The following is a 144179-nucleotide window of genomic DNA, read 5'->3' on the forward strand; positions in this document are numbered from 1 at the left end:
AAATGTTCATTGAAGGAAATAAGTTGGTGTCACTAAGTGTTATTATTATTAAGAGCTGAGATGATTGATGAAGGTGGTGCCGTTAGATGTTCATTACTTACTCAGCAAGCTGGCCTTTGTACTGAGTGGGGACACCTTGCTACAATTGTACAGGGCCTTAGTGAGACACCCCCGGAATACTGTGTGCCGTTTTGATCTCCTCTCTGAGGAAGGACGTTCTGTGATGGAAGGAGTGTAGCGAGGGTTTACCAGACTGATTCCTGGGATGGTGGGACTGACTTATGAAGACAGACTTTTCCCTGGGGTGGGGAAGTCCAGAACTAGAGGGCATAGGTTTAGGGTGAGAGGGGAAAGATTTAAAAGGAACATAAGGGGCAACCTTTTCACGCAGAGGGTGGTACGTGTATGGAATGAGCTGCCAGAGGAAGTGGTGGAGGCTGGTACAATTGCAATATTTAAAAGGCATCTGGATGGGTAAATGAATAGGAAGGGTTTGGAGGGACATGGGCTGGGTGCTGGCAGATGAGACTAGATTAGGTTAGAATATCTGGCCAGCATGGATGAGTTGGACCGAAGGACCTATTTCCGTGCTGTACATCTCTATGACTCTATGACTCTATGGTGAGGAATCTCTCTACTCGAGCTTAGAAGAATGAGGGAGAATCTCATAGAAACCTAGAAAATTCCTACAGGATTAGAGAGGGTTAATGCAGGAAGGATGTTCCCAATGACCAGGGAATCCAGAACTGGGGCTCACAGTCCTAAGGATTTAGGGCAGGCCATTTCAGACTGGGATGAGGAGAAATGTCTTCACCCAGAGAGTGGGGAGCCTGGGGAATTCACAGAAAGCATTTGAGACCAAAATATTGAATGCCTTCATAAGGAGTTAGATATCGTTCTTGGGATTAGAGGGATAAAAGGAAATATAGAGAGAGTGAGAACAAGAAACTGAGATGGATGATCAGCCACGACCATCTTGAATGGCAAACAGTCTGGAAGGGCTGAATGGCCTCCTCCTGTATTCTATGTTCTTATGACACCAGTAGGAACTCTCCATGGTCTTGTTCAAACTGTGCCATGGGACCTTTAGCCAGAACTTAGCCTCATCCAGAAAAGATGACACCTCTGACCGTGTAGCACTACTATGGGTCTTGTGTTCGATTCTGTAGAGTGCGATTTCAGCTCGCAACATTCCTGACTCAGGGATTACCCAGTGCAGCACAGGAAGCATAAAGACTGCAGAGAGTTCATTCCCATCTCTAATTTAGCACTCAACGTTGGAGAGGTCACATGATAGGACAGTGTAAGCTCTCTTCTGGGATTCAACTAAATTATTGCATTGAACCTAGTGTGTAAGCTGACCATCTTGGTGGTTACGACTGCTGTGTTATTCTTTGCTGACATTAGGGCATCAGTGCCACTACTTGTTGCCCATTCCTAATTGTCCTTGAACTGAGCAGCTTGTTAGGGTATTTCAGAGGGCACTTCAAAGTTACCCATGTTACCATGGGTCTGAAATGCCACGGGTTGTGGTGGGAATTGAACTCTTACCTCTCTGCTTTAGTAGCCTAGCAATATTACTATTATTCCATCAATTCCTCAGGCTGTATCCCTGCTCAAACCATCAGCCTATATTCCCCTAAACCCAGTTGTGATGTTGGACCAAGGTACACAGGGAGAGTCCTGAAGATGTTTACAGCATGGCACACAGGCCAGCTCAGAATGATCGTGTTATTATTAACAACTACATCTTTTGCCATGTCCAACCTTCCTCCCCTCAGCAACCTGAATCAGAAGCTCCCTGGACCGTCTGATTTGCTGCCGGGTTCACCTGGATCGTTCTCCAAGCAGATATCATTAAAGCCAGAGCTTATCAGCAACAACTTGCATTGATATAGCCCCATTCATGTCGTGAAGCATTCCAAGGTGACAAGCGGGAGCATTATCAGTCCAAATGTGACATGGAAGTGAGCAAAAGGCATGAACAGACAGGAACACTTTGAAGAGAGAATTCCAGAAGCCGGGAAGCAAGAGCAGAGGGAAATGGTCACCAATGGTGAATTGATTTATAACAGGCACGTTCACAGTGCCACAATTAGAGGAAGGAGAGTTGTTATTACAGGGATAGAGCCGGGTGAGGCTGTGGAGAAATTTGAACACGATAGGAGTTTTAATGAGGTGGAGATAGTTATGCCAACTTCCAATTCACTGAACAAACAGGCTAATTGTCATTTATCTACACATCTGCACTGAAGGACAAATGGGATGAATGGTTGAGGAGAGGGGGAGCAAATTGGAGTTTATCAGTGACTCTAACCTCAGGACTGAGTTCAAATAGGCTCAGCGATTCCCGCTGTGGGGGTGGGGAAGCTAAATTATGAAAGGTAGCCTTTTCCTTAGAACAGCTAATGTTGGTCAATAAGGAATTAACCTTCCTGTTAAAATAGACAAAGGTGCACAAAGAGACTGAAAATACAAGAGAAAGAGCTGGAAACACTCAGTAGGTTTGTTAACATTGAGAGAGAGAGAGAGAGCAAGGCAGAAGCTGATTCAAATTCCTGGTCAATGACCTTTGACTCTTCAGTCACAGTACTAACCCTCCAAGATCTCTAATTGCAGCCTCTCAAGCATCTCCAATTTTAATCTCTCCATCTCAGGTCTCAGCTGCTTGGGACCTAAGCTCCAACATTCCCTCTGCAAATCCCTTTGCCTCTGTGTCTCTCTCTCTTGATCCCCCTTTAAGACACTCCTTAAAACTGATTGTGAACGAACTGAACAAAGAATGTTACAGCACAGGAACAGGCCCTTCAGCCCACCAAGACTGTGCTGAGACCTGAAGCCTTTCTAAACTAAAAACCTTTTGCCTCTGTGCTGTTTGTATCCATCTATCCCCTCCCTGTTCATGTAACTGTCAAGGTGTCTCTTAAACATTGTCATTGTATCCACCTCCACCAACTCTGCGAGTAGTGCATTCCAGGCACTTACCATCCTCTGTCTAAAAAACACCCATCTGTCACATCTCCTATAACTTCCCCTTTTACCTTAAACCTATGTCCCTTAATTAATGGCATTTCTACTCCTGGGAAAAAGATTCTGACTATCCATTCTATCCACGCTTCTCATAATTTTGTAAACCTGCATCAGACTGACCTTCATCCTTTGAAGACTAAGTGAAAACAAACCAAGTCTGTCCAATCTCTCCTCATAGCTAATACTCTCCAAACCAGGCAAAATCCTGGTAAACCCTTTCCATACCCTCTGCAAAGCCTCCGGAATGTTCTGGTAGTATGATGACCATAACTGTACATAATATTCCAAACGTGGCCTAACTAAAGTTTTAAACAGCTGCAACATGTCTTGCCAATTTTTATACTCTATGCCTCAACCAATGAAGGCAAAGATTCCATATGCCTTCTTGACCACTTTATCCACTTGTCTTGCCCCTTTCAAGGGAATCTGGACCAGTGTGCCTGGATTCTTCTATATGTAGATGCTTTTAGGGATTCTGCCTTTTCTCGTATGCATCCCTCCCACATTAGGTCTCCTATAATTCATCACCTTGCATTTGTCTGGATTATACTCCATCTACCATTTCTCTGCCTTAATCTCCAGCCTATCTACATTCTGCTGTATCCTCTGGCAATCCTCCTCCCTATCCACAGCTCCGCAAATGTTCGTGTCATCCGCAAGCTTACTAATCAGGTCCCCTACATTCTCCTCCAAATATATTTCCAAGCAACAGGGCTCCCACCACAGATCTCCTGGCAGATAAGCACCCTTCCATTACTACTCTGTTTCTGACTGAGCCAGTTCTGTATCCATCTTACCCTCTCACTGCAGATCCCACATGACATCACCTTCTGTACCAGCCTGCCATGAGGGACCTTGTCAAAAGCCTTGCTAAAGTCCATATGGACAACATCCACAGCACTACCGTCATCAATCATCTTCACCCACTTCCACATAAAGCTCAATCACATTTGTGAGACTTGACCTTCCCTGCACAAAGCCCCATGTGGCCTGTAGTTAATATATTTTTCCAAATGTAAGTAAATTCCAGTCCCAAAGAATCTTCTCTGAAATTCTGAGCCATGATCTAAGGCTTGCTGGCTGTCACTTCCTCGATTATCCCTGTTGTTCTTCTTAAAGAAAAGACCAACATTGGCTATTCAAATGTTTGGTCACCTGTTGCAACTTTTAAAAATTCTATTCAATAATGGGGTAGGGGCTGGACCCAGCGTTTATTACCCATCCCCAGTTGCCCCTTGAGAAGGTGGGGGTGAGCTGCCTTCTTGAACTGCTGCAGTCCATGTTCTGTAGGTAGACCCACAATGTCCCTCAGGGAGGGAATTTCAAGATTCTGACCCAGTGACAGTAAAGGAACAGCGATATATTTCCAAGTCAGGATGGTGAGTGGCTTGGAGGGGAACTTGCAGGGGGTGGTGCTCCCATGTATCTGCTGCCCTTGTCCTTTTAGATGGAAGTGGCCGTGGGTTTGGAAGGTGCTGTCTGAGGATCTTTGGTGAATTTCTGCAGTGCATCTTGTAGATAGTACACACTGCTGTTACTGAGTGTCGGTGGTGGAGGGAGGGGATGCTTGTAGATATGGTGGCAGTCAAACTGCTGCTTTGTACTGGATGGTGTCAAGCTTCTTGAGTGTTGTTGGAGCTGCCCCGCTCCAGGCAAGTGGGGAGGATTCCATCACACTCCTGACTTGTGCCTTGTGATGGTGGACAGGCTTTGGGAGTCAGGAGGTAAGTTACTTGCTGCAGTATTCCCAGCCTCTGACCTGCTCCTGTGTGTGTCTCACTGTCAACTTTTGTTGGATGGTGAACAACCTTGAGGGTGTTGAAGTTGCTATTTAAATTCAGGTTGTTGTTGAGAATTGGACAAGATTGGCAGAAGTTCAAAGGGACAAAGAGAACTCTGGGTGTGATAACATCAAAATGCTGGAGATCGCAGCTGGTCAGGCAGTACCCATGGAGAGCGAGCCAGCTAACGTTTGGAGTCGAGATGAATATTAGATATTTTTGGAGGAGAGATGGTCATGTTTTAAATGTTAATATAAAAGCAAAAAGCAACTGAGACTGGGATGACAAGAATATATTTCTGTATGCTTCCAGCATCTTCTGTTGTTAATTGAGATTTCTGGCAACTTACATTTTATTTTCTGTTTCCCAATGAGGATGGATCTGATTTCCAAGGGTGAGGCATACAGAGGACCCCTTTAAGAAACAGAAACTAGTTTATGTCCTGGTTTATAGGCCCTTTGTTGCTAAGGGAATGTTGCCCTGGTAACTAAATACAAGACTCATGACAGCTTGAGCAGATGAAAACAGCACCACATGATTGCTGCCTGCCATGGTCTCTCTCAGTCTGCTCTAAATAAGGGTTATTTAGAGATTCGTGCTGGAGGAACAAAGCTGTTCCTAAAGCTTGGTCCAGGAACCTTGGCGGACAGCTTAGTGCAGAAAGCAGCTGCATTCGGAAACCCATCCCGGCTGGGAGCTGTCCATAAGGGGAGGGAGTCACTTGCTACTGAGCGGGCGAGTGTGTGTGTGAGAGAGAGAGAGAGAGAGAGACAGAGAGACAGAGAGAGACAAAGGGATGCTGTCAGAGAGCCGTTGGTGCTGAAACAGAGAGACTGCCAGGGAAACGCGATTGATCAGAGCCTGCGACTGTCAACTTTCGAATATTGGAGCACTCCAGTAACCAACCATGGATCTCTCGTTCATGGCTGCACAGGTAAAGCCTTTAACAAATAAAATGAAATAACCTCCTAAAGATAAGATTCGAACGTGATTATCTTTGCCCCCACCTTTTACGTTTTTTTTATTGGAAGTGTTAAGCAACCAATAAAAAAACAATGGTTTCCTGGCGAGGAAGCAAGGGGATAGATTTTGAAATCCAGGCCATTTGTTGAATGATTGTAATTCACTGCAAAAAACAAAGGGTTTCTTTCACTGCTCTCCCTGTGAATGTTAAAGACAGTTTCTGTCGCCTGGCAGTAATGATGGGCACTGTTGTATATTAAAACCCTAGTGCCTTGCCTCACTCTTCAATCTAAATGAAGTAGGGCATGGTCCTCAACTGGAGCTTTGTTGAGTTTTTCAGTTTGCTATTTCAGACCCTTTCTGTAACCTCCTCCCCACCCCCCCACCCCCGACTCCCTTATATTTCTCACAAAATGATTTCTTTCTGCAGCCTCTGGTTATGAACCTTACACCTTAAATTTCCTCTCCCCCTTCCTCCTCCACTGACCAGTTGTCTTCAGATATTCTTCTGAGGGATTGGACTCATTGGCACTGCCCCCCACCCCACCCCATCCAGTCGCTTCCTATCTCCCTCTTGTTGATGTCCAGGGTGTGAGGAAGGGAGGGTGAGGCAGGGGGTTTGTGGGCCGACTGTATTTGGGGAGAGAAGACCCGGGGCAAGTTACAATCCCAACACTCCATACTCTGTGAAAGGGGCCAATGGGGCTTAAGGACACAGTGAAACCCGCCGGGCAGTGCATTGCCTAGGATGGCGAGTCGGAAAAGAGGGATGGTCCCGAGATGTGGGGCTGGGAAAGACAGACAGTCCCTGGATATGGGGCTGAGAAAGGCAGACTCCCAGGATGTGGGACTGGGAAAGATGGACACTCCCAGGATGTGGGTCTAGGAAAGACAAATATTCCCAGGATGTGGGTCTGAGAAAGAGAGGGATTCCTGGAATGTGGGGCCAGGAAATATGGATGATCCCAGAACTGATTTTCTTCCTATGTTATTTTCCAGTCTTGTTGGTGGTGATGGTCATGATAGTGATGATAGCGATAAGGGATTGATAACATTGTGATGTCATGTAGTCATCTCGGTGATTGTGGTGATGGTGGTGAAGGTGATAATGTTGACAGTGACCGTGCTGGTGGTGCTGATGGTGATGGTGATGTCAGTGGTGTTGTTCATGGTGGTGATGGTGATAATGGTGGTCTTGGTAGTAATGGTGGTACTGGTGGTAATGGTGATGGAAGTGTTGGCTGTTTTGATGGTAGTGCTAGCAATGGTTTTGCCATGTGAAGATAGGCAGTCCCACATATCAGTAATGGTTCTGGAAAGGTGATAGCCACTTCAGTTTCCCCTCCCCCTCTGAAGCCTCATCGATACCACCATACTGGGGTTATAGGTTTGAGAAGGCTGCAGGAGGGAAGCAGTGGGTTCTGTATGAAGTCCCATCCCTTTCGTCCTCCACATCCTTCAAATGGTGTCACATGTGGGATCAATAAGTGCCTGGAGTGAGGGAGGGGCTGGTCACATCTGTAAAGTGCATGAGTCCAAAGAGTCTGAAGTGCAATAGGGAGGGGTCTGTCTGAAGACTGTGCATTTGGCTTACTGAGCTGCTTTTGTGTCTCTGCGTTGTGCTCATTCTCTCAATCAATCAATCAATCAATCACACAAATGTGATAAAGTGAATATGATTGTTTTGTAATTTGTTGCTTCATCAATCATAAAAACGCTCACGAGCAAATCAGGCCATAATTAGAGCAATCTGCCGACCTCTCACCTTTCTGGTTGAGGGAACAGGCCTTAACTTCAGGCTTGTTGCTATGGAGACTGGGAATGGAGGTCAGGTTGGAAGGGTCAACTGTGCCCCACATGACCTGCAACCTCCCCATCCCCCACCATGCCGACACGATGCCATTGGTCAGTCCTCGTGGTTCCCCGCCCTACAGTCTGTCCATTATTTACTAGAATGAATCTGAACTTTCCCAATCCACATCCCTGGAACTTTGGTCAATAATTAAACTAACGGCACAAAGAACACCAAGGAGGTCACTGTTTTTGTTTTAAGGATTTCTTTCTCCATTGCACAGTATTAAAATGTCAACTGCAAGAGAAACTGAGCCCTCGTTGGGTGTGGGTACCCTCACTGGGAGGGACGAGTCCCATCTCGTGCCTGAAACGATGTTGTGGAGGGAGGGGAGTACGGCAGGGAAGTGGGAGGGTGAGGATGAGGTGAGAGGGTTAGGGGAGGGGCTGGGCAGACAGGTTATGATAGAGGGGAAAGGGGGGGGTTGACTGGGGTTAGGGAGAGGAGAGGGAAAGGGGAGTGGGGTTAGGGAGAGAGGAAGGCGAGGGGAGTGGGGTTAGGGAGAGGGAAAGGCGAGGGGAGTGGGGTTAGGGAAAGGGGAAGGCAAGGGGAGTGGGGTTAGGGGAGGGGGAAGGGGAGTGGGGTTAGGGGAGAAGGGAAGGGGAGTGGGGTTAGGGGGGAAGGTGAGGGGAGTGGGGTTAGGGGAGAGGGGAAGGGGAAGGGGAGTGGGGTTAGGGGAGAGGGGAAGGGGAGGGGAGTGGGGTTCGGGGAGAGGGGAAGGGGAGGGGAGTGCGGTTGGGGAGGGGAGAAAGGGAGGGGAGTGGGGTTAGGGAAGAAGGGAAGGGGAGGGGAGTGGGGTTCGGGGAGAGGGGAAGGGGAGGGGAGTGGGGTTAGGGAAGAAGGGAAGGGGAGGGGAGTGGGGTTAGGGGAGGGGGAAGGGGAAGGGGAGTGGGGTTAGGGGAGGGGGAAGGGGAAGGGGAGTGGGGTTAGAGGAGAGGGGAAAGGGAGGGGAGTGGGGTTAGGGGAGAGGGGAAGGGGAAGGGGAGTGGGGTCAGGGAGAGGGGAAGGCGAGGGGAGTGGGGTTAGGGGAGGGGGAAGGGGAGTGGGGTGAGGGGAGAGAGGAAGGGGAGTGGGGTTAGGGGAGAGGGGAAGGGGAGGGGGGTGGGGTTAGGGGAGGGGAGAAAGGGAGGTGAGTGGGGTTAGGGGAGAGGGGTAGGGGAGGGGAGTGGGGTTAGAGGAGAGGGGAAAGGGAGGGGAGTGCGGTTAGGGGAGAGGGGAAGGGGAAGAGGAGTGGGGTTAGGGAGAGGGGAAGGGGAGGGGAGTGGGGTTAGGGAAAGGGGAAGGCAAGGGGAGTGGGGTTAGGGGAGGGGGAAGGGGAGTGGGGTGAGGGGAGAGGGGAAGGGGAAGGGGAGTGGGGTTAGGGGAGACGGGTAGGGGAGGGGAGTGGGGTTAGAGGAGGGGAGAAAGGGAGGTGAGTGGGGTTAGGGAAGAGGGGAAGGGGAGGGGAGTGGGATTGGGTGTGGGATTAGGGAGGGCGAAGGGAGGGGAGTGGGTTTTGGTGAAATGGGAAAGGGACAGGGCGCTGGGGTTAGGGAGAGAGGAAAGGGGAGTGGAGAAAGGGAGGGGGGAGGAGGGAAGGGGAGTGGGATTAGGGAGGGTGTAGGGCGGGAAGGGGTGGGGTTAGGGAGAGGGGAAGGGGAAGGGAAGTGTGGTTAGGCAGAGGAAGGGAAGTGGGGTTAGGGAGAGGGAAGGGGAGTGGGTTTAGGGAGTGATGAGGGGGAAGGGGAGTGGGGTTACTGAGGGGGAGAGAGTAGGGGAATGGGACTGGGAAGATTGGAGAGTGTGGGGAGTGGTATTGGGGGAGAGGGGACAGGGCAGGGGAACTGAGTTGCCATCATTGAACAGAATTCCCGTCACTCCCCAGAATTCCTTGATCAATTCGGGAAATCCCTGAAATTCCAAGTGATTCTTGGCAGGAAGCTTCCTCAACAGTGAGACGTTGGTATCACTGGCATAGCCAGAGTTTGTTGTTTGTCCCTAATTGCCCTCAAAAGGGATGGTGGAGCTAAATGAGTCCCTTGCTTGGCTACTTCAAAGTTAATTAAAGATCACTAACATGGCTGTGTTTATAAAGCCATCCAGACGCCAGGCTGACTAAGGTCAAGAGGGTTTCTCCTTGTGAGGCCATTGGTGAATCAGAATGGGTTTTTACCACATTCCTACACATCATCATTACTGTTACTGGATCGTTCCAGAACTATTTAAGAAAGGTCTGTGGTAGAATTTGAATTTGTGTCTCCATGATATTCGTTAAGGATCCTGGATATTCAGTAAGGATCGCTGGGTATTCAGTAAGGGTCCCTGGATATTCAGTAAGGATCCCTTGATATTCAGTAAGGGTCCTGGATATTCAGTAAGGATCCTGGATATTCAGTAAGGATCCCTTGATATTCAGTAAGGGTCATGGATATTCAGTAAGGGTCCTGGATATTCAGTAACGATTCTGGATATTCAGTGAGGATCCTGGATATTCAGTAAGGGTCATGGATATTCAGTAAGGGTCCTGGATATTCAGTAAGGATCCCTGGATATTTAGTAAGGATCCCTGGATATTCAGTAAGGGTCCTGGATATTCAGTAAGGGTCCTGGGTATTCAGTAAGGATCCCTGGATATTTAGTAAGGATCCCTGGATATTCAGTGAGGATCCTGGATATTCAGTAAGGATCCTGGATATTCAGTGAGGATCCTGGATATTCAGTAAGGATCCTGGATATTCAGTAAGGATCCTGGATATTCAGTGAGGATCCCTGGTTATTCAGTAAGGGTCCCTGGATATTCAGTGAGGATCCTGGATATTCAGTAAGGATCCCTGGTTATTCAGTAAGGGTCCCTGGATATTCAGTAAGGATCCTGGATATTCAGTAAGGGTCCTGGATATTCAGTAAGGATCCTGGATATTCAGTAAGGGTCCCTGGATATTCAGTGAGGATCCTGGATATTCAGTAAGGATCCCTGGTTATTCAGTAAGGGTCCCTGGATATTCAGTAAGGATCCTGGATATTCAGTAAGGGTCCTGGATATTCAGTAAGGATCCTGGATATTCAGTAAGGGTCCTGGATATTCAGTAAGGATCCCTGGATATTCGGTAGGGGTCCTGGATATTCAGTAAGGATCCCTGGATATTCAGTAAGGGTCCCTGGATATTCAGTGAGGATCCCTGGATATTCAGTAAGGATCCTGGATATTCAGTGAGGATCCTGGATATTCAGTAAGGATCCCTGGATATTCAGTGAGGATCCTGGATATTCAGTGAGGATCCCTGGATATTCAGTAAGGATCCTGGATATTCAGTATGGGTCATGGATATTCAGTAAGGGTCCTGGATATTCAGTAAAGATCACTGGATATTTAGTAAGGATCCCTGGATATTCAGTAAGGGTCCTGGATATTCAGTGAGGATCCTGGATATTCAGTGAGGATCCCTGGATATTCAGTAAGGATCCCTGGATATTCAGTGAGGATCCTGGATATTCAGTAAGGGTCATGGATATTCAGTAAGGATCCCTTGATTTTCAGTAAGGATCCCTGGATATTCAGTGAGGATCCTGGATATTCAGTGAGGAACCTGGATATTCAGTAAGGGTCATGGATATTCAGTAAGGGTCATGGATATTCAGCAAGGATCGCTGGATATTCAGTAAGGATCCTGGATATTCAGTAAGGGTCCTGGGATATTCAGTAAGGATCCCTGGATATTCAGTAAGGATCCCTGGATATTCAGTGAGGATCCTGGATATTCAGTAAGGGTCCCTGGATATTCAGTAAGGGTCCTGGGTATTCAGTAAGGATCCTGGATATTCAGTAAGGATCCCTGGATAATCAGTAAGGATCCCTGGATATTCAGTATGGATCCTGGATATTCAGTAAGGATCCCTGGGTATTCAGTAAGGATCCCTGGATATTCAGTAAGGGTCCTAGATATTCAGTAAGGATCCTGGATATTCAGTAAAGGTCCTGGGTATTCAGTAAGGATCCCTGGATATTCAGTATGGATCCTGGATATTCAGTAAGGGTCATGGATATTCAGTAAGGGTCATGGATATTCAGCAAGGATCGCTGGATATTCAGTAAGGATCCTGGATATTCAGTAAGGGTCCTGGATATTCAGTAAGGATCCCTGGATATTCAGTAAGGATCCCTGGATATTCAGTGAGGATCCTGGATATTCAGTAAGGGTCCCTGGATATTCAGTAAGGGTCCTGGGTATTCAGTAAGGATCCTGGATATTCAGTAAGGATCCCTGGATAATCAGTAAGGATCCCTGGATATTCAGTATGGATCCTGGATATTCAGTAAGGATCCCTGGGTATTCAGTAAGGGTCCCTGGATATTCAGTGAGGATCCTGGATATTCAGTAAGGACCCTGGATATTCAGTAAGGATCCCTTGATATTCAGCAAGGATCCTGGATATTCAGTAAGGATCCTGGTTATTCAGTAAGGGTCCTGGATATTCAGTAAGGGTCCCTGGATAATCAGTACGGGTCCTGGATATTCAGTAAGGATCCCTGGGTATTCAGTAAGGGTCCTGGATATTCAGTAAGGATCCCTGGGTATTCAATAAGGATCCTGCATAATCAGTGAGGATCCTGGATATTCAGTAAGGGTCCTGGATATTCAGTAAGGATCCCTGGGTATTCAGTAAGGGTCCTGGATATTCAGTAAGGATCCCTGGGTATTCAGTAAGGGTCCTGGATATTCAGTAAGGATCCCTGGGTATTCAATAAGGATCCTGCATAATCAGTGAGGATCCTGGATATTCAGTAAGGGTCCTGGATATTCAGTAAGGATCCCTGGGTATTCAGTAAGGGTCCTGGATATTCAGTAAGGATCCCTGGGTATTTAGTAAGGGTCCTGGATATTCAGTAAGGGTCCTGGATATTCAGTAAGGATCCTGGATATTCACTAAGGGTCCTGGGTATTCATTAAGTATCCCTGGATATTCAGTAAGCATCCTGGATATTCAGTAAGGGTCCTGGATATTCAGTAAGGATCCCAGGATATTTAGTAAGGATCCTGGATATTCAGTAAGGGTCCTGGATATTCAGTCAGGATTCCTGGATATTCATTAAGGGTCCTGGTTATTCAGTAAGGGTGCTGGATCTTCAGTAAGGAACCTGGATATTCAGTAAGGATCCCTGGATATTCAGTAAGGATCGCTGGATATTCAGTAAGGGTCCCTGGATATTCAGTAAGCATCCTGGATATTCAGTAAGGGTCCTGGATATTCAGTAAGGATTCTGGATATTCAGTAAGTATTCCTGGATATTCAGTAAGGGTCCCTGGATATTCAGTAAGTATCCCTGGATCTTAAGTAAGGATCCTGGATATTCAGTAAGGATCCCTGGATATTCAGTAAGGATCCCTGGATATTCAGTGAGGATCCTGGATATTCAGTAAGGGTCATGGATATTCAGTAAGGATCCCTTGATTTTCAGTAAGGATCCCTGGATATTCAGTGAGGATCCTGGATATTCAGTAAGGGTCATGGATATTCTGTAAGGATCGCTGGATATTCAGTGAGGATGCTGGATATTCAGTGAGGATCTCTGGATATTCAGTAAGGGTCCTGGGTATTCAGTGAGGATCCTGGATATTCAGTAGGGTTCCCTGGATAATCAGTAAGGATCCCTGGATATTCAGTAAGGATCCTGGATATTCAGTAAGGATCCCTGGGTATTCACTAAGGATCCCTGGATATTCAGTAAGGGTCCTAGATATTCAGTAAGGATCCCTGGATATTCAGTAAGGATCCTGGATATTCAGTAAGGATCCCTGGGTATTCAATAAGGATCCTGCATATTCAGTGCGGATCCTGGATATTCAGTAAGGGTCCTGGATATTCAGTAAGGATCCCTGGGTATTCAGTAAGGATCCTGGATATTCAGTAAGGGTCCTGGATATTCAGTAAGGGTCCTGGGTATTCAGTAAGTAACCCTGGATATTCAGTAAGCATCCTGGATATTCAGTAAGGGTCCTGGATATTCAGTAAGGGTCTTGGATATTCAGATAGGATTCCTGGATATTCAGTAAGGGTCCTGGATATTCAGTAAGGGTGCTGGATCTTCAGTAAGGAACCTGGATATTCAGTAAGGATCCCTGGATATTCAGTAAGGATCGCTGGATATTCAGTAAGGGTCCCTGGATATTCAGTAAGCATCCTGGATATTCAGTAAGGGTCCTGGATATTCAGTAAGGATTCTGGATATTCAGTAAGGCTCCTGTATATTCAGTAAGTATTTCTGGATATTCAGTAAGGGTCCCTGGATATTCAGTAAGTATCCCTGGATCTTAAGTAAGGATTCTGGATATTCAGTAAGGGTCCTGGATATTCAGTAAGGATCTCTGGATATTCAGTAAGTGTCTCTGGATATTCAGTAAGGATCCCTGGATATTCAGTAAGGATCCTGGATATTCAGTAGGTATACTGGATATTCAGTAAGGATCCTGGATATTCAGTAAGGATCCTGGATATTCAGTAGGTATACTGGATATTCAGTAAGGATCCCTGGATATTCAGTAAGGATCTCTGGATATTCAGTATGGGTGCTGGATCTTAAGTAAGGATCCTGGATATTCAGTATGGATCCTGGATATTCAGTAAGGATCCCTGGGTATTCAGTAAGGATCTCTGGATATTCAGTAAGTGTCTCTGGATATTCAGTAAGGATCCCTGGATATTCAGTAAGGATCCTGGATATTCAGTAGGTATACTGGATATTCAGTAAGGATCCCTGGATATTCAGTAAGGATCTCTGGATATTCAGTAAGGGTGCTGGATCTTCAGTAAGGATCCTGGATATTCAGTAAGGATCCCTGGATATTCAGTAAGGATCCCTGGATATTCAGTAAGGGTGCTGGATCTTCAGTAAGGATCCTGGAATATCAGTAACGATCCTGGATATTCAGTAAGGGTCCTGGATATTCAGTAAGGATCCCTGGATATTCAGTAAGGATCCTGGATATTCAGTAAGGATCCCTGGATATTCAGTAAGGGTCCTGGATATTCAGTCACGATCCTGGATATTCAGTAAGGGTCCTGGATATTCAGTAAGGATCCTGGATATTCACTAAGGGTCCTGGGTATTCATTAAGTATCCCTGGATATTCAGTAAGCATCCTGGATATTCAGTAAGGGTCCTGGATATTCAGTAAGGATCCCAGGATATTTAGTAAGGATCCTGGATATTCAGTAAGGGTGCTGGATCTTCAGTAAGGATCCTGGAATATCAGTAACGATCCTGGATATTCAGTAAGGGTCCTGGATATTCAGTAAGGATCCCTGGATATTCAGTAAGGATCCTGGATATTCAGTAAGGATCCCTGGATATTCAGTAAGGGTCCTGGATATTCAGTCACGATCCTGGATATTCAGTAAGGGTCCTGGATATTCAGTAAGGATCCTGGATATTCACTAAGGGTCCTGGGTATTCATTAAGTATCCCTGGATATTCAGTAAGCATCCTGGATATTCAGTAAGGGTCCTGGATATTCAGTAAGGATCCCAGGATATTTAGTAAGGATCCTGGATATTCAGTAAGGGTCCTGGATATTCAGTAAGGATTCCTGGATATTCATTAAGGGTCCTGGTTATTCAGTAAGGGTGCTGGATCTTCAGTAAGGAACCTGGATATTCAGTAAGGATCCCTGGATATTCAGTAAGGATCGCTGGATATTCAGTAAGGGTCCCTGGATATTCAGTAAGCATCCTGGATATTCAGTAAGGGTCCTGGATATTCAGTAAGGATTCTGGATATTCAGTAAGTATTCCTGGATATTCAGTAAGGGTCCCTGGATATTCAGTAAGTATCCCTGGATCTTAAGTAAGGATCCTGGATATTCAGTAAGGATCCCTGGATATTCAGTAAGGATCCCTGGATATTCAGTGAGGATCCTGGATATTCAGTAAGGGTCATGGATATTCAGTAAGGATCCCTTGATTTTCAGTAAGGATCCCTGGATATTCAGTGAGGATCCTGGATATTCAGTAAGGGTCATGGATATTCTGTAAGGATCGCTGGATATTCAGTGAGGATGCTGGATATTCAGTGAGGATCCTGGATATTCAGTAAGGATCCCTGGATATTCAGTAAGGGTCCTGGGTATTCAGTGAGGATCCTGGATATTCAGTAGGGTTCCCTGGATAATCAGTAAGGATCCCTGGATATTCAGTAAGGATCCTGGATATTCAGTAAGGATCCCTGGGTATTCACTAAGGATCCCTGGATATTCAGTAAGGGTCCTAGATATTCAGTAAGGATCCCTGGATATTCAGTAAGGATCCTGGATATTCAGTAAGGATCCCTGGGTATTCAATAAGGATCCTGCATATTCAGTGCGGATCCTGGATATTCAGTAAGGGTCCTGGATATTCAGTAAGGATCCCTGGGTATTCAGTAAGGATCCTGGATATTCAGTAAGAGTCCTGGATATTCAGTAAGGGTCCTGGGTATTCAGTAAGTAACCCTGGATATTCAGTAAGCATCCTGGATATTCAGTAAGGGTCCTGGATATTCAGTAAGGGTCTTGGATATTCAGATAGGATTCCTGGATATTCAGTAAGGGTCCTGGATATTCAGTAAGGGCGCTGGATCTTCAGTAAGGAACCTGGATATTCAGTAAGGATCCCTGGATATTCAGTAAGGATCGCTGGATATTCAGTAAGGGTCCCTGGATATTCAGTAAGCATCCTGGATATTCAGTAAGGGTCCTGGATATTCAGTAAGGATTCTGGATATTCAGTAAGGCTCCTGTATATTCAGTAAGTATTTCTGGATATTCAGTAAGGGTCCCTGGATATTCAGTAAGTATCCCTGGATCTTAAGTAAGGATTCTGGATATTCAGTAAGGGTCCTGGATATTCAGTAAGGATCTCTGGATATTCAGTAAGTGTCTCTGGATATTCAGTAAGGATCCCTGGATATTCAGTAAGGATCTCTGGATATTCAGTAAGGGTGCTGGATCTTCAGTAAGGATCCTGGATATTCAGTAAGGATCCCTGGATATTCAGTAAGGATCCCTGGATATTCAGTAAGGGTGCTGGATCTTCAGTAAGGATCCTGGAATATCAGTAACGATCCTGGATATTCAGTAAGGGTCCTGGATATTCAGTAAGGATCCCTGGATATTCAGTAAGGATCCTGGATATTCAGTAAGGATCCCTGGATATTCAGTAAGGGTCCTGGATATTCAGTCACGATCCTGGATATTCAGTAAGGGTCCTGGATATTCAGTAAGGATCCTGGATATTCACTAAGGGTCCTGGGTATTCATTAAGTATCCCTGGATATTCAGTAAGCATCCTGGATATTCAGTAAGGGTCCTGGATATTCAGTAAGGATCCCAGGATATTTAGTAAGGATCCTGGATATTCAGTAAGGGTGCTGGATCTTCAGTAAGGATCCTGGAATATCAGTAACGATCCTGGATATTCAGTAAGGGTCCTGGATATTCAGTAAGGATCCCTGGATATTCAGTAAGGATCCTGGATATTCAGTAAGGATCCCTGGATATTCAGTAAGGGTCCTGGATATTCAGTCACGATCCTGGATATTCAGTAAGGGTCCTGGATATTCAGTAAGGATCCTGGATATTCACTAAGGGTCCTGGGTATTCATTAAGTATCCCTGGATATTCAGTAAGCATCCTGGATATTCAGTAAGGGTCCTGGATATTCAGTAAGGATCCCAGGATATTTAGTAAGGATCCTGGATATTCAGTAAGGGTCCTGGATATTCAGTAAGGATTCCTGGATATTCATTAAGGGTCCTGGTTATTCAGTAAGGGTGCTGGATCTTCAGTAAGGAACCTGGATATTCAGTAAGGATCCCTGGATATTCAGTAAGGATCGCTGGATATTCAGTAAGGGTCCCTGGATATTCAGTAAGCATCCTGGATATTCAGTAAGGGTCCTGGATATTCAGTAAGGATTCTGGATATTCAGTAAGTATTCCTGGATATTCAGTAAGGGTCCCTGGATATTCAGTAAGTATCCCTGGATCTTAAGTAAGGATCCTGGATATTCAGTAAGGATCCCTGGATATTCAGTAAGGATCCCTGGATATTCAGTGAGGATCCTGGATATTCAGTAAGGGTCATGGATATTCAGTAAGGATCCCTTGATTTTCAGTAAGGATCCCTGGATATTCAGTGAGGATCCTGGATATTCAGTAAGGGTCATGGATATTCTGTAAGGATCGCTGGATATTCAGTGAGGATGCTGGATATTCAGTGAGGATCCTGGATATTCAGTAAGGATCCCTGGATATTCAGTAAGGGTCCTGGGTATTCAGTGAGGATCCTGGATATTCAGTAGGGTTCCCTGGATAATCAGTAAGGATCCCTGGATATTCAGTAAGGATCCTGGATATTCAGTAAGGATCCCTGGGTATTCACTAAGGATCCCTGGATATTCAGTAAGGGTCCTAGATATTCAGTAAGGATCCCTGGATATTCAGTAAGGATCCTGGATATTCAGTAAGGATCCCTGGGTATTCAATAAGGATCCTGCATATTCAGTGCGGATCCTGGATATTCAGTAAGGGTCCTGGATATTCAGTAAGGATCCCTGGGTATTCAGTAAGGATCCTGGATATTCAGTAAGGGTCCTGGATATTCAGTAAGGGTCCTGGGTATTCAGTAAGTAACCCTGGATATTCAGTAAGCATCCTGGATATTCAGTAAGGGTCCTGGATATTCAGTAAGGGTCTTGGATATTCAGATAGGATTCCTGGATATTCAGTAAGGGTCCTGGATATTCAGTAAGGGTGCTGGATCTTCAGTAAGGAACCTGGATATTCAGTAAGGATCCCTGGATATTCAGTAAGGATCGCTGGATATTCAGTAAGGGTCCCTGGATATTCAGTAAGCATCCTGGATATTCAGTAAGGGTCCTGGATATTCAGTAAGGATTCTGGATATTCAGTAAGGCTCCTGTATATTCAGTAAGTATTTCTGGATATTCAGTAAGGGTCCCTGGATATTCAGTAAGTATCCCTGGATCTTAAGTAAGGATTCTGGATATTCAGTAAGGGTCCTGGATATTCAGTAAGGATCTCTGGATATTCAGTAAGTGTCTCTGGATATTCAGTAAGGATCCCTGGATATTCAGTAAGGATCCTGGATATTCAGTAGGTATACTGGATATTCAGTAAGGATCCTGGATATTCAGTAAGGATCCTGGATATTCAGTAGGTATACTGGATATTCAGTAAGGATCCCAGGATATTCAGTAAGGATCTCTGGATATTCAGTATGGGTGCTGGATCTTAAGTAAGGATCCTGGATATTCAGTATGGATCCTGGATATTCAGTAAGGATCCCTGGGTATTCAGTAAGGATCTCTGGATATTCAGTAAGTGTCTCTGGATATTCAGTAAGGATCCCTGGATATTCAGTAAGGATCCTGGATATTCAGTAGGTATACTGGATATTCAGTAAGGATCCCTGGATATTCAGTAAGGATCTCTGGATATTCAGTAAGGGTGCTGGATCTTCAGTAAGGATCCTGGATATTCAGTAAGGATCCCTGGATATTCAGTAAGGATCCCTGGATATTCAGTAAGGGTGCTGGATCTTCAGTAAGGATCCTGGATATTCAGTCAGGGTCCTGGATATTCAGTAAGGGTCCCTGGATATTCAGTAAGGATCCTGGATATTCAGTAAGGATCTCTGGATATTTAGTAGGGATCCCTGGATATTCAGTAAGGGTCCTTGGATATTCAGTAAGGGTCCCTGGATATTCAGTAAGGATCCTGGATATTCAGTAAGGATCTCTGGATATTTAGTAGGGATCCCTGGATATTCAGTAAGGATCCTGGATATTCAGTAAGGATCTCTGGATATTTAGTAGGGATCCCTGGATATTCAGTATGGGTCCTTGGATATTCAGTAAGGATCCCTGGATACTTAGTAGGGATCCCTGTATATTCAGTATGGGTCCTTGGATATTCAGTAAGGATCCCTGGATATTCAGTAACGATCCTGGATATTCAGTAAGGGTCCTGGATATTCAGTAAGGATCCCTGGATATTCAGTAAGGATCCTGGATATTCAGTAAGGATCCCTGGATATTCAGTAAGGGTCCTGGATATTCAGTCACGATCCTGGATATTCAGTAAGGATCCCTGGGTATTCAGTAAGGATCTCTGGATATTCAGTAAGGGTCCCTGGATATTCAGTAAGGATCCCTGGGTATTCAGTAAGGATCTCTGGATATTCAGTAAGGATCCCTGGATATTCAGTAAGGGTCCTGGATATTCAGTAAGGATCCCTGGATATTCAGTAAGGATCCTGGATATTCAGTAAGGATCTCTGGATATTCAGTAAGGATCCCTGGATATTTTGTAGGGATCCCTGGGTATTCAGTTAGTGTCCTGGGTATTCAGTAAGAATCCAGGGGTGCTTCCAAAGCAATTGAAATTCTGGTTAACTTTGAGTAACCATTGGCCTCAGAGTGACCCCGTCAAGTTCCCACTCCACTATTTTACATCTTATCCCCATTATCCCGGGAGGCTGGCCATTCAGCCCAGCACGGCAATGCTAGTGTTTATATTCCATGTAAATGTCTTCCCATTCTATTGTTTTGTTTCCTGACTGTAACCTGCTCACTCTCTTGAGGAGAGGGTAGTTGGAAAGGAAGGATTTACCTTTACATTGGAGATAAACAATTTCACCAATGTAACTTTGATCCAAGTATTCTGGTGTTTTGACAGAGTGGGAAATGATGTGCTTGAGGCTCTTTTGGACATTGGCAGATATGATATTGTGGGGATAACTGAGACGTGGCTTCAAGTGGACAGGGCCCAGGAAATGAATATTCAAGGCTACACGTGCTATCGTAAGGACAGACTGACGGGCAGAGGGGGTGGGGTGGTCATGTTGGTAAGGGAGGATATTCAGTCCCTTGCACGGGGCGGGTGACCTAGAATTAGGGGATGTAGAGTCAGTGTGGATAGAAATTCTAAGGGTAAAAAGACCCTCTTGGGAGTTATCTACAGGCCCCCAAACAGTCGTCTGGATGTCAGATGTGAGTTGAATCAGGAGCTGAAATTGGCCTGTCGCAAAGCTGTTACTACAGTTGTTATGGGGGATTTTAACATGCAGGTAGACTGGGAGTATCAGGAAGGTATTGGACCTCAAGAAAGAGACTTTGTGGAGTGCCTCTGAGATGGATTCTTAGAGCAGCTGGTGCGGGAGACGACCAGGGAGAAGGCAATTCTGGATCTGGTGTTGTGTAACGAACCAGAATTGATCAGGGACCTCGAAGTGAAGGAGCCATTAGGAGGTAGTGACCATAATACAATAAGCTTCAATTTGAGAGGGAGAGGGTACAATCGGTAGTGAGAATATTTCAGTTGAATAAAGGGAACTATGGCGCTATGAGGGAGGAGCTGGCCAAAGTTCAATGGTGCAGTACCTTAGCAGGGATGACAGTGGAGGAACAATGGCGGATATTTCTGTGTATAATGCAGAAGTTGCAGGATCAGTTCATTCCAAAAAGGAAGAAAGATCCCAGGAGGAGGCATGGGAGGTCGTGGTTGACGAGGGAAGTTAAGAAACATATAAAGTCAAAAGAGAAAAAATATAACATAGCAAAGATAAGTGGGAAAACTGAGAACAGGGAAGCTTTTAAAGAGTAACAGAGGATTACTAAGAAGGAAATACACAGAGAAAAAATGAGGAACGAAGGTAAGCTGGCCAAAAATATAAAGGAGGATAGTAAAAGCTTTTTTAGGTATGTGAAAGGCAAAAAAATGGTTAAGACTAAAATTGGGCCCTTGAAGACAGAAACATAGAACATAGAACAATACAGCACAGAACAGGCCCTTCGGCCCACGATGTTGTGCCGAACTTCTATCCTAGATTAAGCACCCATCCATGTACCTATCCAAATGCCGCTTAAAGGTCGCCAATGATTCTGACTCTACCACTCCCACGGGCAGCGCATTCCATGCCCCCACCACTCTCTGGGTAAAGAACCCACCCCTGACATCTCCCCTATACCTTCCACCCTTCACCTTAAATTTATGTCCCCTTGTAACACTCTGTTGTACCCGGGGAAAAAGTTTCTGACTGTCTACTCTATCTATTCCTCTGATCATCTTATAAACCTCTATCAAGTCACCCCTCATCCTTCGCCGTTCCAACGAGAAAAGGCCGAGAACTCTCAACCTATCCTCGTACGACCTACTCTCCATTCCAGGCAACATCCTGGTAAATCTTCTCTGCACCCTCTCCAAAGCTTCCACATCTTTCCTAAAGTGAGGCGACCAGAACTGCACACAGTACTCCAAATGTGGCCTAACCAAAGTCCTGTACAGCTGCAACATCACCTCACGACTCTTGAATTCAATCCCTCTGCTAATGAATGATAATACTCCATAGGCCTTCTTACAAACTCTATCCACCTGAGTGGCAACCTTCAAAGATCTATGTACATAGACCCCAAAATCCCTCTGTTCCTCCACCTGACCAAGAACCCTACCATTAACCCTGTATTCCGCATTCTTATTTGTTCTTCCAAAATGGACAACCTCACACTTGGCAGGGTTGAACTCCATCTGCCACTCCTCAGCCCAGCTCTGCATCATATCTAAGTCCCTCTGCAGCCGACAACAGCCCTCCTCACTGTCCACAACTCCACCTATCTTTGTATCATCTGCAAATTTACTGACCCACCCTTTGACTCCCTCATCTAAGTCATTAATAAAAATTACAAACAGCAGAGGACCCAGAACTGATCCCTGCGGAACTCCACTTGTAACTGGACTCCATGCTGAATATTTACCATCTACCACCACTCTCTGACTTCTACCGGTTAGCCAGTTTTCTATCCAATTGGCCAAATTTCCCTCTATCCCATGCCTCCTGACTTTCCGCATAAGCCTACCATGGGGAACCTTATCAAATGCCTTACTAAAATCCATGTACACTACATCCACTGCTCTACCCTCATCCACATGCTTGGTCACCTCCTCGTAGAATTCAATAAGACTTGTAAGGCAAGACCTACCCTTCACAAATCCGTGCTGGCTGTCCCTAATCAAGCAGTGTCTTTCCAGATACTCGTAAATCCTATCCCTCAGTACCCTTTCCATTACTTTGCCTACCACAGAAGTAAGACTAACTGGCCTGTAATTCCCGGGGTTATCCCTATTCCCTTTTTTGAACAGGGGCACAACATTCGCTACTCTCCAGTCCCCTGGTACCACCCCAGTTGCCAGTGAAGACGAGAAGATCATTGCCAACGGTACTGCAATTTCCTCTCTTGTTTCCCACATAATCCTAGGATATATCCCGTCAGGCCCGGGGGACTTGTCTTATCCTCAAGTTGTTCAAAATGTCCAACACATCTTCCTTCCTAACAGGTATCTCTTCTAGCTTATCAGTCCGTTTCACACTCTCCTCTTCAACAATACGGTCCCTCTCGTTCGTAAATACTGAAGAGAAGTACTTGTTCAAGACCTCTCCTATCTCTTCCGACTCAATACACAGTCTCCCACCACTGTCCTTGATCGGACCTACCCTCGTTCTCGTCATTAGAAACGGGGAATATATTACAGGGAACAAAGAAATGTCAGAAGAATTGAATTGGTACTTCAGATTTGTGTTCACTGGGGAAGACACAAGCAATCTCCCTGAGGTAACAGTGGCTGAAGGACCTGAACTGAAAGGAATTTATATTTGCCAGGATTTGGTGTTGGAGAGACTGTTAGGTCTGAAGGTTGATAAGTCCCCGGGGCCTGATGGTCTACATCCCAGGGTACTGAAGGAGGTGGCTCGAGAAATCGTGGATGCGGTGGTGATTATTTTCCAGAGTTCGATAGATTCAGGATCAGTTCCTGCGGATTGGAGGGTGGCTAATGTTGTACCACGTTTTAAGAAAGGAGCGAGAGAGAAAGCAGGAAATTATAGACCAGTTAGTCTGACCTCAGTGGTGGGAAAGATGCTGGAGTCAATTATAAAGGATGAAATTACAACACATTTGGATAGTAGTAACAGGATAGGTCAGAGTCAGCATGGATTTATGAAGGGGAAATCATGCTTGACTAATCTTCTTGAATTTTTTGAGGATGTAACTCTGAAGATGGACGAGGGAGATCCAGTAGATGTAGTGTACCTGGACTTTCAGAAAGCTTTTGATAAAGTCCCACATAGGAGGTTAGTGAGTAAAGTTAGGGCGCATGGTATTGGGGGCAAAGTACTACCTTGGATCGAAAGTTGGTTGGCTGATAGGGAACAAAGAGTAGTGATAAACAGCTCCATTTCAGAATGGCAGGCAGTGACCAGTGGGGTACCGCAGGAATCAGTGCTGGGACCGCAGCTTTTTACAATATATGTTAATGATATAGAAGATGGTATTAGTAATAACATTAGCAAATTTGCTGATGATACAAAGCTGGGTGGCAGGGTGAAATGTGAGGAGGATGTTAGGAGATTACAGGGTGACCTGGACAGGTTAGATGAGTGGTCAGGTGCATGGCAGATGCAGTTTAATGTGGATAAATGTATGGTTATCCACTTTGGTGGCAAGAACAGGAAGGCAGATTACTACCTAAATGGAATCAATTTAGGTAAAGGGGCAGTACAGAGAGATCTGGGTGTTCTTGTACACCAGTCAATGAAGGTAAGCATGCAGGTACAGTAGGTAGTAAAGAAGGCTAATAGCATGCTGGCCTTCATAACAAGAGGGATTGAGTATAGAAGCAAAGAGGTTCTTCTGCAGCTGTACAGGGCCCTGGTGAGACCACACCTGGAGTACTGTGTGCAGTTCTGGTCTCCAAATTTGAGGAAAGACATTCTGGCTATTGAGGGAGTGTAGCGTAGGTTCACGAGGTCAATTCCTGGAATGGCGGGATTACCTTACACTGAAAGACTGGAGCGACTGGGCTTGTATACCCTTGAGTTTAGACTGAGAGGGGATCTGATTGAGACATATAAGATTATTAAAGGATTGGACACTCTGGAGGCTGGAAACATGTTTCCACTGATGGGTGAGTGCCGAACCAGAGGACACAGCTTAAAAATACAGGGTAGACCATTTAGGACAGTGATGAGGAGAAACGTCTTCACCAAGAGAGTGGTGGCTGTCTGGAATGCTCTGCCCCAGAGGGCAGTGGAGGCCCAGTCTCTGGATTCATTTAAGAAAGAGTTGGATAGAGCTCTCAAAGATAGTGGAATCAAGGGTTATGGAGATAAGGCAGGAACAGGATACTGATTAGGAATGATCAGCCATGATCATATTGAATGGTGGTGCAGACTCGAAGGGCAGAATGGCCTACTCCTGCACCTATTGTCTATTATCTATTGTTTCTTGTAAGTGGACCAGAACTAAATGTGAACTGCCCTTCCATCAGGTCTCTTCTGATCAACCCTTGCATTCCTATAGCAATTTGTTACCTTGGTAACACAATTTTCAATCTACTGCATGCACACTCTGGAACTTTCTCTTCCTTGTTACTGCCCTTTGAACCCAAGAAGGCTGGGAAGCTGTTATTTAGCTGATGTAACAGTCCAGGCACAAACCAATTGCTCTAACAGATTGGTACCAGTGTGTATGCTGCAGACAATGTTTCCACCAGGCACTGCCTCACCCTATCAGTGCACCTTCAATTCCTTTCCCCCTCACATGCTAATATCACTTCTCTTAGGGCCCTTCAGTGCAGTGGCAGTGCCCCTACCTCAGAGACAAGAGGTCTGGGTTCACATCCCACGTTCTGCAGAGGTGTCAAAACATCTCTGAACAGGTTGATTAGAAAATACCTAACCTTCTCTTGGCATACAGTCACAGACTCCTGTAGGTGTACAGCAATTTGGTCCAACTCGTCCATGCTGACCAGATATTCTAAATTAATCTAGTCCCATTTGCCAGAACTTGGCTCATATTCTTCTCAACCCTTCCTATTCATATACCCATCCAAATGCCTTTTAAATGCTGTAATTGTACCAGCCTCTGGCAGCTAATTGCATACACACCCCACCCTCTGTGTGAAAAAGTTACACTTTAGGTCCCTTTTAAACTTTTCCAATCTCACCTGAAGCTTCTATCATCTATTTCTCCCTATCTTGGAGAATAGACCTTGTCTATTTACGCTATCCATGCCCCTCATGATTTTATAAACTTCTATAAGGTCATTTCTCAGCCTCAGATGCTCCAGGGAAAACAGTCCCAGCCTGTTCAGTTTCTCCCTGTAACCCAAACCCTCCAACCCTGGAAATGTCTTTGTCAACCTTCTATGAACCCTTTCAAGTTTCCCAACATCCTTTTACACCTATACCCCTTGCTGAGTTTGAGATTCGCCACCATTTGTCATTGGATCAATAATCCAGAGGTCCAGGCTGGGACATTGGTTGAAATCACACCAGAGTCACTGGTGGAATTTAAATTCCATTCATAGGATGTGAAGTTGAAAACTATCGTCAATTTGGAAAGGCAACGATTAAGGATAGTCAACATGGCTTTGTGCGTGGGAAATCATGTCTCATAAACTTAATTGAGTTTTTTGAGGAAGTAACAAAGAGGATTGATGAGGGCAGAGCAGTAGATGTGACCTATATGGACTTCAGTAAGGCGTTCGACAAGGTTCCCCATGGGAGACTGATTAGCAAGGTTAGGTCTCACAGAATACAGGGAGAACTAACCATTTGGATACAGAACTGGCTCAAAGGTAGAAGACAGAGGGTGGTGGTGGAGGGTTGTTTTTCAGACTGGAGACCTGTGACCAGTGGAGTGCCACAAGGATCGGTGCTGGGTCCTCTACTTTTCATCATTTATATAAATGATTTGGATGCGAGCATAAGACGTACAGTTCGTAAGTTTGCAGATGACACCAAAATTGGAGGTGTAGTGGAGAGCGAAGAGGGTTACCTCAGGTTACAACAGGATCTGGACCAGATGGGCCAATGGGCTGAGAAGTGGCAGATGGAGTTTAATTCAGATAAATGAGAGGTGCCGCATTTTGGGGAAGCAAATCTTAGCAGGACTTATACACTTAATGGTAAGGTCCTAGGGAGTGTTGCTGAACAAAGAGACCTTGGAGTGCAGATTCATAGCTCCGTGAAAGTGGATAGTGAAGGCGGCATTTGGTATGCTTTCCTTTATTGGTCAGAGTATTGAGTACTGGAGTTGGGAGGTCATGTTGTGGATGTACAGGACATTGGTTAGGCCACTGTTGGAATATTGCGGGCAATTCTGGTCTCCTTCCTATCGGAAAGATGTTGTGAAACTTGAAAGGGTTCAGAAAAGGTTTACAAGGATGTTACCAGGGTTGGAGGGTTTGAGCTATAGGGAGAGGCTGAACAGGCTGGGGCTGTTTTCCCTGGATCGTCGGAGGCTGAGGGGTGACCTTATCGAGGTTTACAAAATTATGAGGGGCATGGATAGGGTAAATAGACAAGGTGTTTTCCCTGGGGTTGGGGAGTCCAGAATTAGAGGGCGTAGGTTTAGGGTGAGAGGGGAAAGGTAAAAAAGAGACCTAAGGGGCAACTTTTTCACACAGAGGGTGGTATGTGTATGGAATGAGCTGCCAGAGGAAGTGGTGGAGACTGGTACAAGTGCAACATTTAAGAGGCATTTGGATGGGTATATGAATAAGAAGGGTTTGAAGGGATATGGGCCGGATGCTGGCAGGTGGGACTAGATTGGGTTGGGATAGCTGGTCGGCACGGACGGGTTGGACCGAAGGATCTGTTTCCATGTTGTACATCTCCATGACTCTATGACTCTAATTGCTGGAAAATCTCACCTGGTGCACTAACATCCGTTAGGGAGGGGTATCTGCCATCCTTACCTGGTCTGGCCTCCATGTGACTCCAGACCCATAGCAATGTGGTTCACTCTCAATGCCCTCTGAAATGGCTGAGTACACCATTCAGTTCAAGGGCTAATGAGACTTGGGTGCAAAAACGTCTTGGCTTTGCCAGCAATGCCCACATCCCATCATAGAATTTTTTAAATATCTCATCGGCTGTTTTTTCCGGAATTCACAATTCCATTTTTCTTTGGTGACTGCCTTATCTTTATGATCCTACTTCTGGTGTCACAAATAAGTCAGAATACCTTTTGTTAAACCGTTTCCTAATCTTAAAGAGCTCAACTGGGACACCCTTCAATTTTTTTCAAAAAGAACCTTTTTTTTGCAATGTAGGTTACACGAGCTCGGCCCAGCATATCACCCCTCCCCAGCTGAGTTGAATTTATTGTCCTGAGGCACTGTGTACTGAGGCACATTGAAAAGCTTTGTTTTGCAAGCAATACGGGCAGATCCCAGAGTTAAGTAACATAGATAGTAAATAATAGGTAAACAGCGGCAAAAACAAAAACAGAGGAACGGGCAAATGTTAAGAGTTTGTGAGTCCATTCACTATTCTAACAACAGTGGAGTAGAAACTGTTACAAAACCGGCTGGTGTGTGTGTTCATGCTTCTGTACCTTCTCCCCGATGGTAGAGGTTGTAGAAAAACATTGCCAGGGTGGAATGGATCTTTGAGAATGCTGGTGGCCTTTCCTTGACAGTGGGCCTGGTAGATGGATTCTATAGATGGGAGGTTGGCCTTTGTGATTGTCTGGGCCAAGTTCACCGCTCTCTGGAACTGCCTCCGATCTTGAATGGTACAGTTACCGTACAGATAGTGATAGACCCAGACAGAATGCTCTCAATGGCGCACCTATAAAAGTTGGCAAGGGTATTCACCGTCATGTCAAATTTCCTCAGCTGCCTGAGGAAGAAGAAACGTTGTTGGGCCTTTGTAACCAGTGCATCCACATGAAGAGTCCAAGAAAGCTTGGACCTTAAAAGGTACCCCTTGAGAAGGTGGGGGTGAGCTGCCTTCTTGAACTGCTGCAGTCCATATGCTGTGGGTTGACCCACAATGCCCCGAGGGAGGGAATTCCAGGATTCTGATCCAGCGACATTGAAGGAGTGGCGATATATTTCCAAGTCAGGATGGTGAGTGGCTTGGAGGGGAACTTGCAGGGGGTGGTGTTCCCATGTACCTGCTGCCCTTGTCCTTCCAGATGGAAGTGCTTGTGGGTTCAGAAGGTGTTATCTGAGGATTTTTGGTGAATTTCTGCAGTGCATCTTGTAGATGGTACACACTGCTGCGACTGATCGCCGGTGGTGGAGGGAGTAGATGTGGTGCCAATCAATTGGACTGCTTTGCCCTGGATGTTATTTTTAATTCATTTATGGAATGAGGGCAATGCTGGCTGGGCCAGCATTTATTGCTCATGCCTAACTTGCCCAGAGGGCAGGTGAGAGTCAGCCATATTGCTGTGGGTCTGGGGTCACATGTAGAGCAGACCAGGTGACATTGGTAGCTTTCTTCCCTGAAGGACATTAATGAACCAGATGGGTTCTTCCAACAATTGACAATGGATTCATGGTCATCATTAGATTGTTAATTCCAGATTTATAATTTAATTCAAATTCCACCATCTGCCATGGCAGGATTCAAACCTGGGTCCCCAGAACATGCCCTGGGTCACTGGACTACTAGTCAAGAGAGTGGTGCTGGAAAAGCACAGCAGGTCAGGCAGCATCCGAGGAGCAGGAGAATCGACATTTCGGGCATAAGCCTTTCATAAGGAAGGATAATGAAGGGCTTTTGCCCGAAACATCGATTCTCCCGCTCCTCGGATGCTGCTGTGCTTTTCCGGCACCACACTCTTGACTCTGATCTCCAACATCTGCAGTCCTCACTGTCTCCACTCTGGACTAAGAGCACAGTGATAATACAACAATGCTGCCACCTCCCCTCCAGCTTCTTGAGTGCTGTTGGGGGGTGCACCCTTCAGGCAAGTGGGGTGTATTCCATCACACTCCTGACTTGTGCCTTGTAGATGGTGAACAGGCTTTGGGAGTCAGGAGACAGTGAGGTCTGCAGATGCTGGAGATCAGAGTTGAGAGCGTGTTGCTGGAAAAACACAGTGGGTCAGGCAGCATCCAAGGAGCAGGAGAATCAACGTTTTGGCTGGAGCCTTTCATCAGGAATGAGACTGGGAACTCTGGGGGTGGAGAGATAAATGGGAAGGGGGGTGTGGGGCTGGGGAGAAGGTAGCTAAGAGTGCAATAGGTGGATAGAGCTGGGGGTAAAGGTGATAGGTCGGAGAGGAGGGTCGAGTGGATAAGTGGGAAGGAAGTTGGAAAGGTGGGACAGGTCATGAGGGCAGTGCTGAGCTGGAAGGTTGGAACTGGGGTGAGGTGGGGGAAGGGGAAATGAGGAAACTGGTGAAGTCCACATAGATGCCCTGGGGTTGAAGTGTTCCGAGGCGGAAGATGAGGCGTTCTTCGTCCAGGCATCGGGTGGTGAGGAAGTGGTGATGGAGGAGGCCCAGGACCTGCATGTCCTTGGTAGAGTGAGAGGGGAAGTTGAAGTGTTTGGTTACGGGGTGGTGGGGAATATTGGTGCGGGTGTCCCGGAGGTGTTCTCTAAAGCAATTTTTGAGAAGGCGTCCAGTCTCCTCAAGTCAGGAGTCAGGAGGTGAGTTACTCACTGCTGGATTCTGAGCCGTTGAATGTACCTATGAGGGAAGTTGCAAAACTTGATCTACTCTTGGGAAATAAGCCAGGCCAGGTGACTGAGGTGTCAGTGGGCAAGCACTTTGGGGCCAGTGACCATAATTCTATCAGATTTAAAATAGTGATGGAAAGGATAGACCAGATCTAAAAGTTGAAGTTCTGGAGAAAGGTCAATTTTGATGATATTAGGCAAGAACTTCCAAAATCTGATTGGGGGCAGATGTTCGCAGGTAAAGGGACAGCTGGAAAATGGGAAGCCTTCAGAAATGAGATAACGAGAATCCAGAGAAAGTATATTCCTGTCAGGGTGAAAGGGAAGGCTGGTAGGTATAGGGAATGCTGGATGACTAAAGAAATTGAGGGTTTGGTTAAGAAAAAGAAGGAAGCATATGTCAGGTATAGACAGGATAGATCGAGTGAACCCTTGGAAGAGTATAAAAGCAGGAGGAGTATACCTAAGAGGGAAATCAGGAGGGCAAAAAGGGGACATGAGATAGCGTTGGCAAATAGGAGAATCCAAAGGGTCTTTACAAATACATTAAAGACAAAAGGGTAACTAGGGAGAGAATAGGGCCCCTCAAAGATCAGCAAGGCGGCCTTTGTGTGGAGCTGCAAGAGATGGCGGAGATAGTAAATGAGTTTTTTGCATCAGTATTTACTGTAGAAAAGGATATGGAAGGTATAGACTGTAGGGAAATAGATGGTGACATCTTGAAAAATGTCTGTAGTAGGAACTGCTGGATGTCTTGAAACGCATAAAAATGGATAAATTCCCAGGACCTGATCAGAACTCTGTGGAAAGCAGGGAAGTGATTGCTGGGCCTCTTGCTGAGATATTTGTATCATCGATAGTCACAGGGGAGGTTCCGGAAGACTGGAAGTTGGCAAATGTGGTGCCACTGTTTAAGAAGAGTGGTAAAGACAAGCCAGGGAACTATAGACCGGTGAGCCTGACCTCGGTAGTGGGCAAGTTGTTGGAGGGAATCCTGAGGGACAGGATGTACATGTATTTGGAAAGGCAAGGACTGATTAGGGATAGTCAACATGGCTTTGTGCGTGGGAAATCATCTCTCACAAACTTGATTGAGTTATTTTAAGAAGTAACAAAGAAGATTGATGAGGACAGAGCGGTAGATGTGATCTACATGGACTTGAGTAAGGCGTTCGACAAGGTTCCCCATGAGAGACTGGTTAGCAAGGTTAGATCTCATGGAATACAGAGAGAACTAACCATTTGGATACAGAACTGGCTCAAAGGTAGAAGACAGAGGGTGGTAGTGGAGGGTTGTTTTTCAGACTGGAGGCCTGTGACCAGTGGAGTGCCACAAGGATCGGTGCTGGGTCAACTACTTTTCATCATTTACATAAATGATTTGGATGCGAGCATAAGAGGTACAGTTAGTAAGTTTGCAGATGACACCAAAATTGGAGGCGTAGTGGACAGCAAAGAAGGTTACCTCAGATTACAACAGGATTTTGATCAGATGGGCCAATGGGCTGAGAAGTGGCAGATGGAGTTTAATTTAGATAAATATGAGGTGCCGCATTTTGGGAAAGCAAATCTTAGCAGGACTTATAGACTTAATGGTTAGGTCCTAGGGAGTGTTGCTGAACAAAGAGACCTTGGAGTGCAGGTTCATAGCTCCTTGAAAGTGGAGTCACAGATAGATAGGATAGTGAAGAAGGCGTTTGATATGCTTTCCTTTATTGGTCAGAGTATTGAGTACAGGAGTTGGGAGGTCATGTTGCAGCTGTACAGGACATTGGTTAGGGCACTGTTGGAATAATGTGTGCAATTCTGGTCTCCTTCCTATTGGAAAGATGTTGTGAAACTTGAAAGGGTTCAGAAAAGATTTACAAGGATGTTGCCAAGTTTGGAGGATTTGAGCTATGGGGAGAGGCTGAACAGGCTGGGGCTGTTTTCCCTGGAGCGTCAGAGGCTGAGGGGTGACCTTATAGAGGTTTACAAAATTATGAGGGGCACGGATAGGATAAATAGACAAAGTATTTTCCCTGGGGTGGGAGAGTCCAGAACTGGAGGGCATAGGTTTAGGGTGAGAGGGGAAAGATATAAAAGAGAAAAAGGGCAGCTTTTTCACGCAGAGGGTGGTACGTGTATGGAATGAGCTGCCAGAGGAAGTGGTGGAGGCTGGTACAATTGCAACATTTAAAAGGTATATGAATGGGAAGGGTTTGGAGGAATATGGTCCGGGTGCTGGCAGGTGGGACTAGATTGCGTTGGGATATCTAGTCAGCATGGACAGGTTGGACTGAAGGGTCTGTTTCCATGCTGTACATCTCTATGACTCTATGACTATGGCCTGCTCCATTCAATTTTTATCATCTTGTGAATCATGCTTTGATTATGGTTAAGAACAAAATCCACCTTTCCATTGTTTCTATTGCTTTTTTAAAGATGTGATGGTCAGAATATTTATTTAAACATGCACAATTCAGAAGGACCTTGACAGGGAGATTTTTTCAAATGATGCTTCAACTAATGAGGGATTCTCAAACAAGTGGATATTGTTCCAGAATAAAGACAAACATTTTAAACTGAGATGTGAAGGAACGTCTCTCAGAGCTAGTGGAGGTCTGGAATTCTCCTTCCCACAGAGGCTAGATCAATTAAACTACTTAAAGGGGAGGTAGATAGATTTTTTAAAATACTGAGGAGTTGAGAGATTAGAGGTTCTGAGGCTTGCGGTTGATCTTGTTGAGTGATGGGTTAGGCTAGAGGGGCCGAATGGTCTACTGATGCTCCTATTCCTTGTGCTCTTAATGTATATGAGTGGCAAAGGTGTGATGGGCAAACAGGACTTGGGATTTAGGTAATGGGCTGCTCATGGTTAAATGGACTGAAGCTTAGGTTGGATAGTAGATGGGAGTCTGGAATTTGGTGCTGGAGAAGGTATGGCTGAGGGTATTGCAAAAGACGACCTGAGGCCAGGCAGTCACCTTGAGACAGTTATCATTGACATTACTGTCTTGTGAACACAAATAGCTCAGCAATAAATTCATATGGACATCGGTGATAGATTTATCGCTGAAATATTTATTGCTAAATGGAACATCTAAAACCTACTCCATAATTAATGTAATAAAATTCTATAGTTGCGTGCACTTTCTGATTTTTTTTTTCATTTTAAATTCCTCCATTCGCGGTTATAATAGGAATTTCCAATGTAAACTGGTCACACCCCTCCCTGAATGGACTCACTAAAACACCACCTCTGGCAGCAGGATGTCATTACAGCAGGCCATGTTTACATGGGGCTTTCTCTGGTCCAGGGAAATAATAAACCAAAGCTGGAATAGAAACAGAAGAACATAAGAGCAGGAGTGAGTTATTTGGTCTGTTGTCAATCAACATGACCATGGATGCTGTAAATCAGAAACAAAAACAGTTTTGAGAAGATTTGTAGCTCATTTTGAGGTTCTGGATGTAAGTTTGCTTGCTGAGCTGGAAGGTTTGTTTTCAGATGTTTAGTCATCATACGAGGTAACACCATCAGTGAGCCTCTGGTGAAGCACTAGTGGTATGGCCCGCTCTTTATTTATGTGCTTAGGTTTCCCTAGGTTGGTGATGTCATTTCCTATGGTGATGGTATTTCCTGTTTTTTTTCTTCGGGGTGGTAAATCGGATCCAAATCAATGTGTTTGTTGATAGAGTTCCGGTTGGAATGTCATGCTTCTAGGAATTCTCGTGTGTGTCTTTGTTTGGCTTGTCCTGGGATGGATGTGTTGTCCCTCACCCATATGTAAGGATACTAGTGAGAGAGGGTCATGTCTTTTTGTGGCTAGTTGATGTTCATGTATCTTGGTAGCTAGTTTTCTGCCTGTTTGTCCAAGGTAGTGTTTGTTATCTCAGGATTGAGGACGGGTGACTGAACCCGAAGCGTTAACTCTGATTTCACTCCACAGATGCTGCCAGGCCTGCTGAGTTTCTTCAGCAACTTCTGTTTTTGCATCCAACTCAGTTCCCTGTTTCCCTCTCTCCCCATACTCTCTGATCCATTTAGCTCTAGGATCTATACCTAACTCCTTCTTGGAAACATTCAATGTTTTGGCCTCAACTGTTCTCTGAAGCAAAGAATACCACAGGCTCCCCTCCCTGTGGATGGAGATATTTCTTCTCATCTCAGTCCTCAATGGCCCACCTTGTATCCCTTAGTTCTGGACTCCCTAGTTATTGGGAGTATCCCACGTTTACATGACTAGTCCTGTTAGAATTGTATAGGTTTATATGAGACCCTGCTTTGTTCTTTTAAACTCCAGTGAATATAATCCTAGCTAATTCAGTCTCTCTTCTAATGTCCATCCTGCCATCCCAGGAATCAGTTTGGTAAATCTTTGCTACACTCCCTCCTTCACCAGAACATCCATCCTCAGATAAGGAGACCCCAAAACTGCAGCACATTCCACCACGTGCGATCTCACCAATGCCCTGTACAATTGCAGCAAACAGGAATGAGGTCAGGAGCTGAGATTGCTATTTTCCCAGATTTATTTCTTAACATCATGAACCTTATCCCATTTCTCTCCGCTGATAGACCATCGCAGTCATTTGTTCGTTCTGTAAACTTCACGATATCCTCCTGCAGTTTGTCGCAATCGTTCTCTGAACTGACTATCCTCTCAACCTGGTGTTAGCCAAACAGTTAGAGAAATCATATTTTTGATTGCAATGTCAAAGTTTTTCATGAAAATTGTGAACAGCAGTGATGCAAGCACCAATCCTTGTGGAGCTTCACTTCCCACAGAGTGCCGTTCTGAGTGATTCCCATTTACTCTCTGCCTTGCATTCAGCAAGCAAGGTAAAAACAATGACTGCAGATGCTGGAAACCAGATTCTGGATTAGTGGTGCTGGAAGAGCACAGCAGAAATCGAAGCTACTTGGATGCTGCCTGAACTGCTGTGCTCTTCCAGCACCACTAATCCAGAATTCAGTAAACAATCCATTCTGTCCCTTGATTCCACATTTCCCCATCCTTCTTCATTAGTCCAGTGATCCCCAAACTCTTTTCCCACTGTGACCCCCATTTTTCAAACATGATATGACCCCATGCACCAACAGGACAGTAACCTTCGATATGGAAAGGTTAAGAATGGGGACAAGGTGATGGAGTGGTAATGACTCTGAACTACTAATTGGAGATAGGGATTCAAACCTCACTGTGGTCACTGATGAAATTTGAGTTAATGGGGCCATGGTGTTAGTGTCCTTCCTTTGGCCCTGGAGGCCTGGCTTCAAGTCCTGAACAGGTTGATTGGGAAAATATCTATCATTGTTAATGTTCACACACTAAGGATTAATGCATGGCACATTAAGTATATGAAGATGTATATGAATGAGTTTTTAATATATTTTTGTGAAAACGCTGTCTTGTGTACTCATGGGTCTTAGCTGTTCAGATCCAGAGTAGAAATCCACCATGCCATGCGAGTGAAGAATTCAGGGACCTACTAAAGGGGTGCCATCTCAGCCCCAGACCGCTCCCCAGTCCTCCAATTGCAGCATCATCTCCCTCCCCTGCTCATTGATCCTCCACTGGGGCTTTGATCTACTAGGTCAGATCGATCTGACCCTGTCATGAATGGATTGCACTTGTTCCTCCCAGCCATTGGAGGCAGTACTGAGGGAATGCTGAGCTGTTGGTAGTTGCATCTTTTGGATAAGACACCACATACTTCCTCAGTTAGTCAAAGATCTCCCTGTTAGTTGTTTGGAGACACATATGGAAGCTGTCTCCTTTTTCTTTTCACTCCGACACTAATGCTATACCCTACAGAAGTCGTGCTCATTTTTACCCATAGTCCTGTGCTGTGTGTGGGCCAGTGCAACGCTCAGTGAAAACATCACTTTGTAAACAATTTTATTTAATATTCCACCACCAGAGAAAACACCCATGTGGCCAGGGAACCAGTTTCATGCAGAGTGCAGTAGAGGCAATGCCTATGTGGAAGAAAAAGTAAGGGTTGGGATCAAATCAAAATAGAGTTGGAGGGGGAAATAAAGCACTCTACTTTCCCACACTCCCCCTGCAATGCCCACCCGTTCCTAAAGGTATTAGAAGCTGTCTTCTCAATGGCCTCTCCTGTCACTGACACAGTCACATATCCATTATCTTATTGCTGCTTGTGGGAGCTTGCTGTGTACAATTGTTGAGAAAAACCCCAATGTGGCTCACCATTGTCCTTCATGATCATAGGATCCCTACAGTGCAGGAGCAGGCCATTCAGCCCGTCGAGGCCACACTGACCTGCCAAAGAGCATGCCACGCTGAGACAGTCACCCGAGGCTGGAATCAAACCCGGGTCCATGGTGCTGTGAGGCAGCAGTGCTAACCACTGAGCCACCGTAGGGATGGAGATATACAATCCTTACCTGGTCTAGCCTACATGTGACTCTAGACCCACAGCAAAATCCAATTCAGGATGGGCAGCATCCTGACAGCAATGCCAACGTGCCATGAACGAATACATTTTGAAGAAGTACTTGATTGGCTGTAAAGTGTTTCAGGGTGTCCCAAGCCCTGAGAGGTGCTATCGAAATGAAGTCTCCTCTTTTCTTTGGTGCACAAGTGAAGTCTGTGAGGAGGGTCAGGCAGTTCTCCAGATATGGTCAGCAATACCGGCGTGTCAAAACGTGCTGATTATTACATTTGTTTAAGTGCTTTTTACTCGGGGTTGGTGCAGGTCAAAATAATGATCTGTTTTATAAATGCAATCATTTCCATTTGTTGTATTTCACTGCCATTGTCAAGCAATTAACCTGGCCCTGAAACCTGATTTCCCTTCTCTCTCTCTCTCCCCCTCTCACTCTCTCTCTGTCTCTGTCTCTGTCTGTCTGTCTCTCTTTCTCTGTCTCTCTCTCTCTCTGTTGAAGTTAGGTTACTTTTTCCTCTGGTTTCTATCTTGTTGCTGTGGTAACCAGTCACTGATGAGGCGCGCTATATTAGATTTGTACAGAGCCTTTAGCAATCTCACCGACGGTTCACTGGGTCGCAAAATCTCTAAACTGAACAAAGTGTCTGACTCACCAGGACCGTGATTACGTCACCACCAAGAGGCAACTTGGTAATGCCGTGGAAACAGATCTCTCTAGCCTTAGTCATGGCTTTCCATCATTATCAATAAAGACAATCAGTGGACTATTATCAATTATCACTGGACTATTGATCCAGGTAAATCCAGCTAGTGTTCTGGAGATCTGGGTTCAAATCCTACCATGACCAAAAAGATCTAGCAGCCATTATCAGGAAAACCCATCTGGGTCACTAATGTCCTTCAGGGAAGGAAATCTGCCATCCTTACCTGGTTTAGCCTACATGTGACTCCAGACCCATAGCAATGTGGTTGACCCTGGGCAGTTAGGGACGGGCATTAAATGTTGGCCTAGCCAGAGAACTCCCACGAATGAGTACAAAACAAGTTATGCTGTTGCAGTTTTATTAACTAAACAGGAGAAGAGGTCAGAAGGATGACTGGGATCAATCTCTCCAGAGAGAGGGTTTCTACCGCACTCAGTGCCCCGCAACACACTTTGCAAAGAGGTTATAATACAGAGAAACGAAGCACTAGATTATGCACAGCAAGATCCCGGGGGAACATTGAGATAAACGATTGAACGATCTGTTGATGGAGGTGTTCACGTTGGATTTGGAAACCAGGGAAGGCTCTGCATCTAAAGCGCACTGTGGCAAGTATCACTGCAACCCTCACTGAATAAGGCCTGTCTGAGAGTGTCACACACCCTCACCACTCGGCTCCGATTCTCCTACTGTTTACTATACAGAGTGAGAAGTTTGCTCATCAGGTCCCACTGTTACTGGACATCCAAGCCTTATTATAAGGTCCTAAGGAGGCCATTTGTCCCAACATGCCTGTGTCAGCTCTCCCAGATATCCCTTCAGCAGTTTATTTAGTGATTTTTAAAAGTAAAATGTTTTCATTCACAGGATGTGGGTATTGCTGCTTGGGGTCAGCATTTTTAACCCAACCCTGAAGACTTTTCAGAAGGTGGGGGTGAGCTGCCTTCTTGAACCGCTGCAGTTCACCTGTTTTTGTGGTTTGACCCATGGTGCCCTTAGAGAGGGAATTCCAGGATTTTGTCCCAGTGACACTGAAGAAATGGCATTGTATGTCCATGTCAGGATGGTGAGGGTCACGGAGGGGAACTTGCAGGGGGTGGTGTTCCCCATGTATCTGCTGCCCTTGTCCTTCTAGATGGAAGTGGCCATGGGTTTGGAAGGTGCTGCCTGAGGATCTCTGGTGAATTTGTGCAGTACATCTTGTCGACGGTACACACTGCTGCTACTGAGCGTCGGTGGGGGACGGAGTGGGTGTTTGTGGATGTGGTGCCAATCAAACGGCTGCTTTGTCCTGGATGGTGTCAAACTTCTTGAGTATTGTTGGAGCTGCACCCATCCAGGCAAGTGGGGAGTATTCAGTTGTAAAATCAGGAAGTAAGTGACTTGGTTCGGGATTCCCAGCCTCTGACCTGCTGTTGTAGCCACTGTATTTCTATGGCTAGTCTAATTCAGTTTCTTAATGAAGGTAATGCCCTCAATGTTAAGGGTTCAGCAATGGGAATATCAAGGGTGAGGACACTACCCTGAAGACCTCCTTTCTTGATATTGAGGTGATATATCTCCAGTCCCCGCAACCAGCTTCCTACGTGCCAGGTATGACTCCAACCAGTGGGGAGTTTGCCCCCTGATACCCAATGATTCCAGTTTTGCCAGGGCTCCTTGATGCCACTCTCAGTCAAATGCAGCCTCGATGTCTAGGGCTGTCCCTCTCCCCTCCCCTCTGGAATTCAGCTCTTTTGTCCTTGTTGGAACCAAGGCTGTAATGAGGTCAGGAGCTGGTTGGTGGATCCCAAACTGAGTTTAGGTAAAGAGGCCATTTTTTCGCAAGTACTGTTTAACAACACCTCCTCTGTCACTTTGCTGCTGATCTAGTATAGACTGATGGGGTGGCAATTGGCCAGGTTACTGTGGGGGGCAGGAAATTCCTGTACCATTTTCCACACTGCAAGGTGGATGTCAGTGTTGTAGCTCTGCGGCAAGTTCTAGAGCACCGGTCTTCAGTTCTAATGTGACGGAAGAGTTAATGATTCGTGGATCAAACCTTCTGTTGTTTTGGATCTGGCACATGATGGAGATACATCACCAGTGTGTCTGTTTGTCAGTCAGAGCTCATTCCTAATGGAACTCCTGGAGGAATGCCACGTTCTATTAGCTGAGCTGATTGGGAAGGGTCACCTCTGTCAGGCCAGACAAGAGCCAATGGCTCTCGTATCTCATATTCATCATTGTGGCTGTACACAGTAATGAAGAGATGATTTTTGATCCAAATTAAATATCTGCAAGGTTAATTATAACACTGTGTCATCAGATATTGGCTCTGCCTGCTCAAGGACACACATAGGCAGGATGAAAGGACAATTTCGCTTCCTGATGCCATGTCTGTCCTTCATCACATTTTGCTCACAAAGTCTTAGACTCAGAGATGTACAGGATGGAAACATACCCTTTGGTCCAAATCGTCCATGCTGACCAGATATCCGAAATTAATCTAGTCCCATTTGCCAGTATTTGGCCCATACCCCTCCAAACCCTTCCTATTCACATACCCATCCAGATGCCTTTTAAAGGCTGTAATTGTACCAGCCTCCACCACCAATCAACCAAACCGCCCCATGGCCCAACATTTCAACTCCCCCTCCCACTCTGCCAAGAACATGCAGGTCCTGGGCCTCCTTCACCGCCGCTCCCTCACCACCAGATGCCTGGAGGAAGAACGCCTCATCTTCCGCCTCGGAACACTTCAACCCCAGGGCATCAATGTGGACTTCAACAGTTTCCTCATTTCCCCTTCCCCCACCTCACCCTAGTTCTAAACTTTCAGCTCAGTAACTGTCCCCATGACTTGTCCGGACTTGTCCGACCTGCCTATCTTCTTTTCCACCTATTCACTCCACCCTCTCCTCCTTGACCTATCACCTTCATCCCCTCCCCCACTCACCCATTGTACTCTATGCTACTTTCTCCCCATCCCCACCCTCCTCTAGCTTATCTCTCCACGCTTCAGGCTCACTGCCTTTATTCCTGATGAAGGGCTTTTGCCCGAAACGTCGATTTCGAAGCTCCTTGGATGCTGCCTGAACTGCTGTGCTCTTCCAGCACCACTAATCCAGAATCTGGTTTCCAGCATCTGCAGTCATTGTTTTTACCTCGCATTCTCTGGCAGCTCATTCCATACAAGTACCACCCTCTGTGTGAAAAAGTTGCCTCTTAGGTCCCCTCTCATCTTAAATCTGTGCCCTTTAGTTTTGGACTCCCCCATTCAGAAGAAAAGACCTTGGCTATTTATCCTATCCATGCCCCTCATGATTTTATAAACTTTTATAAGGTCACCCCTCAGCCTCCGACATCCAGAGAAAACAGCCCCAGCCTGTTCAGCCTCTCCCTGTAGCTCAAATCCTCCAACCCTGGCAACATCCTTGTAAATCTTTTCTGAACCCTTTCAAGTTTCACAACATCCTTCCTTATAGCAGGGAGACCAGAATTAACACTTTATTCCAAAAGTGACCAAACCAATGCTCTGTACAGCTGCAACATGACATCCCAACTCCTCTATTAAATGAAGGAAATAAGGGAAAGCATACCAAAAGCCTTCTTCACTATCCTATCTACTGCGACTCCACTTTCAAGGAGCTATGAACCTGCACTCCAAGGTCTCTTTGTTCAGCAACACTCCCCAGGACCTTACCATTAAGTGTATAAGTCCTGCCCTGATTTGCCGTTCCCAAAACGCAGCACCTCGCATTTATGTCTCCTTTCATGGCAAGAGATATCTTATCCTATCCACAGTGAGCAATCAACGATAAAGATATGGTTCAACTCCTTGAAATGTGTTGTTCACACTTCAGTTATGACACACCAGGTGATAGCAGGTGTCATTGGGAAGGTGTTGTGCTTAAATTACCAGGTGGGAGGAGGCCTACTACACACAGGACCCTTCCAGTTTCATATTTTGTGTGACCCCTCCCCACACACACCCTCTCCCCCCAACCCACACACACCCTCTCCCCCCAACCCACACACACCCTCTCCCCCCAACCCACACACACCCTCTCCCCCCAACCCACACACACACTCGCCCCCCAACCCACACACGCTCTCCTACCCACACACGCTCCCACCCACACACGCTCTCCCATCCACACACGCTCTCCCATCCACACACGCTCTCCCATCCACACACGCTCTCCCACCCACACGCTCTCCCACCCACACGCTCCCCTACCCACACACGCTCTCCCACCCACACGCTCTCCCACCCACACGCTCCCCTACCCACACACGCTCTCCCACCCACACACGCTCTCCTACCCACACACGCTCCCACCCACACACGCTCTCCCATCCACACACGCTCTCCCATCCACACACGCTCTCCCATCCACACACGCTCTCCCACCCACACGCTCTCCCACCCACACGCTCCCCTACCCACACACGCTCTCCCACCCACACACTCTCCCACCCACACGCTCTCCCACCCACACGCTCCCCTACCCACACACGCTCTCCCACCCACACACGCTCTCCCACCCACACGCTCTCCCACCCACACGCTCCCCTACCCACACACGCTCTCCCACCCACACACGCTCTCCCACCCACACGCTCCCCTACCCAAATACGCTCTCCCACCCACACGCTCCCCTACCCACACACGCTCTCCCACCCACATGCTCCCCTACCCACACACGCTCTCCCACCCACACGCTCCCCTACCCACACACGCTCTCCTACCCACACACGCTCTCCCACCCACACACGCTCTCCCACCCACACACGCTCCCCTACCCACACACGCTCTCCCACCCACACGCTCCCCTACCCACACACGCTCCCCTACCCACACACGCTCTCCCACCCACACACGCTCCCCTACCCACACACGCTCTCCCACCCACATGTTCCCCTACCCACACACGCTCTCCCACCCACACACTCCCCTACTCACACACGCTCTCCCACCCACACGCTCTCCCACCCACACACGCTCTCCCACCCACACGCTCCCCTACCCACACACGCTCCCCTACTCACACACGCTCCCCTACCCACACACGCTCTCCCACCCACACACGCTCCCCTACCCACACACGCTCTCCCACCCACACGCTCCCCTACCCACACACGCTCTCCCACCCACACGCTCCCCTACCCACACACGCTCTCGCACCCACATGCTCACCTACCCACACACGCTCTCCCACCCACACACGCTCTCCCACCCACACGCTCCCCTACCCACACACGCTCTCCCACCCACACGCTCCCCTACCCACATATGCTCTCCCACCCACACACGCTCTCCCACCCACACGCTCCACTACCCACAATCTCCCACCCACACGTTCCCCTACCCATACTCCCCCACCCACACACGCTCTCCCACCCACACACACCCCTACCCACACTCTCCCACCCATACGCGCTCTCCCACCCACACGCTCCCCTACCCACACACGCTCTCCCACCCACACACACCCCTACCCACACACGCTCTCCCACCCACACGCTCCCCTACCCACACTCCTCCACCCACACACACACTCCCCTACCCACATACACCCACCCGCACACAAATCCACCCACACACCCACACACTCCCCCACCCACACACATCCCTACCCACACACGCTCTTCCACCCACACACATCCCTACCCACACACGCTCTCCCACCCACACACACCTCTACCCACACACGCTCTCCCACTCACACACACCCCTACCCACACTCTCCCACCCACACGCTCCCCTACCCAAACTCCCCCACCCACACACACACTCCCCTACCCACATACACCCACCCACACACAAACCCACCCACACACCCACACACTCCCCCACCCACACACTCCCCTACCCACACACACTCTCCCACCCACACACACCCCTACCCACACACTCTCTCCCACCCACACGCACCCCTACCCACACACTCTCTCCCACCAACACACTCCCCTACCCACACTCTCCCCTACCCACACACACTCTCCCACCCACACACTCCCCTAACCACACACACTCTCCCACCCACACACTCCCCTATCCACACACACCCACCAACACACTCCCGTACCCACACACACACTCCCCCACCCACACACTCCCCTACCCACACACAAACCCACCCTCACATACTCCCCCACCCACACACACCCCAACCGACACCCTCCCCCCCCATCCCTTCAAACACTTTTTTTTGATATTTCAGTTATAACACTGTGGTTAACAAACATCAGCTGTCACACGAATTCCCCACCCTGTCTAACACACACAATGGTTGTAAGTGCAGTTCGAGTGTTTGTTTTCCTCAACAGTTTGGAATGTGTCATTCACAATATTTCATTGCTCACATTCAGCATGTTCCACATCGCTTGGTATGTTTGTGATGGGAACCCTGGTTCTTGTTGTGTTAACAGGATTGGAGTTGTGAGCATTGGAGGGTTCCACCTGAGAGGTGCCATCTTTGTTTTGATGACTGACATGTGAGAACAGATTTCCAATCACTACAGCCTGCCAGCGGGATGGGTGACAGTTCGAGAATCTTAACAGTTTGCACCTGCCACCTGAAGCTCATTAGACGCGGTGTAATGACACCTGACTGACATCTGAGACAAAACTGGAGTCTGCATTCAGCCGAATGTGCGATGACTGAGTTAGAAATGTTTAAGAATGAGGTGTACCTGGATCAGTATGAAAAGGCCATAATTACAGGGTTCTCTGCTATGTCTCTGTCTGTCTGACTCTCTCTCTCTCACACACACACACACACAATCTCAAGCAGCAATGGACATTGCTACTGTGATAGCACGATGGGCTGAAGGGCTTCTTTCCAAGCTGCGAAATCCCTAAACATTATAATGAAAGACCATGGAGCACCCAACGGTCAAAGGAATGGGACAGGAAGCAATAACAAAGAATAGAGGTGCACTCATTCTCCAAGTTTCCATTAGGTGGGGTGGGGTGGGGTGGGGTGGGGTGGGGGTGGGGGTGGGGGGAGAGCGTAGTGTTTCAGTCACTAATATGGTCAGTCTTACTCAGAGATTTACTGATCTCCCTCTATCACAGCAGAGTGGGGAGTGTGTGGGTGTGTTTGGGTGGGGGTGTGTGTGGGTGTGTCGTGTAAGTGGGTGGGGGTGTGGACTGTGTGTTGGTGGGTGTGGGATATGTGTGGGTGTGGGGCTGTGTGTTGTTGTGTGTGTGTGTGGGTATGGGGTGTTTGTGTGGGTGGGGGTGTATGTGGGTATGCGGTGGTGTGGGGTGTGTGGGTATGGGTGTGTGTGTGGGTATGGGTGTGTGTGGGGGTGGGGTGGGGGTGGGGGGTGTGTGTGGGGGTGGGGTGGGTGTGGGGGGGTGTTTGTGGGATGTGTGGGGTGTGTGTGGGGGTTGTATGTGGGTGTGGAGTGTGTGGGGGGTTGTGTGTGGGTATGGGGTATGTGTGGGGGAGTGTGTGGGTGTGGGTGTAGGTGGGTCGGGGTGTGGGTTTGGGCTGTGCGTTGGTGGGTGTGTGTGTAAATGTAGGATATGTATGGGTGTGGGGTGTGCATGGATGGGGATGTGTCTGAGTGGGTGGGGGTGGGTGTGGGGTTGTGTGGGTGTGGGGCTGTGTACTGGCGGGTGTGTGGATGGGTGTATGTGGGTGTGGGGTGTGGGTGTGGGGTGTGTGTATATGTGGGCATGGGGGATGTGCGTGGGGGGTGGGGGGGTGTGTGGGTGTGGGTGGGTGTGGGTGTCGGTGTGGGGTGTGTGTATATGTGGGCATGGGGGGTGTGTGGGGGTGGGGTGTGTGTGGGCGTTGTGTGGGGGTTGTGTGTGGGTGGTGGTGTGTATGGGAGGGGGTGTGTGTATGGGTGGCGGTATGTGTCGGTATGGGGAGTGTGTGGATGTGGGGTGTGTGAGGGTGTGGGGTGTGTGGGTGTTGGTGTCGGTGTGGGGTGTGTGTGTATGTGGGCTGTGTGGGTGTGGGGGGTGTGTGTGGATGTGCGGTGGGTGTGGGGATTGTGTGTGGGTGTGGGTTGTGTTTGTGGGTGGCGGTGTGTGTGGTATGGGGAGTGTGCGGGGGTGGGGGTTTGTGTGGGTTTTTGGGTGTGTGTATGATTGTGTGTGGGGTGGGTGTGGAGGTTGTGTGTGGGTGGGGATGTGGGGGTGTGTATGGGTGTGGGGTGTGTGGGTGTGGGGGGTGTGTGGATGGGGAGTGGATGGGGGTGTGTGTGTGGATGGGTGGGGGTGTCTATGTGGGTGTGGGGTCTGTGTGGGTGTGGGGTGTGTGTGGGTGGGTGTGTGTGGGGGTGAGAGTGTGGATGGGGTATATGTGGGTGTGGGGTGTATATGTGGGTGTGGGGTGTGAGTGGGTGGGTGTGTATGTGGGAGTGGGATGTGCATATGTGGGGTGTGTGGCGTGGGGGGTGCGTGTGGGTGTGTGGTGTATGGGTGGAGGTGTGTGTGGGTGTCGGTGTGGGGTGTGTGTGTATGTGGGCTGTGTGGGTGTGGGAGATGGATGTGGGGTGGGTGTGGGGGTTGGGTGTGGGTTGTGTGAGGGTGGGGGTGTGTGTGTGGGTGTGGGGATGTATGTGGGTGTGGGATGTGTGTAGGAATGGGGAGTGGGTTGGGGTGGGTGTGTGTGTGGGTTTTTGGGTGCGTGTATGGTTGGGTGTGGGTTGGGTGTGGAGGTTGTGTGTGGGTGGCAGTTGTGTGGGTGGGGGTGTGGGTGTGGAGTGTGTGTCGGTGTGGTGTTGTGTGTGTGTGGGTGGTGTGGGTGTGGGGAGTGTGTGTGGGGTGTGTGTGGGGGTGTGGAGGTGTGGGAGGGGTATATGTGGGTGTGGGGTTGTGTGTGGGGGTGTGTGGTTTTGAGTAGGTGTGCGTGGGATGTGTGTGGTGTGTTTGGGTGGGTGTTTTTATGTGTGGGTGGGGTGTGTGTGGGGGTAGTTGTGTGGGTGTGTGTGTGGGGAGGTGTGGGTGTGGGGTGTGGGTGGGGTTGTGTGTGTGGGTGTGGGCTGTATGTGTGGATGTGGGGTGCGTGGGGGTGTGTGTGGGAGTGGGGTGTTGGTTGGTTTGTGTGTGTGTGGGGGGTATTTGTGTGTGTGTGTGTGTGTGTCGGTATGGGTGTGTGTGGGTGTGGGTGGGGTATATGTGTGTGTGGGTTTGTGGGTGTGGGATGTGTATGGGTGGTGGTGTGTGTGGGTGGGATGTATGTGGGTGAGGTGTGTGTGGGTGGGGTGCGTGGGGGTGTGTGGGTGGGGGGTGTGTGGGTGTGGTGGTGTGTGTTGGGGTGTGTGATGTGTGGGGTGTTTGTGTGGGTGGGGTGTGTGTGAGTGTGGTGTGTGGGTGGGTGTGTGAGTGGGGTGGGTGTGTGTGGGTGTGTATGGGTGTGGGTGGGTGTGTGTGGATGTGTGTGGGGTGTGGGTGGGGTGGGTGTGGGATGTGTGTGGGTGGGGTGTGTGTGGGGTGTGTGGGTATGGGGTGTGGGCGTGGGGGGTGTGTGTGGGTGTGGGGTGTGTATGGGTGGTGTGGGTGGGGTGTGTGTGGGTATGTGTGAGTGGGGTTTTTGTGTGTGTGGGTGGGGTGTGGGTGTGTGGTGGGATGTAGGTGGGTGGGGTGTGTGGGGGTGTGTTTGGGTGCGAGATGTGGGTGGGGTGTGTGGTGAGGAGTGTGTGTGGGTGAGTGTGTGTTTGGGTGGGGTGTGTGTGGATGTGTGTGGGTGGAGGTGTGTTTGGGTGGGGTGTGTGGATGTGTGTGAGTGGGGGTGTGTTTGGGTGGGGTGTGTGTGGATGTGTGTGGGTGGGGGTGTGTTTGGGTGGGGTGTGTGTGGATGTGTGTGGGTGGGGGTGTGTTTGGGTGGGGTGTGTGTGGATGTGTTTGGGTGGGGGTGTGTTTGGTGGTGTGTGTGTGCGGGGTGTGTATGGGTGGGGGATGTGGGTGGGGAGTGTGTGGGGTGTGGGTGGGGTGTGTGGTGGGGAGTGTGTGTGGGTGGTGTGTTTGTGTGGGGTGTGTGTGTGTGTGTGTGTGGGGTGTGTGTGTGTGGGGTGTGTGTGTGTGTGTGGGTGGTACGTGGGTGTGTGGGTGGTACGTGGGTGTGTGGGTGGGGTGGGTGTAGGGTTTGTGGTGGAGTGTGTGTGAGTGGGGGTGTGTTTGGGTGGGGTGTGCGTGGGGGTGTGTTTGGGTGGGGTGTGTGTGGGTTTGTGTGGGTGGGGGTATGAATGGGTGTGGGGCTGTGTGTTGGTGTGTGTGTGTGTGTGGGTATGGGGTGTTTGTGTGGGTGGGGGTGTATGTGGGTATGGGGTGTGTGTGGACATGCGGTGGGTGTGGGGTGTGGGTATGGGTGTGTGTGTGGGTATGGGTGTGTGTGGGTATGGGTATGTGTGGGTATGGGGAGTGTGTGTGGGTGTGGGGGGGTGTTTGTGGGTGTGGGATGTGTGGGGTGTGTGTGGGGGTTGTATGTGGGTGTGGAGTGTGTGGGGGATTGTATATGGGTATGGGTTATGTGTAGGGGAGTGTGTGGGTGTGGGGGTGAGTGGGTTTGGGGTGTAGGTGGGTGGGAGTGTGGGTTTGGGTTGTGCGTTGGTGGGTGTGGGTGTGGGGTATGTGTGGGTGTGGGGTGTGTATGGGTGGGGGTGTGTGTGTGGGTGGGGTGTATTTGGGTGGGGGTGTGTGTGGGTGTGGTATGTGTGTGGGTGGGGTGTGTGTGTGTGGGTGGGGTGTGTGTGGGTGTGTATGGGTGTGGGATGTGGGTGGGGTGGGTGGGGTGTGTGTGGGTGTGGGGTATGTGGTGGGGAGTGTGTGTGGGTGGGTGGGTGTGGGGTATGTGGTGGGGAGTGTGTGTGTGTTTGGGTGGGGTGTGTGTGGATGTGAGTGTGTATGGGTGTGTTTGGGTGGGGTGTGTGAGGATAGGGCGTGTGTGGTTTGGGGGGGTGTGGATGTGGATGTGTTTGGGTGGGTGTGTGTGGATGTCTCTGGGTGGGGGGTATGTGTGTGTGGATGAGAGGTGGTGTATGTATGGGATGTGGGTGGATTGTGCGTGTATGTGGGTGTGGGGTGTGTGTGTGTGGGGGTTGTGTGTGGGTATGGGGTATGTGTGGGGGAGTGTGTGGGTGCGGGAGGTGAGTGGGTGTGGGGTGTAGGTGGGAGGGGTGTGGGTTTGGGCTGTGCATTTGTGGGTTTGTGTGTGGGTGTGGGGTATGTGTGTGGGTGTGTGTGGGTGGGGTATATGTGTGTGTGGGTGGGATATATGTGTGTGTCGGTATGGGTGTGTGTGGGTGTGGGGTGTGTATGGGTGGTGGTGTGTGTGGTGGAGAGTGTGTGTGGCTGGGTGTGTGTTTGGGTGGGGTGTGTGTGGATGTGTTTGGGTGGGATGTGTGTGGGTGGGTGTGTGTTTGGGTGGGGGGTGTGTGTGGATGTGTGTGGGTGGGTGTGTGTTTGGGTGGGGTGTGTGTGTGGATGTGTGGGGGTGAGGGTGTGTTTGGGTGGGGTGTGTGTTGTTGTGGGTGGGGGAGTGTTTGGGTGGGGTGTGGGTGGGGGTGTGTTTGCGTGGGGTGTGGGTGGGGGTGTGGTGGGGTGTGGGTGGGGGGGCGTGTGTGTGGGATGTGTGTGTGGGGTGGGTGTGGGTGGGGGTGTGTTTGGGGTGGGTGTGGGTGGGGGTGTGTTTGGGTGGGGTGTGGGTGGGGGTGTGTTTGGGTGGGGTGTGGGTGGGGGTGTGTGTGGGTGGGGGGCGTGTGTGTGTGGGTGTGTGTGGATGGGGTGGGACTGTGAGTGTGTGTGTTTGGGATGTGTGGATGTGTCTGCGTGGGGTGTGTCTGGGTGAGGTGTGGGTGTGTGTGGGTGAGGGTGTGTGTGGGTTCGGTGTGGGTGTGTGTGCGTGGAGTTTATGTGGGTGTGGTGTGGGTGTGGGGAGTGTGTGGGTGGGGTGTGTGTGAGGTGGTGTGTGTGGGTAGGGTGTGGGTGTATGTGGGTGGGTTGGGGTGTGTGTGGATGGGGTGTGTGGTGGGGTGTGTGTGGGTAGGGGTGCGTTTGGGTGGGAGGTGTGTGGGTGTGTGTGTGGGTGGGGTGTGGGTGTGTTTGGGTAGGTGTGTGTGTGGGGTGTGGGTTGGGTGTGGGTGTGGGAGTGTGTGGGTGTGTGTGTGGTTGGGGTGTGGGTGTGTTTGGGGGTGTGTGTGTGTCTGGTGTGGGTGTGTGTGGATGAGTGTGTGTGGGTGTGGTGTGTGTGTGGGGAATGTGTGAGTGTGGATTGTGTGGGAGATGGTGTGGGTGTATGTGGGTGGGTTGTGCTGGGTGGGGTGTGTGTGTGGGTGGGGGTGTGGGTGAATGTGTGTGGGTGGGGTGTGTCTGGCTGGGGTGTGGGTGTGTGTGGGTGGTGTGTGTGGGTGGGGGTGTGTTTAAGTGGGGTATGTGTGGATGTGTGTGGGTGGGGGTGTGTTTGGGTGGGGTGTATGTGTGTGTGGGTATGGGTGGGGTGTGTGTGGGTGTGGGGGTGTGTGTGGATATGGGGTGTATGTGGGTGGGGTGTGTGTCGGTGTGTGCGGGTGGGGTGAGGGTGTGGGTGTGTGTGTGTGGGGTGTGGGTTGGGTGTGTCTGGGTGAGGTGGATGTGTGTGTGTGGTGTGTGGGGGTGTGTGGGTGTGTGTGGGTGGGGTGTGGGTGTGTTTGGGTGTGTGGGTGTGCATTGGTGGTGTGTGGGTGTGTGTGTGTCTGGGTGAGGTGTGGGTGTGTGTGGATGAGGTGTGGGTGTGGGGTGTGTGTAGGTGGGATATGGAGTGTGTGTGGTGGTTGTGGGATGTGTGGGTGTGTATGGGTGGGGTGTGGGTGTGCATTGGTGGTGTGTGGGTGTGTGTGTGTTTGGGGTGTGTGTGTGTCTGGGTGAGGTGTGGGTGTGTGTGGATGAGGGTGTATGTGGGTGGGGTGGGTGAGGGTGTGTGTGGGTGAGGTGTGGGTGTGGGGTGTGTGTGGCTGGGGTGTGGGTGTGTGTGGGTGGGGTATGGGTGTGTTTGGGTATCTGGGTGGGGTGTGTGTGGGTGGGGTGTGGGTGTGTGTGGGTGTGGTGTGGGGAGTGTGTGTGGAGTGTGTGGGAGGTGGTGTGTGTGGGTGGGGTGTGGATGTATGTAGGTGGGTTGTGGTGAGGGTGGGGTGTGTGGTGGGGTGTGTGTGGGGGTGTGGGTGTGGGGTGCATGTGGGTGGGGTGTGGGTGTATGTGGGTGGGTTATGCTGTGTGTGGGTGTGGGGTGTGTGTGGATGGGGTGTGTGTGGTGGGGTGTGTGTGGGTGTGTGTGGGTGGGGTGTGTGTGGGTGTGTGTGGATGGGGTGGGACTGTGAGTGTGTGTGTTTGGGATGTGTAGGTGTGTCTGCATGGGGTGTGTCTGGGTGAGGTGAGGGTGTGTGTGGGTGGGGTTGGGGTGTGTGTGGGTTGGGGGTGGGTGGGGTGTGTGTGGGTTCGGTGTGGGTGTGTGTGCGTGGAGTGTATGTGGGTGTGGTGTGGGTGTGGGGAGTATGTGGGTGGGGTGTGTGTGAGGTGGTGTGTGTGGGTGGGGTGTGGGTGTATGTGGGTGGGTTGCGCTGTGTGTGGGTGTGGGTGTGTGTGGGTATGGGTGCGTTTGGGTGGGGGGTGTGTGGGTGTGTGGGTTGGGTGTGGGTGTGTGTGTGGTGTGGGTGTGTGTGGATGAGTGTGTGTGGGTGTGGTGTGTGTGTGGGGAGTGTGTGAGTGTGGAGTGTGTGGGAGGTGGTGTGGGTGTGGGTGTGTTTGGGGGTGTGTGTGTGTGTGGGGTGTGTGTGTGTGTCTGGCGTGGGTGTGTGTGGATGAGTGTGTGTGGGTGTGGTGTGTGTGTGGGGAGTGTGTGAGTGTGGAGTGTGTGGGTGGTGTGTGTGGGTGGGGTTGTGTTTAAGTGGGGTGTGTGTGGATGTGTGTGGGTGGGGGTGTGTTTGGGTGGGGTGTATGTGTGTGTGGGTGTGCGTGGGTTGGGTGTGTGTGGGTGCGGGGTGTGTGTGGATGGGGTGTGTGGTGGGGTGTGTGTGGGTATGGGTGCGTTTGGGTGGGGGGTGTGTGGGTGTGTGGGTTAGGTGTGGGTGTGTGTGTCGTGTGGGTGTGGGTGTGTTTGGGTGTGTGTGTGTGGGGGGTGTGTGTGTGTGTGTCTGGTATGGGTGTGTGTGGATGAGTGTGTGTGGGTGTGGTGTGTGTGTGGGGAGTGTGTGAGTGTGGAGTGTGTGGGTGGTGTGTGTGGGTGGGGGTGTGTTTAAGTGGGGTGTGTGTGGATGTGTGTGGGTGGGGGTGTGTTTGGGTGGGGTGTATGTGTGTGTGGGTGTGCGTGGGTTGGGTGTGTGTGGGTGTGGGGGTGTGTGTGGGTATGGGGTGTATGTGGGTGGGGTGTGTGTCGGTGTGTGCGGGTGGGGTGAGGGTGTGGGTGTGTGTGTGTGTGGGGTGTGGGTTGGGTGTGTCTGGGTGAGGTGTGTGTGTGTGTGTGGTGCGTGTGTGTGTGTGTGAGGGGGTGTGTGGGTGTGTGGGGGTGTGGTGGTGTCTGTGGGTGGGGCATGTGTGTGGGTGAGGTGTGTGGGTGGGGTGTGTGTGGGTGGGGTGAGAATGTGGGTGTGTGTGTGGGGTGTGTGGGTGTGTGTGGGTGAGGGTGTGTGTGTTTGGATATGTGTGGGTTGGGTGTGGGGGTACCTGTGGGAGTGGGGTGTGTGAGGATGTGGGGTGTGTGTGGATGTGAGGTGGGTGTGGGACGTCTGTGGGTGTGGGATGTGTGGGGGTGTGGGTGTGTGTGTGTGGGGTATATGTGGGTGTGGGGTTGTGTGTTGATGTGGGTGTGTGTGGGTGTGAGTGACTGTGGGTGGGGTGTGTGTGTTTGGTGTGTGTGGGTGGGTGAGTGTATGTGTGTGTGGGGTGTGTGTGGGTATGTGTATGAGTGTAGGGGGGTGTGGGGGATGTGTGTGTAGGGGGTGTGTGTGCTTGTGTGGGTGTGGGGGTGTGTGTGTTGGTGGGGTTGTGTGGGTGTGTGTGTGGGTGTGGGGTGTGTGTGTGTGGGTGTGTGTGGGGGGGTATATGGGTGAGTGTGGTGGGGGATATGTGTGTGGGAGTGTGTGTGTGTGTGTGGGTGGGGTATATGTGTGGGTGGGTGTGGGGTGTGTGTGGGTGGGATGTGGGGTGTGTGTGGATGTGGGGTGTGTGTGGGTATGGGGGTGTGTGTGGGGTGGGTGTGGGTTGTGTGTGGGCGCTTGTGTGGGTGTGGGGATGTGTGTGCATGTGGGGTGCGTGGGTGTGGGGGTGTGTGTGCATGTGGGGTGTGTGGGTGTGGGGGTGTGTGTGCATGTGGGGTGTGTGTGAGTGTGGGTGTGTGTGGTGGGGTATATGTGGGTGTGGGGTTGTGTGTGGATGTGGGGGTGGGTGGGTGTGTGTATGTGTGGGTGGGGTGTGCGTGGGTGTGTGTGTGTGGAGGGGGTGTGTGGGGTGTGTGTGTGGGTGGGGTTGTGTATGTGGGTGTGTAGGGGTGGAGTATATGTGTGTGGGTGGGGTATATGCGTTTGGGTGTGTGTGGGTGGGGTATATGCATGTGGGTGGGTGTGGGTGGGTGTGGGGTTGTGTGTGTGGGTGGGTGTGGGTGTGTGGGTGGGTGTGGGGTGTGTGTGTGGGTGTGGGGTTGTGTGTGTGGGTGGGGTATATGCGTGTGGAGGTGTGGGTGGGTGTGGGTGTGTGTGGGTTGGGTATATGTGTGTGTGGGTGGGTGTGGGGTGTGTGGGTGGGTGTGGGGTGTGTGTGGGTGAGTTGTGAGTGGGTGTGGAGGTGGGTGTGGGGTGTGTGGGTGGGGTATGTGTGTGTGTGTGGGGTGTGTGTGGGTGAATTGTGAGTGGGTGTGGAGGTGGGTGTGGGGTGTGTGGGTGGGGTATGTGTGTGTGTGTGGGTGGGTGTAGGGTGTGTGTGGGTGAGTTGTGAGTGGGTGTGGAGGTGGGTGTGGGGTGTGTGGGTGTAGTATATGTGTGTGTGGGTGTAGTATATGTGTGTGGGTGTGGGTGTGTGTGGGTGGGGTATATGGGGGGTGGGTGGGTGTGTGGTGTGTGTGTAGGTGGTGATGTGGGTGGGGTGTGTGTGGGGGGGGGGGGGGGGGGGGTTTAACATGCAGGTAGACTGGGAGAATCAGGATGGTATTGACCTAAAGAAAGAGACTTTGTGGAGTGCCTCAGAGATGGATTCTTAGAGCAGCTGGTGCTGGAGCCGACCAGGGAGAAGGCAATTCTGGATCTGGTATTGTGTAACAAACCAGAATTGGTCAGAGACCTCGAAGTGAAGGAGCCATTGGAAGTAGTGACCATAATACGTTAAGTTTCAATCTGCAATTTGAGAGGGAGAGGGTACAATCGGTAGTGACAATATTTCAGTTGAATAAAGGGAACTATGGAGCGATGAAGGGAGGAGCTGGCCAAAGTTCAATGGTGCAATACCCTAGTAGGGATGACAGTGGAGGAACAATGGCGGATATTTCTGGGTATAATGCAGAAGATGCAGGATCAGTTCATTCCAAAAAGGAAGAAAGATCCCAGGAGGAGGCATGGGAGGTCATGGCTGACAAGGGAAGTTAAGAAACATATAAAGTTAAAAGAGAAAATGTATAACATAGCAAAGATAAGTGGGAAAACTGAGGACAGGGAAGCTTTTAAAGAGTAACAGAGGATTACTAAGAAGGAAATACGCAGAGAAAAAATGAGGTACGAAGGTAAGCTGGCCAAAAATATAAAGGAGGATAGTAAAAGATTTTTAGGTATGTGCAAGGCAAAAAAATTCTTAAGACTAAAATTGGGCCCTTGAAGACAGAAACAGGGGAATATATTACGGGGAACAAAGAAATGGCAGAAGAATTAAATGGGTACTTCAGATCTGTGTTCACTGGAGAAGACACAAGCAATCTCCCTGAGGTAACAGTGGTTGAAGGACCTGAACTGAAAGGAATTTAAATTTGCCAGGATTTGGTGTTAGAGAGAGACTGTTAGGTCTGAAGGTTGATAAGTCCCCAGGGCCTGATGGTCTACATCCCAGGGTACTGAAGGAGGTGGCTCGGGAAATCGTGGATGCGTTGGTGATTATTTTCCAGAGTTCGATAGATTCGGGGTCGGTTCCTGAGGATTGGAGGGTGGCTAATGTTGTACCACTTTTTAAGAAAGTTGGGAGAGAGAAAGCAGGAAATTATAGACCAGTTAGTCTGACCTCAGTGGTGGGAAAGATGCTGGAGACTATTATAAAGGATGAAATTACAACACATCTGGATAGTAGTAACAGGATAGGTCAGAGTCAGCATGGATTTATGAAGGGGAAATCATGCTTGACTAATCTTCTTGAATTTTTTGAGGATGTAACTCTGAAGACGAACGAGGGAGATCCAGTAGATGTAGTGTACCTGGACTTTCAGAAAGCTTTTGATAAAGTCCTGCATAGCAGGTTAGTGAGTAAAGTTAGGGCGCATGGTATTGGGGGCAAAGTACTAGACTGGATTGAAAATTGGTTGGCTGATAGGAAACAAAGGGTAGTGATAAACGGCTCCCTTTCGGAATGGCAGGCAGTGACCAGTGGGGTACCGCAGGGATCAGTGCTGGGACTGCAGCTTTTTACAATATATGTTAATGATATAGAAGATGGTATCAGCAATAACATTAGCAAATTTGCTGATGATACAAAGCTGGGTGGCAGGGTGAAATGTGATGAGGATGTTAGGAGATTGCATGGTGACCTGGACAAGTTAGGTGAGTGGGCAGATGCATGGCAGATGCAGTTTAATGTGGATAAATGTATGGTTATCCACTTTGGTGGCAAGAACAGGAAGGCAGATTACTACCTAAATGGAGTCAATTTAGGTAAAGGGGCAGTACAGAGAGATCTGGGTGTTCTTGTACACCAGTCAATGAAGGCAAGCATGCAGGTACAGCAGGTAGTGAAGAAGGCTAATAGCATGCTGGCCTTCATAACAAGAGGGATTGAGTATAGAAGCAAAGAGGTTCTTCTGCAGTTGTACAGGGCCCTGGTGAGACCACACCTGGAGTACTGTGTGCAGTTCTGGTCTCCAAATTTGAGGAAAGACATTCTGGCTATTGAGGGAGTGCAGCGTAGGTTCACGAGGTCAATTCCTGGAATGGCGGGATTACCTTACACTGAAAGACTGGAGCGACTGGGCTTGTATACCCTTGAGTTTAGACTGAGAGGGGATCTGATTGAGACATATAAGATTATTAAAGGATTGGACACTCTGGCAGCAGGAAACATGTTTCCACTGATGGGTGAGTGCCGAACCAGAGGACACAGCTTAAACATACGGGGTAGACCATTTAGGACAGAGATGGGGAGAAACTTCTTCACCAAGAGAGTGGTGGCTGTGTGGAATGCTCTGCCCCAGAGGGCAGTGGAGGCCCAGTCTCTGGATTCATTTAAGAAAGAGTTGGATAGAGCTCTCAAAGATAGTGGAATCAAGGGTTATGGAGATAAGGCAGGAACAGGATACTGATTAGGAATGATCAGCCATGATCACATTGAATGGTGGTGCAGACTCGAAGGGCAGAATGGCCTACTCCTGCACTTACTGTCTATTATCTATTGTTTCTTGTAAGTGGTCCAGAACTAAATGTGAACTGCCCTTCCATCAGGTCTCTGCTGATCAACCCTTGCATTCCTATAGCAATTTGTTACCTTGGTAACACAATTTTTAATCTACTGCATGCACACTCTGGAACTTTCTCTTCCTTGTTACTGCCCTTTGAACCCAAGAAGGCTGGGAAGCTGTTATTTAGCTGATGTAACAGTCCAGGCACAAACCAATTGCTCTAACAGATTGGTACCAGTGTGTATGCTGCAGACAATGTTTCCACCAGGCACTGCCTCACCCTATCAGTACACCTTCATTTCCTTTCCCCCTCACATGCTAATATCACTTCTCTTAGGGCCCTTCGGTGCAGTGGCAGTGCCCCTACCTCAGAGACAAGAGGTCTGGGTTCACATCCCACGTTCTGCAGAGGTGTCAAAACATCTCTGAACAGGTTGATTAGAAAATACCTAACCTTCTCTTGACATACAGCCACAGACTCCTGTGTGTGTGGGTGGGGTGTATGTGTGTGTGTGTGTGGGTGGGGTGTGTGTGTGTATGGATGAGGGTGTGTGTGGGTGGGGTGTGTGTGTGGGGGAGGGTGTGTGTGTGTGTGGTTGGGTTGTGGGTGTATGTGGGTGGGTTGTGGCTGTGTGTGTGGTGGGGTGTGTGTGGGTGTGTGTGGGTTTGGGTGGGGTGTGTGTTTGTGGGGGGGTGTGTGGGTGGGGTGTGTGTGGATGGGGTATGTGTGGTTGTGGGGTGTGTGTGGGTCTGTGTGGGTGGGGTGTGTGTGTGTGGGTGGGATGAGAATGTGGGTATGTGTGTGGGTGGGGTGTGTGTGAGTTTGGGGGTGTCTGTGGGTGTGGGTGCGTAATGGGCGTGTGATGTGTGTGGGTGTGCGATGTGTGTGGGCGCTTGTGTGGGTGTGTGTGTGGGTGGGGTATATGTGGGTGTGGGGTTGTGTATGAATGTGGGGGTATGTGGGTGTGAGTGGGTATGGGTGGGGTGTGTGTGCGGTGTGGGTGGGTGTGTGTATGCGTGTGTGGGCTGTGTGTGGGTATGTGTGTGTGTGGAGGGGGTATGAGTGTAGGGGGTGTGTGTGTGGGGGTGTGTGTGCTGGTGTGGGTGTGTGTGTGTGTGGGAGGCGTGTGTGTGGGTGGGTTGTGCAGTGTGTGGTGTGTGTGGGTGCGGGTGCGTTTGGGTGGGGGGTGTGTGTGTGTGGGGTGTGTAGGAGGTGATGTGTGTGGGTGGGTTGTGCAGTGTGTGGGTGTGTGGTGTGTGTGGGTGCGGGTGCGTTTGGGTGGGGGGTGTGTGGGTGTGGGGGTGTGTGGGTGTGTGTGGGGTGTGTGTGGGTGTGTTTGGGTGGGGTGTGGGTGGGGTGTGGGTGTGTGATGTGTGTGTGATGTGTGTGGGTGCTTGTGTGGGTGTGTGTGGGTGCATGTGGGGTGTGTGTGAGTGTGGGTGTGTGTGGGTGGAGTATATGTAGGTGTGGGGTTGTGTGTGGGTGTGGGGTTGTGTGTGAATGTGGGGGTGTGTGGGTGTGGGTGGGGTGTGTGTGGGTGGGTGTGTGGGTATGTGTGTGTGTGGAGGGGGTGTGAGTGTAGGGGGTGTGTGTGGGGTGTGTGTGTGGGGGGTGTGTGCTTGTGTAGTTGTGTGTTTGGGTGTGGGGGTGTCTGTGGGTGTGGGTGCGTAGTGGGCGTGTGATGTGTGTGGGCGTGGGATGTGTGTGGGCGCTTGTGTGGGTGTCTGTGTGAGTGTGGGTGGGGTATATGTGGGTGTGGGGTTGTGTGTGAATGTGGGGGTATGTGGGTGTGAGTGGGTGTGGGTGGGGTGTGTGCGCGGTGTGGGTGGGTGTGTGTATGCGTATGTGGGGTGTGTGTGTGTATGTGTGTGTGGAGGGGGTATGAGTGTAGGGTGTGTGTGTGGGAGTGTGTGTGCTTGTGTGGGTGTGTGTGGGGGGTGTGTGTGTGGGTGGGGTTGTGTGTGTGTGGGAGGGTGTGTGGGAGGTGGTGTGTGTGGGTGGGTTGTGCAGTGTGTGGTGTGTGTGGGTGGGGTGTGTGTGGGTGTGTGTGGGTGCGGATGCGTTTGGGTGGGGTGTGTGTGGGTGTGTGTGTGTGGGGTGTGGGTGTGGGTGTGTTTGGGTGGGGTGTGGGTGTGTTTGGGTGGGGTGTGGGTGTGTTTGGGTGGGGTGTGGGTGTGGGTGTGTTTGGGTGGGGTGTGGGTGTGGGTGGGGTGTGGGTATGTGATGTGTGTGGGATATGTGTGGGCGCTTGTGTGGGATGTGTGTGGGCGCTTGTGTGGGTGTGTGTGGGTGCGTGTGGGGTGTGTGTGGGTGGAGTATATGTGGGTGTGGGGTTGTGTGTGAGTGTGTGGGTGTGGGTGGGGTGTGTGTGTGCGGTGTGTGTGGGTGGGTGTGTGTATGTGTGGGTGGGGTGTGTGTGGGTACGTGTGTGTGTGGAGGGACTGTGCGCGTGGGGTGTGTGTGGGGGGAGGGTGTGTGTGAGTGTGGGTGTGTGTGGGTGGAGTATATGTGGGTGTGGGGTTGTGTGTGAATGTGGGGGTGTGTGGGTGTGGGTGGGATGTGTGTGTGTGCGGTGTGTGGGTGGATGTGTGTATGTGTGGGTGGGGTGTGTGTGGGTATGTGTGTGTGTGGAGGGGGTGTGTGTGGGGGTGTGTGTGCTTGTGTGGGTGTGTGTGTGGGTGGGGGTTGTGTGTGGGATGTGGTGTGTGTGGGTGTCTGGTGTGTATGGGTGGGGTGTGTGGTGTGGTGTGTGTGGGAGGGGCTGTGTGTGTGGTTGGGGTGTGGGTGTATGTGGGTGGGTTGTGCGCATGTGTGGGTGTGGAGTATGTGTGGGTGGGGTGTGTGTGGGTGGGGGTGCGTTTGGTTGGGGCGTGTGGGGGTGTGTGTGGGTGTGTGTGTGGAGTGTGTGTGGGTGTGGGGTGTGTGGGTGGGGTGAGGGTGTGTGTGGGGGGGGTGTGGGTGGGGTTTGGGTGTGTGTGGGTGTGGTGTGGGTGTGGGGAGTGTGTGTATGGGGTGTATGTGTGGGTGGGGTATGTTTGGGTGTGGTGTGTGTGTGGAGGGGGTGTGAGTGTACGCGGTGTGTGTGGGTGTGTGTGGGTGTGGGGGGTGTGTGTGTGAGTGTGGGTGGGGTATGTGTGTGTGGGTGTGGGTGGGGTATATGTGTATGGGAGTGTGTGTGGTGTGTGTCGTAGGTGGGTATGTGTGTGTGGGTGGTGGTGTGTGGGTGGATGTGGGGTGTGTGTGGGTGTAGGGGTGTCTGTGTGTGTCGGTGTGGGATGTGTGTGGGTGTGTGTGGGTAGGGTATATGTGGGTGTGGGGTTGTGTGTGGATGTGAGGGTGTGTGGGTGTGAGTGGTGTGGATGGGGTGTGTGTGTGCGGTGTGTGTGGGTGGGGTGTGTGTGGGTATGTGTGTGTGTGTAGGGGATGTGTGTGTGCTTGTGTGGGTGTGTGTGTGGGTGTGTGTGGGTGGGGTTGGGTGTGGGGTATGTGTGGGTCTGGGGCGTGTGTGGGGGTCGGTGTGTGTGGGTGAGGTATGTGTGTGGGTGGGGTATATGTGGGTGTGGGGTTGTGTGTGGATGTGAGGGTGTGTGGGTGTGAGTGGTGTGGATGGGGTGTGTGTGTGCGGTGTGTGTGGGTGGGTGTGTGTATGTGTGGGTGGGGTGTGTGTGGGTATGTGTGTGTGTGTAGGGGATGTGTGTGTGCTTGTGTGGGTGTGTGTGTGGGTGTGTGTGGGTGGGGTTGGGTGTGGGGTATGTGTGGGTCTGGGGCGTGTGTGGGGGTCGGTGTGTGTGGGTGAGGTATGTGTGTGGGTGGGGTATATGTGTTGGGGGTGTGAGTGTTTGGGGGTGGAGTATATGTGTGTGGGTGGGGGGTGTGTGGGTGGGGGGTGTGTGGGTGTGTTTGGATGTGGGGTGTGTGTGGGTGGGTTGTGAGTGGGTGTGTGTATGGGTGTGGATGTGTAGGTAGGGTATATGTGTGTGTGGGTGGGGTGTTTGTGGGTGTGTGGGTGGGGTAAAGGTGTGGGTGAGGGTGTGTGTGGGTGGGGTGTGTGTAGATGGGTTGTGGGTGAGGGTGTGTGTGGGTTGGGTGTGTGTGGGGTGTGTGGCTGTGGCGGGTGTGTGTGGTTGTGGGGAATGTGGGGGTGTGTGTGGGTGGGGGTTGCGGTTGTGTGAGGTGTTTGTGGATGTGTGTGGGTGAGGTGTGTCTGGGTGTGTGTGGGTGGGGAGTGTGTGGGTGTGTGTAGGTGGAGTGTTTGTGGGTGGGGTATATGAGTGTGGGTGTGTGTGGGTGGGGTTGTGTAGGTGAGGTGGGTGTAGGGGTGTGTGTCAGTGTGGGTGTGTGTGTGTGGGTGTGAGGGGTGTGTGGGTGAGGTGTGGTTGTGGCGGGTGTGTGTGGGTGTGGGACGTGTGTGGGTGTGTGTAGGTGGGTGTGTGGGTTTGAGATGTGTGTGGGTGTTGGGGTGTGTGCGTGTGGGTGTGTGTGAGTGGGGTGTGTGTGGGTGTGGGGTTGTGTGTGGGTGTGGGTGGGGTGTGTGTGGGTGGGTGTGTGTGGGGTGTGTGTGGGTGTGTGTGTGTGGAGGGTATGTGAGTGTAGAGTGTGTGTGTGGGAGTGTGTGGAGGTGTGGGTGTGGGGTGTGCGTGGGGGTGTGGGTGTGTGTGGGTGTGGGGTGTGTGTGAGTGGGTTGTGAGTGGGTGTATGTGGGTGAGGTGTTTGTGGGTGTGTGTAGGTGGGGTGTGTGTGTGTGGGTGGGGTATCTGTGGGTGTGTGTGGGCAGGGTATGTGTGTGTGGGTGACGGTTTGTGTGGATGGGGTGTGTGTAGGTGGGGTGTGTGTGGGTGGGGGTGTGTTTGAGTGGGGTGTGTGTGGATGTGTTTGGGTGGGGGGTGTGTGGGTGGGGTATCTGTGGGTGTGTGTGGGTGGGGTATGTGTGTGTGGGTGACGGTGTGTATGTGTGGGTGTGTGTGGGTGTGGGGTATGTGTGGGTGTGTTGAGATTGGGTGTGGGTGTGTGTGTGGGTGCGGGGTGTGTGTGTGGGTGGGGTACATGTATGCGTGGGTGGGGTATATGTGTGTGTGGGTGTGTTTGTGTGGGTGTGGGTGTGTTTGTGGGTGTGTGTGTGTATGGGTGGGGTATATGTGTGGGTGGTTGTGGGGTGGTTGTGTGTGGGTGTGTGTAGGTGGTGTGTGTGGGTGGGGTGTGTGTGGGTGAGTGTAGGTGGGTTGTGAGTGGGTGTGGGGTGTGTGTGTGGGTGGGTGTGGGTGTGGGGTGTGTGTGTGGGTGGGTGTAGGTGTGGGGTGTGTGTGGGTGGGGTATCTGTATGTGTGGGTGTGTGTGGGTTGGGTATATGTGTGTGGGGGTGTGTGTTGGTGGGGTATATGTGTGGGTAGTTGTGGGGTGTGTGTGTGTGGGTGGGGTGTTTGTGGGTGGGGTATATGTGGGTGTGGGTTTGTGTGGGTGGTGTTTGTGTGGGTGTGGTGTGGGTGGGTGTGGTGTGTGGGTGGGGTGTGTGTGGGTGGGGTGTGTGTGGGTGCGTGTGGGTGTGTGTGGGTGGGGTATATGTGTGGGTGTTTGTGTGTGGGTGTGTGTAGGTAGGGTGTGTGGGTGGGGTGTGTGTGGGTGGGGTGTGTGTGGGTGCGTGTAGGTGGGTTCGAGAATAGGTCATACGAGGATAGGTTGAGAGTTCTCGGCCTTTTCTCGTTGGAACGGTGAAGGATGAGGGGTGACTTGATAGAGGTTTATAAGATGATCAGAGGAATAGATAGAGTAGACAGTCAGAGACATTTTCCCCGGGTACAACAGAGTGTTACAAGGGGACATAAATTTAAGGTGAAGGGTGGAAGGTATAGGGGGGATGTCAGGGGTAGGTTCTTGACCCAGAGAGTGGTGGGGGCATGGAATGCGCTGCCTGTGGGAGTGGCAGAGTCAGAATCATTGGTGACCTTTAAGCGGCAATTGGATAGGTACATGGATAGGTGCTTAAGCTAGGACAAATGTTCGGCACAACATCGTGGGCCGAAGGGCCTGTTCTGTGCTGTATTCTATGTTCTATGTTCTATGTGTGTGGGGGTGTCTGGGTGGGGTGTGTGTGGGTGTGTCTGGGTGGGATGTGTGTGGTGTGGGTGGGGTGTGTGTGGGTGGGGGTGCGTGTGGGTGGAATGTGGGTGTGGGATGTGTGTGGGGGTGGTGTGGGTTTGGGGGTGGGTGGGGGTGCGTGTGGGTGGGGTGTGGGTGTGTGTGGGTGGGGGTGTGTATGGGTGGGTGTGTGTGGGTTTGGGGAATGTGTGGGTGGGTGTGTGTGGGTGGGTGTGGGTAGGGGTGAGTGTGGGTGGGTGTGTGTGTGTGTGTGGGGTGTGTGTGGGTGTGTGTGGCTGGGTGGGTGTGTGTGGGTGTGTGTGTGGGTGGGTGTGGGTGTGGGTGGGGTGGGGTGGTTGCATGAAGGTATTGGAGCTTCTTACTTGTTGAAATGTTCTGAATCGTGAGGAGTCTGTAACAAATACCAAATTAAATGTTCTTTGATGGCCTCTTGGATTTTGGGGAACGTTCCTGTACCATTACCAGTAAAAACCACCCTGATCTAACTCATAAACCTCTGGAGCACAGAGAGAGGCAATTTGAGCTCTCCTGCTTTTCCTCTCGCTTTGCACTCCTGCACAGCACTACAATGTCTTTTTCCTCCTCCAACATTCACCCAGCTGGTTTTTGTAAGTTCCTTATGAATCTGCTTCCTGTACTTATCCAAACAATGCAAAGGAAATGGTAATAACTCACTGAGATTAGAAAAATCTCCTTCTTGCTTCTCTGGTTATTTTGTCAATTCCATTCAATCTGTTCCAGAATTTAAATTTATTGTATCCCTCACTCAGCATTCAATGGGCATATTCTAATCAAAAGCTCAAGGGGATATGATAGCTCTTCATCTTTATGACTAAGTTCTGAGGTAGGGTTACTTGACCTGAAATTTACCTCTGATCTCAGTCCACCAATGCTGCCAGACCTGTTGAATTTATCCAGCAATTTCTGCTTTTGCTTCGGATTTGGTGCATTGTTTGGAGTTATCTGATTGACACAGATTTCCAAAGTGCTTCATATCTTCCAAGGTACCGTCAGCCTTGTGATGGATTGGGTGTGGAAAACTTCACCAGAAGTTGGAAGAAGATGCCTGGACTAGTGTGGAGGAACATACAAAACAGGAGCAAGAGTTCAGCCCCTTTGTGCCTGCTCTGTCATTCAATAGGATCAGGTTAATCTCACACTCCCCATGCCTGCCAACCCTTGATCATATTCCAGAAAACCAAAGAACTGTGGATGCTGGAAATCAGAATCAAAATCAGAAATCACTGGAGAAACTCAGTAGGTATGGCAGCATCTTTGGAGAGAGAAACAGAGTTAACATTTCAAGTTCAGTGACCTTCCTTCAGAAGTTTTTCCAGCAATTTCTCTTTGTGTTTCAACCTTTCACACCCCATTGCCTTAAAGATATTCAAGCACTCTACTCCAGCACCTTTTGGGAAGGAAAGTTCCAAAACCTCCTGACCCCCGATAAGAGAAGATTTCTCTTTTTCTGTCCCTTCCCCAAGAGGCAGTTTGCAGGCTGAAGTTTCATTCTGGTTAGAAGCCTAACGACTATTAGTTAACTGAACGATCATCTCTATTCCTGACTAACCGAGGTGATATCACTCTAACATTGTAGGATATAAAGCGAATGGATGTATTAGCGAGTTTTGAGAAGATTTGTAGCTCAGGTTGAGGTTCTGGATGTACTTTTGCTCGCTGAGCTGGAAGGTTCATTTCCAGATGTTTCGTTACCCTACTGGGTAACATCTTCAGTGGGCCTCGGATGAAGCAATGCTGAAAATTCCTGCTTTCTATTTATATGTTTGGGTTTCTTTGGGTTGGTGATGTCACTTCCTGTGGTGAAGTCACTTCCTTTTCTCAGGGGGTGGTGGATGGTGTCAAACTCGATGTGTTGAATGGATGTGTCTGGGAGGTTGAATTTATTTGGGGCTGGATTTGGAATTTAGGCCATGGTGCAGAAAGAGTTACATCAAGTCAATGGCCCCTTTAAGGCATAAAATCCAAACCTAACTTCACTGTTCTGTGGAAGTGTCACTGGATCTGAAACGTTAACTCTGGTTTCTCTCCACAGATGCTGCCAGACTTGCTGAGCTTTTCTGGCAATTTCTGATTTTGTTTTTTAACTTTGCTGATTTTAACAAGACAGAAACTAAATATTTATTTATAAAACCACCATACTCTGTTATGCTCCAATGACAATGCTGAGGGGTGACCTTGCAAGGTTTATAAAACCATAAAGGACATGGATAGGGTGAATAACCAGGTATTTTCCCCAGGGTAGGGGAGTCCAGAACTACAGGGTCTAAGATGAGAGCGGAAAAGTTTAAACGAACCTAAGGAGCAACTTTTTGATGCAGAGGGTGGTGCGTGTGTAGAGTGAGCTGTCAGAGGAAGTGGTGGATGCTGGTACAATTACATTATCTGGGTGAGTACATGAATAGGAAGGGGTCAGAGGGATATGCACCAAATACTGGCAAATGGGACTAGATTAGGTTGGGATATCTGGTCGGTGTGGACTGGGGGTCTGTTTCCATGCTGTATGACTCTATGACTCAATGAACACCTTGTGTTTATGTCAGGTCTTAAACTGATTAAATGCCCCAGAGTACTTCACAGAACCACATCTCAATGACATCGGCAGGTGGAGTTCCACCTGGAAACATGTGAAGGCATTCACTTTGGAAGGTTAAATTTGGATGCAGATTACAGAGTTAAAGGCAGGATTCTTGGCAGTGTGGAGGAACAGAGGGATCTTGGGGTCCAGGTCCATAGATCCCTCAAAGTTGCCACCGAGTTGATAGGATTGTTAAGAAGGGGTGTGGTATGTTGGCTTTCATTAGCAGGGGAATTGAGATTAAGAGCCGTGAGGTTATGCTGCAGCTCTATAAAACCCTGGTTAGACCGCACTTGGAATATTGTGTTCAGTTCTGGTTGCCTCATTATGAGAAGGATGTGGAAACTCTAGAGAGGGTGCAGAGGAGATTTATCAGGAAGCTGCCTGGACTGGAGGACCCTCCAAGCTGCAGAGCTGGGCTGAGAGGTGGCAAATAGAGATTAATGCGGACAAGTGTGATTCAATTTGGTCGGAGTAACCGGAATGCAAAGTACTGGGCTAATGGTAAGATTCTTGGTAGTGTAGATGAGCAGAAGGATCGCAGTGTCCAGGTACACAGATCCTTGAAAGTTGTCACCCAGGTTGACAGGGTTGTTAAGAAGGCATACAATGTTTTAGCTTTTATTAACAGAGAGATCGAGTTCCAGAACCATGAGGTTATGCTACAGCTGTACAAAACTCTGGTGCGGCCACACTTGGAGTATTGTGTACAGTTCTGGTCACCGCATTATAAGAAGGATGTGGAAGCTTTGGAAAGGGTGCAGAGGAGATTTACTAGGATGTTGCCTGGTATGGAGGGAAGGTCTTACGAGGAAAGGCTGAGGGATTTGAGGCTGTTCTCGTTAGAGAGAAGAAGGTTGAGAGGTGACTTAATAGAGACATATAAGATCATCAGAGGGTTAGATAGGGTGGACAGGGAGAGCCTTTTTCCAAGTATGGTGACGGCGAGCACGAGGGGGCATAGCTTTAAAATGAGGGGTGATAGATATAGGACAGATGTCAGAGGTAGTTTCTTTCCTCAGAGAGTAGTAAGGGTATGGAATGCTTTGCCTGCAACAGTAGTAGATTTGCCAAGTTTAAGTACATTTAAGTCGTCATTGGACAAGCATATGATGTACATGGAATAGTGTAGGTTAGATGGGCTTCAGATTGGTATGACAGGTCGGCGCAACATTGAGGGCCAAAGGGCCTGTACTGCGCTGTAATGTTCTATGTTCTATATTCTAATTGGTGGACTGCGCTTATCGGGTACTCGTTGTTCCTGAATACATTGTAAAGGTGTTTTCCCTCGGCTTCGCGTAGTTCCTGGGTGCTGCAGTGTGTAGTGGCTCGTTTAAATAATGTGCTGATGCAGCTCCGTTTGTGGGTGTTGGGATGATTGCTCCTGTAGTTGAGTATCTGGTCAGTGTGTGTGGCTGTCCTGTGGCCGCTGGTCTGTAACTCTCCATTGACTTTATATTCCACCATGATGTCCAGGAAGGGGAGTCTGTTATTGTTCTCCTCCTCTGTGGTGAACTGTCTGCCGGTAAGGATGTTGTTTATGTGTTTGTGGGTTTCTTCTAATTCGTTGCATCTCGTGATGACAAAGGTGTCGTCCACATAGCAGACCCAAAGCTTGAGCTGGATTGTGGGAAGGGCTGTTCATTCTAACCTCTGTATAGCTGCTTCTGGGTAAGAGTCCTGATATTGGTGATCCCGTTGATTTGTTTGTAGGTCTTGTTGCACTACAAGACCAACCAATGACACAAACACCTGACAGCACCAACTCCATCAGCAAGGACAGCATCCTCAAACTGGTAGGCCTGCGCTTCACAACCCACTTCACCTTCACCAACAGTTTAGGGAAGGAAACTGCCATCCTTACCTGGTTTGGCCTACATGTGAGTCCAGCAATGTGAGTGACTCTTAACTGCCCTCTAGGGAATTAGGGATGGGCAATAAATGCTGGCCTGGTCAGCGACGCCCTCCGTCCCATGTATGAATAAACAAATGACAATAATAAATCAAATTGTGTATGGTTGTCACAAATGTGCAGGAATCATTCACTATTGAAATGGAAAATTTGTTCAGAGCTGTTATAGCAGGTCACTCAATCCTTTGGCCAGTTCATGGTGTGCAGAACCAGTCATAAGTAAAATAGAGTGTAAGAGGACACTGCTTCTGTGTGTCTTGGGTGGTCTCACCTATACACAGCCAATTAGGAGGTGAAACCAGTCATATAGCACCAGCCACTAGTTCTCTTACACTGGTCCAGCATGTACTCTTCTAGTTTGCTTTCGAGTCAGTCTGTTTAGTCACTCTGATCAAAAGATGAATGAGTGTGAACGAGACCCGCCGTTATGAATGATGTACATTTTGTTGATTGAGTCACTATGGTAAATGAAGATCTTTCCGGCCCCGTTGTTGGCTTAAGGCCTTGCTCCACTGCTAAACACTCCTGCTGCTCATGAACGACCTGCTCAGAGATGCGGGTTTGGGTTCTGTCAGGGTCACCCAGCTCCTGACCTCATTACAGCCTTGCTTCAAACACCGACAAAAGAGCTGAGTACCAGAGGGGAGGGGGAGAGGGACAGCCCTTGACATCAAGGCTGCATTCAACCAAGTGTGACATCAAGGAGCCCTGGCAAAACTGGAATCGTTGGGCATCAGAGGCCAAACTCTCCACTGGTTGGAGTCATCCCTGGGAGATAGGAAGATGGTTGTGGTTGTGGAGGGTCTGTCATCTCAGCTCCAGGACATCTCTGCAGGAGTTCCTCAGGGTAGTGTCCAACACCCAATCACTTTCAGATGTTTCATCAATTACCTTCCCTCCATCATACTGTTCACCGATGATTGCACGATGTTCAGCACCATTCAGATACTGAAGCAGTCCCTGCTCAAATGCAACAAGATCTGGACAATATCCAGGCTGGGGCTGACAAGCGGCAATTAACATTCGCACCACACAAATGCCAGGAAATGACCATCTTCAATAAGAAACAATGTAATCATCACGCCTTGATTACCATCACTGAATCCTCCACTATCAACATCCTGGGGGTTAACCATTGATCAGAAACTCAACTGGACTCAGCACATAGAATCATAGACTCATAGAGACATACAACATGGAAATAGACCCTCCATGCCGAACAGATATCCCAACCTAATTTGGTCCCGTTTGCCAGCATTTGGCCCATATCACTCCAAGCCCTTCCTATTCATATACCCATCCAGATGCCTTTAAAATGTTGTAATTGTACCAGCCTCCAGCACTTCCTCTGGCAGCTCATTCCATACACACACCATCCTCTGAGTGAAATGATTCTCCTTTAGATCCCAATTAAATCTTTCCCCTCTCACCTTAAAACTATGCCATCTAGTTTTAGACAACCCTTCCCTGAGGAAAACACGTTGTCTATTTATCCTATCCATGCCCCTCATGATTTTATAAACCTTTATAAGGTCACCCCTCAGCCTCCAACGCTCCAGGGAAAACAGCCCCAGCCTGTTCAGCCTCTCCCTGTAGCTCAGATCCTCCAAACCTGGCAACATCCTTGTAGATATTTTCTGATCCCTTTCAAATTTCACAACATCCTTCTGATAGGAAGGAAATCAGAATTGCACATAATATTCCAGCAGTGGCCTAACCAATGTCCTGTACAGCCACAACATGACCTCCCAATTCCTGTACTCAATACTCTGACCAATAACCCAAGGTCTCTTTGTTCCCCAGGACCTTACCATTAAGAGTATAAGCCCTGCCCTGATTTGCCTTTCCAAAATGCAGCACCTCACATTTATCTAGATTAAACTCCATCTGTCATCCTCGGCCCATTGGCCCATCTGATCAAGATTCTGTTGTAACGTTCTTCACCATCTACTCACCTCCAATTTTGGTGTCATCTGCAAGCTTACTAAACAAAGTGCTACAAGAACAGGTCAGAGGCTGGGAATCGTACAGCGAGTAACTCCCTTCCTGACTCCCCAAAGATTGTCTACCATCTACAAGGCACAAGTCAGGAGTGTGATGGAATACTCCCCCCTTGCCTGGGTGGGTGTAGCTCCAACAACACTCAAGAAGCTCCACACCATCCAGGATAAAGCAGCCGTTTGATTGGCACTACATCCACAAACATCCACTCCCTCCCCCACCGACGCTCAGTAGCAGCAGGGTGTACCATCTACAAGATGCACTGCAGAAATTCACCAAAAATCATCAGACAGCACCCATGACTCTGCCATCTACAAGGCCAGATACATGGGAACACCACCCCCTACACATTCCCCTCTGGGATATCTTAACTTTAAATTGAATCACCATACCTTCACCACTTCTCAACTAAAATCCCAGAGATCCTTCCCTCAGGGCATTGTGGGTCTGCTACACTCTGTGGACTGCAGCGGTTTGAGAAGGCACTCAGCCCCACCTTCTGAATGAGCAATTAGGGATGGGCAATAAATGCTTTACCTACAACCGAGAACAGTTAACTAAAAGTGTCGCTCCGAGTTTTTGAATCTCCTACAACCACAAATATCATCTTTACATCTACCCTGGGAAGTCCTTTATCACTTTGAAGAGCGTTCTGTAGCTGTGAGTGAAATCTGAAGGCAGTATAATTAGATCTTAAGTGTGAAACGTTGCCACTGAGTGATGCTGGGGTAGCCAGGATTAGTGCTAGTTCTGACTGATGCCTTGACTGTCAGGGAAACACTGAATGCTGTCATTGTGAAGTGGAACCTCCTTTAATAAACTCGAACCTTGAAACATCATCGCAAATTAAATTCTTTGTGGTTACAGAGAGAAGGTGTACTTCCATGTCAGAAATGATTTGAGAATTTTGGGTTTGCATTGAATCAGACCGGTTGAGTCAAATGACGTGTTTCTGCATTGAAAACAATCTACAAAATCTCCAGAGAGTCAATATTAATAAAGAGAAAAGGCACCACAAGACTGAAGCAACTGACAATAAAACAGTGATAAAAAAAAAACACATTCTTAATGAATAACACAAGCAAACCTTGCAATTGTGGGTTAATTTGTTTTGTGCTCGATCATGAGCTCTGGGTGTCACTGGCTGGGCAAGCATTTATTGCCTGTTCCTAATTCCTCTTTGATCTGGGTGGTATAGACTGGAAAGAGGGACAACTGATCATCTTCTCCAAAGGGCATGAGAGAACCCAGTGAGATTCCACAACAAATGACAGAAGTGAAGGCTAACAATTAATTCTACATTTCTTCCAAATTTCACCATGGATTTGAATCAATGTCCACAAAATGGTAATGTGGTGTTCTGGATCATTATCCCAAAGACATTGCCATGATACTAACACCTTCCCAAATGTAACTTTTGCAGATACCTGCTTGGTGATATACACAAACAAACTCTGCTGCCTGTATGCTCACTCAAAACAAATCCCAGTCCCGAGTCATCGCCGAGTCACTGGCTAACATTGGCTCCTGCTCAACACCTTAATGGGAAAATTCCCCTCCTCCAGCCTATACACCCCTCCCTCTCTCTGTCCCCTCCTCCAGCTCCTACACCCCTCCCTCTCTCCGTCCCCTCCTCCAGGTCCTACACCCCTCCCTCTCCGTCCCCTCCTCCAGGTCCTACACCCCTCCCTCTCTCCGTCCCCTCCTCCAGCTCCTACACCCCTCCCTCTCTCCGTCCCCTCCTCCAGCTCCTACACCCCTCCCTCTCTCCGTCCCCTCCTCCAGCTCCTACACCCCTCCCTCTCTCCGTCCCCTCCTCCAGCTCCTACACCCCTCCCTCTCTCCGTCCCCTCCTCCAGCTCCTACACCCCTCCCTCTCCGTCCCCTCCTCCAGCTCCTACACCCCCCCTCTCTCTGTCCCCTCCTCCAGCTCCTACACTCCCCCTCTCTCTGTCCCCTCCTCCAGCTCCTACATCCCTCCCTTTCTCCGTACCCTCCTCCAGCTCCTACACCCCCTCCCTCTCTCTGTCCCCTCCTCCAGACTATACACCCCTCCCTCTCTCCATTCCCTCCTCCAGCTCCTACACCCCCCCTCTCTCTGTCCCCTCCTCCAGCTCCTACATCCCCCCCTCTCTCTGTCCCCTCCTCCAGCTCCTACATCCCCCCCTCTCTCTGTCCCCTCCTCCAGCTCCTACATCCCTCCCTATCTCTGTCATCTCCTCCAGCCCCTACACTCTCTCCCTATCTCTGTCACCTCCTCCAGCCCTATACCACTCCCTATCTCTGTCCCCTCCTCCAGTCCCTACACCCCTCCCTCTCTCTGTCCCCTCCTCCAGCCCCTACACCCCTCCACCCCTCCCTATCTCTGTAACCTCCTCCAGCCCTACACCCCTCCCTATCTCTGTCCCCTCCTCCAGCCCCTACACCCCTCCCTATCTCTGTCCCCTCCTCCAGCCCCTACACCCCTCCCTATCTCTGTCCCCTCTTCCAGCCCCTACACCCCTCCCTATCTCGGTCCCCTCCTCCAGCCCCTACACCCCTCCCTATCTCTGTCACCTCCTCCAGCCCCTACACTCTCTCCCTATCTCTGTAACCTTCTCCAGCCCCTAAACCCCCTCCCTATCTCTGTAACCTCCTCCAGCCCTACACCCCTCCCTATCTCTGTCCCCTCCTCCAGCCCCTACACCCCTCCCTATCTCTGTCCCTTCCTCCAGCCCCTACACCCCTCCCTATCTCTGTAACCTCCTCCAGCCCTATACCACTCCCTATCTCTGTCCCCCCCTCCAGCCCATACACCCCCTCCCTATCTCTGTAACCTCCTCCAGCCCCTTCACCCCCCCCCCATTTCTGTAATCTTCTCCAGCCCCATACCACTCCCTATCTCTGTAACCTCCTCCAGCCCTATACCACTCCCTATCTCTGTCCCCCCCTCCAGCCCCTACACTCCTCCCTATCTCTGTAACCTTCTCCAGCCCCTACACCCCCTCCCTATCTCTGTAACCTCCTCCAGCCCCTACACCCCCCCTATTTCTGTAATCTTCTCCAGCCCCACACCACTCCCTATCTCTGTCACCCCCTCCAGCCCCTACACCCCCTCCCTATCTCTGTAACCTCCTCCAGCCCTTACACCCCCTCCCTATCTCTGTCACCGCCTCTAATCCTAACCTCTTGAGCATGCCGAACTGAAACACTCCACCCAGGTGGATCTTGACACGAAGCTCTGAACTTCTCCCTCAAACCTCTGGCCTTCTCTCTCCCATTCGGCTGTTCCTTAGACACACCCCTTATCAGTTAAGCTTCCCATCACTTTAATATCACCTTAGTTAGAACATAGAACATAGAACAGCAGAGCACGGTACAGGCCCTTCGGATCCCAATGTTGTTCTGACCTTATATCCTACTCTAAGATCAGACTAACCTACAAACCCTTCATTTTACTATCATCCATGTGCCCATCCAAGAGTCGCTTAAATGTCCCTAATGTCTCTGACTCTACTCCCACTGTTGGCAGTGCATTCCACCACTCTCTGTGTAAAGAATCTACCTCTGACATCTCCCCGAAACCTTCCTTCAATCACCTTAAAATTATGCCCCCTCATGATAAACATTTCTGCCCTGGGAAAAAGTCTCTGTCCACCCACTCTATCTATGCCTCAACAGGATTGTCTCTACTACCCTTTTTGAACAAGGGAACCACCTTTGCTATCCTCCAGTCCTCAGCCACTATTCCTGTAGACAATGACGATTTGAAGATCAATGCCAAAGGCTCAGCAATCTCTTCCCTAGCTTCCCAGAGGATCCTAGGATAGATCCCGTCCGGCCCAGGGGATTTGTCTATTTTCACACTCTGCAGTATTTCTAATACCTCTTCCTTGTGAACCTCAATCTCTTCTAGTCTAGATGCAAGTATCTCTGTATCTTCCTCGCTAACATTTTCATTTTCTATAGTGAACACTGTCGAAAAATATTTATTTAGTGCTTCCCCTATCTCCTCTGACTCCACACACAACTTCTCACTACTATCCTTGATTGGCCCTAATCTTACTCTTGTCATTCTTTTATTCCTTAAATACTCATAGAAAGCCTTAGGGTTTACCCTGATCCTATCCGCCAACAACTTCTCATGTCTCCTCCTGGCTCTTCTGAGCTCTCTCTTTAGATCTTTCCTGGCTACCTTGTAACCCTCAAGCGCCCTAACTGAGCCTTCACATCTCATCCTAACATAAGCCTTCTTCTTCCTCTTGACCAGAGATTCCACTTCCTTCGTAAACCACGGTTCCCACGCTCTACAGCTTCCTCCCTGTCTGACAGGTACATACTTATCAAGGACACAAGGAGCTTTTCCTTGAATAAGCTCCACATTTCTAATGTGCCCATCCCCTGCAGTTTCCTTACCCATCCTTTGCTTCCTAAATCTTGCCTCATTGCATCGTAATTTCCCTTCCCCCAGCTGTAACTCTTGCCCAGTGATATACACCTATCCCTTTCCATCACTAAAGTAAACCTGACAGAATTGTGATCGCTGTCTCCAAAGTGCTCACCTACTTCCAAATCTAACACCTGGCCGGGCTCATTACCCAGTACCAAATCTAATGTGGCCCCGCCCCTTGTTGGCCTGTCTACATACTGTGTCAGGAAGCCCTCCTGCACACACTGGACAAAAACTGACCCAGCTATAGTACTCGTACTATAGTGTTCCCAGTCAATCTTTGGAAAGTTGAAGTCCCCCATGACAACTACCCTGTCTCTCTCACTCCTATTGAGAATCATCTTTGCTATCCTTACCTCTACATCTCTGGAACTATTCGGAGGCCGATAGAAAATTCCCAGCATGGTGACTTCTCCTTTCCTGTTTCTAACCTCAGCCCATACTACCTCAGTTAACGAGTCCCCAAACGTCCTTTCTACAACTGTAATACTGTCCCTGATGAATAATGCCACACCTCCCCCTCTCTTACCATCTTCTCTGTTCTTACTGAAACATCTGAATCCCGGAACCTGCAACAGCCATTCCTGTCCCTGCTCTATCCATGTCTCCGTAATGGCCACAACATCGAAGTCCCAGATACCAACCCACGCTGCCAGTTCACCCACTTTATTTCAAATGCTCCTTGCTTTGAAGTACACACACTTCAAACCAGATTCTCGCTTGCCAGTGTCAGGTACCTGATTTGGGAACTCCCTACTCTCATCCTCTTCTGTACCTGTCCTACAATTTTGGTTCCCATCCCCCTGTTGTATTAATTTAACATAGAACATAGAACATAGAAAAATACAGCGCAGTACAGGCCCTTTGGCCCTCGATGTTGTGCCGATCCAAGCCCACCTAACCTACACTAGCCCACTATCCTCCATATGCCTATCAATGCCCGTTTAAATGCCCATAAAGAGGGAGAGTCCACCACTGCTACTGGCAGGGCATTCCATGAACTCACAACTCGCTGAGTAAAGAATCTACCCCTAACATCTGTCCTATAACTACCACCCCTTAATTTAAAGCTATGCCCCCTCGTAATAGCTGACTCCATACGTGGAAAAAGGTTCTCATGGTCAACCCTATCTAAACCCCTAATCATCTTGTACACCTCTATCAAGTCACCCCTAAACCTTCTTTTCTCCAATGAGAACAGCCCCAAGTGCCTCAGCCTTTCCTCATACGATCTTCCTACCATACCAGGCAACATCCTGGTAAACCTCCTCTGCACCCGTTCCAGTGCCTCCACATCCTTCCTATAGTATGGCGACCAAAACTGCACACAATACTCCAGATGCGGCCGCACCAGAGTCTTATACAACTGCAACGTGACTTCAGGACTCCGGAACTCAATTCCTCTACCAATAAAAGCCAGTACGCCATATGCCTTCTTCACAGCACTATTTACCTGGGTGGCAACTTTCAGAGATCTGTGTACATGGACACCAAGATCCCTCTGCTCATCCACACTACCAAGTATCTGACCATTAGCCCAGTACCCCATCTTTTTGTTACTCTTACCAAAGTGAATCACTTCACACTTACCCACATTGAACTCCATTTGCCACCCTTCTGCCCAGCTCTGCAGCTTATCTATATCCCACTGTAACCTGACACATCCTTCCTCACTGTCAACAACTCCACCGACTTTCGTATCATCCGCAAACTTGCTCACCCAACCTTCTAGCCCCTCCTCCAGGTCATTTATAAAAATGACAAACAGCAATGGTCCCAAAACTGATCCTTGCGGATCACCACTAGTAACTGCACTCCAAGATGAACCTTTACGATCAACTACTACCCTCTGTCTTCTTCCAGCCAGCCAATTCCTAATCCAAACCTCCAACTCACCCTCAATGCCATACCTCCGTATTTTTTGCAGTAACTTACCATGGGGAACCTGATTAAATGCCTTACTAAAATCCATATACACCACATCTACCGCTTTACCCTCATCCACCTCCTTAGTCACCTTCTCAAAGAATTCAATAAGGTTTGTGAGGCACGACCTGCCCTTCACAAAACCATGCTGACTATCCTTGATCACATTATTCCTATCCAGATGTTCATAAATCCTATCCCTTACAATTCTCTCTAAGACTTTGCCCACAACAGAAGTGAGACTCACCGGCCTATAGTTACTAGGGTTATCCCTAATCCCCTTCTTGAACAAGGGAACCACATTTGCTATCCTCCAGTCTTCTGGCACTATTCCTGTAGACAACGAGGACGTAAAAATCAAGGCCAATGGCTCTGCAATCTCCTCCCTTGCTTCCCAGAGAATCCTAGGATAAATGCCATCAGGCCCAGGGGACTTACCTATTTTCACCCTTTCCAGAATTTCCAACACCTCTTCCCTACATACCTCAAAGCCGTCCATTCTAATTAATTGTGACTCAGTATTCACATCGGCAACAATGTCCTGTTTCTAAGTGAATACTGACGAAAAGTATTCATTCAGTGTCTCCCCAATCTCTTCAGCCTCCACAGGCAACTTCCCACTACTATCCTTGACTGGACCTATTCCTACCCTAGTCATTCTTTTATTTCTGACATACCTATAGAAAGCCTTTGGGTTTTCCCTAATCCTACCAACTAAGGACTTTTCATGTCCCCTCCTTGCGGCTCTTAGCTCTCTCTTCAGGTCCTTCCGGGCTACCTTATAACTCTCAATTGCCCCTATTGAACCTTCACTCCTCATCTTTACAAAGGCCGCCCTCTTCCATTTAACAAGGGATTCCAATTCCTTATTAAACCACGGCTCCCTCACACGACCCTTTCCTCCCTGTCTGACAGGTACATATTTATCAAGGACACTCAATAGTTGCTCCTTGAACAAGCTCCACACATCAATTGCGCCCTTGCCTTGAAGCCTACTTTTCCAAGCCACGCATCCTAAGTCATGCCTCACCGCATCATAATTTCCCTGCCCCCAGCTCTTGCCCTGCAGTGCACACTTATCCCTCTCCATCACTTGAGTAAGTCACTGAATTGTGGTCACTGTCCCCAAGGTGCTCACCTACCTCCAATTCTAACACCTGGCCTGGTTCGTTACCCAGAACCAAATCCAGTATGGCCTCACCTCTTGTTGGCCTGTCTACATATTGTGTCAGGAAACCCTCCTGCACACATTGGACAAACACCGACCCATCTAACGAACTTGAGCTATAGCTTTTCCAGTCAATATCAGGAAAGTTAAAGTCCCCCATAACAACCACCCTATTACTTTCACTCTTCTCCTGAATCATCCTCGCAATCCTTTCTTCTACGTCTCTCGGACTATTTGAAGGCCTGTAGATAACTCCTAACAGGGTGACCTCACCTTTCCTATTCCTAACCTCAGCCCAAACTACCTCAGATGGCGAGTCTTCATCCATTGTCCTTTCCACCGCTGTAATACTATCTTTGACAAGCAATGCCACACCTCCCCCTCTTTTACCCCCACCTCTGACCCTACTAAAACATTTAAACCCTGGAACCTGCAACAGCCAATCCTGTCCCTGTTCTACCCATGTCTCCGTAATAGCCACAACATCGAAATCCCAGGTACCAACCCACGCTGCAAGTTCACCTACCTTATTTTGTATACTTCTTGCATTGAAGTACACACACTTCAAGCCACTTTCCTGTTTACAGGCACCCTCCTTTGAGATCGATGCCATGTTCCTAACCTCCCTACACTCCAGGTCCTGCACCCTAAAGCTACAGTCTAGGTTCCCATGCCCCTGCAGAGTTAGTTTAAACCCCCCCCCAAGAGCACTAGCAAACCTTCCCCCAAGGATACTGGTGCCCCTCAGGTTCAGGTGAAGACCATCCTGTTTATAGAGGTCCCACCTTCCCCAGAAAGAACCCCAGTTATCCAGAAACCGGAATCCCTCCCTCCTGCACCATCCCTGTAGCCACGCATTTAACAGTTCTCTCTCCCTATTCCTTGACTCTCTATCACGTGGCATGGGAAACAAACCAGAGACAACAACTCTGTTTGTTCTAACTCTGAGCTTCCAACCTAGCTCCCTGAAAGCCTGCCTAACATCCTCAGCCCTCCTCCTACCTATGTCATTGGTGCCAATGTGGACCACAACTTCGGGCTGCTCCCCTTCCCCCTTAAGGACCCGGAAAACACGATCAGAGACATCCCGTACCCTTGCACCTTGGAGGCAACATACCAAACGTGAGTCTCTCTCGCCCCCACAAAACCGCCTATCTGTGCTCCGAACTATCGAGTCCCCAGTAACTATTGCTCTGCTCTTCTCCACCCTTCCCTTCTGAGCAATGGGGACAGGCTCCGTGCCAGAGGCCTGAACCCCATTGCTTACCCCTGGTAAGTCCCCCCCCCCACAAGTATCCAAAACGGTATACTTGTTATTGAGGGGAACGGCCGCAGGGGGTCCCTGCACTGGCTGCTTCCTCCCAGTCCCCCTCACTGTCACCCATCTGTCTGCAATCTTTGGAGTTACTACTTCCCTAAAGCTCCGATCTATGCCTCTGCCTCCCGGATGATCATCCAACTCCAGCTCCAGTTCCCTAACACGGTCTTGGAGGAGCTGGAGATGGGTGCACTTCCTGCAAGTGTAATCAGCAGGGACGGCCATAGCATCCCTCACCTCAAACGTTGCAAGAGGAACATTGCACTGCCTTCACTGCCATCCCTCGAAAAATAACCTTTTAAAAAAAAACAAACTAGGTCTAAAGAACAGAACAAGCAAAATGCAGCACTTACCTGCTTACCACAACGGTTCTTATTATTAGGTTAGAGGAGGAGGGCGGGTGGGAGACATTACCTCTGTCGTGCCTCGGGTTCCTCTCCTGCGCACTTTTATAGGAAAAAAAGCCTACCCAGGTAAGCTTGCGCTACACCAGCTTCCGGGTCCGCTCCGCGCTTTTTAAAAAATAAACTTTCAAATTTAAACCATTAAACAAATATCACCGAGCCTTCAAGCAGCCACTACCAAACAGCCCTTACCTGCTCTGCTGAGAGAGTCCACCTTAAATCCACCATAATAGCTTTAGCCAATTTCCCCCCCCCCCCCCCAGGATATTGGTACCCCTCTGGTTTAGATGAAGACCATCCTGATTGTAGAGGGCCCACCTACCCCAGAAAGAGCTCCAATTATCCAAAAACCTGAAACCCTCCCTCCTGCACCATCCCTGTAGCCACGTGTTCAACTCCTTTCTCTCCCTATTCCTCACCTCACTAGCACGTGGCACGGGCAGCAAACCAGAGAAAACAACTCTGTTTGTCCTAGCTCTAAGCTTCCATCCTAGCTCCCTGAATTTCTGCCTCAAGTCCCCATCTCTCTTCCTACCTCTGTCGTTTGGTGTCAATGTGGACCATGACTCTCCCTCCCCCTGAAGGATCCTAAAAACACGATCAGAGACATCACGGACCCTGGCACCTGGGAGGCAACACACCAACCGAGAGTCTCTCCTACACAACAGACCAAAACAAGAAGACACAACACCCCCAGAGACTCTAGCCACCCTGCCATACATTAAAGACATCTCGGAGATAACGACCAGCCTACTCCAGCCCATAGGCAGCATGGTAGCCCACAAACCTCCCAACACACTGAAACAGCTCCTGATGAACCTAAAGGACCCTGTACCAACAACCAGCAAAACGAACATTATCTACAAAATACCCAGCAAGTGCTGCAACAAACATTACATCAGACAGACGGGCAGGAAACTTGCCACCAGGATACATGAACACCAAACGACATGACCAACTATCACTAGTATCTATACACACAGACAAAGAGAGACACCAGTTCGACAGGGACAACACATCCATCCTGGGACAGGCTAAACAGAGACACACGGGAATTCCTGGAGGCCTGGCATTCAAACCAGAACTCCATCAATAAACACATCAATTTGGACCCCATTTATCAACCTCTCAAAAAAAAACTGGAAATGATATCACCCACCACAACAGACCAAGACCCAGAAACAGAAAGTGGGACAGAACATCAGTGCTTCACCAGAGGCTCACTGATGATGTTACCCAGCATGGTGACGAAACGGCTGAGAACAAACCTACCAGCTCAGTGAGCTAACTTACAACCTGAGTCTTATTGGACTTGAGACTCTGTTTCTCCCCACAGATGCTGTCAGACTTGCTGAGTTTCTCCAGCACCTGACCTTTCATATATCCCTTTGGCTGTTCACAAAAAGCAAGTTACTGATTGTAGCTAAACAACCTGCAATTTAGTGGTTCATTCCTTAGGACAATACCTTGACCAGTCAGAGTCGTCCTGCTTGGTTTAAGGTTGAACAATGCCTGTCTGTTAACTGTCAATCAACATGAATTGGTGCGGTCTCATGGCAACACATCTATCAATCAAAGTCAATTTGCTCGCAAATCAGCACTCCTTTCTCATGCAGTGTAAATCTCGTGTCTCCCCTTGAGCTTGCGTACTTGTGAAACATTCTGATGTATGCAAAGTGAAAACCTTTGCTCACACTTGTCTTTATTCAACAAAATGTGAGTTTTCGGTAAATGCTGTTCATTCTGTCAATTATACCATTCTGTAACTTTGTTGATTCTCAAGAGGTTGACTGACAGACAGTCATTAACCAGGTTGAGTTTACCCTGTGTTTTTCTGGACAGAACATTCCTGGACAATTTTTCACATTGTTGGATCAATGTTGTTGTTCCAGGTATATTATTACAGCTTGGCTTGGGATGGGGCTAGGTCTGGGTGACTCAGACTACAATGCCGTTAATATCGCAGTCTGGATGTTGTCAGGGCCCATAGCCTTCAGCTGTACTCTGATATCGTGGATGGTATCATCCACTTGATATTTCTGGCTGAAAATAGTTGTGAGTGAAAGAAGTCTAGTGTTTTCCCCTGTCTGATCTCTCATTGTACGTTGCTCTCTTGTTGAAGAGAGGCAACTGGTGGTGAGTTTAACTTGAAAGGCCAGCACACCCTCAAGCAAAGGTCAAGTCTGAGAAGATGGAGCCTTCATGGTGACCTCAGCCCAATGCAGGAATTGAACCCCCAATATCAGCATCACACTGCGTTGCAAACCAACCATCTGAGCAAACAGGTCTCCTATACATATGTGCAGCTGCATAAATGCAATACTGATCATTTCCCACTGAGTATACAGTGTTATTGTGGCTTGTTTAATGGAACGCAAGTATTGGATCCTCCTTATGCATGTCCCCCAGCATCACACACAGTTGTTTCTCACTGGTATAGAAGCACAACATAAACCTGTACGGACTGAAGACTGCTGGGAATAATTCCTACTCTTATCTCATTTTCTTATTTTTTAAGTTGTTAATGGGTTGTGGGCATTGCTGGATCAGTAATTATTGCCCACTCTCGGGTTGCCCATGGAACCGACAGGCTCACCAGAGCTATTTAAGAGTTAACCACATTGCTGTGGGTTTGGAGTCACACGTTGGCCAGATCAGGTGAGGGGATGGTAGAAAGGCTGCCAACATCATCAAAGGTCCCTGAGTGAATCAGATGGGTTTTTACAACAAACACCTATATTAGACTAGCTTTTAATTTTTCTCATTGAATTCAAATTTCGTCAATCAAACTTTGTCCATTAAAGTGCACATCCTCAGAACGTTATCCTGAGTGTCTGGCTTGCTTCACCATTAAACCACATTCTCCTTGCAGTAGGGACAGCGATATTCTTGAGAGGCCAATCAATGATTAGAGAAAAGGTCTCGCTTACTTTGTAAACAATCTCGTACAGTGAAAATTACGATGATCTGGAACAAGACAGCAATTTTTCTTTTCCTTGAGAAATTAAAGCAAGGCCAGAGTTTTCGCAGGGTCACTGCCTCTGCCTGGCCTGAGCATCTCGGAGTGCAGGCGATGAAGAGGATCTCAGGCACTTTAGAAGAGCATTCTGGGGCAACTCACGCTCTGTTTCAAAATGTCAACGCACATTCAAGAAGCATTTTGCTAAGTCAGAACTGGTTAGGATAAAGAATCAATGAGGCATCATGCACCGCCTGGGAAAGGATATTTGACAATTTGTTCATCTCCTTGTAGAAGATGGTAAATAATTATGACAAGGGAAGAGGTCCTGGACACAATAAAGTGGTCCTTGACTCAGTCAGCTCCTGCGCAGGCAGAAAGCCAGCGACTCCTGTTTCAGAAAACAAACAATTAAACAAGAACGCCTCTTCTTCCTCAGGCAGCTCAGGAAATTCTGTGTGTCCATAAGGACCCTCAGGACCATTTACAGATGCACCATCGAGAGCATACTGTCTGGGTGCATCATGGCCTGGTACAGCAACTGCTCTGCCCAGGACTGTAAGAAACTACAGAAGGTTGTGTGCACAGCCCAGACCATCCCGGAAGCCAACCTCCCATCCATGGACTCCATTTACACTTTTTGTTGCCATGGAAAGGCTGCCAACATCATCAAAGACCCCTCCCACCCTGGTAATGATCTCTGACAGCCTCTTCCATCAGGCAGGAGATACAGAAGCTTGAGCACACGCTACAACAGGTTCAGGAACAGCTTCTTACCCGCTGCTATTAAACTGATGGATAGACTCTCCAACTTTAAATAAGGTTGATCCTGCTCCATGCCCCTCCTGTGCAGCTGTACACCTTGCACAGTTTGAACACCCTGTGGTCTGTATGTCCTTGTTTGCTCCGATCTGCCTCTACTGCCCACAAAACAAAGCTTTTCACTGTACTCAGGTACACACGACTACAATAAACCAAAACATCAGATGCTAACAATCTGAACTCGAAACACAAATTGTTGGAGAAACTCAGCAGGTCTGGCAGTATCTATGGAGAGAAACTGTTCTGATGAAAGGTCACTGGACACAAAATATTGGCTCTGTTTCTCTCTGCACAGATGCTGCCAGACCTGCTGAGGTTAGAACATCGAACGTTGAACAATACAGCACTGGAATGGGCCCTGCGGCCCATGATGCTGTGTCAAACATGACGCCACCATAAACTAATCCCTTCTACCTGCCCTCGGCCCATTTCCCTCCATTCCTTACATATCCATGTGCTTATCTAAAAGTCCCTTAAATGTCTATATTGTATTTGCCTCCATACTTTCTCCAGCCATTTCTGTTTTTGTTTTCTACTGTACCTACCATTAGACAGCAGGAATGTCCACACCAATAGGAAAGGCTTTAGAAGCTGCCCATCCATAGAACCTTAGAAAGTAAGAGGCCATTCAGCCCTTCAAACCTGCTCCACCGTTCAATATGATCATTGCAGATCATCTAACCCAAACAGACACCTGGCGATTATCGCAAGGACTGAATGACATCACAAGTTCTAAAAAAAGACAGTGCAAGATAGCAGGCAATGACATATCCCTCCCAGATTGTTTCAACGTCTTCTATGCTCTCTTTGAGCAGAATTTTGGTGGAGAGGTAACATCTATTCTGATGAACCTATCCCAACTGTTACTGTATCAGAGGTCAGATCAGTTTTCCTTCAGATGAATCCAAGGAACACGATGGGACCAGACGGAGTACCAGGCCGTGCACTCAGAGCATGTGCAGATCAACTGGCAGAGGTCTTCTCAGACATCTTCAACCTCTCCCTGCAGCAGGCCACTGTCCCTGCCTGTTTCAAGAGGGCCAACATCATCCCTGTGCCTAAGAAGACTCATGCAGCATGTCTCAATGACTACCGTGGCCCTAACTTCAGTGGTCACGAAGTGCTTTGAAAGGCTGGCCATGGCATTAATCAACTCCAGGTCTCCATTACCCTTGACCCACTCTAATTTGCCTATTGGACCAACAGGATCCACGTCAGATGCCATATCACTTGCCCTTCACTCCTCCCTAGAACATCTTGACACCAAGAACAGCTACGTAAGATTCCTACTCATTGATTACAGTTCAGCCTTCAACACTATTATCCCCTGGAGACTGATTACTGAACTCAGTGATCTCGGACTAAGCCCCACTCTCTGCAACTGGATCCTCAGTTTCCTGACCCACAGGCCACAATCAGTAAAATACTGGGGACAATATTTCATCCTCACTAACGCACAACACTGGAAGCGTGGAGGGGGTGCATACTCTTCCCCTACTGTACTCACTGTATACCCATGACTGCATCGTCAAATACTACACTAATGCCATTTACAAGTTTGCAGATGACATCACCATAGTCGGTCGAATCTCAGATGGTGACGAAACAGAGGGGAGGTGGAAGACCTGAAAAAATGGTGCACTGAGAACAACCTAGCTCTCAATGCCGGCAAAACCAAGGACCTCATTGTTGACTTTCGGCAGGATGTTACTCATGCCCCTCTACACATTAACAGCACAGAGGTGGAATGAGTGGAGAGTGTAAAGCTCCTGGGAGTGGTCATCCACAACAAGCTTTCTTGGACTCTTCATGTGGACGCACTGGTTACAAAGGCCCAACAACGTCTCTTCTTCCTCAGGCAGCTGAGGAAATTTGGCATGACGGTGAATACCCATGCCAACTTTTATAGGTGCGCCATCGAGAGCATTCTGTCTGGATGTATCACTACCTGGGTATGGCAGTTATACCATTCAAGATCGGAGACGGTTCCAGAGAGCGGTGAACTTGGCCCGGACAATCACAAAGGCCAACCTCCCATCTATAGAATCCATCTACCAGGCCCACTGTCAAGGAAAGGTCACCAGCATTCTCAAAGATCCATCCCACCGTGGCAATGTTTTGCTACAACTTCTACCTTCGGGGAGAAGGTACAGAAGCATGAACACACACACACCAGCTTCTACCCCAGTGTTGTTAGAATACTGAATGGACTCACAAATCCTTAACATTCTCCTGTCCCTGTGTTTTTGTTTTTGCCACTGTTTACCTATTATTTACTATCTATGTTACTTAACTCTGGGATCTGCCTGTATTGCTTGCAAAATAAAGGTTTTCACTGTGCCTCAGTACACAGGACAATAAATTCAATTCAATCACTCAGCACTCCATTCCGACTTTCTCCCATACCCATATCCTTTGGTCGATTTGGACCTAAGGAATATATCTATCCTTCTTAAAAATATTCAACGTTGTGGCCTTAACTACTTTCTGTGGCAGACAATTCCCAAGTAGGATGAATTACATTGTCTGAGAGCAGAGTGCTGTTTGAGTGGTAAGCAGACTCTGATTCATTCAAGTAATGCTATCAAGGATGCACCAGTCAATGAGGACTGACAGTTAACTGCCAATCTTTTGTATAAATGTTTAACCAGGCAGTTGACTGTTCAGTCCTTGAGAAATGAACTGGAGAATGGCTGTCACTTATTTTGCTGAGTTAAAGCATGTGCACTGCACATACATGTTCTTCCTGTCTGCAAACAACAAGGTCAAAGCAATGACTGCAGATGCTGGAAACCAGATTCTGGGGAGAACAAGTCCCTGTATATTAATCCCTGTAGCTTCCAGGCCAGGCAAGTCCACCCAGGCCAGGCCTGACTAACCCTGGACTGGTTCATTAATGTTCTTTCACTATCCTTACCTGGTCTGGTCTACAAGTAACTCCAGGCCGACAACAATGAGGTTGACTCTCGAATGTCCCCTGGACAATTAAGGATAGACAAGACAGCAACGAATGAATTGTTAAACTCTTAGAGTAGGAAGGGGGAGGACGCAGTTGCCCAGGTAGGTGTCAGTGATACAGGTAGATCAGGTAAGTGGTTCTGCACAGAGAGTATGAGGAGAAAGGCACTAGCTTACAGAATGGAAGCTCAAAAGATACAACATCTGGATTATTATCTGAGATTATGGGTGGCACAGTGGCACAGTGGTTAGCACTGCTGCCTCACAGCGCCAGAGACCTGGGTTCAATTCCCGCCTCAGGCGACTGTCTGTGTGGAGTTTGCACATTCTCCCCGCGTCTGCGTGGGTTTCCTCCGGGTGCTCTGGTTTCCTCCCACAATCCAAAGATGTGCAGGTCAGGTGAATTGGCCATTCTAAATTGCCCGTATTGTTAGGTAAGGGGTAAATGTAGGGGTATGGGTGGGTTGCGCTTCGGCGGGGCGGTGTGCATTTGTTGGGCCGAAGGGCCTGTTCCCACACTGTAAGTAATCTAATCTAATCTAATTATGCAAATTGGGGTGGGGTATATAACTTTAGAGAAATCACTACATGGTTCTGAGACTGGTATTGGGCCAGTGGGCCCGGGTATGTGGGTCACTGACACCTGTCTGAAAGAATCTACTATTGGAGTGGTCTACACATGAATCGTAGTGAGGGCGATATATTTAGGAAAGTAGAGAGGGTTTTAATAGAGTGAGGCAAGGCATAATCAGAGAAGGAAGGATGTGGTATGTCAGAGATGTAGTGAGAAAGGATGCGAGCAATATAGGAACTGAAGATTAGATTAGATTCCCTACAGTATGGAAACAGGCCCTTCAGCCCAACCGTCCGAAGAGTAACCCACCCAGACCCATTCCCCGACCCTACATTTATCCCTGACTAATGCACTATGGGCAATCTAGCATGGCCAATCTACCTGATCTGCACATCTTTGGAGTGTTGGGGGAAACCCACGCAGACACAGGGAGAATGTGCAAACCCCACACAGTCAGTCACCCCTGCACGGAATTGAACCGGGGCCCCTGGTGCTGTGAGGCAGCAGTGCTAACCACTGAACCTTTGTGCCATTGAGGAGCAGGATGGAAAGAAAGGGCAGGGGGAAAATACCTAAAGAATATACCAACCGTTCAGACTGGATGTCACAAAGGTAGCAAAGCGACAATATGAAGAGCCCTGTATCTGAGTGTGTGCAGCATTCACAAAAAAGCAAACCAATTGATGGGACACAGTTACATAAAAGGATATGATCTGGTGGCTATTCCAGAGGCCTAGCTGCAGGATGGCTAGGATTAGGGCCGAATGTTAATGGATATGTGACACTGAAGAAGAATAGGAAGCTGGGTAAAGGTGGAGCGTGGCACTGCCAGTCAAAGAGTGCACACAGGCAGCAGTTCGAGATGATCATGGCTCAGGAGATCGGGATGTGGAATATGTTTGCAGATAAGGAATAGTCAGGGAAAGAAGTCTCTGGTGAGAGTGGCCAGCAGGGTCCTGTGCAGAAACCACAATGTGGTGCAAGATATACAGGAGAAAATACTGAGAGCTTCTGATAAAGGGACAGCAGCAGGAATGGGTGACTTTAATCTCCATATAATCGGGAAAAATCAGATTGGCAAGAGTATTCTAGAGGAGGAATCCTTGTGTCTGAATCACAAAAGATTCATATTCGGGTACAGATCATAACCAAGGAGGTTAGTGAGTTGCTCTCATTTATTATACCAGGAGCGTGAAATACATTGCCTGCAACAGTAGTAGACTCAAATGGCCATTGGATAAGCATATGAAGGAATAGTGTTGGTTAGGTCGGACTCAGATTGGTTTCACAGGTCAGCACAACATTGAGGGCCGTACTGTGCTGGAATGTTCTATGTTCTATATTCTAAAAGTAAGGATATTGTGCTTCTTTGAGATCCCATCTTGATTACTGTGTGCAGTTTGGTTTTCAATTTTGAAGGAAGGATGTGAATATGTTGAATGTTGTTCAGAGAGAGTTTACTGGATTAATACTGGGAGTGAGTCAGTTATCTCATGAGGAAAGGTGAAATAGACTGGACTTGTCTCCACTGGACTTTAGAACGATGTGCACAAGGTCCGAAGTCACACAACGCCAGGTTATAGTCCAACAGGTTTATTTGAAATTACAAGCTTTCAGAGCGCTGCTCCTTCATCAGGTGAAGTGAGAGAGAAGCACAGAGACACAGAGTTAATAGGCAGAGAGATCAGTGGGCAGAGAGATCAGTGGGCAGGGAGATCAGTGGGCAGGGAGATCAGTGGGCAGCGAGATCAGTGGGCAGAGAGATCAGTGGGCAGAGAGATCAGTGGGCAGAGAGATCAATGGGCAGGGAGATCAAGGCAGAGAGATCAGTGGGCAGGGAGATCAGTGGGCAGGGAGATCAGTGGGCAGGGAGGTCAGTGGGCAGGGAGATCAAGGCAGAGAGATCAGTGGGCAGGGAGATCAGTGGGCAGAGAGATCAGTGGGCAGGGAGATCAGTGGGCAGAGAGATCAGTGGGCAGGGAGATCAAGGCAGAGAGATCAAGGCAGAGAGATCAGTGGGCAGGGAGATCAGTGGGCAGAGAGATCAGTGGGCAGGGAGATCAGTGGGCAGAGAGATCAGTGGGCAGGGAGATCAGTGGGCAGGGAGATCAGTGGGCAGAGAGATCAGTGGACAGGGAGATCAGTGGGCAGGGAGATCAGTGGGCAGAGAGATCAGTGGGCAGAGAGATCAGTGGGCAGGGAGATCAGTGGGCAGAGAGATCAGTGGGCAGGGAGATCAGTGGGCAGAGAGATCAGTGGGCAGGGAGATCAGTGGGCAGAGAGATCAGTGGGCAGGGAGATCAGTGGGCAGGGAGATCAGTGGGCAGAGAGATCAGTGGACAGGGAGATCAGTGGGCAGGGAGATCAGTGGGCAGAGAGATCAGTGGGCAGAGAGATCAGTGGGCAGGGAGATCAGTGGGCAGGAAGATCAAGGCAGAGAGATCAGTGGGCAGAGAGATTAGTGGGCAGGGAGATCAGTGGGCAGGAAGATCAAGGCAGAGAGATCAGTGGGCAGTGAGATAAGTGGGCAGAGAGATCAGTGAGCAGAGAGATCAAGGCAGAGAGATCAAGGCAGAGAGATCAGTGGGCAGGGAGATCAAGGCAGAGTGATCAGTGGGCAGGGAGATCAGTTGGTAAAAACAATGACTGCAGATGCTGGAAACCAGATTCTGGATTAGTGGTGCTGGAAGAGCACAGCAGTTCAGGCAACATCCAAGTAGCTTCGAAATCGATGTTTCAGGCAAAAGCCCTTCATCAGGAATAAAGGCAGTGAGCCTGAAGCGTGGGGAGATAAGCTAGAGGAGGGTGGGGGTGGGGAGAAAGTAGCATAGAGTACAATGGGTGAGTGGGGGAGGGGATGAAGGTGATAGGTCAGGGAGGAGAGAGTGGAATGGATAGGTGGAAAAGGAGATAGGCAGGTAGGACAAGTCCGGACAAGTCATGGGGACAGTTACTGAGCTGGAAGTTTGGAACTAGGGTGAGGTGGGGGAAGGGGAAATGAGGAAACTGTTGAAGTCCACATTGATGCCCTGGGGTTGAAGTGTTCCGAGGCGGAAGATGAGGCGTTCTTCCTCCAGGCGTCTGGTGGTGAGGGAGTGGCAGTGAAGGAAGCCCAGGACCTCCATGTCCTCGGCAGAGTGGGAGGGGGAGTTGAAATGTTGGGCCAGGCGGCGGCGTGGTTGATTGGTGCGGGTGTCCTGGAGATGTTCCCTAAAGCGCTCTGCTAGGAGTCGCCCAGTCTCCCCAATGTAGAGGAGACCACATCGGGAGCAACGGATACAATAAATGATATTAGTGGATGTGCAGGTAAAACTTTGATGGATGTGGAAGGCTCCTTTGGGGCCTTGGATAGAGGTGAGGGAGGAGGTGTGGGCGCAGGTTTTACAGTTCCTGCGGTGGCAAGGGAAAGTGCCAGGATGGGAGGGTGGGTTGTAGGGGGGCATGGACCTGACCAGGTAGTCACGGAGGGAACAGTCTTTGCGGAAGGCGGAATGGGGTGGGGCGGGAAATATATCCCTGGTGGTGGGGTCTGTTTGGACGTGGCAGAAATGTTTGCGGATGATTTGGTTTATGCGAAGGTTGGTAGGGTGGAAGGTGAGCACCAGGGGAGTTCTGTCCTTGTTACGGTTGGAGGGGTGGGGTCTGAGGGCGGAGGTGCGGGATGTGGACGAGATGCGTTGGAGGTCATCTTTAACCATGTGGGAAGGGAAATTGCGGTCTCCAAAGAAGGAGGCCATCTGGTGTGTTCTGTGGTGGAACTGGTCCTCCTGGGAGCAGATCCAGCGGAGGCGGAGGAATTGGGAATACGGAATGGCATTTTTGCAAGAGATAGGGTGGGAAGAGGTGTAATCCAGGTAGCTGTGGGAGTCGGTGGGTTTGTAAAAAATGTCAGTGTCAAGTCGGTCGTCACTAATGGAGATGGAGAGGTCCAGGAAGGGGAGGGAGGTGACAGAGATGGTCCAGGTAAATCTAAGGTCAGGGTGGAATGTGTTGGTGAAGTTGATGAATTGCTCAACCTCCTCGCGGGAGCACGAGGTGGCGCCAATGCAGTCACTCAGTTGGCAGAGAGATCGGTGGGCAGAGGTCAGTGGGCAGAGAGATCAGTGGTAAAAACAATGACTGCAGATGCTGAAAACCAAATACTGGATTAGTGGTGCTGGAAGAGCACAGCAGTTCAGGCAGCATCCAACGAGCAGCGAAATCGACGTTTCGGGCAAAAGCTTTCATGATGAAGGGCTTTTGCCCGAAACGTCGATTTCGCTGCTCGTTGGATGCTGCCTGGATGCTGTGCTCTTCCAGCACCACTAATCCAGAGAGATCAGTGGGCAGAGAGATCAGTGGGCAGGGAGATCAGTGGGCAGGGAGATCAGTGGGCAGGGAGATCAATGGGCAGGGAGATCAATGGGCAGGGAGATCAGTGGGCAGAGAGATCAATGGGCAGGGAGAGATCAGTTGGCAGAGAGATCAGTGGACAGCGAGATCAAGGCAGAGAGATCCATGGGCAGAGAGACATCAGTTGGCAGTGAGATCAGTGGGCAGGGAGATCAGTGGGCAGGGAGATCAGTGGGAAGTGAGATCAGTGGGCAGGTAGATCAGTGGGCAGGGAGATCAGTGGGCAGGAAGATCAGTGGGAAGTGAGATCAGTGGGAAGTGAGATCAGTGGGCAGGTAGATCAGTGGGCAGGGAGATCAGTGGGCAGGGAGATCAGTGGGAAGTGAGATCAGTGGGAAGTGAGATCAGTGGGCAGAGAGAGATCAGTGGGCAGAGAGAGATCAGTGGGCAGTGAGATCAGTTGGCAGTGAGATCAGTGGGCAGGGAGATCAAGGCAGGGAGATCAGTGGGCAGGGAGATCAGTGGGCAGGGAGATCAGTGGGCAGAGAGAATAGTGGGCAGGGAGATCAGTGGGCAGAGAGAATAGTGGGCAGGGAGATCAGTGGGCAGGGAGATCAGTGGGCAGGGAGATCAAGGCAGGGAGATCAGTGGGCAGAGAGAATAGTGGGCAGGGAGATCAGTGGGCAGGAAGATCAAGGCAGAGAGATCTGTGGGCAGAGTGATCAGTGTGCAGGGAAATCAGTGGGCAGGGAGAATAGTGGGCAGGGAGATCAAGGCAGAGAGATCAGTGGGCAGGGAGATCAGTGGGCAGAGAGATCAGTGGGCAGAGAGATCAGTGTGCAGGGAAATCAGTGGGCAGGGAGATCAGTGGGCAGGGAGATCAGTGGGCAGAGAGATCAGTGGGCAGGGAGATCAGTGGGCAGGGAGATCAGTGGGCAGGGAGATCAGTGGGCAGAGAGATCAGTGGGCAGGGAGATCAGTGGGCAGAGAGAATAGTGGGCAGGGAGATCAGTGGGCAGGAAGATCAATGAAGAGAGATCACTGGGCAGGTAGATCAATGGGCAGGTAGATCAGTGGGCAGGGAGGTCAATGAAGAGAGATCAGTGGGCAGGGAGATCAAGGCAGGGAGATCAGTGGGCAGGGAGATCAAGGCAGGGAGATCAGTGGGCAGGGAGATCAGTGGGCAGGGAGATCTTTGGGCAGAGAGATCAGTGGGCAGGGAGATCAGTGGGCAGGGAGATCAAGGCAGAGAGATCACTGGGCAGGGAGATCAGTGGGCAGAGAGAGATCAGTGGGCAGAGAGAGATCAGTGGGCAGAGAGATAAGTGGGCAGAGAGATCAGTGGGCAGTGAGATCAGTGGGCAGGGAGATCAGTGGGCAGGGAGATCAGTGGGCAGAGAGATCAGTGGGCAGGGAGATCAGTGGGCAGGGAGATCAGTGGGCAGAGAGATCAATGGGCCGAAAGAGAGATCTGAAGAATGAGAGGCGAGTTGATTGAAGTGTATAAGATCCTGAATGACCCTTGTGGTGAGGTCAGCCAGGTGCACCTCCTAGAATCTGAGCTCCCTGACTGAGGATGTTAACCTGCTCTAATGAGGGAGCCCTGGCTGACAGACAGAAACAGAAAGGTCAAGGGTTCTGTTTCCTCTAAGAGCTGCTTCTGAGGGAGCTGGATCAGCGTTAAGGCCTCTCCATGTATCAATAAATGGTGACTCAGTGATGGGGAACATGCCTGTGTAGAGGCATTCCAGTTCCGAATAGGTAGATGTCTAAAGGATGTTTCCTGTTGTGGCTGGGCCCAGAACGAGAGGGCATTTCTTAATAATTAAGGGTCACCCCTTTAGGACATCCTTTAAGATGAGGAGAACCTGTTACTGACTAAGGATTGTCTGACTTTGGAGCTCTGTTTCTCAGACGGTAATGGAGGCAGGGTCAATGAATATTTTTAAGGCAGAGGTGGTAAGTTTATTGTTAAGTCAAGAAATTAAGGCTTATCAGGGAATGCTGATCTCAAAACAGATCCGAACTACCATGGTGCAAGCTGGAGGGGCCGAATGGTCTCCTGTTGCTTCCGTTTTGTATGTTGTAGCTGCTTCATGGACTCACCGTCTGGACCTGTGAAAGAATTGGACAGTTCCACTGGTGTTTCTCAGTCAAAACCCTGATCCTTTAACTCACTGGGGTTTGTGTGAGCTTGCTGTGTGTAAATTGGTTGTTTAGAGCAGTGACAACATTTTTAAAAAAGACATTCCTTTGACACAACCTGAGCGGTGCTACGGAAATGCAAGTTCTATCTGAAGTGAAAGCAAAATCTTGCCGATGCCAGAAATCTGAAATAAACGCAGAGAAACGCTGGAGAAACCCAGCAGGTCTGGCAACAGAGAGAGAGAGAGACAGAGACAGAGTTAATGTTTCAAGTTGGGTATAATTCTACTTTAGAATTCTGAACTTTGCAATGCGGGAGCTGCCTGGTCAGCAGGAGACATTTTCCTCTCCTGGCAGAAAGGGTTATGAAGAAGGGTAATGCCTAAAATACCGACTCTCCTGCTCCTCAGATGCTGCCTGACCTTCTGTGCTTTTCCAGCGCCACACTTTATTGGCTCTCTCCTTTTCCAGCATCTTCCCTTGTCTCCTGACCCTCATCGCCATGACCTCTCCATTGCTCGCCTCTGGCCAAGGCCCTTGGGCCTTGGGGGAGTGTTGTCATGGTTACCGGTGCTACCTTCCCAATGGCACTGCCACTTCGTAAAGCTGTTGAATGGGGTGGGGGGAGGGGGGGGGGGGGCGGAAATCAGAACAAATTTGGACCACTCCCCGTAAGACCATCAGAATAGGAACAGGAGTAGGCCATTCAGCCCCTTCATCTTTCAGTAGGATCATGGCTAATCTGACACTCCTCATATCTATTTTCCTGCCTTTTCTTGGCTGATCAAGAATCTATCTGTCTCAGTGTTAATTATCCACAAGGACTGTGCCCCCACAAGGCATTCCAATGACTCACAACCCTCTGAGGGATGAAATTCCTCCTCGTGTCAGCCATAAATTGATGCCCCTTTATTCTGAGACTATGCCTCAGGCCCTAGACTCTCCCATGAGGTGAGACGCCCCTCTCAGCATTTATCCTTAAGAATCCTACATGCTCAGTGAGGTCCCCCCTCCTTCTTCTCAACTGTAGTGAGCAAAGTGCCAACCTGTTTAATCTTTTCTCATAAGGCAATCCCTCCAAAGCAGGGATCATTCTAATGAACCTTCTCTGAACTGCCTCCACTAAAAGGCCATGACTTTTGGGGGATAATTGACATTTTCAAGATTAAGATGGATGCTGTCTTGTTGTGTACTATTACCCATGGATTGTCCTTTCAGCTAAAGTTGATTAAATGGGAATCTGGACAATTCCAGCATGATGTCATTGAACAGCCGAGCGAGCTGGAAGGCCTGGATGTCCTTCTTATGTGCCAATGTTCCAATGTTTGTTATGAGTGAGCTCACTTGTAAAGCCTTGACGTTATTCTTTCTCCCACAGATCCCTGTGATGACGGGTGCCTTCATGGACTCCCCTATCGATGAGTGCAACACCGACTTCTCACTCTTCAACTCATCGACCAACATGAACGAGACCCTGTCAGCCCCAAATCAGCCCGAGGAACCAGCTCGCTCCTCCAATGACGCCATCTGGTTATGGATTGCGATAATAGCCACCATTGGGAACATTGTGGTGGTTGGTGTTGTGTATGCGTTCACCTTTTAGGTGGTTCGGGGCCTGACAACTCAACGTGACTGTCCTCCCAACAGTCTGTCCCCGCAATGGAGGATTTTATACGTCATCCAACTCAGTCACTTATGGGTCTGCATGTTCTAATGGTACCCTGTAGCCTTGTGTCACATGTGTACTCAGTTTTGGTCACTGGACAATCAATGGCTCCAAACCTATTGGCATCTTCAACTTGGTAATTGCAGGGAGCTGATATTCCCTATTCAATGAGCCACAAACTGCTATCTTTTAATGATGAGATCCTTGTATAAGTTAACAACAACGATATTTACAGTCACAGTCTCTTTCGAGGGAATTTGCAGTGCAATTTTCAATTGCCCAGAGCCCACACCCCAATTATTCAGCACATTCCAATAGGTTAATGCAGTTTGGTGACAATGTTGGGTTTTTGCTTTAAGAATTAAATACAAACTGTGTCAGGGTTATTTTTGAAATATAATACTTTTATAAATACAGGTTAACTTGACTTAAGGGAAATATAATGGGTTAGAAGTCACTTCCTGGGCAGGTAGTGGCAATGGGCTTTTATTGAGATCTTCTTAAGCTGTTGTTGCAGGAGATTCATCCTCGCTGTTTGTGCGAGTTGAGACTCAAGAGGGTCAGGTTGGCGAGGGAGGGAGGGAGGTTTCAAGGATTTGGGTGTCTGGTTTTTAGGGACACACTAGCCCTGAGTCACGTTGATTATCTCTGTAAAACACAGGGATGTTTCGTGCTGGGAAGTATCGATGTGCCATTCTTTCCAAATCCTCTTCCTGTTGTGTGACTGAACTCTGCTTCAACAGATGCTGGTACAGTGAACTACTAAAATTTTTCAATTTCTGTGAGTCATGTCCAAAACATGGGGTTTTGTGAAAAAAAACTCCAAAGAAATGACATAGCCAGCAGGAATGAATCACTAGGTTTCTCACTAGGGTAAGTGAGAAACTTCAAATACTGTCATTTGTAAAAACTATTCTTCATTGCTGTAAGTACAAGTGCTTTAATGGCAGTTTATTTATGTATTTAACTGACAAAACTGCCCAGGGAACACAATGGGTTAAAAATGGGTTAGATAGGGAATCAGCAGCCTTTTTAAAATTTGTCTGGTGAAATTAGTAAGAAACAAGTAACAGTGTAAATATAATCTTGCAAAATATTTCTTATTCGCTTTCTGTCTTGCAAGGAGGGTTTGAGTAGGTTGGGGACGATACTCATTGGAGTTATGAAAAATGTGAGGCGACCTTATTGAAACATAGGTGATTCTTAGGGAGCTGACAGAGTAGATGCAGAGGGGTTATTTCCCCTTGTAGGATAGATTAGCATCAGAGTGCATCGCCTCAGGGAATTGATCACCTGTTTAAATCAAAGACGAGGAGGTCATTCTTTTCAGAGGGGAATAAATCTGTGGAAATTTTTTTTTAACCACAGATGGCTGTCAAGGCTGGCTCATTCAAGGCTGAGATGGACAGGTTTTATATCAGAAAGAGAACAGAGGGTGATGGGGAAAAGGCAGAGATGTGGAGTTGAGAATGATCAGATCAGCCATGATCTCATTAAACAGCAGAGCAGATCTTGATGGGCTGAATGGTCTATTTCTACTCTTACAACATATAATCTTACATTTACAGTATAGAACAGGCCATTCTGTTCAAATACCCCATACTAGCCCCTTGTTACCCTCTGGTCTCACATCCTCAGCATTTCCTTCTATTCCTTTATCCAGCTTCCTCCTAATCCAACATCGATTTTATCTCAGTCACCACTTATGGTAGTGAGTTACTCACCACTCTCTGAGTAATATTGCTCTCTCCTGAATGCTCTGCTGCCTTTAGTAGTGACTGTGTAACATTGCAATCTTGACATTCCCCCATATTGAAGACTTACACAATCTTGAAGACTTCTTTATTGGAGAAGCCAACTGCACTTCTCCTGTTTGGTGTAACCCCTCAGTTTGATTCTGTTCTGCTCTAGTTTCTTGTATTGCTCCAATGCCTCCATATCCTGCTTAGAGAGACCAGGGCACTGTCCAGTTCTCTAAGTGTGGCTAACAATGCAACTTCAACACAAATCTGCAAGGTCACTGGACATGTTTCTATGTCCTATGTTCTAACATGAAAAGAAAGTTAACTCTTTCTTTCTCTCTAGAGATGCTGCCAGACCTGCTGAGTTTCTCCAGCACCTTCTGTTTTGGTGGCAGCATCTGTTATATAACTTCTCACGTCTTCACTTCTATCCTGCTGTTAATGAACCTAATAAGTAGTTTTGCTTTTTTTTTGAAAGATGACCTTGGTAACCTCCTCTGCTATTTTTAGCGACTTGTGTGTCTAATGTAAATGACTAAACAGCTTGGTATTCTCAAATCCTTCAACCTCAGGGCCCATTTGCAAACTTATTTTCTGACAGAAACACTTTTCCCTTAAACGTGTCAACAATAAACTCTCAAACAGCCAAACCCATGAGGGAACCACCTTGAAATTTGGGTTAGGTAGCGCTTAGTGAGTCTTCAATGGAAATGGGTCACTTTTAATGTCTACTGAGATGGGCTGTTTAAAATACAGAGCTGAAAATGTGTTGCTGGAAAAGCGCAGCAGGTCAGGCAGCATCCAAGGAGCAGGAGAATCGACGTTTCGGGCATAAGCCCTTCTTCAGGAATGAGGAAAGTGTGTCCAGCAGGCTAAGATAAAAGGTAGGGAGGAGGGACTTGGGGGAGGGGCGTTGGGAATGCGATAGGTGGAAGGAGGTCAAGGTGAGGGTGATAGGCCGGAGTGGGGTGGGGGCAGAGAGGTCAGGAAGAAGATTGCAGTTTAAGAAGGCAGTGCTGAGTTCGAGGGATTTGACTGAGACAAGGTGGGGGGAGGGGAAATGAGGAAACTGGAGAAATCTGAGTTCATCCCGTGTGGTTGGAGGGTTCCTAGGCAGAAGATGAGGCGCTCTTCCTCCAGGCGTTGTATAGTTCAAGAAGGCAGCTCACCTCCACCGTCTCAAGGGGCATCTAGGGATGGGAAATAAATGCTGGGCCCAGTCAGTGATGCCCAATCCCACAAGTGAAATATAAAAAAAATCATTAAACGTCCACCCCAATGTGCTGATGTGAAAGTGTGAAAGGAGCAAAGAAAATCTTCCTTCCATTTGTTCAGTGAAAGTCTGAGTATTTATCCTGCTTTTTACTGCTTTGTAAACTGTCTCACCTTCAGCTCCTGTCCAACTGACCGATTGTCCCCTTTCTCAGTAGTTTCATTGTACTCATAGGTTCCAAGGAGGGATGAGTTAATGGCTTTTCCAGCACTTCATTTGGAGTGAGCTCAGATCTAACCATAGTCATTGACTCACAGGATCATACAACACGGAAACAGACCTTCGCTCCAACCAGTCAATGCCGACCATGTTCCCAAACAAAACTCTTCCCACCTGCCTGCTCCTGGCCCATATCCCTCCAAACCTTTCCTACTCATGTACCTAGCCAAACGTCTTTTAAATGTTATAACTGTACCCGCACCCACTGCTTCCTGTGGCTGTTCATTCCACACATGAACCACTCGGTGTAAAGAAATGACCCCATGTGTCTTTTTAAAATCTTTCTTCTCTCACCTAAAAATATGCCTCCCTAGTTTTGAAATCTCCCATCCCAGGGAAAGAAAGGTACCATTCGCCTTGTCTATGCCCCTCATTAGTTTATGAACTTCTATAAGGTCACTTCTCAACCTCCTATGTTCCAGTGAAAATGTTCTAGCCTATGGGTGGCATTGTGGCTCAGTGGTTAGCCCTGCTGCCTCACAGCGCCAGGGACCCAGGTTCGATTCCAGCCTCGGGTGATTGTCTGTGTGGAGTTTGCACATTCTCCCTGTGTCTGCGTGGGTTTCCTCCCACAGTCCAAGGATGTGCAGGTTAGGTGAATTGGTTGAGCTAGACTGCCTGTAGTGTTGGGTGCAATACTCAGGGGTAAATATAGGGAATGGGTCTGGGTGGGTTAGTCTTCAGAGGGTCAGTTGGCACGAAGGGCCTGTTTCCATACTGTAGGGAATCTAATCTAATCTATGTAGCCTCTCCTGATAACTCAACCCCTCCATCCCTGACAGCATCCTAAGTGAAGGACTGTGTCATTTTGTTGGAGCTGAACAGTTTAGATACGTGCTACAGACCGTGACAGGTTTCCAGGCAAACTACATTGTTTCCTGGTTTCTGCCACTGGTTAGTAACTTCAACACAAGGGGAATTTTATGCCAGCTGGGATTTACTCACAGAGGTTTCTCAGTATTTTAGAGATTATCTACCATTCCCAGCCTACAAGCCCAGAGATGTTTTCCTGCACATTTCCACATGCGAATTTTGAGATGCTATTTCGGATTCACATTCCTGAATCATTGATGCAAATAGTTAGCAACAGTGGGGCAGTGACCATAGGGTTTGGAATGTGAACTGGTTAACAGAGCGTGGGGGCGGGGGGGGAGAAAAAACAGATATTTTCTGTGGTGTTTGCTGTTTGTGATGTATTATCATGACTTAGACTTCAATATAGGAGGCATCATTTGGGAAATGTGTAGCTGAGACAAAAGTAGACCAAATAGCTGACAATGAGGTCGACTAGGTGACGGTGAGGACTGCAGATGCTGGAGAGTCTAGATTAGAGTGGGGCTGGAAAAGCACAGCAGGTCAGGCAGCATCCGAGGAGCAGGAAAATCGACGTTTCGGGCAAAAGCCCGATTGACTGCTGACTGTTGGATCATATTTTACTGACTTGGCTGAAAAACCTGTTTCCTTTTATTGAATTCAAACTTCACTATTCCCCACATAAGATCTAAACCCAGTTGACCAGAACATCACTGTAAACAACAAATGCTGGAGATCACAGCGGGTCAGACAGCATCCATGGAGAGAGAGAGAGAGAGAGAGAGAGAGCCTAATGTTTCATCTCCAGGTGACTCTTCATCAGAGCAGTACCTGAGCCTCCATTAGCAGCTCCATAATAATACCATGAGACCGTCACCTGCTTGAGGTGACCTTAAACAAATCCTTTCCTGAGAATTCTCTTCCCTGCTCTCCCAAACTGTGTGGATAATATTCCACAATCTGCTGTTGTAGTTAAAAGAAAAACTTGAACTTGTATTGCGCCTGAGAATATACCAAAACACTTTCCACTCGATGAAGCTACTGAAATTGAATTGAGTTGAATTTATTGTCACGTGTACTGAGGCACAGTGAAAAGCTTTGTCTTGTGAGCAATACACGCAGATCACAGAGTTAAGTAGCACAGATAGTAAATAATAGGTTAACAGTGGCAAAAACAAAAACACAGGGACAGGCGAATGTTAAGGGTTTGTGAGTCCATTCAGTATCTAACAACAGTCAGGTAGAAACCAGCTGGTGCGTGTGTTCAGGCAACATGATAATCAGTTTCTCATGGTGTTGCTGGATGGTTATACATGGACCCAGGACATTGGGAAGAACTTGCCTGCGAATACTCTGTGAAATAATGGGGATATTTTACATCTCTCTGAAGAGGTTGACAGGCTCCTGTTACCATTCTGTTTGAGAGGCAGGGACTGGAGCAGTGCTGCACTCTGTCAGTACCACGCTGGGAGGGTCAGATAGATTGTAGACTCAAGGGTCAGGAATGGGACATGAATCCGAGACCTTTTGGGTCAGAGGATTCGGTTGCTACCCAGTGTATTGCAACTGTTGTTGATCCTGAGCTCTCATAGACTCGCAGAGTCATAGAGTCACAGTCATAGATTCACAGGCATAGAGCAGTACAACACGGAAACAGACCCTTAATCTAGTCCCATTTGCCAGCATTTGACCCATATCCCTTTAAACCCTTCCTATTTATATACTCACCCAGATGCCTTTTAAATGCTGTAATTGTACCAGCCACCACTACTTCCTTTGGCAGCGCATTCCAGACATACACCATTCTCTGTGTGAAAAAGTTGCCCCTTAGGTCTCTTTTATATCTTTCCCCTCTCACCCTAAACCTATGCCCTCTAGTTCTGGACTCCCTCACCCCAGGGAAAAGACCTTGTCTATTTCTCCTATCCATGTCCCTCATGATTTTATAAACCTTGATAAGGTCACCCCTCAGCCTCCAATGTTCCAGGGAAAACAGCCCAAGCCTATTCAGCCTCTCCCCATAGCTCAAACCCTCCAACCCCCTCAACATCCTTGTCAATCTTTTCACTCCAGTTCTGTCGAAAGGTCATTGGACCTGACTCATTAACTCTGTTTCTCTCTCCGCAGATGCTGCCAGACCTGCTGAGTTTCTCCATCATTCTCTGTGCTTGTTTCTGAGCTTTCGCTCTCTGGATTAGCATCACAGTGATGTTACCTACTGGGATCCTACATGCATCTGACACCTCAGCTGTTTCCCCTCCATCCTCCTTTCACCAGCACCTCATGTGTGACAGTGAGAATGATCTCTGCTGTCAGGGGAGAGAGTTGAACTGGAGATTGTTAACAAATAACCTGCACAGACAGGTAAGAAATCTTCCTGGTGATGTGCACCCAATCACCCTCACTTCCAGTTCTTTGCTGAGTGATGTTTTTCACATGCTTCTCCAGCGCTAATGTGGGGCCCATCTTCCTTCATGTGCTCCCTTGGGACAGGACTTTAATTATTCAAACTTGGCCCACACCGTTCATAGAAACTGGGAGCAGGCCCTTCAAACCGACTCCTTCAATCAATATGATCGCGGTTGATCATCCAACTCAGTCCCCTATTCCCACTTTCTCCCTTTAGCCCCAAACTCCTCTCTGAGGATATTCAACGTTTGGCCTCAACCTCTTCCTGCGGCAGAGCATCCCACAGGCTCGCCACTCTCTGGACAAAGACATTTCTCCTCAGCTCAGTGAGCGGCACGGTGGCACAGTGGTTAGCACTGCTGCCTCACAGCGCCAGAGACCCAGGTTCGATTCCCGCCTCAGGCGACTGACTTTGTGGCGTTTGCACATTCTCCCCGTGTCTGCGTGGGTTTCCTCCGGGTGCTCCGGTTTCCTCCCACAGTCCAAAGATGTACAGGTCCCGGTGAATTGGCCATATTAAATTGTCCATAGTGTTAGGTGAAGGGGTAAATGTAGGGGAATGGGTCTGGGTGGGTTGCGCTTCAGCAGGTTGGTGTGGACTTGTTGGGCCGAAGGGCCAGTTTCCACACTGTAAGTAATCTAAAAAAAAAATGATCCACCTTGTATTCTTCCACTGCGACCTCTGGTTCCGCTGTCTGGGAACATCCTTAGAACACTGAGGTGAACCGTTCACCCATTTAGCACCCTGTCAATGCCTACAGTCCACCCCCTTGCAGGGGGATAATGATTTCTTTAACTTAATAGCTCTCGTGCAGACCTCCCGTGAACTGGGAGTTTGTAGAATAGAATCCCTACAGTGTGGAAACAGACCATTCGACACATTGAGTCCACTGCAACCCTCTGAAGAGCATCCCACCCAGATCCAACCCACTGCCTTATCCCTGTAACCCTGCATTTCCCACACTGGGGCCAAACTGGAGCACCCAGAGGAAACCCACGCAGACACAGGGAGAATGTGCAAACCCCACACAGACAGTCACCCCGAGGCTGGAATTGAACCCAAGCCCCTGGCTCTATGAGGCAACAGGGCTAACCACTGAGCCACTATATTGGGGAGACAGGCCGCCTACTTGCGGAACGTTTCAGAGAACACCTCTGGGACACCCAGACCAACCAACCCAACCACCCCGTGGCTCAACACTTCAACCCCCCCTCCCACTCCACCAAGGACATGCAGATCCTTGGACTCCTCCATCGCCAGACCATGGCAACACGACGGTTGGAGGAAGAGCACCTCATCTTCCGCCTAGGAACAAGGGATGAACTCAGATTTCTCCAGTTTCCTCATTTCACCTCCCCCCACCTTGTCTCAATCAAATCCCTCGAACTCAGCACCACCTTCCTAACCTGCAATCTTCTTCCTGACCTCTCCGCCCCCCACCCCCACTCCGGCCAATCACCCTCACCTTGACCTCCTTCCACCTAGCGCATTTCCAACGCCCCCCCCCCAAGTCCCTCCTCCCTACCTTTTATCTTAGCCTGCTTGGCACACTCTCCTCATTCCTGAAGAAGGGCTCATGCCCGAAACGTCGATTCTCCTGCTCCTTGGATGCTGCCTGACCTGCTGTGCTTTTCCAGCAACACCTTTTCAGCTCTGATCTCCAGCATCTGCAGCCCTCACTTTCTCCTAACCACTGAGCCACCCCAAGTTTCCAATAGAGTTCCTCATGGAGAGTTTATCTTCATAACCCCTGTTGATTTGACCTCCTCCAGTCCTGACAGTTCAATTCCTGCACTCCTCGCTCAGAAAATACGCAGCTGTAATTGCCAGCTTTGGTCAGCAGATGGCAATCCGAAGCAGGCTCTGAGAACTCCCTCTTCCCTCTCGGTCTCCCAGCCGCCACAGAAGCAACAACTACCTGCATTTAGTGAGCACCTCCAGTGCAATACAACATCTCAAAGCTTTTCACAGGAACATTATCAGCCAAAATGCATCTTGTTAAGACAATATTAATTGACTGAAGCCTTGGTCAAAGGGATGGTTTTTGAGAACTGTCTTGAAGCAGAGGGGAGAGAAGTTTAGGAGGGAGGCCTAGTCCATCAGTAGGGTGGAAGAGCAATTAAAATCAGGATTCACCGAGATCTCAGAGGGGTCTGGGGCTGGAGGGGATGACAGAGATAGTAGTGGTGGGAGAGTCAGAGATTTGAAAGCAAAAATGGATGCTTTAAGTTGAAGGGATAATCTGTCAGAAAGGAAGGTAGATCAAACACACAGTGAGGGAGAAAAGAGGGTGGTGTGTGGAGAGGGAAACACAAACCTGAGGGAAACACAAGAAAAAGGAAGTAGGTTTGAGGGTGTAGGAAAAGCAGGGAAAGGAACGGCAGCTGTTAGAGTACTGGGTCTCTGGAAGGTTGATACAGGCACAGTGGCTTGGCCCAATCTCTCTGCCAGGAGGCCTACGTTCAAGTCGTCCCTGCTACAAGAAGTGTGCAGTAACATGTCTGAAAAGGTTGTTAGAAAATATCATTTTCAAACAAATTCAAAGGAGTATAAAACCTACATGTGACTCAGATTAAGTGTGTTCTGAGGAACACCTCTTTGGAGCCAGGTGTTTTCAATCTCGTTGTTCTCTCTCTTGGCAATTTGTATTCAGATTGCGATGGTTTTTAATCTATTAACATCATGAGCAATGGAGGAGCCCACTCAGGCATGTGTGAACCTGAATCCAGGTTTCTCCAGACAAACACACACACTCACACACACTCTCTCTCACACACTCACAGACATGACACGCACACACATTCACGCACACACACACTGACAGACACACACACTCTCACACACAGACACACGCACTCACACAGACACACACACAATCTCACACACAGACACACAGTCACACACTCTCTCACACAGATATACGCGCACACGCACTCTCTCGCATACATTCACACTCTCACAGCGCACTCTCTCTCACACACACTAACTCATCACACACACACTCATACTCACACACACACACACACACGAACACACACTCACACAGTCTCACACACATGCCATGTGCACACACACTCATGCACACACACACAGACAGACACACAGGGACACATATGTACATATACACACACACTGCACACACAGACATAGACACACATATACATACATACAGACACACATATACACTATATTGAAGCTAATCTGCAGGAACTACCTGTTGAATTCAAGTGACTCTGAACGTGTTATTTCCTTTACTTTGTGTAACTTCAGGCCAGAAGAAACAGAATTAAGCCATTCAGCCCATCCAGCACAATTCAATAAGATCATGGTTGATCAGATCCTGGCCTCAATCTCACTTTTCTCTCTGTCCCTCACCTCCCCAACACCCTCTCACCATCCTCCATCACCACCATCTCCCTTGACAATGGTTCCGAAATCTGCCTGTCTTGATCCTGAATACACACAATAACTCAAGTCACTACAGCCCTGATACAAGTGCCAATAACAAGGGGGGGATTGATTTTAAATTGAAACGCAGGAGGTTTTGAGCGGATTTGAGGAGAAACCTTTTTCACCTAGAGGGTGTTGGGGGTCAGGAATACCGTGCTTGGGAGGGGGAGCTGAGGTGGGAAACCCTACACCTTTAAAAAAGTACCTGGACGAGCATTTGAAATGTCGTAACATTCAAGGCTATGGGCCGAGTGCGGGAATGTGGGATGGGAGTGGGTAATAGTTTTATTTGGTGGGACAGACTGGATGGGCTGAAGAGTCTCTTTTATACTGTATGATTCTATGAGTCTTTCTGAAAAAATATATAGATAATCACTTGCAGAGAAAGGGATGATAGCAGGACCCAGTGACCTAACGGTATAGCGAGACTCTAGTGGCTTCTTCCTGTGCTATAATCAGTCAATGATGTCATCTGGAGTTGACTAAAATTTCATGATTCTCTGAGAGAAGAAGTTCAATGCTTTACCCTGAAACAGTGCCTCCTTGTTCTCGATTCCCCATGTGTGCAGTCATTCTCTCAGCATCCCCTTTAGAACATGGGCTGGTTCAGGAAGATCACCTCTCATTCACACAGACTCCAGCCTATCCTCTTCGGACAACTCCTTCATCCCAGGAGCCATCTCTGAATTGCCTCCATTGCAATTAGATCCCTGTTTAAATGAGAAGATCAGAACTATGTGTACTTCAACAACTGTGCCCTCAGCAGTGCCCAGGACACTACCCACCATCTTCCACAATGGTCACTGAGACCTTCGTTGTATCTGCCTTGCACTTGCTGGCCCTTACAGACTCGCTTCAGGGAATCTGTGTAATTCTCCATGACTCTGTGTTATTCTGTAACTCACTCTGCATTTGTTGTTCCCCTATTGTTCTCACTGGTGTTGTTGCTCTGAATGAACACTGAGGGTTTCTCATTGTCTCTGGAGTCAATGGGTATCCCTCCACAACCAGCGCTACAGAATGTGTACACTCTTCCTTATCACATTAACATTTGTGGGATCTTGCTGTACACCCATTGATAGCAGCATTTCCTGCATTGAACTGCGTTTCAATAAAATGAAACCCCATTGGCTAGAAGGCGTACTGACCCACGCTGAGGTTCATAGCATCATTACAGACTCATACACACACACACACACAGACGCACGTACCCCTCTCCACACAAATACATGCACACTCACAGACACACACACATTCACATAGCTCTCTCTCACACACACATGGGCCAGCTGTCCCACGTGGTCACATCAGCTCACTGTGCATCGATCCAGTCCCACTCTGCCACACAATCCTCTGCAAGCTCAGTTCCTTTTATGTTTCTTTTTGAAACCATTGTGCAGCTCCATGTCCAGCACTTTCAGGGGACGTGTCATCACCAGCCAGAGCACAAACATGTTCCTCGCTGGAAGCTGTGTCCCCTGAGTCCTTGCACCATCTAGAAATGGGAGCAGCTTCTCTTTCTTCATGGGATCCAATCCTGGCATCATCTTGTACAGCCCGACTGAAAACTCCCCCATCTTCTTTGTCCCTGAGGAAAACAGCCCCAGCCCAACTTCAAGGTCTGATCTTGACCTTGAGGTCAGCTCATTATCTTGATTTGGAAATATATCACCATTCCTTCAGTGTCACTGGGTCAAAATCCTGGAATTCCCTCCCTAAGGGCATTGTGAGTCAGCCCACAGCACATAGACTGTAGCGGTTCAAGAAGGTAGCTCACCCTCACCTTCTCAAGAGGTAATTAGGGACAAGTAATAAACGCTGGGCCCAGCCAATAGTGTCCATGTCCCCTGAGTGAATAAAAAAGATCTTTTGTTGGAGGTAACTTCTTGTTTATTATAAGGCCTCAATCTCTTTCTGTTTCTTGAGGGTATCACAGACTCAAAGGTAGACATGGAGTGTTTTGGCCTATGTCTAATGACAGGGCAGCTCTTAGACTGGTAAGACACTGGTGACTTTATCTTTACGGCCCAATGATGTGGTTAATGAGAGGTGGTCTCACTGAAACACCACTCCCCTGAGGATTTGATCGTGTAGACACTTGAAGGATGTATCCCGAGGCTGAGGAATCCAGAACTGTGACCATTGTGGTTTCAGGGGTTTGAATGGGATCCTGTTTGGCATAGAGGATGTCATCAGTCAGAGAGCTGTGAATGTTTGGCATTCCCTTTCGCACACAGCTCCTATTGAAGATCTGTAACCCTGAAGCAGGGAACTGCCCAATTCTAGAACGTTCTTTTTGCATTTGCAGTGTGCTGAATTGTACAGGAGTGGGTGGAAAGGGGAGGAACTCAAGAGAATTCACAGTTCGTTTAATCGGAGAGGGGGAGTTTAGGGATTAGGTGGAGGGAAGCAACATTATTCTGAGAGAAAGACATTCTCTTGAGCACCTGAATTACTCGACTGATTGTCTGAAGAGTTTAGGGTCAAGAGGTCATTTAGTGATTTCACCGAATGATTGCCTGTTTAGTATTAGATACCGATGATCTCCCCATGTTTTCAATGTATTTGTACAACGTGGTTATTTGATAATTCTCGCTGTTGAAATGAAAAGTTTCATTCTTGTACTTGTTTAAATGCTGTAGTTTTTTTTACAATAAAGTTTTCAAAACTCCGTGAAAATGAGAGGCATCCAGCTGATATCGGCTGCTTGTTGTTTTAATGGATCGTTCTGTTCAATCACAGGAGTTGGTTGAATCTGACTGGGATCTAAAAGATTTCAAAAACCCGTCTCCGGATCTGGACTGACTTCTAGAATTTCACCACCACTTCAGGATCAGATTCGAAAATCCCTCTCTCAGTCAGCACTGAACTCTCAAATTCCCCCACTTGATCCAGGAAAGAATTCTGGAATCCCTTCTGTGATCTCGGCCTGAACACTCAAACCCCCTTTTGGATTGAGGATGGAATTCTAGAATCTCAATTTTCACCCAGGACTGAATGTAAAGTCTAGACTTTGGTCCAGATTGGACTGTGGAACCTCCTCTTTGATTCAGGAACAAACTCTGGAAATCCATCCTCTAGGATTCACCGTCATGTTAACAGGGGTCAGGCCACTCCTGGTGGGGGGTCGACTCTGGGCATTAGGCATCTTTGACCAGCCGACAGCCCCCTTTCCCAGGGGTTTGTGACTCAAAGTTACAGCCCAGGGCCCTGTGTTTTACCAGACTGAAAGCTGCAGGGCTATCTGGGAGCAGCTGGAATGGAACTCACACACAGAGAGCTCACACCTGATCCTCTCAGCACTGACCAGCCACTGGACTAGGCAGAACCTTCACCAATCTACTCAACCCCACACTCTCTGACAACACTGCCCCTGTTTGTATAGTGTACCCACTGGGCTCTCGCATTACATCAGTATTGTCCCTACCTCTGAGACAGGAGGTCTGGTTTCAAGTCCCACCTGCTCCACTTGGGGTGTCACAACATCCCTGAGCAAGCCGATAAGGGCAATATTCCTCCCAATGAGCCAGTCTAAGCCGTATAGAGTTAATGGTTGTGTCATTTGGGTGGGTGGGGGGGTGATGGTGTAATCTCTCTTTATAAAACTCTATCCCGATGGGGAGCACAGTCATTGTGTATATTTAAGGCTGAGATAGAGATCCTTGATCAGTTGGGGAATTGAAGGGTTACAGGGAAAAGGCAGGAAAGTGGACATGAGGGATGTTAAGGGCAGCCATGATCCTACTGAATGATGAGCAGGCTTGAGGGCCGAATGGCCTACTCTCGTTCCTATTTCTTATGATCTTTAATCTTGAGGTCATTCATTGAGAACGAGTTTGATAAGTCATAATTTCAACAAGAGAAATAAAAATAGTTTGCACAGACTCAAAAATTTCTAAAATTATCAAAACCCTTGCTCAACATTTGACAAGTGATAGCACTATGAGGTGATTGGCTGCTAACTTAAACAATTAATTTGTTTTGATTTAATAAACGTCCTTTAAAATGCATGATTCAGAATGCAAGAATGTTCATCAACAGGAAATGTCCACTTGACGCATTCACTTTGACTGATGTCATCACTTCCACCTCCTCAGCTAAACTCTCAGTCCCAAGACTCTCCAAAAACCACATCCAAAAGCCCCTTCACCAAGCGTCTGCAATGAAATATTAATGTTTCTGTTCATTCCGCAGCGCTGTTGGAAAATTCCAATTCAGTTTCTGACCATCATCGCCTGCTGTGTTGTGTCTTATAGTCACAGTGTTCTGATATTCTGAGCTCTGAGCACCGTAGACTGGGATTATGCTACGTGGACCTGCAGATTGCAAGACACAACTGAGTGTGTCGGACTGGCTTGGGAATGTGAATGTTCCTCTGGCAAACTCCTGTGTATCTGCAAAACAGTCCATTAGGAAGTCCGCCAGTTCTGAGGGCTCTGGGCTCACTCAAACCTAATGTTACCCAGGACATGTTAGAGGATTACAAATGTACTCAAAACACTGGATTGCTATTAAACTGACCACAGACCCATCAACAAATGCACCTTCCCCTGACCCCCATCCCAGATCCCTGACCACCATTCTCCCCAGATTAGACCCCTTCCTCAGACAGAGACCAATCTGATTCTTTAACCCACACGCACCCGCCCAAATCATTCTAGCCCCTGCAGAGAGCTATCGAAGGTTACACAAATGGGCTAAACTATGGCAAATGGAATATAATGTGGGGAAAGTATAAGGTTATGCACTTTGGCAGGAAGAATAGAGGAGCTGAATATTGTTTAAATGGCGAAAGACTGCAGAAAGTTACAGCGCAGAGGGATCTGGATGTCCTGATTCATGAATCGCAAGAAGCAAGCGTCCAAGTTTATCAGGTAATCAGAAAGGCAAATGGAATATTGGCCTTTGTTTCAAAAGGAATAGAACAAAGTTAGGGATGTCTTGCTAAAACTATACAAGTCACTATTAGAAAACAGTTGGAATATGTGAATGACTTTGGCCCCTTTATTCAAAGAAAGATTTACTGGTTTTAGAGATTCACTCAGTTAATCGGAGTAATGGAGGGACTATCTTGTGAGGAGAGGTTGCGTAGGTTGAGCCTGTACTCCTTGGAGTTTAGAAAGATGAGAGGTGACCTTGTCAAAACAGATAAGGTTCTTAGGGACTTGACAGGGCAGATAAAGGAGGGTTGTGGGAAGATTAGCACCATACAGCAGAATCTCAGAGTAAAGGATCATACATTCAACACAGAAATGAGGAGGAATTTCTTTTGACGGGAATGCATTTGTTGAATTCTTTATCACAGACAACTGTCGAGGCTGGGTCATTCAGTATATTCAAGTTTGAGAGAGACAGATTTTTTTTGTAAATTATGTTTATTAGCAAATTTTTTTTAACTTTGCAAGCATATAAAATTATTGAAAAATACAATCAATAACAAATATCAGTATAATAAAAAGAAAACCAACACAAATTACAATACAACTACTGTCTAACTATTGACCTACCCTCTAATACAAAACAAGTCCTAACACTGTGCAAAGCAACACCAAAAAAAGAAAGAAAAGCAAAAAAAAACCAAAAAAAAACAGAATACAGAACAGCTATGCTCGGCGCAAAGCTCCCAAACAGAGGAACGGGAGCATTGTATATATACTCGTATTAACTCAGGAGACCCCCTCCAGGGCCCAGGGCTTGACAAATCTAACCATCCTGGTTAAACAAATGCCCTAGTTAAGATATCTGATAAATCTATATCCAAATAACTCAAGTAGGGCTGTCATGTCTTATAAAAACAGTCTGTTGTGTAGTGCACCATGTTTGTAAAAAGGTCCAAGGGAATGTGCTCCATAATTAATTTCTGCCATCCCAGCAAGCCCAGCAGGTTCTCAGACACCCAGTTCATCAGAATATTCTTCCGTGCACAGTATGCAAGAATATTAAATAGTTTCTTCCCATTGCCATCTAAAGATGGTAAATTCGGTAGATCTAAGAGGAGAGATATTGGGTCTACTTTGACTTCAGTCCTCAATACCCTCCCTATCTCTCCAGCCACAGCGCTCCAATAAACATGGAGCCTGGGGCATGTCCAGAAGCAATGGGTAAGAGGACCTACACTTATTTTACATTTGGGGCACACTGAAGATGCCCCTTTTTAAAATTTCACCAGATGGTCTGGTGCAAGATGAGCCCTGTGCAGAACTTTTAACTGTGAAGCACATGTCCTGTTACAGATTGAGATCTTTTGAATATTCTCACATATGTTCTACCATGTTTCAGAAGAGATCTCCACTTCCAGCTCTTGCTCCCAGACCTCACATAACAGGTTAATATCCTGCCAGGCCCTGCCACCCAGCAGGTGATAGAGGGCACTAACGGCTTGTGGAGTGTAGCAGCAGCCTCTCTGTATTGGCCTTATAGGGCTTAGTGAGAAGTGTTGTCGTCTCCTTGATGAAATCCCTAACCTGAAAAAAATGGAAAAGGTCTCTGCTTGGTAACCTGTATTTGCAGCTCAGTTGCTCTAAAGACATCATAACCTCCCCCTCAAACAAGTCTCCCAAACTAGAAACTCCTCTCGCTGCTCATAGTTTGAACCCTGAGTCCATCATCCCTGGTCGGAACCCTGGCATGCCAACTATAGGTGTAAATGGCGAAGTCATAGATCACTCTGATGCATCGCCCTCCAAGCCTTGACTGTACTAATGACAATGGGGTTCCAGCAGCGGTCCATAACTGTCCTCATCTTATCCACGAACAATAGGTTAATAAGAGGGCACTTTGCCTGAGAGGCCTCGATATCCAGCCATATTGAGTTCGGATCATTATCTACCCAATTGCAGATAAAGGACAGCAGGGAACTCAATTGATAACTTCTGATGTCTGGGAGATCAACTCCTCCCCTTCCTTGAGGCAACTGCAATTTAGTAAATTTGAAGAGGGGCCAGACAAAGGAACCAAACCATCCCATAAGCTTCCGCAGCGTTGACCTGGGAAACATTATAGGGAGCATACGCATAGGATAAAGCAAATGAGGAAGAACATTCATCTTGATGAGAGTTATTCGGCCCAGCCATGAAATTGGAAGAGCCTCCCATCTCTGGAGATCTCGCCTAATATTGTCGAGCAAGTGAGCAAAGTTAGTCCAAAATAACAGATCAAACTTGGGGGTAATAAAAATGCCTACGTACCAGGGCCCTGCTCGTGACCACTTAAAAGGGAACTTAGGGCCACCTTCAACTTCTGGCACATCCTTAAGGTTCCCCAAAGGCATAACCTCCGATTTTGCAAAGTTAATTTTATATCCTGAAATAGCCCCAAATGAATTGATACATTGTGTCAAATGGGGCACGGAGGTGATCGGGTTTGATAAAAACAGAAGGACATCATCCGCATACAGTAAAATCTTATGTGCCCTCGATCCCACTTCCGGTGTGGTTACGTGGACGTTCTGACAAATGGCCTCTGCCAGCAGCTCTATCACCAACATAAACAACAGCGGTGAGAGGGGGCAGCCTTGCCGACTACCAATTGTAAAATTCCCAGACTTCACCCCGTTGGTGATGATACAAAACCTCTACCCACCTAGCAAAGACTCCACCCAACCCGAACTGCTCTAAGACATAAAGAAAATGTGGCTATTCCACCCGGTCAAATGCTTTCTCTGCATCTAAGGAAATCACCAACCCCTGAATTGATTGTTGCTGACAAACTTGGACCATATTCAGCAACCTTCTAATATTATTAGAGGACCTACAGCCCCTTATAAAGCCTGTCTGGTCCTCTTTAATAATATGGGGCAATACCCTTTCCAATCTCAGCGCCAGGATCTTGGACAGAATCTTGAAATCTGAATTTAATAGAGAGATAGGCCTGTATGAGGCAAAATCCTCAGGAACCTTCCCCTTCTTCAGAATTAAGGAAATATTAGCTTCTCTCAAAGATGGTGGTAGGCATTCTTGCATATAGGAATGATTGTACATCTCCAACATTGGCCCTGACAGAATCCCTGTAAACTCCTTATAAAACTCACCCGGGAGACCATCAGGGCCAGACGCTTTCCCACTCTGAAGTTGTCTAGCTGCCTCCTGTATTTCCTGAACTGTCAAGAGGGCATTAAGGAGAGAGGCCTGTTCCAAGGTTGCCCTGGGAGGTCCAGGTTCTTCAAAAAGGTCTCCATTTTAGCCCTCCTGTCTTTGCAACCTTCAGACCAATACAATTCAGAGTAAAAGCTCCAAAAAGCCTCATTAATCTTTTTAGCATCGTATGTAAGGACCCCAGCGCTGTCTCTGATTGCAGTAATGGATTGGGGAACACGCCTTTTCCTAGTCAGGTATGCTAAATACTTCCCTGACCTGTCCCCATATTCAAACAGCCTCTGTCTAGCAAAAGCAAGTCCTTTCTTTGTGTTTTGTGTCAGTATTGAATTCAAGGCAGCCCAGAGAGCCATGATCAACTGTAGCTTAGTCACCGAAGGCCGTGCAAAATGTGCTGCCTCAGCGGCTTTCAACCGCGTCTCAAGTAGATGCTGCTGTTCCTCCTTCTGTCGTTTCCAGCTAGCCGAATAGGAAATAGCTAATCCCCTAGCAAAGGCCTTAGCAGTCTCCCATAGCATAGATGGACTACTAGCCATGCCTGAGTGGATAGTCAAGAATTCCTGAAACTCCTTCAAAACATATTCCACAAATTTGGAATCCTTAAGGAGAAAAGGGTCCAAACGCCAGTGCCACAAATGTAGCCCCTCACTCTTGGCCTTAACCTTCAAATATACTACCACATGACCAGCGATAGCTATATTCCCAATTTTACACCCATAATCGAATCCAGAAGGGTTGAGGGAGCTAGAAAGAGGTCAATCCTCGTGTGACATTTATGTGGGTTTGAAAAAAAGGTGAAGACATCTCCAAATATCCACCAGCCCCAACTCTTCGCATAAGTCAACCACCTGCTTGGCCTGTGAGGAAATAGTTAGGGGCCCATAAGGCATCCTGTCCACTGACGGATCCAAATGACAATTAAAATCCCCCCCCCCCACAACAATGTGCCATGTTCCAAAAGCACTCAACTTAGAGAAAGCACTAATCAAAAATTTGAGGGGATGCGCCAGAGGACAGTAGATGTTTAAAATGCTATATTCCTCCCCATGTATCAGGGCTTTAAGTATCACAAACTGCCCTGATCTTTCACCTGCTCTAATAATGTGAACGGAAGATTTTTCTGGATGAGTACCACCACTCCCCTACTTTTAGTAGTAAAGGATGAAAAGAATACCCTGTCATAACCCCCCTGTTGTAATTTCAGGTGTTCCCAATCATCAAGATGGATTTCCTGCTACAAAGCGATATCAACCCTTTCCCTTTTAAGGCTAGAAAGCACTTTTTTCCTTTTAACAGGCGAATGACTTCCCTTAATGTTCCAGGTACACCATTTAATAAGACACTTAGCCATATCCTCTTTCAGAAACCCTTGAACCCATGGGAGGGAGAACCCTGCTTACAAAGCACTGTGCATAAGTAAGTAAAATCTCATAGAATCGAAAAACTATATATACAAAAACTACTCTATCATAACTATAAACTACTATTACTACCAAAAAGCTACAAAGAAAACCGACTATAGAACCTTGAATGGAAGACTCTTTCCTCTGCCCATAGGGGGCACTCACCCCACCCATCCCCTCCTTCACAGCTCCTTCAAACCCAGACTGTGCCCTAGCCTTAGGCCAGAAAAAAAACCAAGGAGACGATCCTTAAATCAACAGAAAAAAAGACAAAGTCCGGATGAGCACTCCACTCATCCCTGGCTTCATGTCACCCCTACTTGTGACTAAAAGAGAAACAGAACAAACAAAAAAAAGGGAGAGAGACAACAAAGAACATCCACAAAATTTCCCATCAGAAAATCCAGTTATTAAAAAAATGGAACAACTTATTCCAAAGTCTTTTTCCCCCTTTCCAAAAAGGAAATTATTAGGGAGAAAGAAAGGGATAAAAAAAAGGAAGGGAAAACATGGGAAAAGATAGAAAAGAGCACAAACATTAACCATATTCTTCGGGCCAATCCGTCTATTTTAAAGTGTCCACAAAGTTTTTAGCTTTATCCGCCGAGTCAAATGTATAAACTGAGTCCTCGTGGCTGGAACGAAGTACTGTGGGGTATCCCATGGAGTATTGGATACCCAGGTTCCTCAGCCTCTTTTTAACTTCATCGAAGGACTTCCTCGTTCGGATTACAGCTGCTGAAAAATCCTGGAAAAACATGATTTTTGATCCCTTGTACAGCAGTGCCTGCGGATCTTTTCCCAGGGATCTGGAAGCTTCTATGACCTTTTGCTTGTCCTTATATGATTGGAAATGCACTAGGACCGGGCGGGGATGCTGCACCGGGCCTGACCTGTGCACTGTAACCTTTCAATCTGCAGCCTGCTGGACTCCATGTCAAGGCCCAAAAACTTTGGCAGTCAGTTTTCAAAGAAGCTGATTGTCTGCTCACCTTCAGGGAGCCTGACAAATCGGAGAGTTATCCTCCAATCTCGATTTTCGAGCTCAATGATATGGTCTCGCAAGGACCGCACCTCTCGCTCCAGCATTTGGATCTGACTGGAGGAGGACTCCATCGCAGCTTCCGAGACCTTAGTTTGACCCTCCACCCCCTCCAGCCTCTCCCCGAGGCCCTGGATCTCCTGCTCGTGCTTCTGCAGCCTCGATGTGATAGGTTGGACCTGGGCACGAATCTCCCCACGGATTTCCTCAATCACAGCCGCAACATTCAAGGTAAGTCTCTCCATCACCGCAGCCAATTCCTGTGAGTCTGTCAGGAGGGGGGGGGGGGGGGAGGGGGTTCAGGAGAGGCTGCTGTTGCTGCAGTCTCTGATGGGGTAGGTGCTGCTGGGGAGTGTCCTCCCTGCTGCTGTTTGCTGGCTCCTTTTCCCTTTGGCATCCTTCCCGCTCCCAAATATTAACATATTAATGTGTTCTGTAAGGTTTTATACTAATAATTCCACCACATAAGTTGGCTAGGGATGCCAAAAAACACCAGTATGCCTTGGCTGTTAGGCAGAGCTGTCCACAGCAGTTCGACAGAATCGCTGTCACCTTGCCGAGTCCAGAGACAGATTTTTAATCAGTAAAGGAATCAAGGGTCATGGGGAAATTTGCAGGGTGAGCAGTTCCCATGATTTGCTGCCATTATCCTTCTAGATGGAAGTTGTCGATAGTTTGGAGTGCTTTTACCCGAAATGTTGATTTCCCTGCTCCTCGGATGCTCCCTGACCTGCTGTGCTTTTCCAGCACCACTCTAATCTAAACTCTGGGTTCCAGCATCTGCAGTCCTGGAAGCTTGGAAGGTGCTGTCTGAGGATCTTTGGTGAATTTCTGCGGTGCCACTTGTAGATGGTAGACCCTGAGCATTGCTGGTGGAGGGAGTGGGTGTTTGTGGATGTGGTGCCAGTCAAGCGGCTGCTTTGTCCTGGACGGTGTCAAGCTTCTTGAGTGTTGTTGGAGCTGCCCCCATCCAGGGCAAGTGGGGAGGATTCCATCACACTCCTGACTTGTGCCTTGTAGATGGTGGACAGGCTTTGGGGAGTCAGGAGGAGAGTTACTCACCACAGTATTCCCAGCCTCTGACCTGCTCTAGTAACCTCTGTGTTTATGTGACAAGTCCAGATTGGTTTCTCATAGAGTAATAGAGTCATACAGCATAGAAACAGGCCCTTCGGCCCACCATGTTTATGCTAACCGACTACACTAATCCATTTAGCAGCATTTGATCCATAGCCAATTGCCCTTGCATTGTAGAGTGCTTACCCAGATGCTTCTTAGACTCATACAGATGTACAGCATGGGAAACAGACCCTTCAGTCCAACTCATCCATCTTGAGCAGATATCCCAACCCAATCTAGTCCCATTTGCCAGCACCTTCCCTCTAAATCCTTCCTATTCACATACCCATCCAGATACCCTTTAAATGTTGTAATTGTACTACCTTCTACCACTTCCTCTGGCAGCTCATTCCATACACGCACTGCCATCTGCGTGAAAAAGTTGCCCCTTAGGTCCCTTTTATATCTTTCCCCTCTTACCTTAAACCTATGCCCTCTAGTTCTGGACTCCCCCACGCCAGGGAAGAGACTTTGTCTTTTTACCCTATCCATGCCCCTCATGATTTTATAAGCCTCTATAAGGTCACCCCTCAACCTCCAAAGCCCCAAGGAAAACAGCCCCTGGCAACATCCTTGTAAACCTTTTCTGAACCCTTTCAAGTTTCACAACATCTTTCCGATAGGAAGGAGACCAGAATTGCACGCAATATTCCAACAGTGGCCTAACTAATGTCCTGTACAGCCGCAACATGACCTCCCAACTCCTGTACTCAATACTCTGACCAATAAAGGAAAATTTACCAAACACCTTCTTCACTATCTTATCTACCAGCAACTCCACTTTCAAGGAGCTATGAACCTGCACTCCAAGGTCTCTTTGTTCAGCAACACTCCTGAGGACCTTACCATTAAGTGAATAAGTCCTGCTAAGGTTTGCCTTTCCAAAATGCTGCACCTCATATTTATCTGAATTAAACTCCATCTGCCACTCCTTAGCCCATTAACCATCTGATTAAGACTCCGTTGTACTGTGAGGTAATCTTCTTCGCTGTCCACTACACCTCCAAATTTGGTGTCATCAGCAAACTTACTAACTGTACCTCCTATGTTCACATCCAAATCATTTATGTAAATGACAAAAAGCAGTGAACCCAGCACCGATCCTTGTGGCACTCCACAGATCACAGGCCTCCAGTCTGAAAAACAACCCTCCACCACCACCCTCTGTCTTCTACCTTTGAGCCAGTTCTGTATCCAAATGGCTCCTTCTCCCTGTATTCCATGAGATCTCACCTTGCTAATCAGTCTCCCATAAGGAGCCTTGTCAAATGCCTTACTGAAATCCATGTAGATTACGTTCACTGCTCTGTCGTTATCAATCCTCTTCATTACTTCTTCAAAAAAAGCTTCCCATTTTCCAGCCGTCCCTTTACCTGCGAACATCTGTACCCAATCAGCTTTTGAAAGTTTTTGCCTAATATCATCAAAATTGGCCTTTCTCCAATTTAGAACTTCAACTTTTAGATCTGGTCTATCCTTTTCCATCCCTATCTTAAAACGAATAGAATTATGGTCGCTGGCCCCAAAGTGCTCCTCCACTGACACCTCAATCACCTGGCCTGCCTTATTTCCCAAGAGTAGGTCAAGTGTTGCACCTTCTCTCGTAGGTACATCCACATACTGAATCAGAAAATTGTCTTGTACGCACTTAACAAACTCGTCTCCATCTGAATCCTTAACAATATGGCAGCCCTAGTATATGTTTGGAAAGTTAAAATCCCTTATCATAACCACCCTGTTATTTTTACAGGTAACTGAAATCTCCTTACAAATTTGTTTCTCAATTTCCCTCTGACTATAATACGATCCCAATAAGGTGATCATCCCTTTCTTATTTCTCAGTTCCACCCAAATAACTTCCCTGGATGTATTTCCAGGAATATCCTCCCTCAGCACAGCTGTAATGCCATCCCTTATCAAAAACGCCAATCCCCCTCCTCTCTTGCCTCCCTTTCTATCCTTCCTGTAGCATTTGTATCCTGGAACATTAAGCAGCCAGTCCTGCCCATCCCTGAGCCATGTTTCCGTAACTGCTATGATATCCCAGTCCCATGTTCCTAACCATGCCCTGAGTTCATCTGCCTTCCCTGTTAGGCCCCTTGCATTGAAATAAATGCAGTTTAATTTATCAGTCCTACCTTGTTCTCTGCTTTATCCCTGCCTGCCCTGACTGTTTGACTCACTTTTGTTCTCAAATGTACCAGTCTCAGATTGATCTTTCTTCACTATCTCCCTGGGTCCCGCCACACACACACACACACACGTATATTAGTCCCCTTCCAATTCAGGTGCAATCCGTCCTTCTTGTTCAGGTCACTTCTACCCCAGAAGAGACTCCAATGATCCAAAAATATGAACCCTTTTCCCATACACCAGCTCCTCAGCCATGCATTCATCTGCTCTATCCTCCTATTCCTACCCTGGTAGCACCGGGTGTAATCCAGATATTATTACCCTCGAGGACCTCCTTCCTAACTCTCTGTAATCTCTCTTCAGAATCTCATCCTTTTCCCTTCCTATGTTGTTGGTACCAATGTGTACAATAACCTCCTGCTGGCCCTTCTCCCCCGTGAGAACATTCTGTACCCTCTCTGTGACATCCTTGATCCTGGTACCAGGGGGGCAGCACCCCATTCTGCTGGCTGCAGAAAAGTCTGTCTGTGCCTCTGACTAGAGAGTCCCCGAACACAATCGGTCTCTTGAAATCTGACGTACCCCTCATTGCATTAGAGCCAGTCTTGATGCCAGAAACCTGGCTGTTTGTGCGACATTCCCCTCAGAGTCCATCACTCCCTACATTTCCCAAACCAGCATACTTGTTTGAGATGGGGATAGCCACAGAAGACTCCTCCAGCATCTCCTACCCCTCCTCGTCTTCAATGTTGTGAAAGTCCCTGCTTCCATCACCCTCTCAGGCAGCACCTTCCATATTTCTACCAACCTCTGGAGGAGAAAAGAATTCCTCAGATATCCCGTCAATGATAGTGGGGGATTCAGTGATGGTAACGCATTGAATGTCAAGATGGAACAATTAGATAGTTTCTTATTGAAGATGGTCATAGTCCATCATTTGTGTGGCACAAATGTAGTGCAATTTGTCACCCAAACCTGGGTATTGCTCAGGTCTTGCTGCATTTGGGCATGGATTGGTGGGCATGGTGTACAGGATGTTCTAGCGAGGTGGATAAAGAACTGATTGAGCGACAGGAGACAGAGAGCAGCAGTTGAAGGGAGTTTCTCGAACTGGAGAAAGGTGACCAATGGTGTTCCACAGGGGTCAGTGCTAGGGCCTGTGTTGTTTGTGATGTACATAAATGATCTAGAAGAGGGCACTGTTGGTATGATCAGCAAGTTTGCAGATGACACAAAGATTGGTGGAGTAGCAGAAAGCATAAGGGACTGTCAGAGAATACAGGAGAATGTAGATAGACTGGAGAGTTGGGCGGAGAAGTGGCAGATGGAGCTCAATCCAGGCAAATGTGAGGTGATGCATTTTGGGAAGTCTAATTCTAGAGCGAATTATACAGTAAACGGAAGAGCCTTGGGAAAAGTTGATGAGCAGAGAGATCTGGGAGGTCCATTGTACCCTGAAGGTTGCTGCACAGGTGGATAGAGTGGTCACAAAGGCATATAGTATACTTGGTTCTGGATTAGTGGTGCTGGAAGAGCACAGCAGTTCAGGCAGCATCCAAGGAGATTCAAAATCGACGTTTCGGGCAAAAGCCCTTCATCAGGTTTCCAGCATCTGCAGTCATTGTTTTTACCATTGTTTTGCCTTCATCGAACGGGGTATTGTGTATAAGAGCTGGCAAGTCATGTTAACGACGTTGGTTCGGTCACATTTAGAATACTGTGTACAGTTCTGGTCGCCATATTACCAAAAGGATGTGGACGCTTTGGAGAGGGTTAAAAATGTGTTGCTGAAAAAGCGCAGCAGGTCAGGCAGCATCCAAGGAACAGAAGAATTGACGTTTCGGGCACGAACCCTTCTTCAGGAATGAGGAAAGTGTGCCCAGCAGGCTAAGATAAAAGGTAGGGAGGAGGGACTTGGGGGAGGGGTGTTAGAAATGCGATAGGTGGAAGGAGGTCAAGGTGAGGGTGATAGGCCGGAGTGGGGGGTGGGGGCGGAGAGGTTGGGAAGAAGATTGCAGGTTAGGAAGGTGGTGCTGAGTTCGAGGGATTTGACTGAGACAAGGTGGGGGGAGGGGAAATGAGGAAACTGGAGAAATCTGAGTTCATCCCTTGTGGTTGGAGGGTTCCTAGGCGGAAGATGAGGTGTTCTTCCTCCAACCGTCGTGTTGCTATGGTCTGGCGATGGAAGAGTCTAAGGACCTGCATGTTCTTGGTGGAGTGGGAGGGGGAGTTGAAGTGTTGAACCACGGGGTGGTTGGGTTGGTTGGTCCGGGTGTCCCAGAGTGTTCTCTGAAACGTTCCGCAAGTAGGCGGCCTGTCTCCCCAATATAGACGGGGCCACATTGAGTGCAGTGGATGCAATAGATGATGTGTGTGGAGGTGCAGGTGAATTTGTGGTGGATATGGAAGGATCCCTTGGGGCCTTGGGGGGAAGTGAGGGGGGTGGTGTGGGCGCAAGTTTTGCATTTCTTGCGGTTGCAGGGGAAGGTGCCGGGAGTGGAGGTTGGGTTGGTGGGGGTGTGAACCTGACGGGAGAGTCACGGAGGGAGTGGTCTTTTCGGAACGCTGGTAGGGGAGGGAAGGGAAATATATCCCTGGTGGTGGGGTCGGTTTGGAGGTGGCGGAAATGATGACGGATGATACGCTGTATATGGAGGTTGGTGGGGTGGTAGGTGAGGACCTGTCCTAGTGGCGATTGGAGGGGTGGGGCTCAAGGGCGGAGGAGCGGGAAGTGGAGGAGATGTGGTGGAGGGCATCGTCGATCATGTCTGGGGGGAAATTGCAGTCCTTGAAGAAGGAGGCCATCTGGGTTGTACGGTATTGGAATTGGTCCTCCTGGGAGCAGATGCGGCGGAGCCGAAGGAATTGGGAATATGGGATGGCGTTTTTACAGGGGGGCTGGGTGGAAGGAGGTGTAGTCTAGGTAGCTGTAGGAGTCGGTCGGTTTATAGTAAATGTCCGTGTTGATTCAGTTGCCCGAGATAGAAATGGAAAGGTCTAGGAAGGGGAGGGAGGAGTCTGAAACGGTCCAGGTGAATTTGAGGTCGGGGTGGAAGGTGTTGGTAAAGTGGATGAAATGTTCAACCTCCTTATGGAAGCACGAGGCAGCGCCGATACAGTCATCGATGTAGCAGAGGAAAACGTGGGGTGTGGTGCCAGTGTAGCTGCGGAAAATGGACTGTTCCACATATCCTACGAAGAGGCAGGCATAGCTGGGGCCCATGCGGGTGCCCATGGCTACTCCTTTGGTTTGGAGGAAGTGGGAGGATTGGAAAGAGAAGTTGTTAAGAGTGAGGACCAGTTCAGTCAGTCGAAGGAGGGTGTCGGTGGAAGGGTACGGCGGGAAAGGAAGAAGCGGAGGGCTTTGAGGCCTTCATGATGGGGGATGGAGGTGTATAGGGACTGGATGTCCATGGTGAAGATAAGGCGTTTGGGACCGAGGAAGCAAAAATCATGGAGGAGGTGGAGGGCAATGGTGATTTCCCGAACGTAGGTGGGGAGTTCTTGGACTAAGGGGGACAGGACAGTGTTGAGGTATGCAGAGATGAGTTTGGTGGGGCAGGAGCAGGCTGAGACAATGGGTCGGCCGGGGCAGTCAGGTTTGTGGATTTTGGGCAGGAGGTAGAAACGGGCGGGGTGTGGTTGTGGGACTATGAGGTTGGAGGCGGTGGATGGGAGATCCCCTGAGGTTTCTCTGCTTTGGAGAGGGTGCAGAGAAGGTTTATGAGGATATTGCCTGGTATGGAAGGTGCTAGCTATGAAGAGAGGTTGAGTAGGTTAGGTTTGTTTTCATTAGAAAAAAGGAGATTGAGGGGGGACCTGATTGAGGTTTACAAAATCATGAAGGGTATAGACAGGGTGGATAGAGATAATCTCTTTGCCAGGGTGAAGAATTTAATAACGAGAGGTCACGTTTTCGAAGTGAGAGGTGGGAAGTTTAAGGGGGATACACGTGGCGAGTATTTCACGCAGAGGGTGGTGGGCGTTTGGAACACGTTGCCAACAGAGGTGGTAGAGGCAGGTACAGTAGATTCATTTAAGATGCGTCTGGAGAGATGTATGAGTAGGTGGGGAGCAGAGGGATACAGGTCCCTTGGAATTGAGCGATACGTTTAGACAGTACATTTGGATCGGCTGAGGCTTGCAGGGCTGAAGGGCCTGTTCCTGGGATGTAAATTTTCTTTGTTCTTTGTTCTTAACTCAAACTGGGAATCCAGGAACAGGTTATCCCTGAGGTGCTGTTTGATAACACCCTTAATCGCTTCTTCCTCCTCACAAGAATAGCCTTATGCTCTTGTCTTTTTGTGCAGAATATCCAGATATCACTAAGACCATAACACATAGAAGCAGAAATTAGGCCATTCAGCCCATCGAGTCTGCTCCACCATTCAATCATGGCTGATAAGTTTCTCAAGGAGAAAGTGAGGACTGCAGATGCCGGAGATCAGAGCTGAAAATGTGTTGCTGGAAAAGCGCAGCAGGTCGGGCAGCATCCAAGGAGCAGGAGAATCGACGTTTCGGGCATGAGCCCTTCTTCAGGAATGAGGGGAGTGTGCCAAGCAGGCTAAGATAAAAGGTAGGGAGGAGGGACTTGGGGAGGGGCGTTGGAAATGCGATAGGTGGAAGGAGGTTAAAGGTGATAGGCTGGAGTAGGGGTGGGGGCGGAGAGGTCAGGAAGAAGATTGCAGGTTAGGAAGGTGGTGCTGAGTTCGAGGGTTGAGACTGAGACAAGGCGGGGGGAGGGGAAATGAGGAAACTGGAGAAATCTGAGTTCATCCCGTGTGGTTGGAGGGTTCCTAGGCGGAAGATGAGGTGCTCTTCCTCCAACCATCGTGTTGCCATGGCCTGGCGATGGAGGAGTCCAAGGATCTGCATGTCCTTGGTGGAGTGGGAGGGGGAGTTGAAGTGTTGAGCCACGGGGTGGTTGGGTTGGTTGGTCCGGGTGTCCCAGAGGTGTTCTCTGAAACGTTCCGCAAGTAGGCGGCTAGTCTCCCCAATATAGAGGAGGCCACATCGGGTGCAGTGGATGCAGTAAATGATGTGTGTGGAGGTGCAGGTGAATTTGTGGCGGATATAGAAGAATCCCTTGGGGCCTTGGAGGGAAGTAAGGGGGGAGGTGTGGGCGCAAGTTTTGCATTTCTTGCGGTTGCAAGGGAAGGTGCCGGGAGTGGAGATTGGGTTGGTGGGGGGTGTGGATCTGACGAGAGAGTCACGGAGGGAGTGGTATTTTCGGAACGCTGATAGGGGAGGGGAGGGAAATATATCCCTGGTGGTGGGGTCTGTTTGGATGTGGCGAAAATGACGACGGATGATACGATGAATCTGTGGATGAGTGTACAAAATCCCATGCAAGGACTGCACAAAACACTACATAGGACAAACAGGAAGACAGCTAACGATCCGTATCCATGAACACCAACTAGCCACGAAACGACACGACCAGCTATCCTTAGTAGCCACACACACAGATGACAAGCAACATGAGTTTGACTGGGACAACACTACTATTATAGGACAAGCCAAACAGAGAACAGCCAGGGAATTCCTAGAGGCATGGCACTCATCCACAGATTCTATCAACAAACACATCGACCTGGACCCAATATACCGACCATTGCAACGGACAGCTGGAACTGACAACCGGAAGCGGCAGATTCAAACAACTACAAATGCCGGAGGAAAGATCACAGAAGCGCTTCACAGGAGGCTCCCAAGCACTGAGGATGTCACCGAGATGTCCTAAAATTCATTTTAGCTAGCGGTAATTAATTTAGGAAAATGGCTGGCTCATAATTCTCCAGAATAGCCTAGGAGTCTTTTTTCATTCATTTGCAGGATGTGGGCCAATGTTTACTGCCCATCCTTAATTACCCAGAGGGCAGCAATGAGACAATGAGGTCTGGACTCACAAGTAGGCCAGAGTAGGTAGGGACAGCAGATTTCCTTCCCTGAAGGACATTAGTGAACCCGATGGGTCTATATCACAATTGGCGATGGTTCCACGGTTCCCATAAGTCTGGCCTTTTAATTCTGGCATTTTCTTTTTGGTTGAATTCAACTTCCAGCATCTGCCATGTTGGGAATCAAACCCATTTCCCTGGAACATGAACCTGGGGTTCTCGATTACCAGGCTTGATAAAAACCAAAGTTGACATTTGACAATTATTGGGGATGGTGTGGAATAATGAAGGTCAAAATCAAAAAAATCAAGTGATATGGAGATAGCAGAGGAGAGTGGCTTTGAAGTAGATGACTGACAGAGTAGGCCCGATGGCTGAATAGCATGCTCTTGTCCCTGTGTTCCTTGTCATCCAGTGTGGTAATGAAAAATCTCCTGGCTTTCCAATTGGTTTGAAAAGGTGGTGAGGTGTGGGGGGGTGGGGGGAGTAGACACACTGAGTGACCAATGACAGGTGAGTGATGGTAGGATGCTAATATCAGAGCTGCTGTGTGTGAGGTGAATAAAGAAAGATCCCAGAGTAGGGAGCAGTGTCAATCACATCAACGCCACACCAACCACAGTGTGTCGAATGCTGCAGAGTCTCAGAAACATCAGTGAGACAAAGTGGCTCAAAAGCTAATCATCTTACTTCTGTAAGTTCCCATAAAACTGCCCATCAAGCATTTTGTTTAATTGGGCCCAATCCCAGGAACAGATTTCAGACCCTCACTCCCAGGGGTGAGGAAAGAGAGTTTGTAAGCAAACCAGCAATAGCGTGGCATATTTGAGAGCTTATATCATGGCTGCGGTATGATTATTTACACTTTCAAATATTCTCTTAAAACTGACCTTTGAAAAAAAACACTCCCACTGCACGGAGGAGAATGGCATCATAAAATATAAATGAGATTTCGCAGAGAGGACAGTTTATGGCGCAGTGGAAAATAAATATTATTTCTCTGCAATGAGCCATCTGCCTGCCCAAGGGCAGTAATTTCCTCACCGCTACATCACTGTAGGCCACAAGTCGCAGGTTGTTACTGGAGATAGAACTGATGACATGGAGACACAAACGTAGAACTGTAACTGCAGTACAGGCCCTTCAGCCCTCAATGTTGTGCTGACCAAATCCACTCATAATGTCAATGCATGATGAGGACGGTAGGAAAGCAACCCAGGACCATCCCCAAGTAGATTGAGCAACAATGAGGTGTCAACCTAATGAAGCTCCAAGCTTTACCTCCATCTTCAACTGGAGGAGTGAGACTGAGGGCAACAGATGATGAGGGGACCTGGAGTGTAATCAGATAATAGGTTTAAGGCGCGAGGGCAAAGATTTAAAAGGGAGCTGAGGGCTAACTTTTTCACCCAGAGGGAGGTGTGTGTATGGACTGAGCTGTCAGAGGAAGTGGTGGAGGCTGGTACAATTGCAACATTTAAAAGGCATCTGGAATAAGTACCTAAATAGGAAGGGTTTAGTGAGATATGGGCCAAATGCTGGCAAATGGGACTAGATCAGATTGGGAATGGTTGGTGTGGGTGAGTTGCACCAAAGAGTGTGTTTCCCTGCTGTACATCTCTATGACTCCATGACTCTAAGAGCTGAGTGCGTGACCCATCTCAGCCTCTTCCAGTGGTGCCGAGCATCACAGATACCAGGCTCCAGCCAATTGAGGGTGGCACGGTGGCACAGTGGTTAGCACTGCTGCCTCACAGCGCCAGAGACCTGGGTTCAATTCCTGTCTCAGGCGACTGACTGTGTGGAGTTTGCACATTCTCCCTGTGTCTGCGTGGGGTTCCTCCGGGTGCTCCGGTTTCCTCCCACAGTCCAAAGATGTGCAGGTCAGGTGAATTGGCCATGCTAAATTGCCCGTAGTGTTCGGTTAGGGGTATGGGTGGGTTGCGCTTCGGCGGGGCGGTGTGGACTTGTTGGGCCGAAGGGCCTGTTTCCACACTGTAAGTAATCTAATCTAATCTAATCTAATTCGATTCGCTCCACGTGATAGCAAGGAACAGTTAGAGGCATTGGATACTGCAAAACTTATGGGCCCCAACAATATATACTGAAGACTTGTGCTCCAGAACTTGCCTCTCCCCTAGCCAAGCTCTTCTAGTTACAACACTGGCATCTACCCGACAATGTGGGAAATTGCCCAGATATGTCCCATACACAAAGAGCAGGAGGAAATCCAACCCGGCCAATTATACCCCCATCAGTCTACTCCATCATCAGTAAAGTGATGGGCAGTGTCACCGACAGTGCTATCAAGCAGCACCTGCTCAGCAATAACCTGCTCAGTGACACCCAGTTTGGGTTCTACCAGGGCCACTCAGCTCCTGACCACAGCCTTGGCTCAAACATAGACAAAAGAGCGGAATTCCAGAGGGGAGGGGAGAGGGACAGCCCTTGACATCAAGGCAGCATTCGACTGAGTGTGGCATCAAGGAGCCTTAGCAAAACTGAGAATCGGGGACGGGGGGAGGGGGGGGGGGTGTGTGGGGGGGGGGGATGCGGGCAAACTCCCACTGGTCGGAGTCATACCTGACACGTAGGAAAATGGTTGTGGTTGTTGGAGATCAATTATCTCATCTCCAGGACATCTCTGCAGGAGTTCCTCAGGGGAGTGTCTTGAGCCCAACCACCTTCAGCTGCTTCATCAATGACCTTCCCTCCATCATAAGGTCAGAAGTGGGGAGGTTCTCTGATGATAGCACAGTGTTCAGCACCATTCGCAACTCCTCAGATACTGAAGCAGTCCGTGTCCAAATGCAACAGGATCTGGACAATATCCAGGCTTGGGCTGACAAGTGGCAAATACATTTCCCAAGTGCCAAGCAATGACCATCTCCAATAAGCGACAATCTAAGCATCTCCATTATCGTTGCTGAATTCTCCACTATAACCATCCTGGCAGTTAACATTGACCAGAAATTGAACTGGATTATCCACATAAACACAGTGGCTACGTGATCAGGTCAGAGGTTACGGATACTGCGGTGGGTAACTCACCTCCTGACTCCCTAAAGCCTATCCACCATCTACAAGGCACAAGTCAGGAGTGTGATGGAATCCTCCCCACTTGCCCTGGATGGGGGCAGCTCCAACAACACTCAAGGAGCTTGACACCATCCAGGACAAAGCAGCCACTTGATTGGCATCACATCCACAAACACCCACTCCCTCCCCCACCGACGCTCAGTAGCAGCAGTGTGTACCATCTACAAGATGTACTGCAGAAATTCACCAAAGATCCTCAGACAGTACCTTCCAAACCCACAACCACTTCCATCTAGAAGGACAAGGGCAGTAGATACATGGGAACACCACCCCCTGCAAGTTCCTCTCCAAGCCACTCACCATCCTGACTTGGAAATATATCGTCATTCCTTCACTTCCTGGGTCAGAATCCTGGAATTCCCTCCCTAAGGGGCATTGTGGGTCAACCCACAGCACACGGACTGCAGCGGTTCAAGAAGGCAGCTCATCCCCACCTTCTCAAGGGGCAACTGGGGACGGGGAATAAATACTGGACCCAGCCAGTGACACCCACATTGAATGAAAAATGTAAAATATTACGACTGTTACATTCCTTAAGAAAGGGCAAAGTATCAGTTGATCACCTAAGTGGTTTTGTAAACTGTACTATCCATGCCTCTGAATCCGAATGTTAGACCATTGTTTCTTTATAGTAAGGGCGACCTATACCAACTAGCCCACTTTAAATCTGCAACATAAAACATCGACAGAAAACAGTATAGCACACAAACAGGCCCTTTGGCCCATCATGTCTGTGCTGACCATGGTATCATTCTAAACTGATCCTATTTTCCAGCACGTGGTCCATATCCTTGTACTCCCTGCCTGTTCATGGGTCAGTCTAAATGCCTCTTCAATGTTTTGTGTTTTATCTGCTTTTACCACCTCCCCTGGCAGCATGTTCCAGGCACCTACTGTGGAAGAAGTTCTGGCCTTGCACATCTCCTTTAAACATTTCCCCTCTCAGCTTAAACCTATGCCCTCTAGTAAAAAAACCAAAAGAACTGCGGTTGCTGTATATCAGAGACAAAAACAGAAATCGCTGGAAAAGCTCAGCAGGTCTGGCAGCATCTGTGGAGAGAAATCAGAGTTAATGTTTCGGGTCCAGTGACCCTTCCTCAGATTTCTGTGTTTGTCCATGCCCTCTAGTATTTGATATTTTCGCTCTGGGAAAAAGACTCTGACAGCCCACCCTATCTATGCCTCTCATAATTTTGTACACTTCGATCAGGTTGCCCCTCAGCCTCTGATGTTCTCTTGAAAACAATCCAAGTATTTCCAACCAGTCCTTCTAGCAAATCCTGGTAAACCTCTTCTGTGGCCTCTGCAAAGCTTCCACATCCTTTCTATAGTGTTGGGACCAGAACTGCACACAGTACTCCCATATGTGGCCTCACTAAAGTCTTATACAGCTGCAACATCACCTTGCCAACCTTTACGTTCAGTGTCCTGTCCGATGAAGGTAAGCATGCCATTTGCCTTCTTTACCACCTTATCCACTCATGTTGCCACTTTCAGGGAGCTATGGACTTGTACCCCAAGATCCCTCTGTATATCAATGTTCCTAAGAGTCCTGCCACTTACTGTGTACTTCCCTCTTGCATTTCACCTCCCACAATGCATCATGTCACACTTGTCCAGATTAAACTCCATCTGTAATTTCTCTGCCCGACTTTCCAACTGCTTTACATCCTGCTGTATCCTTTGATGACCTTCCTCACTATCCACAATGAAGTAACTCCAGAGTTAATTTTTTTCTCTTTTTTTCCTTTTTCATAATCCCCACACTATCGCCTAACTGTGGTTAGTGCTTATTTTCCCCAGCACCCCAGTGTGTGTGCAGGTGCGAGACACAGTGAAAGACACAAGGTGGACACTCCTGTTTCTATCTGTTAGCCAGGGCACCCTGATTGGGCTAGATTAACAGCCCCAGTTAGGGAACTTGTATTCTCTGAGGTCTACCTGCTTGACTTCATTATAATCCGTTCCCATGGTTCATATGATGAACTGTATCACCTGAAGTAAACTGTCTCTCTTGCGTAGCAGAGAGTGGCATTGGTGTTCCCGACATCTTTTCACCCTTCCACCCAGGTCCAGGAAGATCAGACTTAACCTGGTGCAGAGTCTTCTCCCCATTAGCGACTCTGCTGGATTTATCCCAGTGATTACACGAAGAGTGGTCGTATAATCAAAAACCAGCCAGGATAGTTTGGTATCTGGCGAAACTGTCGGTTCTTTCATTCAGCCTGCCATCAAAGTTTGGGCTGCTCTTTCTGTCAGACCATTGGGATAATGGATGGTATGGAGCTTTCCTTATATGTTGAATGTCATTTGATTTTTATTCACAAAATTACACAATGAAACACAAAAAACAGAATAAATAACCCCTATAGAACTCAGTCTATCCAAACCAAATGTAATGATGCTATTCTGAATACACACAACCGTCCCAATAAGCAAACTCCCTTTAAAAACCAGTATAAATAGAACACATGCTTAAAGGGGAGAAAGGGCAGAAAAGAGAGAGAGTTTCCACACAACTCCCTGTTGAACTTCGCAGTTTAAAACTGAACTAAAAACTGCTCAGCTCAGGTCAGCTAGAGAGCTGACCGGTCCCCTCACTTTATACAGGTCACTTCTAAAGCATGACCACTTTGGCCTGAAGTCTGATCTGTTTGCATACAAACAGAAGGCCTCTCAAAATCCTTTTCATCTCTGTACCAAACCAGACTGATCGGAGCCCGGCCCAGTTTATTGCCCCTCTGAAAAAAATCAAGGACAGAGTCTCCTTGAGCCAAGGAACAGCTTTTAGATAAAAAGGGACGAGCTTTGTGACACCTCTTCCCTTAAAAAGTGAATCATCAATACCAAAAGATGGCTTCACTTTTAACCCTTCGAAATGCAGTTAGTAGTCTAAACATACTGATACACTGCACTAACTATAACCAGGCAAACATGCACAACCACATGCAAATTCAGGCCACGGTACACCTACCACCGAACGCCTTCGTATCTCATTCGAGTTTCGATAATGCATCGGCAATCACATTTTCGTGACCTGCCACAGGCACAATTGTCAAATTGACTGGCTGCAACAACAAGCTCCATCTAAACATTCTGGCATTTTTTGTCCTTAAATTTTTCCACAAATGTCAATGGGTTGTGATCAGTGTATACGATTGTCTCAGATGCATTGCTGGTAATGTAAACACTGAAATGTTGTAATGCCAACACCAAGCTTAAAGCCTCTTGCTCCACTGTAGAATATTTCTGTTGATGAACATTCAACTTCCTGGAAAAATACCTGATGGGTCTTTCTATTCCCTCATCAGCCTTCTGCAGGAGCACCGCACCGACAGCCACATCACTGGCATGGATGTAGGTTTGCTCGCTGAGCTGGGAGGTTCATTTCCAGATGTTTCGTCACCCTACTAGTTGACATCTTCAGTGGGCCTCAGGCAAAGTAGTATACATGATTCCTGCTTTCTATTTATATGAGTGGGTTTCTTTAGGTTGGCGATGTCATTTCCTGTGGTGATGTTATTTCCTGTGATGAAGTCATTTCCTGTTCTTTTTCTCAGGGGGTGGCAGATGGGGTCGAACTCGATGTGTTTGTTGAGTTGCTAAGACTTGTGGGCGCATTACCCTAAAAATGGCCCAAAAATGGAAAACGAATGCCATCTGACAGAGTGCCACCCACGACAGCTGTACTTCCTGCACGAATGCCTAAGGAAACAGGTACTACCTAAATGTCTTCAAGGCAAATCTCCCCTTAACACCCCACTAGCCACAAGAATAACAGAGCAAAATGGCTGCAGAATGCTTAGAGAAATTATTAATGCTGCCCATAACCGACTCTGTAAATACAACTGTGAAATTTTACATCTAAAATCTTTACTCACTCATGCAACAGACCATGAATGGACAGACACAGTACAACAAGCCAGAGATATTAGATAGCGACAAACATAGAAAATGGAAAAAAAAAACTAGACCTGCAGTAAAAACTAGACAAACTTGCACAAAGTAATAACACTGACAACACAGAAGCATGGATATAAACCTTATCTGACTGACCCTTAACAGACACTGAAAAAGCCGTCTTAGCAAGAGGATTAAATTACAACTGCCAGGTTGCGGACAAGAAAGATTTCTTAGCTGCATTAGAAACAGCACTAAACGACAACCAACTCATAGAAGAAACCCAACAAACTATCAGACAGGTAGTCGCACCAACATTAAGCAGAAAAAAGGGAAGGAAACACACTCAATATACAAGAAAGGAAAGCACTGGAAAGGCTAAAAAAAGATAAAAACATTGTTATCCTCCCTGCAGACAAAGGACGCTTGACAGTCATTCTAAATTGAACAAATTACATTGAAAAAGTAAACGCACTACTTGCGGATACCAACACTTACCAACAAGTGGCGATACACCCGACCCCACAACTAGAAAACAGAATCACAGCCCTACTCAAAAAAACTTCAGAAATCTGGAGAAATAAATAAGACCAACTTCCAAAAAATGAAACCAGACAGATCCAAAACACCACGCTTCTACAGATGACCCAAAATTCACAAACCAGGAGCTCCCCTCAAACCCATAGTCTCGCTATCTGGAATACCAACTTACAAACTGGCCAGGGAGCTACACCAAAGACTAAAACACTTTAGAAGGCTCACACCACTCCATCTGCTCCACCCAAGATTTCCTGAAGGCCATCAAAGATAGAAGAGGATGAAATAATGGTCTCCCTGTTTACATCAATCAACATCAACCTGGCCAAGGAAACACTGACTACACTATTATAAGACCAAAGACACACAGTAAACACCACTAACTTCGTCAACAAAGACAGTATCATCAAGCTAGTGGAGCTATGCCTTACCACCCACTTCACCTTCAACAACAAAAACCTGCAGACAAACCATCGGAATACCCATGGGATCTCCAATATTAGGGTTCTTAGCAGAGACAGTAATGCAGAGACTCCAACAAACAGCTCTGCCAACCATCCAATCCAAACTTTGGGTCCACTACGTGGATAACATTTTTGTCATCACTAAACAAAACAAATTAGAGGAAACCTTCAAGACCATCAATACCCTTACCATTATAAAATTTACTGAAGAGGAGGAAAACAACAACAAACTGCCATTCCTCGATTTCACAGCAGAGCGAACAGCCAATGGGGAACTTCAAACCAGCGTCTACAGGAAAACACACAGACAAAATATTCAACTACAGAAGCAATCACTCCAACATCCACAACCGAAGCTGCATCAGAACATTATTCCAACGTGCCACCACACACCGCAGCACAGAGGAACTATGCAGAGCAGAGGAAAAATCACCTATATAGTATATTCAAAAAGAACGGGTACCCAATGAACAGTCCGCAGATTTCTCTGCAACAAACCCAAACAAACAGACAAAACACATCCAGAAACCCTAGTCACTCCCCCCTACATCAAAGACATCTCTGAAATGACTGCCAGCCTACTCAGACCCCTTAGCATCATGGTACCCACAAACCCACCAACACACTAAAACAGCAGCTAATGAACTTGAAAGACCCTATATAGACAATGAGCAAAACTAATGTCATTTACAAAATACCGTGCAAGGACTGTAACAAACACTACATTGGACAAACAGGCAGAAAACTAGCCACCAGGATACATGAACATCAACTAGCCACAAAACGACATGACCCTCTCTCTCTCTCACCTCCTTACATACAGATAAGGAAAGACACCACTTTGACTGGGACAACACATCCATCTTAGGACAAGCATATAAATAGAAACCATGAATCATGGACACTGCTTCACCTGAGGCCCACTAAACATGTTACCTAGTAGGGTGGCAAAACCTCCCCGCTCAGCGAGCAAACCTACATCCAGAACCTTAACCTAAACTGCAAATCTTCTCAAAGATCACTGGCATCGATAGCCACCTTAAAAGGCTTTGTGTAATCTGCTATGGCTAATACTGGGGCAGTGGTTAACACAGTGTTCAGTGTCAAATGCCTTTTGACAGTCCGCTGTCCACTGAAACTTGTTGCCCTTTTTTTAACAATTTGGTGAGTGGAGCAGCCACACTGTTAAAGTTTGGTATAAGTTTTCAGTAAAATCCACTCAACACCAGGAACCGGAGTACTGCTTTGTTTTGTCGACCGTGTGGAAAATTTCCCAATTACTTTTGTTCTTGCATCTCATGGGGCCATTTGTCTATGTCCAATAACACGGTCCAGAAAGGGGACTTGGGTGTTGACAATTTCACTTTTGGCTCGGTTTAACCACTAAGCCTGCCTTCCGAAGATGATCGAGCAAGTCCGATAAATGCTGTAAATGTTCCTTCCATGAGTGACTAAACATCACCAGGTCATCAATATACACCACACAATTGGGTAATCTGGCAATGACCTTATTAGTCAGTCTCTGAAGTGTGGCTGGAGCATTTTTCATACTAAATGGCATGGCTTTGAGCTGATATAGTCCATTTGTCATTATGAAAGCCGGAATTGCTTTTGCTCTCTCTGACAAAGATACATGCAAGTAGTCTATGAGCAAGTCCAACTTAGAAATGTAAGTTGCTTGTCCCACTTTTTCAACACAGTCCTCCAATCATGGAATTGGATATGCATCAGTCTTTGTAATGGCGCTGACTTTGCGATAGATGGGTACCATTTGCCTTTGGCACCATGACTATGGGTGATCTCCAATCACTGTAACTCACTTTCATTATGCCACTTTGGAGCATGCACTCTATCTCCTACTGAACCTGTGCCAACTTTAGAGGGTTATGCCTATAAGGATGTTGCTTAATTGGAACAGCATCCCCTCTATCTACATCATGCACAGTTAGGTTAGTACTTCCCAGTTTATTTCTGAATATCTCCCCATGTGATAATAACTCTTTCAGGTCATTTCAATTTTTTGTGGAAGCTAACTCAATAATTTATCCCAATTTTTGACAACTTCCCCATTGTCCAGTTTGATATGAGGAATGTCCAATTCAGAATCCTCTGAATGTGGTTCTTCCTTCGGTGCTGTAATCATTATCACCTTCTCCTCTTGCTTTCCTTTCCTCTCAAAATACCCTTTGAGCATATTCACATGACACACTCTGTGAGATTTCTTCCTGTCTGGAGTCCTTATCAAGTAGTTCACCTCACTCAATTTCCTCTCAATTTGATAAAATCCACTAAACCTTGCTTTTAAAGTCTCACCTGTTACTGGGAGTAACACCAGTACATTATCCCCAATTTCAAAATCATGAATTTGCAATTTCTTACCCACTTCCTGTTTCACTGTATATGCTGTGATACTTTTAAATACTGTCTAGCCAACTCTCCAGCTCTATTTAATCATTCTCTAAAATGTGACACATTGTCCAAATGGGTGGTCTCTGAACTCTGACTTATTAATTTTTCCTGAATCAGTTTTAATGGACGCCTTACTACATGTCCAAAAATTAATTTAAATGGACTGAATTTGGTCGATTCATTTGGTGTATCTCTGATTGCAAAATGTACAAATGGAACTCCCTTATCCCAATCATCTGGTAATCCTGACCATAAGCCCTCAACATGCTCTTTAGTGTTTGATGCCATCTCCCTGCAATTCTGGATGGTACGCAGTAGATTTGAATTGTTTTATTCCCAACTTATCCATAACCTTCTTGAATAGTTTGGATGTGAAGTTTGATCCTTGATCTGACTGGATCTCTATTGGTAGTCCATATCTAGTAAAAAATTTAAGTAATTCTTCTACAACCCTTTTAGCTGTGATGTTGCGAAAAGGGATTGCCTTGGAAATCTAGTCAACCCATCCATTATTGTTAATAAATTCTTATTCCCACTTTTTGTTTGAGGTAAGGGACCTTTGAAATCAATCAAGACTCTTGTGAAAGGTTCCTCAAATGCTGGAATAGGTATTAAAGGTACAGGTTTTATACTGCCTGTGGTTTTCCGATTGGCTGACATGTATGACACACCAGGCAAAATTCAACTACATCTTTGTGCAGTCCAGGCCAGTAAAAAGGTCTTTGTATTTTAGCTTGTGCTTTCCTCACCCCTAAATGACCTCCAAGTGGTAGCTCATGCACCAGTCGCACCACCTCCTTTCTGTACCCTACTGGCAAAACAATTTGATGAATCTCTGCCCATTTCTCATCTGCTTCAATATGTGATGGTCTCCATTTCCTCATTAAGGTATCATTTGTTAAGTAATAACACACACAGATGCATTCACTTTTTTTTCTTTGTAAATGCCTTTTGATATAACTGTTTTAACTCCTCATCTTTCTGCTGTAATTCAATCAGCTTAGCAGAATTAAAGATGTTTGCATGTTTACCTATTTGCTCCTTCTCTGTTCCTTAACTGATTGAAAATCATCTCGGATAACACTATATCAGTTCCTTACCTGTGCCTTTTGATCTCTCTTGCTTCAGTTTGTTCCTCTGTGATCTTGTGATCATACAATCAGGGAAAATTCCTGAATAAAGATCCTTGATTTCTTCAGTTGCCTGTATCTCTACTGGCTTTTCGATTAGAGTGGGCAGCACATCTACCGGTGAATCAGCTATATCATATACAAGGACACACTGTATTCTGTCTGCCCTGGAGCTGAGAGTGTGTCCAGTACTCCTACCACAAATTCCCCACTCTTCTCTGGATTCTTCAGCCTCACTTTATGTAACTGAGCACTTTTTGTCTCACCATGAATTCCTGTTACCAACACTTTTTCTGGCAATAGTCCCTCAGGAGTACATATCTCCTCATCCTCCAGCAGTACAGACTGAGAGGATCCTGTGTCCCTTTAATACTGTAACCTCTTTACCTGTTACTCCTGGCCTATGTGAATAAACTTTACCCTGGCACGTATATTTTTTAAGCAGATCTGGCACTTCCTCCTTAATCGATCTCTGATCATCTTGTACACTCTGGGGCAGTTGTCTAACCTCCCTTGTGCTTTTTGTTACTAGTCCAACAAAACTCCCAGGCTTGTTCAGTTTCCCTACATCTGGCTTTCTCCTAGCCCACCAACACTGTGATTTTGTGTCGCCCACTTTACTATAATGAAACACTGGAGCTTTTTAATTTCTTTGTCCCCCTCAGGGGTTTCTTTTTTTACCCTGTGGTAAGTTCTCCTTGTGATCTACACTGTGATCTACCTTTCCCTTTCCACGTGAGGATTTCTCTTTGCCCCAGTTTCTATCCCTCATGGACTGAAATTGATTCTGGAAGCCAAACTGTGTTTTATGGACTTGCTCATAACCATCAGCCACTTCAGCTGCTAACCTTACTGTTTTAACTCTCTGCTCTTCCACATGAGTTTGCCCTACTTCAGGCAGTGAATTTTTGAATTCCTCCAAAATAGTTACCTGTCTAAGGGCATCATAGGTGTGTTCGATTTTTAAAGCTCTTATCCATCAATCAAAATTACTCTGTTGGATCCTGTCAAACTCAATGTAGGTTTGGCCTGGGTCCCTCCTTAGATTCCTGAAACGTTGTCTATGGGCTTTGGTACAAGCTCATATGCAGTTAAAATGGCTTTTTCACCTCCTCATACTCCCCAGATACCTCCTCTGATAGGGATGTGAATACTTCACAAACCCTACTTACAAGTTTCATTTGGAGCAACAAAACCCACATTGCCACTGGCCACTGCATTTGTTTAATGACCTTTCAAATGTTTAACCACCTTTCCACATCCTTCTCACCAGATTTAGGCAATGCTTGAATATACTTAAACAGCTCCTCACTCGGCTTCTGACGACCAGGGGATTGTTCAACCTCACTCTCTTCCTTACTAAGCCCACCCTCAGCCTTTATCTCCAGCCTTTTAAGCTGACTTCCCTTTTTAAGTGTCACGTTTTGAAGTTCAAAAGCCCTCACTTTTTCTTTCTCTGCTCTCTTTTCCCCTCTCTGCTGTTTCTCGTTGTAATTCAAACCATCTCATTTCTACTGCCCTTTCCTTACTTAAACTGTTTCACTTGCAATTGAATTCTTGCCATCTCGAGAGATTCTGATGGTTTCTCCAGCAAGTTTAAATGCTGAGAATTACTGCTGTAATTATCCGTCCTTTCCTCACAGAAGCAGGTCGGTCCAATTCCAGCTTCTCTGCTAATTCCTGCCGTTTGATCTTATTCACTTTTTGCAAAACCTTCCAAAGTCACTGCATCCACTTCCAGAAAACTTTTGATGACTGAAAGAGCCATTCTTATCCCAAACTTTGTCTACCCAACCAAACCAATACCCAGAATAACGACACTAACACCTCCCACGCACTGTTTAAAATTCTGCAAAGAGCCCCCAATCTGTTATGGACTAAGCCAGACCACTCAAAACGTTCTTAAGCAGGCAGCTCAGACTATAACTTTGCAATTTGTTTCAGTAAGTATACAGTGAAAATTACCCAGAGGAAGTTAGCCAGGTTGACTAGTAGGTTGTAAAACAGACAGAAATTTATTTACAAAATTACACAATGAAACGCAAAGAACAGAATAAATAACCCCTACAGAACTCAGTCTATCCAAACAAGACTTAAATATACACGAAAGTCCCAATAAGCAAACTCCCTTTAAAAACCAGTATAAATGGAACACATGCTTACTGGTTGAAGTTGGAGAGTGGAAAAGAGAGAGAGTTTCCACACAGCTCCCTGTTGAACTCCATACCAGTTCAAGAGTGAACTAAAACTGCTCAGCTAGAGAGCTGACCACTCCCCTTTCATTGTACAGGTCACTTCTAAAACATGACCACTTTGGCCTGAAGTCTCATCTGTTTATACATAAACAAAAGGCCTCTCAAAATCCTTTTCATCTCTGTACCAAACCAGACTGATTGGAGCCCGGCCTGGTTTATTGCCCCTCTGAAAAAAACCAGTGACAGAGTCTCCTTGAGCCAAGAAACACCTTTTAGGAAATGAGGGCTAGCTTTATGACAACAGAATCATAGAGTCATGGGGTTGTGCAACACAGAAACAGACTCTTTGTCCAACTCATCCATGCCGACCAGATATCCTAACCTAATCTGGTCCCATTTGCCAGTATTTGTCCCATATTCCTCCAAATCCATCACATTCATATACCCATCCAGATGCCTTTTAAATGCTGTAATTGTACCAGCCTCCACCACTTCCTCTGGCAGCTCATTCCATATACATCACCCTCTGCAAGAAAAAGTTGCCCCTTAGGTCCCTTTTAAACCTTTCACCTCTCACCCTAAACCTATGCCCTCTAGTTTTGGACTCCCACACCCCGGGGAAAAGACCTTATTTGGTTACTTTACCCATGCGCCTCATGATTTTATAAACCTCTGTAAGGCCACCCCTCAGTCTCCGACACGCCAGTTGTGGCTTGGCTACCCTTTCCAAGGCTGACCCTTTTGTAAAAGTTGATGCCAAGGTGCCAGGATGGAGGCCAGGTTACAGACGAACTTTCCAAAATAATTCACCAGCCCCTGGGAAGGCCTCAGCTAGTGGGAGCTGGGGCATCTTTGTTTGCCCTCACTCTATCTTCCAGTAGTGTAACCAGGCTGTGCTCACTCTGTCGCCCAAGAAGGTCACCCAGGGTGCCCGGAACACACATCTTTTTCCCTCCTAAGGTGTATGCCTACCTTCGGGAAACATTTGAACACCATGTCCAAGCTCTTCCCTGTCATTAGCACATTCACTCAAGAAATGGCAACCTGGGTAGACCTTGTAAAATGTTCTCTCTCGTCCACTGAAAAATGACACAGGCTGATGATACCACAGATGGAAGTCTTATCTTTTGTCCAAACCCTTAGGGTATTAACTGTAGCATACTCCTGGGAATCCTCATCTAACTGTAGTTACAAACGCCCATGGCTTATGTCCAGTTCCCTGAAGGACAGCCCCCTGCCAGCTCTGGCTGTAAATCCTCAATGAGAGGGATTGGGTATTTATCAAACTGCGAAAAGTGGTTTAACATTTGTTTAAAATCCCCATAAAGGTACACCCACCTGTAGGGCTTCACAATCAGTGAGACCGGTACAGCCTATTCCATCAACTAGACAGGTTTGATGGTTCTTTAACTTCCCAACCTCCTGACTTCTGCCTCTACTTTTGTTCATAAGACAAATGGCCTTACAGAATCAGGGAATTACTTCCTGGTCAACATTCAAGGTCAACATGTCAGGTCAACATGGTGGCCTTGACTCCTTTGATAGTCCCTGGACCTTCCTGAAAAATATCTGGATATTTAATTAGGACTTCACTCGGGCAGCCATTTTCTAATGGAAAAACAATGAACCAATCAAGGTGGACCTTTCTCAATCAGCATTGCCCCATCAAGCTTGGGCCCAATAGCTTTACTACAAACAGTGGTAAATGAACCACTGCTTCTCATAAGGGACTGGAACCTGAAGTGAACCCCTTAATCTGTAAGATTGCCCCAATATAGGTTCTCAGTCCGGCAGAGGTCTTACACAAATCCAAGTGTTAGAGTGCAGAGTGAATTTTGTTAAAGACAGCTCCTGCGACCATTGAAACGGCCACAAGTATCGACCTCCATTCGAACCAGGTGGCCATTTAACCAGATGTTTATTTTGACTGGTTTTGATTTGGGTGTTATAAGCAACTGAATTGTTCCAAACCAGATGTAGGTGGACTTTCCAGTGTGCAGTCTCCTGAGTCCTATGAGTCCCTTACTCTTAAGTTTAGTCGGATTCTTTTGCTGTCTTGAGTCCACATTCCAGCAGCAACTATCATGGCGTGCTAGTCTGGATCCTGAAGAAAATATTAACTGCTTGGCTGAGGCTTGGCTTTGTTTTGGGGTTTTGCCATGGGCTGACCTAGAGTCCCTGTGCTCAGTATATGTCCTGAGTGAGTCAATGCAATTGCCTCACTCAAGTGGTGTTCCCCCAGCTCAGTCTGACCGGCAAGAGTGTGCACTTAACATTGGAAGCTCACATGCTCCACTTGCACAGTTTCCAATGATAAAGCCAGCTGTGGTGTCTGTTTGAAGTCCAGTAGGGCTTCAGCTACTGGGTGCTTTTGTATGGTTACATCATTAATCCCACCAAACAGTCTCTCAGCATCACATTATGGGTTAAGCCAATGTTACATGCCTCTATTTTAACCTCATCAAAAATCCTGGTATGGATTCTCTTGGTTCTCGAGTTGCTGAGTAAAACTGATAGCATCTCAGAATTAGAGGATGTTTGGGGTCGTAATATTCCTTAAATAAATCCGTCACCTCTTGAAAGGTTTCACTATTTGGTACCTCAGGGAAAGTCAGGCTCCTAATAACTGAAAAAGCTACAGGTCCACAAGCTGTCTGGAGAACTACTCTTTTCATCTATCCTCATGTCATTAGTCCAAAAGAGATAACACATTCTTTCCACATACTGGGCCATCTTCAGTGGTAGGATCAAGTGAGTCAAACTTCCAAAATAACGTCATGATGCCAGAAACGCTTGCTCCCAACTCATAGATGACTGTTGAGAGTGAATGTCTTTATACAGCTCTCCCAATTTTCATCTGCAAACTTACTAATCAGGACACTGACATTTTCATCCAAGTAATTTTTATATCATACAAACTGCAGCTCCTCATAGATCACCACTGATCACAGTCAGAAAAACACCCCTCCACAACTACCCTCTCTCCTATGACAAAGCCAATTATGTCTGCAACTTCTCAACTCATTGTGGATCCCATGTGACTTAATTTTCTGGACTAACTATAAAGGACCTTGTCAAATGCTTTAGTAAAGTCAATGTAGACAATAAGTATGGTGCTGGAAAAGCACAGCTGGCCAGCCAGCATCCAAGGAGCAGGAGAGTCAACATTTCGAGCTGATGAAGAGCTTATATAAGGCTCCCTGGCCTATAAATTCTTGGATTATCCCTAATGCCCTTCTTGATTAATGTTGGCCATTCATCCATCTCTGGAACGTCAACTGTGGCTAAAGTTATCACAAAGATCTTTGACAAAGCCCCCACCCATCTCCTTCCCCAGTATGCTGGGATGGATTCCATTAGGCCCTGGGGACTTAATGCTTTTCGAGACACCCAACACCCCCTCCTTCTTAATATGTTGTCAGTTCAAACCCAAGTTTCGAGCCTTGAGCACATTCCCCCAGTATTGTACTGGGAGGCATGCCCGATCAGAGGACACGGTTTTTTAAAGAATTTTTAAGTCTAAACCTAACCTGCCATTGACGTATTTAAAGAATGATATGATTTGACAGTTATCCCCTGACCAACATCCTGGAAATCAGATTATATCGGCATTATCACACTGTGGGAGTTTGCTGTCTACTGTATGTGGTGCTTTTTCTAATGTTCCAACAGTGACTATATTTCAGAAGTGCTTTGGGACATTTCTGTATGGATTAGTGGTGCTGGAAGAGCACAGCAGTTCAGGCAGCATCCAAGTAGCTTCGAAATCGACGTTTCGGGCAAAAGCCCTTCATCGGGTTTTTGCTCGAAACGTCGATTTCTAAGCTACTTGGATGCTGCCTGAACTGCTGTGCTCTTCCAGCACCACTAATCCAGAATCTGGTTTCCAGCATCTGCAGTCATTGTTTTTACCTCATCTCTGCATGGGTCTAAAGATTAATACCTGATTGTGTGCAGCAAACATTACAATCTATGACAACATCATGAGGGCATGATCAGAGTAAAGAAGGAGATTATTGAGAACAGACCTGCACCTTCTTCACTGTCTCTGTGATACCTTACATTATATTCACCCAGTCAGTAAACAACTACATTACTGCAATAAACTTCCTTCTGTTATTCAACAAGAATCTTCTATTTAAACCCAAAAAGTGACAATCTTCATCCATGCTGGACCATGTCAGGCAGAAAGGAACCCCTTCACGTAACAATTGTGAGATTGGGGAGGATGCTATATCAATGCAAGTTCTTTAATCTTTCATCCACTGATCTTCAACCAATTTAAACTTTGAAAGTTTCTGACTCCATCCTGACACTTGACATATGACCGGGATGAATAAGCCTTTATAAACAGACATTCCCAGATAAATAAAGCAAGCCTACAAAATCACAGAAAGAAACCATTAGCCCAATGTGTCCATGCCAGCGCATGAACCTATTACCCACTTAATCTCACTCCCACTGACCCCATTCCCTGTATCGTTACTATTTTGAGTAATTATCCAAGTCTGTTTGGAAAAATGTCATTTACTCTACCTTTTCAACTGTACTTTGTAAATTGTGCATGTTTTAAGAATCTGTATTCGACAGACAGGAGATTACAAGTGTACTATCAGATAGTGTGACTCGAAGATCAAGCTAAAGGATTGTATCCTTAAACCTTCACACTTGTGTGATCGCTAAGCCAAACTTGCTCTTTCAAATCTGACTAATGTACGTTCTGGTAAAACTGTGAGGACATTGGAAAACAGGATGATTCCTGTGAGTACAAGACTCATGTAGAAATAACAAGGGGTCAGTTGAAATGAGCAGGATGACTTTATGATGAGTCTCGGTCCACTTTTGCAGCAGTGTAAGGTCAGGTGAGATTTAGAAAAGTGAACTCTTTCCATGTACTGCATCAGTTTTCCAGCACTTAGACCCCAAATAAAGAAATGTCTGTTTCAAAGCTAACTGAGTTGAGCAAGATAGAGATTTATGGGAGTGTGTCATGTCTATACAAAGCAGGAAGGAGCCAATGTAACTTAGGAATGGTTTAGCAATTTAGACAGAGTCCAATGTGTGATGTTCACAAACTGTTTAGAAAGAGAGAATTTATTTAGCCAGCTATTTGTATTAATCAAGCCAACTGGATTATCCTCTCCTTGACGGGAAAGTGGTCTGAAAGATAAATCTCACACAATTCCTTTTCCTAGATCTCCAGCCCAGGCCTCCCAAGTTTAATTCCAAGATCTCATTTGGCTCCTTGGCCAAGATAACCCGGCTCCATCCGTATAAGACAAAACAGACTTTCCCTGGCTCAGACTCAACTGAGTGGGAGAGGGGCAGTTGGAGGCACTCAGCGGGTCATATGGCACAGTTGCAATGCCAGAACTTTAGCATTCTAGAGGATGCCAGCTCTAGAATCAGACAGTGGGTAAGGCCGGGGAGAAGGTGGTGGGTTTGGAGTAGGACGAGGGTTTGGCTACAGGTGAGGCAGTGTTGGGAATCAGGTGGAATAGACCAATAGAACTGGTGACAACATTGGAATAATTGATCATTGATGGAGTTGGGAATGCAACAAGGATAGGGATAGACTCTATATTTATAAGTGGATAAAAAGCTGGAGCAGAGGCCAATCAATGAGTTGAAATTGGACAGGTTGCGAATCAAGGCGATGGGGGAGAGAGGTGGGATATGGGTCAGGAGTCAACTGGTGGGATGTGAATTGATCAAGGAGTTGGACAGACAATAGACAATAGACAATAGGTGGAGGAGTAGGCCATTCCACCCCTCGAGCCAGCACCACCATTCATTATGATCATGGCTGATCACCCTCAATCAGTATCCTGTTCCTGCCTTATCCCATAACCCTCGATTCCACTATCCTTAAGAGCTCTAATCAACTCTTTCTTGAAAGTATGCCGAGACTGGGCCTCCACTGCCCTCTGGGGCAGAGCATCCCACACAGCCACCACTCTCTGGGTGAAGAAGTTTCTCCTCAACTCTGTTCCTAGTGGCCTATCCCTTATTTTTAAACTGTGTCCTCTGGTTCGGGACTCACTCATCAGCGGAAATATGCTTCCTGCCTCCAGAGTGTCCAATCCTTTAATAATCTTATATGTCTCAATAAGATCCCCTCTCAGTCTTCTAAACTCAAGGGTATACAAGCCCAGTCACCCCAACCTTTCAGTGTAAGATAGTCCCGCCATTCCGGGAATTGACCTCGTGAACCTACACTGCACTCCCTCAATAGCCAGAATGTCTTTCCTCAAATTTGGAGACCAAAACTGCACACAATATTCCTGGTGCAGTCTCAGCAGGGCCCTGTACAGCTGCAGAAGAACCTCTTTGCTTCTATACTCAATCCCTCTTGTTATGAAGGCCAGCATGCTATTAGCCTTCTTCACTACCTGCTGTACCTGCATGCTTACCTTCATTGACTGGTGTACAAGAACACCTAGATCTCTTTGTACTGCCCCTTTAACTAACTTGACTCCATTTAGGTAGTAATCTGCCTTCCAAAGTGGATAACCACATTTTTATCCACATTAAACTGCATCTGCCATGCATCTGTCCACTCACCTAACCTGCCCAGGTCACCCTGTAATCTCCTAATATCCTCCTTACATTTCACTCTGCTGCCCAGCTTAGTATCATCAGCAAATTTGCTAATATTACTTTTAGTACCATCATCTATATCATTAATGTATATTGTAAAAAGCTGCGGTCCCAGCACTGATCCCTGCGGTACCCCACTGGTCACCGCCTGCCATTCTGAAAGGGAGCCGTTTGTCACTACTCTTTCGGCCAACCAATTTTCAATCAAGTCAGTACTTTTCCCCAATACCATGCACCCTAATTTTGCTCACTAACCTCCTATGTGGGAGTTTATCAAAGGCTTTCTGAAAGTCCAGGTACACTACATCTACTGGATCTCCCTCGTCCATCTTCAGAGTTACATCCTCAAAAATTCCAGAAGATTAGTCAAGCATGATTTCCCCTTCATAAATCCATGCTGACTCTGACCTACCCTGTTACTGCTATCCAGATGTGTTGTAATTTCATCCTTTATAATTGACTCCAGCATCCAGGGCGGGATGTTTTTGGAAAAGATCATGCCGTACAAATGGAACAAATACTGGTGAAACAGACATTAAAATACTTGTGGGATAAACAGGATACAGATGGGACAGACAATGGATTTGGTTGGAGCAGACAAAGGGATAGCTGTGAAATAGACATTGACACAGAGGGATATGAGCTGAAAGAACAATGTGTATGGGTGATCCAGATGGAACAGATAGACTCTGGATGGAGTTTTGTGAGACAAAGATAATGCAAGCATTAGGTATGTCACAAAAACATAAACAAGAAGGGTGACTAGTCTCATTGTTAGCTCTGCTTTCTCTCCATCAGATGCTTGTGTTTCAGATCTCTAAAATCCTCAGTTCTTTGATTTACATTGGATTTGTAATTCTCAATCTCAAACCATGGGCCGCAAATAGAAGATAGTCACGAATAACTCCAATAAGAAATTTAGACCACGCTTCTTTTCCTGAGAGTGGACTGTGGAACGCATTACTGCGTGGAATAGTTGAGGCAAATCAATTGGACACTTCACTGCGCAGTTCGCCTCACACGCAAGGAAGAAAGAGTATGTTCTTCACAGGGTTAGAGGGAGTCAGTGGGAGGGTGTTTGTGAGGAGCCAACACAGTAACACTGTTATTGAGCTGGAAATACACCCTTACTCATGTAAGGACACAG

General features: G+C 47.8%; 1 protein-coding gene across 1 annotated transcript; it reads left to right on the top strand.

The window, feature by feature from the left end:
• Positions 1-5331: 5331 nt before the first annotated feature.
• LOC140476061 (uncharacterized protein C14orf132) lies at positions 5332-95652 on the top strand. Its single transcript, XM_072568038.1, has 2 exons — positions 5332-5745; positions 92814-95652. Exons 1-2 carry the CDS (start codon positions 5719-5721, stop codon positions 93036-93038), a joined length of 252 nt encoding a protein of 83 aa, XP_072424139.1. The 5' UTR covers positions 5332-5718; the 3' UTR covers positions 93039-95652.
• The last annotated feature ends 48527 nt before the right edge of the window (positions 95653-144179 follow it).

This window comes from Chiloscyllium punctatum, chromosome 4 (genome assembly GCF_047496795.1).
Source record: "Chiloscyllium punctatum isolate Juve2018m chromosome 4, sChiPun1.3, whole genome shotgun sequence".
Taxonomy (NCBI): Eukaryota; Metazoa; Chordata; class Chondrichthyes; order Orectolobiformes; family Hemiscylliidae; genus Chiloscyllium; species Chiloscyllium punctatum.

Bases quoted from the DNA above. Each gene is read 5' to 3' on its own strand.
- LOC140476061 (XM_072568038.1), top strand. From the start codon at position 5,719: ATGGATCTCTCGTTCATGGCTGCACAG. The intron at 5,746-92,813 runs GTAAAGCCTTTA...TTTCTCCCACAG, and splicing joins TCTCGTTCATGGCTGCACAG to ATCCCTGTGATGACGGGTGC.